General features: G+C 34.6%; 3 protein-coding genes across 4 annotated transcripts; 2 read left to right on the top strand and 1 right to left on the bottom strand.

The window, feature by feature from the left end:
* Positions 1 to 54,593: 54,593 nt before the first annotated feature.
* Positions 54,594 to 60,484, top strand: LOC123657772 (alpha-2-macroglobulin receptor-associated protein). Of its 2 annotated transcripts, none has more exons than XM_045593286.1 (7): positions 54,594 to 54,939; positions 55,404 to 55,613; positions 57,246 to 57,459; positions 58,153 to 58,317; positions 59,069 to 59,166; positions 59,613 to 59,672; positions 60,124 to 60,484. In XM_045593286.1, exons 1-7 carry the CDS (start codon positions 54,760 to 54,762, stop codon positions 60,253 to 60,255), a joined length of 1,059 nt encoding a protein of 352 aa, XP_045449242.1. In that variant the 5' UTR covers positions 54,594 to 54,759; the 3' UTR covers positions 60,256 to 60,484. The 2 variants fall into 2 exon arrangements, with proteins under 2 accessions (XP_045449242.1, XP_045449241.1); XM_045593285.1 differs by having other exon boundaries at positions 59,613 to 59,702.
* Positions 60,485 to 61,519: 1,035 nt separating this feature from the next.
* LOC123657636 (ankyrin repeat domain-containing protein 17) lies at positions 61,520 to 113,936 on the bottom strand. The gene is made up of 48 exons (XM_045593158.1): positions 113,748 to 113,936; positions 112,991 to 113,032; positions 112,257 to 112,380; positions 99,755 to 99,923; positions 97,918 to 98,182; positions 97,490 to 97,711; positions 96,630 to 96,887; positions 96,149 to 96,302; positions 95,695 to 95,905; positions 95,123 to 95,336; positions 94,343 to 94,568; positions 93,576 to 93,857; positions 92,958 to 93,121; positions 91,102 to 91,215; positions 90,707 to 90,791; positions 90,111 to 90,196; positions 89,730 to 89,774; positions 89,511 to 89,669; positions 89,013 to 89,132; positions 88,202 to 88,375; positions 87,500 to 87,651; positions 86,802 to 86,922; positions 86,255 to 86,470; positions 84,950 to 85,222; positions 84,502 to 84,670; positions 83,201 to 83,438; positions 82,702 to 82,834; positions 82,320 to 82,420; positions 81,444 to 81,660; positions 80,614 to 80,760; positions 80,286 to 80,408; positions 77,708 to 77,856; positions 76,083 to 76,235; positions 74,194 to 74,307; positions 73,194 to 73,343; positions 71,599 to 71,788; positions 70,274 to 70,370; positions 69,136 to 69,329; positions 68,558 to 68,710; positions 67,724 to 67,810; positions 67,317 to 67,445; positions 66,003 to 66,129; positions 65,161 to 65,249; positions 64,744 to 64,899; positions 64,178 to 64,285; positions 63,698 to 63,883; positions 62,914 to 63,099; positions 61,520 to 62,374 (listed from the first exon to the last, which is right to left on the bottom strand). The coding sequence occupies exons 1-48, from the start codon at positions 113,934 to 113,936 to the stop codon at positions 62,348 to 62,350; spliced, it is 7,488 nt and encodes a 2,495-aa protein (XP_045449114.1). The 3' UTR covers positions 61,520 to 62,347.
* A 1,009-nt stretch (positions 113,937 to 114,945) lies between these two features.
* LOC123657818 (putative thiamine transporter SLC35F3) lies at positions 114,946 to 127,244 on the top strand. The gene is made up of 9 exons (XM_045593326.1): positions 114,946 to 115,266; positions 115,410 to 115,574; positions 117,232 to 117,397; positions 117,797 to 117,975; positions 118,270 to 118,398; positions 122,602 to 122,791; positions 125,156 to 125,245; positions 125,321 to 125,450; positions 126,818 to 127,244. Exons 1-9 carry the CDS (start codon positions 114,946 to 114,948, stop codon positions 126,930 to 126,932), a joined length of 1,485 nt encoding a protein of 494 aa, XP_045449282.1. The 3' UTR covers positions 126,933 to 127,244.
* Positions 127,245 to 144,179: the final 16,935 nt, after the last annotated feature.

Genomic DNA, 144,179 nt, shown 5'->3' with positions numbered 1-144,179 from the left:
ACACTACATTTTGTTGTAACTTCGTAGAAACCTTTCTATTCCTGTCTAGAAACGATGATAAAAATTTCAAAAGGGATACTCAATCCCTTCTATTTTTTTTTTATTTTTTTTTCTCTAAGACAATGCCTATATACTACTTCTTCAAATGTCTATATCTCTGCTCGTGGACACTACATTTTGTTGTAACTTCGCAGAAACCTTTCTGTTACTGGCTAGAAACGATGATAAAAATTTCAAAAGGGATACTCAATCCCTTCTATTTTTTTTTTATTTTTTTTTTCTCTAAGACAATGCCTATATACTACTTCTTCAAATGTCTATATCTCTGCTCGTGGACACTACATTTTGTTGTAACTTCGCAGAAACCTTTCTGTTACTGGCTAGAAACGTTGATAAAATTTTTTAAAGGGATACTCAATCCCTTCTATTTTTTTTTATTTTTTTTTTCTCTAAGACAATGCCTATATAATACTTCTTCAAATGTCTATATCTCTGCTCGTGGACACTACATTTTGTTGTAACTTCGTAGAAACCTTTCTATTACTGTCTAAAAACGATGATAAAAATTTCAAAAGGGATACTCAATCCCTTCTATTTTTTTTTATTTTTTTTTCTCTAAGACAACGCCTATGTACCATTTCTTCAAATGTCTATATCTCTGCTCGTGGACACTACATTTTGTTGTAACTTCGCAGAAACCTTTCTGTTACTGTCTAGAAACGATGATAAAATTTTTAAAAGGGATACTCAATCCCTTCTATTTTTTTTATTTTTTTTTTCTCTAAGACAATGCCTATATACTACTTCTTCAAATGTCTATATCTCTCTGCTCGTGGACACTACGTTTTGTTGTAACCTCGTAGAAACCTTTATATTACTATCAAGAAACGATGATAAAAATTTCAAAAGGGATACTCAATCCCTTCTATTTTTTTTTTTTCTCTAAGACAATGCCTATATACTACTTCTTCAAATGTCTATATCTCTGCTCGTGGACACTACATTTTGTTGTAACTTCGTAGAAACCTTTCTATTCCTGTCTAGAAACGATGATAAAAATTTCAAAAGGGATACTCAATCCCTTCTATTTTTTTTTATTTTTTTTTTCTCTAAGACAATGCCTATATACTACTTTTTCAAATGTCTATATCTCTGCTCGTGAACACTACATTTTGTTGTAACTTCGTAGAAACCTTTCTATTACTGTCTAGAAACGATGATAAAAATTTCAAAAGGGATACTCAATCCCTTCTATTTTTTTTTATTTTTTTTTTTTCGCTAAGACAATGCCTATATACTACTTATTTAAATGTCTATATCTCTGCTCGTGGACACTACATTTTGTTGTAACTTCGTAGAAACCTTTCTATTCCTGTCTAGAAACGATGATAAAAATTTCAAAAGGGATACTCAATCCCTTCTATTTTTTTTTATTTTTTTTTTTTCTCTAAGACAATACCTATATACTACTTCTTCAAATGTCTATATCTCTGCTCGTGGACACTACATTTTGTTGTAACCTCGTAGAGTCCCTTTATATTACTATCAAGAAACGATGATAAAAATTTTAAAAGGGATACTCAATCCCTTCTATTTTTTTTTATTTTTTTTTTCTCTAAGACAATGCCTATATACTACTTCTTCAAATGTCTATATCTCTGCTCGTGGACACTACATTTTGTTGTAACTTCGTAGAAACCTTTCTATTACTGTCTAGAAACGATGATAAAAATTTCAAAAGGGATACTCAATCCCTTCTATTTCTTTTTATTTATTTTTTCTCTAAGACAATGCCTATATACTACTTCTTCAAATGTCTATATCTCTGCTCGTGGACACTACATTTTGTTGTTACTTCGTAGAAACCTTTATACTACTATCTAGAAACGATGATAAAAATTTCAAAAGGGATACTCAATCCCTTCTATTTTTTTTTATTTTTTTTTTCTCTAAGACAATGCCTATATACTACTTCTTCAAATGTCTATATCTCTGCTCGTGGACACTACATTTTGTTGTAACTTCGTAGAAACCTTTATATTACTATCTAGAAACGATGATAAAAATTTCAAAAGGGATACTCAACCCCTTATATTTTTTTTATTTTTTTTTTCTCTAAGACAACGCCTATGTACCATTTCTTCAAATGTCTATATCTCTGCTCGTGGACACTACATTTTGTTGTAACTTCGCAGAAACCTTTCTATTACTGTCTAAAAACGATGATAAAAATTTCAAAAGGGATACTCAATCCCTTCTATTTTTTTTTTTTTTCTCTAAGACAATGCCTATATACTACTTTTTCAAATGTCTATATCTCTGCTCGTGGACACTACATTTTGTTGTAACTTCGTAGAAACCTTTCTATTCCTGTCTAGAAACGATGATAAAAATTTCAAAAGGGATACTCAATCCCTTCTATTTTTTTTTATTTTTTTTTTTTTCTCTAAGACAATGCCTATATACTACTTTTTCAAATGTCTATATCTCTGCTCGTGGACACTACATTTTGTTGTAACTTCGTAGAAACCTTTCTATTACTGTCTAGAAACGATGATAAAAATTTCAAAAGGGATACTCAATCCCTTCTATTTTTTTTTATTTTTTTTTTTTCGCTAAGACAATGCCTATATACTACTTCTTTAAATGTCTATATCTCTGCTCGTGGACACTACATTTTGTTGTAACTTCGTAGAAACCTTTCTATTCCTGTCTAGAAACGATGATAAAAATTTCAAAAGGGATACTCAATCCCTTCTATTTTTTTTTTATTTTTTTTTCTCTAAGACAATGCCTATATACTACTTCTTCAAATGTCTATATCTCTGCTCGTGGACACTACATTTTGTTGTAACTTCGCAGAAACCTTTCTGTTACTGGCTAGAAACGATGATAAAAATTTCAAAAGGGATACTCAATCCCTTCTATTTTTTTTTTATTTTTTTTTTCTCTAAGACAATGCCTATATACTACTTCTTCAAATGTCTATATCTCTGCTCGTGGACACTACATTTTGTTGTAACTTCGCAGAAACCTTTCTGTTACTGGCTAGAAACGTTGATAAAATTTTTTAAAGGGATACTCAATCCCTTCTATTTTTTTTTATTTTTTTTTCTCTAAGACAATGCCTATATAATACTTCTTCAAATGTCTATATCTCTGCTCGTGGACACTACATTTTGTTGTAACTTCGTAGAAACCTTTCTATTACTGTCTAAAAACGATGATAAAAATTTCAAAAGGGATACTCAATCCCTTCTATTTTTTTTTATTTTTTTTTCTCTAAGACAACGCCTATGTACCATTTCTTCAAATGTCTATATCTCTGCTCGTGGACACTACATTTTGTTGTAACTTCGCAGAAACCTTTCTGTTACTGTCTAGAAACGATGATAAAATTTTTAAAAGGGATACTCAATCCCTTCTATTTTTTTTATTTTTTTTTTCTCTAAGACAATGCCTATATACTACTTCTTCAAATGTCTATATCTCTCTGCTCGTGGACACTACGTTTTGTTGTAACCTCGTAGAAACCTTTATATTACTATCAAGAAACGATGATAAAAATTTCAAAAGGGATACTCAATCCCTTCTATTTTTTTTTTTCTCTAAGACAATGCCTATATACTACTTCTTCAAATGTCTATATCTCTGCTCGTGGACACTACATTTTGTTGTAACTTCGTAGAAACCTTTCTATTCCTGTCTAGAAACGATGATAAAAATTTCAAAAGGGATACTCAATCCCTTCTATTTTTTTTTATTTTTTTTTTCTCTAAGACAATGCCTATATACTACTTTTTCAAATGTCTATATCTCTGCTCGTGAACACTACATTTTGTTGTAACTTCGTAGAAACCTTTCTATTACTGTCTAGAAACGATGATAAAAATTTCAAAAGGGATACTCAATCCCTTCTATTTTTTTTTATTTTTTTTTTTTCGCTAAGACAATGCCTATATACTACTTATTTAAATGTCTATATCTCTGCTCGTGGACACTACATTTTGTTGTAACTTCGTAGAAACCTTTCTATTCCTGTCTAGAAACGATGATAAGAATTTCAAAAGGGATACTCAATCCCTTCTATTTTTTTTTATTTTTTTTTTTTCTCTAAGACAATACCTATATACTACTTCTTCAAATGTCTATATCTCTGCTCGTGGACACTACATTTTGTTGTAACCTCGTAGAGTCCCTTTATATTACTATCAAGAAACGATGATAAAAATTTTAAAAGGGATACTCAATCCCTTCTATTTTTTTTTATTTTTTTTTTCTCTAAGACAATGCCTATATACTACTTCTTCAAATGTCTATATCTCTGCTCGTGGACACTACATTTTGTTGTAACTTCGTAGAAACCTTTCTATTACTGTCTAGAAACGATGATAAAAATTTCAAAAGGGATACTCAATCCCTTCTATTTCTTTTTATTTATTTTTTCTCTAAGACAATGCCTATATACTACTTCTTCAAATGTCTATATCTCTGCTCGTGGACACTACATTTTGTTGTTACTTCGTAGAAACCTTTATACTACTATCTAGAAACGATGATAAAAATTTCAAAAGGGATACTCAATCCCTTCTATTTTTTTTATTTTTTTTTTCTCTAAGACAATGCCTATATACTACTTCTTCAAATGTCTATATCTCTGCTCGTGGACACTACATTTTGTTGTAACTTCGTAGAAACCTTTATATTACTATCTAGAAACGATGATAAAAATTTCAAAAGGGATACTCAACCCCTTATATTTTTTTTATTTTTTTTTTTCTCTAAGACAACGCCTATGTACCATTTCTTCAAATGTCTATATCTCTGCTCGTGGACACTACATTTTGTTGTAACTTCGCAGAAACCTTTCTATTACTGTCTAAAAACGATGATAAAAATTTCAAAAGGGATACTCAATCCCTTCTATTTTTTTTTTTTTTCTCTAAGACAATGCCTATATACTACTTTTTCAAATGTCTATATCTCTGCTCGTGGACACTACATTTTGTTGTAACTTCGTAGAAACCTTTCTATTCCTGTCTAGAAACGATGATAAAAATTTCAAAAGGGATACTCAATCCCTTCTATTTTTTTTTATTTTTTTTTTTTTCTCTAAGACAATGCCTATATACTACTTTTTCAAATGTCTATATCTCTGCTCGTGGACACTACATTTTGTTGTAACTTCGTAGAAACCTTTCTATTACTGTCTAGAAACGATGATAAAAATTTCAAAAGGGATACTCAATCCCTTCTATTTTTTTTTATTTTTTTTTTTTTCGCTAAGACAATGCCTATATACTACTTCTTTAAATGTCTATATCTCTGCTCGTGGACACTACATTTTGTTGTAACTTCGTAGAAACCTTTCTATTACTGTCTAGAAACGATGATAAAAATTTCAAAAGGGATACTCAATCCCTTCTATTTCTTTTTATTTATTTTTTCTCTAAGACAATGCCTATATACTACTTCTTCAAATGTCTATATCTCTGCTCGTGGACACTACATTTTGTTGTTACTTCGTAGAAACCTTTATACTACTATCTAGAAACGATGATAAAAATTTCAAAAGGGATACTCAATCCCTTCTATTTTTTTTATTTTTTTTTTCTCTAAGACAATGCCTATATACTACTTCTTCAAATGTCTATATCTCTGCTCGTGGACACTACATTTTGTTGTAACTTCGTAGAAACCTTTATATTACTATCTAGAAACGATGATAAAAATTTCAAAAGGGATACTCAACCCCTTATATTTTTTTTATTTTTTTTTTTCTCTAAGACAACGCCTATGTACCATTTCTTCAAATGTCTATATCTCTGCTCGTGGACACTACATTTTGTTGTAACTTCGCAGAAACCTTTCTATTACTGTCTAAAAACGATGATAAAAATTTCAAAAGGGATACTCAATCCCTTCTATTTTTTTTTTTTTTCTCTAAGACAATGCCTATATACTACTTTTTCAAATGTCTATATCTCTGCTCGTGGACACTACATTTTGTTGTAACTTCGTAGAAACCTTTCTATTCCTGTCTAGAAACGATGATAAAAATTTCAAAAGGGATACTCAATCCCTTCTATTTTTTTTTATTTTTTTTTTTTTCTCTAAGACAATGCCTATATACTACTTTTTCAAATGTCTATATCTCTGCTCGTGGACACTACATTTTGTTGTAACTTCGTAGAAACCTTTCTATTACTGTCTAGAAACGATGATAAAAATTTCAAAAGGGATACTCAATCCCTTCTATTTTTTTTTATTTTTTTTTTTTTCGCTAAGACAATGCCTATATACTACTTCTTTAAATGTCTATATCTCTGCTCGTGGACACTACATTTTGTTGTAACTTCGTAGAAACCTTTCTATTCCTGTCTAGAAACGATGATAAAAATTTCAAAAGGGATACTCAATCCCTTCTATTTTTTTTTATTTTTTTTCTCTCTAAGACAATGCCTATATACTACTTTTTCAAATGTCTATATCTCTGCTCGTGGACACTACATTTTGTTGTAACTTCGTAGAAACCTTTCTATTACTGTCTAGAAACGATGATAAAAATTTCAAAAGGGATACTCAACCCCTTCTATTTTTTTTTTATTTTTTTTTTCTCTAAGACAATGCCTTTAAACTACTTCTTCAAATGTCTATATCTCTGCTCGTGGACACTACATTTTGTTGTAACTTCGCAGAAACCTTTCTGTTACTGGCTAGAAACGATGACAAAAATTTTAAGAGGGATACTCAATCCCTTCTAATTTTTTTTTTTTTCTCTAAGACAATGCCTATGCCGTCTTTCTAAGACGTAAAGACGTAAGCGTTGTAACTAGAGAAAAAAAATAAAATAAAAATAGAAGGGGTTGAGTATCCCTTTTTAAATTTTTATCATCGTTTCTAGACAGTAACAGAAAGGTTTCTGCGAAGTTACAACAAAATGTAGTGTCCACGAGCAGAGATATAGACATTTGAAGAAATGGTACATAGGCGTTGTCTTAGAGAAAAAAAAAATAAAAAAAAATAGAAGGGATTGAGTATCCCTTTTGAAATTTTTATCATCGTTTCTAGACAGTAACGGAAAGGTTTCTACGAAGTAACAACAAAATGTAGTGTCCACGAGCAGAGATATAGACATTTGAAGAAGTAGTATATAGGCATTGTCTTAGAGAAAAAAAATAAAAAAAAAATAGAAGGGATTGAGTATCCCTTTTGAAATTTTTATCATCGTTTCTAGACAGTAACGGAAAGGTTTCTGCGAAGTTACAACAAAATGTAGTGTCCACGAGCAGAGATATAGACATTTGAAGAAGTAGTATATAGGCATTGGAGAAAAAAAAATAAAAAAAAAATAGAAGGGATTGAGTATCCCTTTTGAAATTTTTATCATCGTTTCTAGACAGTAATAGAAAGGTTTCTACGAAGTTACAACAAAATGTAGTGTCCACGAGCAGAGATATAGACATTTGAAAAAGTAGTATATAGGCATTGTCTTAGAGAAAAAAAAAAAAAAAAAATAGAAGGGATTGAGTATCCCTTTTGAAATTTTTATCATCGTTTCTAGACAGGAATAGAAAGGTTTCTACGAAGTTACAACAAAATGTAGTGTCCACGAGCAGAGATATAGACATTTGAAGAAGTAGTATATAGGCATTGTCTTAGAGAAAAAAAAATAAAAAAAAAATAGAAGGGATTGAGTATCCCTTTTGAAATTTTTATCATCGTTTCTAGACAGGAATAGAAAGGTTTCTACGAAGTTACAACAAAATGTAGTGTCCACGAGCAGAGATATAGACATTTGAAGAAGTAGTATATAGGTATTGTCTTAGAGAAAAAAAAAATAAAAAAAAATAGAAGGGATTGAGTATCCCTTTTGAAATTCTTATCATCGTTTCTAGACAGGAATAGAAAGGTTTCTACGAAGTTACAACAAAATGTAGTGTCCACGAGCAGAGATATAGACATTTGAAGAAATGGTACATAGGCGTTGTCTTAGAGAAAAAAATAAAAAAAATAGAAGGGATTGAGTATCCCTTTTGAAATTTTTATCATCGTTTCTAGACAGTAACGGAAAGGTTTCTGCGAAGTTACAACAAAATGTAGTGTCCACGAGCAGAGATATAGACATTTGAAGAAATGGTACATAGGCGTTGTCTTAGAGAAAAAAAAAAAAAAAAAATAGAAGGGATTGAGTATCCCTTTTGAAATTTTTATCATCGTTTCTAGACAGTAACGGAAAGGTTTCTGCGAAGTTACAACAAAATGTAGTGTCCACGAGCAGAGATATAGACATTTGAAGAAGTAGTATATAGGCATTGGAGAAAAAAAAATAAAAAAAAAATAGAAGGGATTGAGTATCCCTTTTGAAATTTTTATCATCGTTTCTAGACAGTAATAGAAAGGTTTCTACGAAGTTACAACAAAATGTAGTGTCCACGAGCAGAGATATAGACATTTGAAAAAGTAGTATATAGGCATTGTCTTAGAGAAAAAAAAAAAAAAAAATAGAAGGGATTGAGTATCCCTTTTGAAATTTTTATCATCGTTTCTAGACAGGAATAGAAAGGTTTCTACGAAGTTACAACAAAATGTAGTGTCCACGAGCAGAGATATAGACATTTGAAGAAGTAGTATATAGGTATTGTCTTAGAGAAAAAAAAAATAAAAAAAAATAGAAGGGATTGAGTATCCCTTTTGAAATTCTTATCATCGTTTCTAGACAGGAATAGAAAGGTTTCTACGAAGTTACAACAAAATGTAGTGTCCACGAGCAGAGATATAGACATTTGAAGAAATGGTACATAGGCGTTGTCTTAGAGAAAAAAATAAAAAAAATAGAAGGGATTGAGTATCCCTTTTGAAATTTTTATCATCGTTTCTAGACAGTAACGGAAAGGTTTCTGCGAAGTTACAACAAAATGTAGTGTCCACGAGCAGAGATATAGACATTTGAAGAAGTAGTATATAGGCATTGGAGAAAAAAAAATAAAAAAAAAATAGAAGGGATTGAGTATCCCTTTTGAAATTTTTATCATCGTTTCTAGACAGTAATAGAAAGGTTTCTACGAAGTTACAACAAAATGTAGTGTCCACGAGCAGAGATATAGACATTTGAAAAAGTAGTATATAGGCATTGTCTTAGAGAAAAAAAAAAAAAAAATAGAAGGGATTGAGTATCCCTTTTGAAATTTTTATCATCGTTTCTAGACAGGAATAGAAAGGTTTCTACGAAGTTACAACAAAATGTAGTGTCCACGAGCAGAGATATAGACATTTGAAGAAGTAGTATATAGGTATTGTCTTAGAGAAAAAAAAAATAAAAAAAAATAGAAGGGATTGAGTATCCCTTTTGAAATTCTTATCATCGTTTCTAGACAGGAATAGAAAGGTTTCTACGAAGTTACAACAAAATGTAGTGTCCACGAGCAGAGATATAGACATTTAAATAAGTAGTATATAGGCATTGTCTTAGCGAAAAAAAAAAAAAAAAAAAAAAAAATAGAAGGGATTGAGTATCCCTTTTGAAATTTTTATCATCGTTTCTAGACAGGAATAGAAAGGTTTCTACGAAGTTACAACAAAATGTAGTGTCCACGAGCAGAGATATAGACATTTGAAAAAGTAGTATATAGACATTGTCTTAGAGAAAAAAAAAAAAAATAGAAGGGATTGAGTATCCCTTTTGAAATTTTTATCATCGTTTTTAGACAGTAATAGAAAGGTTTCTGCGAAGTTACAACAAAATGTAGTGTCCACGAGCAGAAATATAGACATTTGAAGAAATGGTACATAGGCGTTGTCTTAGAGGCCGGGGCCCGGAGGTTTCGTCCGGGCCTACCGCCGTGGCGAGGTGGCGAATGCTAGCGCGACCGCATCTCACCCCACCCAGGCGTATGTATGACTGCTCACAAGATGTGGTTTTTGGTTAGTAAAAGTCTGACATAACCTCTCTGGTGCCCTCGCGCTAGAGGGTTATTCGTGAGGATTTTCCCCACGTTAAGAAAAGGTTTAGACTTTAATAAAACGTAAAGTAACTATTGTAAATCAGTTTTGTTAATTTAAGAACTTTTTAAAATTCACGGTTTGTTTATAAACAGTAATCTGAACTTTAACAGGGAAACTAGTCAGTGTTTATGTAAACTGTTTTATACAAATATGTACAAATATTTACGCTTTGCTGTCTCGAACGCAACGATCGAACTCCTTCGTGTTCTTCACCCTAAAGAAATTCGCGAAATCTATTTGCTATTTTTGGACTACTGAAGACGACGAAACAAAACATTTATAAAATACTGATATAGGTAACACTAAAAAATATAATCTTTCGATAGAAACATAAAAGCAACTTTTCAATTTATCGTACACATCGAAATCAAATATACTTTATTGGTATTTGGTCAATGTCTTATTTGGCTTATAATAATTAATGTTACATTTTAAAAACTCCCAAGATCCTTATTCAAGTAAAAATATAACATTTGTACAAGGAAAGTCGTTTATCAGAATGAATACACGCGGGAATAGCCCTGAAGCAAGGTGCGGTTACTCTGCGTCGTTTGATACCGGTGATGTGACGTCTTCAAATTGAATGGAATTCCCTTATATAACAGTAAAAAACATACATCTGGGGCATTTTCATTCTAATTCTAATTATATACACATAAAAAACTAATATCGTCTAACGGTCTTACCCGCGTAACTTCCTATTACCTGGGAATTTCGCGATGAACATACATTTATATGTTATTTAGGATCCCCAAATGGAATATACTATGTTTGAATATGTCCACTCAACTATTCTGACGTAATTACGTATTTACCCAAACTTTTGTTTTTATTGTTATTTTTAACTTGAAAAACAGCTTTTTTTTTGTTTTTAAAATAATGGAATTATCCACTAAATGCACTAATACACTAAGTAATTCTTGTTATTAATGAGCTTTTAATTTATCATTCATCATTCGAAAATATACTTGTGCGACAATTTCAAAAGAATCTACAAAATTATTTTTTAACCTCTTAAACTTCCTCCTTTCCTTATTCGAAATGCTTAAAATAAAAAGCGATCACGAATTCGAGACGAACAAGTGTGTCGTGCACGGAGCCAATTTATCTGACAGATTAAAACATCCATATATAAATTGACAAAGGTGCACTGATCTACAATCGTAGTTTGGAAAAACCAATGACTAAATGAGGATGAATGCCGACAAAAATCTTTAACGGTGAGAAAAAAATTACCTTCTATTTTCCTGAATGATTTTAATGATTGAGAAATATCAAAATACCGCGAAAATTATGAGAAGGATATAAAAGCCTAAACTAAAGAAGAAAAAAAAAGAATACCGCACAGATAGCCGAAACGAATACTTATATCAAAAATATGCATATATAAAAATATTAAGTTAACTATATTACGTATCAAATAAATGAAAAAGTACAAAAATTTATATTAATTATAAAATAAACACCAACCTACATAAAATCAACGTATTGAAACAAAAAAACAAGCCGGATGTAAATTTTTGCCAATTATAGCAGAAAAACCAAAACTACCACCTCTGAAGTCAACGACATCTTGACTTATTGGACCAAAAAGACATTACTCTGAAGGTAAAGAACCTCGGTGAGTAAAGATATAGATTATATAGGCTAAGAAAATACGTCTCCTTCTATATTATATTTGAGAAACCAATCACACATTAAATTAATCAGTACTAAAAATCAGCATATGAACGATAAAACGAACAAAACTAAATTAAATGTACCTCCGATAGTTAATTAAATAAATTCCTAAATAAATAAAACTAAAGACCTTACAAAATTTTCCTCTCTTCTTTCGTCGTTTGTATAATCATTATTTTTTGAAGTTCAATTGTAAGGAAATGGAAAGACACCCAAGTAAAAAAATATTCTTATTGATTCATAAATGACAGAGTTCTGAGTCGGGCAAAACCTACATATGCTACAAATTACAATAGATACTAATCAATGTATATAAAACCACAACGTAATTCTATTGCCATCTTGTATTCAATACTTTTCCGCATTCGAAGTAAATTGTTATCGAATGATATCGGTATTAAATACACATGATAAGTATAAATAAGCCTTCGCAATTAGGCACTGTTAATCATCGGTGCGAAATTAAGATTTGAGATATAAAAACAAATAATAAAAACCATTTCATGATATAATTTGTATGCAAAACTTCAACATTTGTTGTTAATCATTTTGAAGAGGTTCGAAGGAGATTCATTTCTCATTAAAGATATACAGTACACTTACAAGAGAAATTAATGCAAAAATATAGGTAAATAAAAAAATGTTGAATGCCCGATATTTGAGCATTAGATACTCCATGGTTACGAATGTACTTAGTTCACAACATAGTAAATAGTACTTTTTACATATAAATCATGATGTAAGTTACAAAAAGAGGTTTATACTAATATAGAAAATAAATAGAATAAAATATACTTAATTGTTAATACGATCAAGGTTAAAAGGATTCGTAATCCTAGTTATAAAACAGACTCACGTAAACATTTAAATATAGAATAAAAATCATTCAACAATATAGAATCCAATAACGTTGAAGTAGATAATCCTTTCACGAGTACGTATCTAATGTCATAAATGTGTTACATCACTGCAGTCTGCACTTCAAGGAAGTCGGACGGCACGAACACTTGAATCGATATTACTGTTGCTATTGACATAACTTCGATTTTTATAAGGTATATAGGTATATAAGCCACTCGATAGTACACGTTGAATAAGAAGATACTACAGAAGTAAGATATTACAGGATAATAAATAAAATTGAGACGATTGAAAATTCAAGAAACATTCAAAATGACATGACCAATCACTTGATTAAACATGGCAATGAATAAATAAATATGGCAATAGTAAAAAATAAATCGAAATTCAAAATTATCCGAGTGGATCAGTGACATTCGAGGAAACTAGACTTCACTCAGTTCAATAACATACGTAGAACACGAAGGCACTACAAATATGAAGCAAAGCAATAGCAGAATAAACAAATGAAAATAGTCTTAAAAAGACGAGAGGAACAATCTGCGCGGGCGCAGGTTAACTGAATAGATCAGTGACACGGGTAACTAGTCGTCGCGTGCTCGCACCGCTCCCATTCCGCTTCGGATCCGGTATTCGATGCAAATTCACAGACGTTAAGCCTATTCTTAGACACTAGATAAAGGAGCCGTGTCGCCATTAGGACATATCCTTTCAACGGAATTTTGTATTGAATTCTATGAACGACGTGACGTTTAACTTGTTTTTTAAACACAAATCATACTTACTAAGTAATATATCTGTTAAAGAGTACAATACATACAATATATAGTGTAGCATAATATAATTTTAAAATCGTACTCACATAAGTCACTTTTAATCCTCACGAGTCCTATCAACCATTTAAGCTGATCGAAAAACAAATTATCGTTCATTTTCGATAATATTTTCACTTAGGTGTGTATTCACAAACTGTCACGTAAACAATAAACACATTAGTGATATCACGGTCCTTATATTATAGGGCAGTTGTATCGAACTTTGTCACTAGCTTATCGTACAATTAGTGAAATTTGTTTTGACTAAATTTAATCGTAACACCTTTGAAATTAAAACCTACCAACTGAAATTGATAACGATCATTTATTATTCCTTCCTCTACAAGGTTAAAAAAACAAGTCAAATAAGTACGTAAATAACAACAAACTGTGACTATATAACAACAATTGTTGTTTTAATATAAATATGACAATAACTATTATACAAATAAAGGATAAAAATAACGACCTACAGAAAGAACTTAAAAACACAATTATCTATCACCAAGTGCGAAAACTAGATCAAGATTAAGACAGAGAAACAAGTAAAGTCTGTTTCACTACTTGTTGATAAAGTTTATCCTGTACATAAGTTATGAGTAGACTTGAACAGCAGGAGCTAATATACGATGTAATTGTGTTCGCTCGCAAAGTAAAAAAAGCCGACTTTAATTACATCGACAAGTAATACAATGTAAGTAGCCAAAAAATAGACAAGTACCTCAATACACGTTAGCGAAAATTACTCAAAAAGTAGCTTAACAAAGTTTCAATTTGAATACAAGACAAGTATCAGCTTTCGAATAAAACAAGAATAGTTAAAATCGGTCCACCCAGTCAAAAGTTCCGAGGTAACATACATAAAAAAAAAATACAATCGAATTGAGAACCTCCTCCTTTTTTGGAAGTCGGTTAAAAATAAACCATAAGGGCCTGTTGAAGAAACGTTAAATTTTAGATTCACATTCAATTGCGAATCGAAACTACTATGAATATAATGGAAATCGATGGTAAAAAAAATGAGTTCATCTGTCAAAAAGCGTTAACGACATCCAGTGAAACAGGCCGTCAATCTATAATAATATAAATGGTAAGTAGTAGAATAGAGAAATTATCCCAAATAGTGGTAATATTACTTTATCATCTTATCGTATTAAATAAATTGTCAACTTGTTACATGAGTCATTAGTGTCAAAGACCTCGTGTACTCATTACAGACGTTGTCAACAGCAGTGCAATTGTTAATAAAGACAATGAAATTTATCTCAATACAGAAAAATATAGTCTCTGAGATATCTTAATAAGTACGACGTTGAAACAAGAAATACAGTTGACATGTAGCTAGAAAGGTCAACGTAATGACGATTGAGGTCATGTTTTATTAAGACTTAATTGCTTTAGTTAACAAGCTTTCAGAGCTATATAAAATAAATTTTGAATTTAATTCGCTGCCTAGACAAACTATATCTTATAACGATTGTGATTTTTCTTACTATTCTACAGTAGCATTGTCTTAATTTTATCTGATATAAAGAATAAAGAACATCTGAGAACTTATCAAGGTGCTAATTAAATGAAGCAGTTTTTTTTCATAATTACCTCACTAAATAAAAAGCTGAGTAACAACAGCCGTCATCCACCACAAAGTCATCGCTTCGTAGTTTTGTTTATGAGCATCTTATTACGCATCTGCTTACGCTTTCATTATATACGACACTTAATGATTTTTTTTAAACTCCCAATAAAAAATAAAAAATCACCATCATTCATGGGCGACGAAGAAATGTGAAGTTTTAAAATTACAATTACCGTATAAGTAAATGTATTAATAATAGTCTGTGGCAGTAAGAGCTTAAAAACATATATTATCTAAAATAAAACAACTGAATTATAAAAAATATTTTATTTTCATCGGGTCTATTATGGATGCATTAATTCTGTATGGTTCACGTCCTCATTATTCTGTTTTTTTTTTTGGTTACGAGTTGTTATTGAGTTACCGCCAACGCAACCGATGACATAACCTTTGACTGCCATTTAAAATGCGTGTTGTTTATTATTATCGATTGTAAATAATTATAAACGTTTTAACATATAATTTATTAAACATGAGATAGTGAGATTAAGATTTTTTATTTTATCACAATTTGTGAGCGCTTCAACTAATGGAAATAGATGATATCACCAGAATCCATTAAATTAATTCACATGACAAGTCACATGTTTAATCTAAACAGTTTTACTTGAATATTTTATTTTTATTTATTTATTTACTTACTAGGTGCGTCTCGCGGTTTTTCTCGCGTAATTTCAGATCTCGTGGGAATGTCGGGATAAAAAGTAGCCTATGTGTTATTCTGAACTTCCCGCTATCTACGTACTAAATTTCATTACGATCAATTCAGCAGTTTTTGCTTGAAAGTGCAACAAACATCGATCTATCGATCACCCATCCAAACAAACTTTTCGCAATTGAAATATTAGTATAATTTGTTTAAAAATTCAACAGTTTTTAAGCATTACACGCAAGAAGAGGTTTTTCAAATAGGTAGCAGCGTATAAAAACGTGGCCTCCGGTTCCGATTTTGCAATTTGTAGCCTCGTCGAAAAATTACTAAGCCATTTTAAATACTTACTTCTGAGCATAATTAATTTTAATATTAATTATCCTGTTTTGAAGTAAATGCAACACTTAAGGTCTCAATGGTCATTTCTTCTAATTAAATACTTTTTACAGAGACCTTGCTATTATTAATAACTGTTCTATATTATCTGGCGTCCAAAGGATAACAATAAAATTTCTGTGGTAGAAATTTATATGATATAGGTTAAGCCATTAGGCTCCAAGTTAAGCCAATAATAAGCACGATGAACAATCCAGAGGGACCAATAAAGAGCGAAAAAGACAAAGATCTCTCGTGTTTCTCTGTTTGACTCTAGCTTCTCTCAATTATCTAGTCTTTATCAATGATGTATAACGCTTTCAAATTTAATTTAGTTCCATTAGTTTTTTTTTAATAAATTTGATTGTGGTTTTACATTTCAATTCTACGTAATGTTAACTTTTTTTCTATAACGTTGTTTCAACTAAGAAGATCCAGCAAGACTCGGTTAAACAATTTCAATGAACGGAGAGCCGATTAACTGCGTTAAAACCACTTATAAATTAAATATTGTTCTGAAAAAATAGTCCCAACCCAGTCTCAGTATATGTGAGAAGACATTAATTAAACCCTAACGTAACGACTCTTCTACTTTATAAGATATACTTCTTATAATTGCTTTAAAAAAAACAGTTTGCTATATAAAAGCTTCTGGATCTGGAAAGTCGTAGAGCATTTGTGAGAATTTAAAGGCATTGTTTAAAAGATCAACTCAAAGATATTAAAGACAATGAATAATACAGGAACTAAAATCATCTAAAGATATTGCAGGGGAACAACGGTATTTATAAATGGTAGTATATACTGAAATAAACCTCACCCAAATTATATATTTACCACGTAATTTTGTTCTCATATGATTCGTGTATTGTTGTTGATGGTACCTGGTTCCCGAGGGAATTTAGCATCAAGGTTTTTCCTAACAATATCTTTGTAAGCACCGAAACTAAAGTTACAGTCACGCTGAGTTTAGTCGAAGGAGTATTTCAAGAATAATGTACTGGGTCATTCTTAATATTTCACGCTTTATGACTAGACAATTCATTACCATCAAATAACGTTTTCTTAGCTAAATATAATTAATCAATTAATCTTATATCATATATATTTGTAACAATAAAACATAATGGACAACTTAAACAAAGAAACTAGAATCATTTGTACTTGTTTATTACCTGACCTGTTTAAACAATGAAGAACATATGTAACGACTTCCTAGCAGCCATTTAGGTATAATACCAAATTTAATTGACCATGGTGAAAGATATGTATTCTAAACATGTTTAATACTAAAACAAATGCAAATGCATGTCTGGTTCGTTTCAAGGACAACTGAGTATTGATCGATAAGTATGTGGTAATAAATACACATTATCATTATGGACGAACTGTTTCCTTGAGACGAAAGAAATTTATCACAAACAAAGCTAAACTCGAGGAAGATGTAAATAAATGATTTCACTTCAATGAAGAAGTTGTTTGGATACAAAGTAAACACTTTCTGTTGTAATTTTTCCGTCGCTTGTCTGAGGAATTCGAATAATTACTCTCGATATTCTTTGAAACGATTGTATTCATGAATCTTGTGGAATCTTTTATAAATAAACCTTCTAATGTGAAATAAAGAAGGTAATATCCGATAACGATATGGATTAAACATTTTTTATTTAAGCAAATGTCGGATACTAGCCTATGCCAGTAAATATTATGGACAAAGTCTCAAACGACTTTGTCCATAATATTTACTGGCAATATTTTGTGTCCACGACACATGTAGACTTTAACACGACAGTTTATGAGTTCAAGGATACTCTATTATCAATTGTGGAATTTCCAAAAGCTTCTGATTAAAAAATTATCGCTTGCACGACGATGAAGGTAGGTAAATTTAAAATCAAATCAATCAAAATTTACTTAATCAAAGAACGATTTAAAATACTTTGAAATGTAGTTGTGCAATATATTATAGTTGGTGTAAATTCTCTACGAATTCAGAATTAAGTTTCTGTCAGAGAAGAACCGGCACGAAAGTGAAATATTTTGTTTTCATGAAGTATCTTTAAAGTTGGCATTACGAAATCCGAGCAGGGACAGCATGCTTTATATGATTTTGTTTCGAATAGTTTTTGAGTACATATTAGACTTTTTCATAAGCTTGCCAGCTGTGACATTTTTTGTAATACTTTATTCTATCGTGCATATTACCTTTACCATAAAGCTGAAACATTGTCTTCACGAAATGGTTAAGTTACAAGTTACAGATTAATTCATTATATAAATAAAAATACGTGCAAAGCTGGCGGATCGCTAGTCACTAATAAATAATTATGAAGAAACGAGAGTTCGCTATCGTTTGATAACCAAAGATACGATATATTTAAATCGTAGGAATTTTATCTTGTTCTTAAAAACAACGATAAATACAAACTTTATTATATTTTTCACGAGTCGTGTTGGCCTTCCATTCCCCGATAAATTCTCGCCTGACCTAGTCATTATTTTAATAATACACCGTGGAATGTTTATATGCAATGCATACCTATACAACGGAAAGTTATCAAAAGTTCCCTTTCAATATTAGTAGAGTGCTAGCGAATAGAGGTATGCATTTCGATTTGAAAAACATTTCATCAGTGCGGAATATCAGGTCTCCACAGCTCTGCAGATATTTCTATATACCTTTCTATTACAAATTATTATCTATATTTAGATCTTTATTTCAGTCTGCTAAACTACTTTCAAATGTCCTTTTTTAGTATCTGTCTACACGTACTAATATGGTCTCTCTGTTTGTCTGTTGCCTCTTATTGTTTCCTGCCTCGATAAGGGCAATAGGCGACATTACCGCCTTGGTCATCAAAATAATAATTTGAGTAAACAATAACACTACAAGCTTTTCTAAAACATTATAAGACTATAGCTTAACAGCTTTCAAGTTGTTTTTAAAAATCGTACAAATTATACATTAAAACGTAATGCTAATGTCACGTAAAAGAATAATATGTTATTATCATCACCATCAGAATCATCAATATCTGACAGATGTTTATATTTGCGAATCAAATTACGAGAAACGTGTAGTGGATAATTAAGTAATGTAACCTAGTAACAGTGTGTAGTGACGTAATATCTGACGATACATTTGTCCAGCTCTAAGCAGCAAGTTGCAGAAGTAGCTGTTATAAAAAGTTTTTACCAATTCTTCAGAATCCGTTGGTAGAATTACGTTTCATATATTACAATATTGTAAGATGATCATTAGAAAGGGCTCTTTTTTTAATAATTACTTAATATTTAGAAGTTAGTGGCCATCCATAAATTACGTCACACTTTGATGAAAAGTGTCTACCAACGTGTTTTCGGAAAACTACAACCTGGGGATCTTTAATTCACGAGTGAATAGGTTACTTCTAAGTAAGCGTGCTCCATCTTAGACCGCATTTTCACATATATCATCAGGTGAAATAGTGGTTGAACGCAAGCCTATCATTGTATAAAAAAATGTGATTAAAATTCCTAATTTCAAAGATTTCAATTCAAGATCAAGTTGAAAACGTTAATCTAAAAATGTGATTATTCACTTGTCCGCGGTTATTAAGTACCACTTTTGATCTATAAACTTGATAAACATTAGGTAGGTACTCTCATTCGCTTCACCCTGTAATATCCCACTGCTGAGCATAGGTTTCTTTCCTCATGTAGGAGAAGGATCAGAGCTTAATCCACCACGCTGCTCCAATGTTGGACCCATATTTCCTACTATGAGTAACTATCGCTATCAGGTGTACATAATAACAACCGAGACCGACGACGGCTTAACGTGCTCTCCGATTCACGGAGGGAAGACCCATCGTCTGTCTCAATTATATACCTACGTCCATCTATGTACCTACGTCCGTCTATATAATTATTTATGAATAATGATAATGATATCAATAAAAACAGTACAATCATAATTACTAATTGCGTGTAACGACAAAACAATGAGTAATGGCACGCGTTTAATCAATCAATTACATCTGTGTTTAATCTGCTTGATAATAATTATTATTTATTTAAAATTATAATTTTGGTACGCAAGCACTCAGACGTACGACTCTTTTCTAGCAATTCTCAAATTATTAAGTCATTGTCACGGTAAACAACACAAAGCGGCGTCAACAAAAACTGATTTATCTAGAGCGATATTGAAAAATATGTTTATATAAATGACCTTGAGTACTATAATAGCACCCACAGGTGAGGAATTATGAAAAGGGTCACATATAAGTGTCTAAAACTGTAGTTTTTTTCGTTTCACTAATTTTGTTTGATGGCTTTCAATACAAATAGAACAACAAATTTTGGCAATGTCACGTAGGAATGAAAAGCTAACAAAGGAGATAGATTGATGCGGTCGACATAATCAACCTTGATTACAATTTTAAAAAAAATCAAAGAAGTATTATTTTCAGAATTTTTATTTATTTTTGTGGTGAAGCAAGGAATTCTGATCAAGCAGTTGGCTAATCTTCATATAAAATGATGTTTTCTATTCGTCACGGTGAGCTGCAAGTGAGGCGCAACGCAAGGTGTTGCGTGCGAATGGATGATTTGAACTACCTATACGTTGTGTGCTGTGTGGCTACGGCACTAAAGAATTTAGCCACCCCCTCTCTTCCCGTGGGTGTCGTAAGAGGCGACTAAGGGATAACAAGGTTCCACAACCACCTTGGAACTTAAGAAGCCAACCGATGGCGGGATAACCATCCGAATGCTGGCTTTGAAATACACAGGCCGAAGACGGGCAGCAGCGTCGTCGGTGCGACAAAGCCAGTACTGCGGTCACCAACCCGCCTGCCCAGCGTGGTGACTATGGGCAAAACACATGAGTTCACGTTATTTTTGGCGTAAACTTGTGGAGGCCTATGTCCAGCAGTGGACTGTATAGGCTATAATGATGATACGTTCGAAATACATATGATACAAAGTGACTCAAATGTTCTTCTAATTTATAAATGACCATATATTGTAATACGTAGTGTCTTCAATGTACTAGTACTAATGTAATAGATCAGTGATCATTTACTGACATTGTAATAGATGTGCTATACCTACATGATGTCATTATGACGCTATATTAATTTTATAGATTTGGTAATCTACTAAATTTGTCATAACCGATCTTTATATCCGTGATCAACCAGTGATCGACTAGTGACAAAATTGCAACAATACTTGCACACGTTGTTGTTCCGCTCTTATCAGGCCGACTAGATTAGTGAAAAGTATATATTTACATTCGTCGACCAATTAAGTACTTATAATATCATATGTGTAGAAAATAATTGAATAGTCTCAAAAACTGGAAACTTTTTATCCAATTAGATAAATCCAAACTTTTAATAGGTATTTCCAGTTTAATAAGGTGAATAAGCTATTCTAAAAATAAACATTTATTAAGTTCTTTTATTAGGTCAGTTATGATTTATAAGATACTTAGACTTTCCAAAGTATATTTTCCGTTATTGGAATTTTATCCCTACAAATTTGGCTGGAATTATTTCGTCAATGCCATGTGGATTGGAGAAAATTTAGTGGAGAATGTGAAATACATAAAATTAAATTTCGAAGACGATAACTTTAATCAAAAATAACAACTTTGGCTAATTCTATTCTCACTCTTAGTTTCAGTTTAATATTTATATATGTAACATGTATTACATAGATATTTAAAAAAAAATATAGAGCCAGTTGCCTAAAACATAATCATGCGTCAAGTTCCCAACTTGAACGAAGTCAAAAAAGTATAAAAACAAAATAGTCACAGTCAACGTCACATTCATAATTACCATTCGTCACAACAAATATCCGCACGCGAGCAAACTCGTTCAAGATCAATGCAAACAGAGCGAGTTTAAACAATGACGCTCTACTCGTGTCAATAGAACAAACGCCTATCAGACGATTGTGCGAAATTTTAACACGGAACGACCTCCAAATATTGACCAAATTATCAATCGTTCAATTGTGCAGAAATGTCAAACTGTACAGAAATGTCACGAGCATTCAATATTCAATATCAAGTGATATTTTTCTTGCCATTTGTATACGTTTTGACTAATTATAGAGCTAATAATAAACTAATAATAGACTAATAATGGGCTATTAAATAAATAAATTGGTCTAAAATCATTTGTTTTTAAGGAAGTGTATTAAATAAAACTGCTTATTAATTATATTTTTTGACATTTTAGAGGTTTGAATATTTAAAAAAAATTTTTATATAATCGACAAATATCTTGGAAAAATAAGAGAAATGGTAATTTAAAAGATATTAAAAACAATTTTTATAAGTTTGCTCTTATTTTTTGTTTATTTTAATTAAGATTCTTTTAAAACTTATTAAAAAATTCAGAGCATATTTGTACGATTTATTTTGTCTTTCCCACACATTAGGAAATTCTAAACTTTTTTCAATATCATATCAAAAATTGGCTAGAGCACCGACACGGTCAGTCGGAGATGCAGGTTCGATTCCCGCTGGAACAGTCGATTTTTGATATGATATTATAAAATGTTTAGAATTTCCTAATGTGTGGGTAACACAAAAATAAAATCGTACAAATTAAAAATAGCATGGTGTCGTCTCCTGTCAAATATTTTCTTTGTAATATAAAACTTTGAATAGTTACGGGTTTCTGTAAATAATTCACTATAGACGGCGCCACGGTCGCTTAGACCGAATATAAAATCATCATATCAAAAATTTCGATCTGGCGGGTACATCGTTCCATAGCTTAATTGGCTAGAGCACCAACACGGTCAGTCGGAGATGCAGGTTCGATCCCCGCTGGAACGGTCAAGTTTTGATATGATATTAAAAAATGTCCAGAGCATATTTTACAACAGCACTGACATGGTCAATTCCCTCGACAACGCCTCTTATATATGTAAATATTATTCTTTGTTTACACTCCTTTACATTTATTTTTAACCGACTTCCAAAAAAGGAGGAGGTTCTCAATTCGACTGTATTTTTTTTTAATGTATGTTACATCAGAACTTTTGACCGGGTGGACCGATTTCGACAAATTTTGTTTTAATCGAAAGGTGGTGTGTGCCAATTGGTCCCATTTAAATTTATTTGAGATCTAACAACTACTTTTCGAGTTATATCTAATAATGCGTTTTTACTTGACGCTTTTTTCGTCGACCTACGTTGTATTATACCGCATAACTTTCTACTGGATGTACCGATTTTGGTAATTCTTTTTTTGTTGGAAAGAAGATATCCCTAGTTTGGTACCGTGATAAGAAAACCAGGATCTGATGCTGGGATCCCAGATAAATCGAGGGAAACTCTCGAAAATCCGCAATAACTGTTTACTGGGTGTACCGATTTGGATAATTTTTGATTTAATCGAAAACTGATGTTTATCATGTGTCACATATAAATTTTATCGAGATCTGATAAATACTTTTTGAGTAATCTTTGATAACGCGTAGTTACTTGACTATTTTTTCGTCGATCTACGTTGTATTACTCGTCGATGTAATTGAAGTCGGTTTTTTTTCGTTTGCGAGCAAACACAATTATTTATAAATATTTTTTTATATCTTTACACTAAAAAACAATATAGATTAGTTATCAGTAAAACAAACACAATTTTTAAAAGTAACAGTGATTAACCTGAAATTTTCTCAACGACGCGATTTCATATGAAATATATTAATTATCAAAAAACTCCAAAAAACAATTTAAATGTAAAATATAATTAATATCAACACATTACTTCCGTTGACTCGTCCGTTGACCCGTCACCATATAATAATCTATTTTTTCTACGAAAAACATTAAGCAGAAATTAAGAACTTGTATACATTTTTCCAACTATTATTTATTAATGCCGTTATTGTATTTTATCTTTATAGTAAAGAATATAGCCAACCACTCTCTCCCCGTGGGTGTCGTAAGAGACGACTAAGGGATAACACAATTCCACTACCACCTTGGAACTTATAAAGCCGACCGATGGTGGGATAACCATCCAACTGCTGGCTTTGAAATACACAGGCAGAAGACGGGCAGCAGCGTCATTGACAAGCCAGCCCTACGGTCACCAACCCGCCTGCTCAGCGTGGGGACTATGGGAATACACATGAACTTGCGAATGCCTATGTCCAGCAGTGGACTGCGATAGACTGAATTTGTGTATTTTTAACAGACTTCAAAAAAGGAGGTTACTCAATTCAACCGTGTGTTTCAATTCTTTTTTTGTTGGAAAGGAGATATCCCAATTGTGGAACCATCATAAGGAAACCAGGATCTGATGATGGAATCCCAGAGAAATCGAGGGAGACCCTCGTAAATCGTAGTGACGACTAGTGCGTTTGTTAATTTTTTTCGTCTGCTTACGTTGTAGTACTTGTCGATGTAATTTTAGTCGGTTTTTTTCGTTTACGAGCAAACACAATTATATCTGTTTGTATTGTTTCTAGATTAAGGGTTAACGATAAAATGTCTACAATTTGTGCGGTCTTCAAAATTCTATTGAGGCTGTACCTAATCTTGATCGCACCGATTAATCTCGTTCACGTTTTCTCCTATCTACGAGACTTTGACGAAATAATCTGTGCTATTCTGGTACAATGGAAGCCATTAGTTAAAAGGAATCAACTATAATTTAGTACGTATTTTAACTTCATTTGTACTTACGACATTAAAATATTAAAGTACTTATAATAATTTATTGTAAAATATATCGACGAATAACAATGAGTTTCAAAAAAATGTGAGTTTTTTATAGAGTAAAATCACTATATTTATTCGTCGAATAGAATAATGTAAGAATACTATATTGTTTTCTAATTTAGTGCACCTATTTCAATTCTCATAATGACGTTTCATAGCAGATGATATAACGATTTACTGTTGGAGTAATAAATTTTAAAAAATTTACAAAAACATATAAAGACACTGGTCTGCTATCGGCTGATGGACGTAAAATCATTCTTTTTTTATAATATTGACTTGACTTTACATTAGGCGAGAAGTAATGAAAGCATATTAAAATATGTACGTTACTTTAATACGCGTACGAATTTACGCGTCGAAAATTTCATTTAAAAACTTAATTACTTGATTTTAATTAATTTGTCAATAGTGCCACACGTTGACGACCGAGTGTGACGTGCATTTCGTAATTAACTTTAAAATATGACATATTTTAACTTTTCAAAAATATTCAGTTCATCGTATCCGCCGAATAAATGACAAATCAAAATCGTAAGGTAAAATATAGTTTGCGTAATTACATAACAAATAGACAGAGAATAGAGATAGAAAATATTGTACTATGTGTAACATTCTCAACTGTTCTGATGTACTTGAAGTTGCGGGTTCGATTTCCGCTTGGGTCAGATTTCGGTTGTTGTATAAATATTGGTTTTTAGTGGGTCTGGGTTTTTGTACATGTCTTTGTGGGTCTTCCAGTCACGCCAAGGCGAACATGTAAAGCTATATGTCCCGGTTGTTATCACAAACACCTTTATTACACACAAGTTTATTACTCATGGTAGGGAAAAATTATCAAATAGACCAGTTCACGCGCGTAGTAACGCTCCAAGCCTACAGGGGACTGTATGGAGAATAACTATTAGTAACAGCATTGGGACGTTTCAAGATTGATTTAAAACAATAGGTTACTAATTAATATGTGTGTATTACTGAGGTAGGGCACAGCAGGAATTTCCTGCTCAAAATATGGAGCAGCCCGACTGGGGTAGTACCTCGACCTTACAGAAGATCACAACAAAATAATACTGTTTTTAAGCAGTATTGTGTTCCTGTTGGTGAGTAAGGTGACCAGCCGGCCTAGCATGCATACAACGAGATATCTCTTGACGAGAGAGAGAGATAATGTCTACATCGAGTATTTTCTCGATTACCCTAACATGCGCACTACGAGAGACAAAATTCTCTTCCGAAGACTTCGCCTTGTCGAGTAGAGAAACATTATCAACCATAATCACAACTGAATATCATTCTTATTTCTTATGTCGTAAAGTTGAATTTACAAGGTTATTGACCAATCGTGCCAAACCGGGATGAGCCAACGTTTGTATAATTTCAAACGAGTGACACATGTTTTATTTAACAATGTTCTCGGCCTTTTGGCTAAGATAAAAAGTGTATATCTAATTTAAAAAATCTAATATGGAAAATAAAACGGCGTAAGTAAATGAATTTAATTATATATGTAAAACAACATGCTCGTGTTGTGCTTTATATCTTGTCGCACATTAGATAATTGTAATTCTATCACGCAATGTTTTTTTTTTTTTTTAATTTTTAAAATTTTTTGAATTTTTGAATTTTTTTTTTTTTTGATTATTGATTTTACTTTTATTCTATTTAATTTTATTTTTACTTATTGATTTTTTTAATATAATTTTGTTTTGTTTTTTATTCTGAATGTTGTCTTGTCTTGTTGTACTAACCCAATATGGACGTATACTTTGGTCTGAAATAAAGTATTATTTTTGTTATTATTTAGAATAAGAAGCAACAGGGCGCAAATACGTTTTTTGTGTCATTATATGGCACACTTCACTCGACTTTTCGCATTTCCCGCTCTTCGTATACCGAAATTATATAATTATAATAGGGAAACGCCATGGTATACAAAAAATAGGCACCCGGTTTTATTTATTTTTTATTTATCGTCTTTCTCGTCGATAATATTGAAAACGAGAAGTTTCTCTTCCTAAAACGACAAAATTCGACAAAATTACGATGTCATGTTAGCTTCCGTAGAGATAAATATCACAGATCACTAAAATTTAATGATTATCTCTTCTATTGACGTAACGAGAAGAGTGTCGCGTTCACGCATGTTAGAGCTCGTTCCCACTTGTCGGGTGTCGGATCCGTATATTAAACGGAAGTTCTAGTGGCAGAGCATTATATATGACGCTATTCACACTTATCGGAAACCGATTTTGTGTCGGCTCCGACAAGAAATGTCGGGTGTTTTGCCAGCCCTCTACGCCCGGAAAAAAATCGTGTCGGATCTCGCTCGCCTATGATTAAGAACGGCGCTGTTCACATTTGTCTGATGTCGGAGCCGATAACCCTCTCCCCGCTACCCCTCATTCCGTTCGTGCGTACGTCGTACCTGCGATCGCGCACACACACATCGCGGCGCGCAAGCAGAGTTGTTGTGTTTTTATTGTACGCACGTTTGGTGATTCGTAGTAATGGAAAGAAATATCAACCCCGAACAATTGATCACACTAGTTCAGGAAAGAGGTGTCCTTTGGGACAAAACTCTAAATGATTATAAAGATAAGCAACTGAAAATAGCTGCTTGGCGGGAAGTTTGCTGCCTACTCATACCTGATTTTGACAATTTGGACGAAAAAGAAAGACAATCATGTGGTAAGTGTTTGAAGTTATTTATTTAATAATATACGTAAAATTCAAAACATAAATATTAACCATGCGCTTCTGGTTGCCAAGGCACCGAGCCTATTGTTGAAACGAAGTAGTTTGCAAATTCAGACCGTATATCATTTGCAATAGGACCACCACGTGGATTACAGTTTTGCAGTTGTACTTGTTCTTGCATCGGATTTTCTGCCGCATAATGAATATCTTCAAAGTTCAGACCGTCCTTTTCTCTTACAAAATTGTGTAATACTGTACACACTTTTACAATTTCGATAGCCGTGTCTGGGTGGACATCCAGTGGCCGATGAAATATTCTCCATTTATTGGCTAAAATACCGAATGCGCATTCAACGTACCTTCTTGCCCGACTTAAACGATAGTTAAATATTTTTTTCATGTGGTCTAAATGAGTGCCTCCAAAAGGTCTTAACAAATTTGTTGACAGAGGGAAAGCCTCATCGCCCACGAGAACATAAGGCATATCATTTTGAAGTGTTGCATGTAGAGGCCATGGTTTTGGTATATTTAAACTACCATCATTCAGTTTCTTCCATATAGTTGACTCCTTGAATATTGAAGAATCGCATTCTTTTCCATACGAGCCAACACTCATAAAAATAAAACGATATTCTGAATCAACAACGGCTAGTAAAACAAATGAAAAATAATCTTTGTAATTAAAATACATCGAGCCAGTATTGTTTGGTTTCACCACTCTAATGTGCTTACCATCAACTGCTCCAAGACAGTGCGGAAAGTTGGCTTTCATATCAAAACTTTTTGCAATTTCCAACCATTTACTCTCATTATCAGGAATTTTCATGAACTCGTCTCTTAATACATCCCAGATAGTGGAACTAATTTCTTTGCAGATTTTACTAATAGTTGACACACCAACTCTGTAACTATAGTGCAATTCTTTGAAGGAACAACCCGATGCGCAATATCTGTAAAATAATTAAGTAGGTAAAATAATTAACATTTCTATATGTACCTATTGTAATTGCAGGTAAATTAGTATCTACAAAGTGGTCGAATCTACGAGATGCCTGGATGCGAGCAAATAAAAATGACGTCAAAAAATCCGGAGCAGGGGCTAAGTTTTCAAAGCCATATATATATAAAGAACAGATGAGTTTTCTGCAAAAAGTGGCTGAGCCTAATCGAACTCATGATTCTGTCAAGAAGCGTCCAACAGATACATGTCCCGAGGCATCAGCGGCCAATACAACAGATATAAATTCAGAGCTGCTATTACCAAGCACTTCCAAAAAGCCCAAAACCCTCGATGACAAAATAAGCCAGTTTTTAGATAGCAGGCTACAGTCAGACAGAAGTAACGAACATCCAATGCTCTCTTTTTTCAAAGGTGTTCTACCGAGCGTTACGTCTTTTGACGATAGTGAAACTTTAGAGTTTCAATCAGGCGTGCTGTCACTGATTCAAAATATTAAAAAGCAGCGTGAAAGTCGTTTATACTCATCAAACTATGGTTGGCATTCACAGTCAAGAGATCACGTGCAACAATCTGTATATTCGTCACAAAACCAGAATGTGCACCCACCATTAAACCAGAATAATATCTTCCCTTCAAGTGGATATGGATATTCGACACGCCAACTCGTTGAACCAGCATCACCTACTTTGTCACTACATTCAAGTAATACTCAAGATTCGGACTTAGATTTTAGTAATATTTAACTCCACTAATTTGTTTTCGTAATTAAAAAAAATTAAAGTTATTTCTTTCAATAAATATATGTGAACTAAAAGTGACTGTTTTATCTCTTCCTTTATACAAATTAATATGTATAATTATATTACCTTAAAAATATCGCCAACCTTTCTTCAGTACAAATGCAGTCTCTAAATCTCGTATTTTGGTAGTTTATGCTCACTGATATTTGAGCCAATAGATGGTTGAATGTAGTTATCGACATTCTAAAATAATTGAAAAACTTAATTTCGTCACTCCTCAATTCTGTTATTAAATTCTGAAATGTTCCCAAACTAAATCTTTCTCTCAGGATTGGGTGCACCCAATATTTTCTTTCCTTGGCTGTCTTTCTTCGTTTTCTTCTCAAATAATAATACATCACAACAAGAGCTTCGTCGACGTCCATCGTGCACGCCTCGCGTAGAGTGCTTAAAATTGGCACTAGCTTCGACCGTGGCCGACAACCGATTATTAATCGTGTGTGTGAACAAAGGCGCCGACATCCGATTAAGGGGAGCTGTTTCAGGTATTCCTGCAAAACACGTTTCTAGTTATTCATTTTTGAAATAGTAAACAGTGAAATTGTAATCTAATAAATTTAATTAATATTGTTTAGGGTATACTTTAGGGATTATATCCGATGAAAACATGATTTGATAAATTTGGCTCGATAGAATAAATTCACAAAGTTACCTCTTTTCGGGTCATATTATGTTCTATTTTCGGTTTTATTTTTAAAATAACTGATTAAATATTATGAGTTACTTACCTAAATAAAGGTCATATATAACTGGAGGGTTTACACCCGATGTTTTTTTTTTAAATAAATTTAATAATTTTTTATCGATTTTTCAAGTGATTTTCGATCCGCGCGAGGCGCTCGCATTGTCCAGCGGGACGTTACCGAGATAGGACGTGTGACGATTTTTTGCGCGCGAGTCCCTTCTGTTGCGTAAAGCATATTTTCATATTATAATAATTTTGATTAATAGAACTAATAATAATAGCGAATAAAATACGGTAAGTTTTATTTCTCGTATTTTTAATATTAGTGCGGATTCAATATCCGTACCTACTGACCACAGTCTAACTTTATCAGTAGGTTCAAAAAGAAGAATAATAAATATATTATATGGAACTATTCACTTATTATAGTACGGACGCGGAGTACGAAGAATTTCGCACACCGACTCCCCGATATTTTGTCTTTGTCGCTCGCATATAAACATATTTAATAATATATTCAATTTTAAAAATAATAAATTCAATTTTCTGTTCAGGATCAATGCAATTGTGTCCAACGTAGCTTCAAAAACACGAATTTTGGTCGAAAATGTGAACACAAATAAGGTAGAGTGCTTCAACAGCGTAATAGCAAAATTTACTGGAGGCAAAAGAATAAATTTTGCTTTAAAAGGTGGCTACCAAGGAAGGTGTGCAGCCGCCGTTGTTTCGTTTAACACGAAAGCTGCAGTATCAACAATTCAAACTGTTAACTTACTTAAAAGGTAACACTTCTGGAGGTAAAGCAAAAGAAATTGAAGAACGACGTGCAAAAAAAACGAAAATTAAATATGGAAAACCCAGTAAAGAAACAAAGAGTGCTAAAAGACTTAAACAATGGGCAAAACGACTATGGTTCAACCTGTTCAGCACCTGATATGTCGCCAAAAGAATACGAAACAGCAAAGAAAGAATTTCTAAAAAATTTAGAAACTGTTACATCTGACAGACACAAGGTAGAAAGATCTACGATACTGCAGAGAGACAGCGGCGAGTGGCTTGAAATCAGAAAAAGCCTAGTAACTGCTTCAAACTTAGGCCTTATATGCAAAAGAAAAGTAACCTCAAGTACAGCTCCTCTCGTAAAAAACTTACTTAACAGAAAAAATTTGTCCCATGTCACGACTGTTGCACACGGAGTCGTGCATGAGCAACAAGCTTTGCAGCAATTACAACAGCAGGAAGGTGTTATCATTGCACCCTGTGGTTTATTTATTGACAAAGATTACCCTTTTATAGGGGCAACGCCTGACGGCTTAATTGGACATGATACTATTGTCGAAGTCAAGTGTCCAATTGCAGCATATAAAAAAGGACTTTCTACTGCAGTAAAAGAAAACAAGATACGAATTTTAAAGTATAATAAAAATACTAAAACAACCACAATTAATAAAAAAATTAACTGGTATCGCCAAATACAAGGTCAGTTGCACGTATCAGAACGACAAAAGTGTCTTTTGGCCATATGGGCAGGCGAGAATGAAAAAATATACACACAATTGATAGAAAAGGATGATGTATTTTGGAACACTAATATGAAACCTAAATTATTAACATTTTATATAAATTGCTTGCTGCCTGAAATAATAGACAGTAGAAATGCAAGGAGTATGCCCATTAGAGACATATCAAGTCAAAAGGAATATGAAAAGCTTGCCATAGATCCCCCTAATCCTAGCTCTGATAACCCTGATGATTCAATGCCGGCACAAAGCACACGCTAATTAAAATTTAATGAGTTTTAAAATAATTTTGATACTAGTTTAAACTAAGCAACGCTACATGTCAAACCTTACACTCGTACACAGCTAAAAATGAATAATCTAAATTATATTTTTAACCGACTTCCAAAAAAGGAAGAGGTTCTCAATTCGACTGCAATGTATGTGACTTCAGAACTTTTGACTGGGTGGACCGATCGAAAGGTGGTGTATGTCATTTGGTCCCATTTAAATTTATTTGAGATCTAACAACTACTTTTCGAGTTATATCTAATAATGCGTTTTTACTTGACGCTTTTTTCGTCGACCTACGTTGTATTATACTGCATAACTTTTTACTGCTACCCTAGTTTGATACCATGATAAGAAAACCAGGATCTGATGATGAGATCCTAGAGAAATCAAAGGAAACTCTCGAAAATCCGCATAACTTTTTATTGGGTATACCGCTTTTGATAATTTTTAATTTAATCGAAAGCTGATGTTTATCATGTGGTCACATGTAAATTTTATTGAGATCTGATAACTACTTTTTGAGTAATCTTTGATAACGCGTAGATACTTGACTATTTTTTCGTCGATCTACATTTTATTACTTGTCGATGTAATTGAAGTCGGTTTTTTTCGTTTGCGAGCAAATACAATTATTTTTTATTTTAAGTAAATACAATTACAAAATTCAAAAGTCAGTCTGTCTGTTATATTTTTACGCCTATGCCGATGAAGTAATTTTAAAATTCATCAACATCGGAGAACTAATTTAATTACAGACTATTTTATTGAGATGATACATAATAATATTTTAAATTTTGTAATGTAATTTGTTTCATTTGATACCCTTTATTCTATTTATGTCAAACAGTCTTTAAAATAAATAACCCTAAAATCCTTTACTTTCATTTATTTACGAAACTAGATATTATTTATTACTACTATAAAAAATGATCATAATAAATGCCTTTCTATTTTAAAGCCAAATAAAATTATCCTACTGCTTAATTCTGCACTGTGTCACTGACGGCGGGGTCACGTTTGCAATGCGAGTTCACTGCCGCAGTGTCCGCGCGAAGTATTATCACGCGCGGCCGGCTCAGCGCTAAATGCCTACTTTTGCAGGAATACCTAGCCTTAATATACGGATCCGATAGCCGACAGGTGGGAACGAGCTCTTAGCTACTGTAGACATAGAGAGATAATACGAGAAAAGGGGTAGACAAAATTTTGTCGTGGCGCGCATGCTAGGCCTGCAGAGCTCCTGGGGGGATTGGGGATTGGGTCGGCAACGCGCTTGCGATGCTTTTGGTGTTGCAGGTGTCTATAAGCTACGGTAATCGCCTACAATCAGGTGAGCCGTACGCTTGTTTGCCGACCTAGTGACATAAAAAAAAAAATGTATATATCATCATTATCATCATTTCAGCCTATCACAGTCCACTTCTGGACATAGGCCTGCACAAGTTCACACCAAAAATGGCGTGAGCTCATGTGTTTTGCCCATAGTTACCACGCTGGGCAGACGGGTTGGTGACCGCGGGGCTGGCTTTGTCGAACCAAAGACGCTGCTGCTCGTCTTCGGCCTGTGTACTTCAAAGCCAGCAGTTAGATGGTTATCCCGCCATCGGTCGACTTTTTAAGTTCCAAGGTAGTAGTGGAACTTTGTTATCCCTTAGTCGCCTCTTACGACACCCACGGGAAGAGAGGGGGTTGCTATATTCTTTACTACCGTAGCCACACAGCGAATATAGTTATATATATAACATATATAACACTAGCATTAATTTGCTTACTGTAGAAACAGACGACCTTTTGTTTATGTTATAAGATATTTATTTATTTATTTACTGTATCGGATGACAAAGGATATATATTAACAGGAGCAAACGGTACAGCAGAAACCGTGTAATCCATGTGGGATCTCACGAGCGGAAAGCTTGTATAAAATACAATTCAAGGCGAACAATAAATAAAAAAGCGATTCTCAACGTTCGGCCATTGATTGTGAATCAACAAAAAACCGAACGAGTTTTTATAGCCTACATAATTGTGTTGGCATTTTCGAAATTATTAAAATATGCATTTATTTATGTTGTTAACATTTAAAACGTAAATAATTCTTGATGTAAAATTTACACAATTTTAGAAACATATTTTTATATTTTTAGACATTTTATTTTTTTAAATGTGTCAGGTACGAGGTCATGCACATAAACTAAGAAATTACACTGAACAATCTTATTTTTTATATCTTTTATTCCCCACAAATATTGAATACCCACATCATAAACTTTATTATTAATAGCCGTGTTGCATTATTACTGCTCCTTTCCTCACTATGTTCTTACTATTCTTTAATAAACAGACCATATTATGTGTAAAGAATTTTCGCATCGATCTTCCGATTCTAATGGACTTTGAAATAGATAAACGACTCAATTAAATTTATTAATATATTACTGTATATATTATTAATAATTTAATAACTTAATATTAGTATAAATCTATGTCTTCCATTCGTCGAGGCAAAAATACTACTTTTATTGTTTTATATGTATTTGAAAAGATTTCAACGGAACATTTTTGCTAATCCTACCCGAGATATGTACCTACTGCATACATCTTGCACTTTGTAACAATCTAACAATAGCTATTCAGCATCGGTTTCGAGATGACCCACTTTTCCATTTCTTAGTTTAAAATTTTATTTTTCTTTAGTTACCTAAGATTATACCTATTTCTTATCAAAGCTGAATCAAATGAAGTAGTGGCATAGAATAATAAGAATACACTTAAGTAAATCCCCCGATCCCGTTTTGTTTGCATGTTATCGTGTACACCTGATAGCCATCGTTACTCATAGTAGGGATATATCTGCCAACCCGCATTGGAGCAGCGTGGTGGATTAAGCTCTGATCCTTCTCCTACATGGGGAAAGAGGCCTATGCCTAGTAGTGGGATATTACAAGCTGAAGCGAAGCAAACTTAAGTAAATACAGCTTTTATACATTTGATATAATAAATAAACCCATATAATATCCAATTTAAAAAAATGCAACGTACCCCAACGGAATATAGAAAAAAAAATGAGGAGTGAATCATGGGACCTGCTTCTTTATTGAGGCTGGTTAAAAAATTTCTGAAAATATCCTCAAAGTTCAAACGACTTGGGGACTGCGGTACTGTATTATAGGTACTGTATTGGACAATACTTCTTTATAGGAGAAAGAAGAAGAATCATCTCTTATTATCTTCTGCTAAACCAGTTTATCAGTAACCATACATATACGCATATCATACTTTCTTGCACAAAACACTTAAAGATTAGTGATCATAGCCATATATAAATACACGGAGTTACAGAACCCCAAATGCGTTCCTAGATTATATGGGATTAAGGGTAGGAGTGTGCTACGAATTACGAAAAGAAATATGTTGGCTTGCTGTTCTTTCGCTTACCGTACTAAACGCAGCTATTACTATATATGCACCTACTTTACGCTGACATTTTGACATTGGTGTACTTCTAGTATCTACAAGTACAGGTTTACACAATCACTTTTACCGTAAATGGAATTATCAAAGCATGTGTATATTTTTAATAATTAATACATTTATATACGAGTAAATTAAGTACGTATCTACTATATCGCCTACACGGTTACTTAAAGTTTTTTTTTTATATCAGTCGTATTAAAGCTACTTTGTGTTATTGACCCTAATCGCGGGAAGTCTGAAGATTAACTTTTACCGCAACAGTGAAATCGATTACAATTAGCGGATTACATAAATAATCTTGCTGGGACAACTTTACGAGTCTATTTCTTAAAGAATGTTATATATTATTATGATATTATTATTTAGGAGTTGGCGTTTGGCGAGGTTACAATAAACGGAAGGAATATAATACTATGTTTTTTTTTATGTATGAATGTAGGTGAACAGAATGTTTTTTTAACTGGTCAATACAAGTTTTATAGTGTAATTCTCTACGATAAACAGGGTCGACAAATGCGAACAGAGAAAAGGGAAAAATGAGATATAACAGATACCCTCAAGACTGTGTCTTAGATTGCTTCATCCTTTCGACCGGTAATCACATTAAAGCATAAATTCGTTCAGTTAAAAAAGGATTATTAAAAAAATTGTTGTCAAACCAAATCTTCACACTTCATCATTACCATCCAACAAGATACAGCAAATATGTACCCATACTTCTACATATTAAAGCCATCATCATAATTTTCATTGAAATAAGATTGACCGTGACGTAACTAATCTACAGACAGTTTGTGTACAGTTTTCACACATACCACATCAATTTTGTCTATAAATTAAGCATTTTAGGCACGCACACGTAAACAATCTAATATTTACACGTTATCCTTTTAAATGTTATTTGGTAGGATCTTCCTTAAAAATTAATAAGTCTACGCTTCTTTGACCGTTGTGCCAACACGGCGTCAACGTAAACGTCTAGCAAACATTAATTGATGGCAATGAAATGTTTTTATTATTTATTTATTTATTTATTAACAAAACATAGTTACTACAGAAGGCCGCTGACGTTTATTTTTATCGGTATTTTTAACGCAAAACACGTTTTACTTAAACGTATGTAAATTGCTGTGTGTTTTGTATAAAAATATCCTGAATGAAAATTGTTTTATTTCATTATTTATTTACTTTACATACAATTTCGTCTACTTAATAATCTCCGAAAATGCAAAATGTGGGAATCATTTTTAATATACATTTTATTACCTATTTCATATATGTCTTGCTTATAATAATAATTTATTACTAGAACTTATTGACGTTTTCTTAATATTTAACCGACCTTGAAAAATCAGGAGGTTTATTTTTATTTTTATGTATGTTACGTTAGAACTTTTGACTGGGTCGACCGATTCCGATGAATTTTGTTTTGATGCGTGTCATTTGGTCCCATTTAAATTTAATTGAGATCTGACAAGTACTTTTAGAGTTATATCTAATAATGCGTATTTGTTTGACAATTTTTTTGTCGACCTACGTTGTATTAAACCGCATAACTTTTCACTGGGTTTATCGATTTTGATGATTTTTATTTTAATTGATCTGATAACTACTTTTTGAGCAATCTTTGATAACGCGTATTTACTTGACAATTTTTTTGTCTATTACTTACGTTGTATTACTTGTCAATATAATTGAAGTCGGTTTTTTTTGTTTGCGAGCAAACAATTTTTTTTTTTGTTATGTATTTTCGGGGATAACTTCGTCGTTTATGAACCGATTTTGATAATTCTTTTTTTTGGAAAGGAGTCAATGGAATTAAAGTGGTTTTTTTTTGTTTGTGAGCAAACACAATCATTTCTATAAAATTCTGCGAAATTCTAAACATTTTTTGAATATCATATCAAAATGCGAAATAACAGACATAGCAGCTCTCTGGCTCAGTAGTTTGATTCAATACGTTTTTTATTGTCTAATCAGATTTTTCGTTTACAATAAAAGAAGTAACTGTTAAACTCCTCCGCATATTATTAGACTGTTGAAAATATTTAACGTGAAACTTGTTGTAATCCTCTGATTATAAATGCCAAATGTTTTATCCGCTTAACAAATATTTTTCCAATAGATAATTATTAATAGAGAACCAGATATATCGATATTTCTGATAGCATTGAAACGTTTGATGTGTAATCACAGAACAAAAGTTATACACTTTACACATAATACTGCTTTCATTCATTTAGAAATAATATCGTATCATTGTACACTTAAGTGGGGTACTTTCACACATTTGTCTTCATTGTCGTTCTTTGCAAATTTCATATGCTAACCGCAAGCTTAACTCAAAATTTTACAATGAGTATAAGCAAATTTAAATTATTAATTCAATTATTTAAAAATAAGTTGTAGGTACAAAGCAAAAAAATGTATGCGAGTATGAAAATGTTTAACGCGTTTTCACGCGGTTCACAAAACTCACAGTTTAGACAATTCATACAAAAATATGCATAAGTACGAACTCGTATTGAATTAAAAAATTAAATAGAAAGGTGTAAATTATAAACATGGTATAACGTATATAGATACTATAAATAGTTACAGTGTTATTTTCAATCGTGACTGTAGTAACCGACTTATACACCTACATTACCAAAACTTAATCGCAGAATTATAGCAATTTAAACTGCACCGACTGGAACCAGATACCAAGCGGAAGTCCAATGATGGATCGTTACAAACAATAAAAGATAAAACAGCGAACAAGAACAGGGACAAATCTATAAATACTTACTCAAGAAGTTCCTATTGTCTCGTGCGATTATTTTGCATAAGACACGGCGCTTCCTCATTCTCTAGCGACCTCAAAAGGTAAATACGTATTCATTTCCTTTTAAAAATAACACTCATTACGTTTTTATTGTTTATAAAACAGTTCTAGACTCGTGCAAATTAAAAAAATACATTTCGTTCTCAGCTTTGAATAAAACTGCCGCATTGCTATATTTAAATTTTTAAAAGACCCCTTATTAAAAAGGCAGCGTTTAAATTCGAGCCTTTTGCGGCGGAGAAAAATGAGGGCTGGCTATTAAACTTCGAACAAAACGTGAAAACAACAATAGAGTTCGTTATTTTTTAAATAGTTATTAAGGCAACCCAGTTAAGATGAACGAAATGACGGCACACGTTACTTTCACCGGCGACGAAATCATGTGTTCTTGCACGTGCGAAACTCGAATGTTACATTACATATTTTAATATAAAAAATTCTGGACTATCACGTTTTTAGGCACGTATCGAAGATAATTTTGCTAGAATTCGCGTAGGATATTAGCATTTTATGACACAACGGATCTAAACAAGTCGAGACAGGTCTAACTAGATATAAAAAAAGCAGACTCACATGCATACATTTTAAAAATATAACAGCTTTTTTGCATAATATAAAGTTATAAACGATTGCTAAGATATGTCAAAAGTAGATAGCTACCTTTATTATTGCAGAGACGTGCCTGTTGTCAGAGAATTGAATTGTGATTTTAACATTTTATTTCAACACTATAAATTCTCGAGTTGTTGGTATGGTACTAAGTAAATTCTAAAAGCGCTTTATGCTGTATGGTAAAACATCGTCCGTTGTACGATCACTCTCTATCAATTCTGGTACACGATTTGACGAGACTTGCTAATAGCACACTTGACAACAATACTAATAGAATTCTAGGCTGAAGCATTCGAATTTTTTTTATTATAGTTTATGATTTTGTCTTGATTTCTTTGCAATTTTCTAAATATGTATATTAACAAGAGTCTTGTACATTTTTCATTCTAAAATAAGTTTCGGAGTTCAATAATGATTCGTTAGTTAAGTTCTTCATTAACTATCAAATACCGAGGTCATGTATTAGCTTGTATCCTTTTATCAGTACAATCATTACAGCCTATACAGTCCACTGCTGGACATAGGCCTCCACAAGTTTACGCCAAAAATAACGTGAACTCATGTGTTTTACCCATAGTCACCACGCTGGGCAGGCGTGTTGGTGACCGCGGGGCTGGCTTTGTCGAACCAAAGACGCTGCTGCTCGTCTTCGGCCTGTGTACTTCAAAGCCAGCAGTTAGATGGTTATCCCGCCATCGGTCGACTTTTTAAGTTCCAAGGTAGTAGTGGAACTTTGTTATCCCTTAGTCGCCTCTTACGACACCCACGGGAAGAGAGGGGGTGGCTAAATTCTTTAGTGCCGTAACCACACAGCACAGTACAATGTCCTACTTTATTCTAACTAAACATATACCATTATAATATCTGTGAAACTAATTCATTTTATTGTGAAAGTAGTTTTTACGTTATGTTTTCAGGGCATTACCGTGGAACTAATTTTAATGTAGAACTAGTTAGCCTAAGAATAAAAAACGAGGGCAACTTTATAATAAAATTAAAAATAAAAATTAAAACGTAGATGCGCATAGAGTAGTATAGGAAAAACTCAAAATTAAAGAAGTTTACTTTTAAAACAACTTCACGTTCTCACACCATATAGTTTTTAGTACCTTTAACACTTTGATACTTTATTCTCTAAAAAGTAATAAAGAGGCGTCGTTTTAACTACTCTAAAATAAACATCGTTTAACGATGTGATTTTTTTTATAACTTGATTTATTAAATAATTTTAACTACCACTTAAATTATATTAACTTTTTTACAAAGACGAGAAAAGCTAGGAGCAGGAGTTGCTGAAGTGCATACGACAGCTATCGAGATCCGCATACAAAACAGGATATTAAGTTTTCACTATAGCGACAAGTCACTCGTCTGACGTAATTCGCAACCACGAGGCATAAGGTGCTTTCCCTATTTGTTACTATATATTTAAAGACATTAGAAACACAATGACTCACGCGCACTTAAAAAAATAAAAGTGTTTTCATGTCATAACACTGATAACATATCTAAAATATATGTGCAATTTCATTCGTGTGTACTCGTCTCGCTTGAGGTTTTTTACTGTCACACTAACAGAAGAATTACTTTTCTACTGACCCGTAATTTTAGATCAGTGGTATGTATACCTACAAGATATTGTGTTTCCTCGCAAACGAAAAAAACCGACTTCAATTGCATCGACAATACAATATTAGTAGACGAAAAAATAGTCTAATAAATATATATATATATTCTTTATTGCACTAAGTAAATTTTACAATAGTCATAATAATAAAGGAAGTTGGCAAGGGCGAACTTATCTCTAAAAGAGATCTCTTCCAGTATACGCGTTATCAAAGATTATTTAAAAAAGTAAGCATCAGATTTTAATCAAATTTAACTGGGATTACAAGACAAGTATCAGCTTTCGATTAAAACAAGAATCATCCAAATCGTATAACCAGTGAAAAGTTATGCGATATAATACAAAGTGGGTCGACGAAAAAATCGAAAAGACTCGAAAAATACTTGTTAATTATTTAAATGGGACCACATGACATGCACAACCTTTCGATTAAAAAAAAAATCATCGAAGTCGGTCCACCCAGTCAAAAGTTCTATTCTAACATAGATTTAAAAAAATACAAGCGAATTGAGAACCTCCTCTTTTTTTGAGCTTCGGTTAAAAAGGAGAACCCTGACATTGTTATGTCGACTTTTTTTACCAATAAAAGAATACAATACAAATTACTCGTATACTTAGTAAATATGGAATAAAAACAAAATTATGTACAAAGGTGCTCTTATCGCTTAAAGAGCGGTCTTTAACCTTTATTAGTAGGTACTTAGTGCGAAATCTATTAATTAGTAACATGATCAATATATAAATAACGACTTCAATACAAGTTATACGCAAGGAAAATTTCTTAGAACAGAGATATGACTTTAGTAAATTTTATTAAAGCAGAATCAATGTAAATTAAAATTAAATTAGAGTTATATACTACTTTAACAAAATATTATTTATTAAATAAAAATTAAATAAAAAAATATATAAACATATTTATTTTTGTACTTTAAAGTGACGATTCATTCAGTCATAAAAGTTGTTTATGATGCACATAAAATATACATTAGCGTAATAATTTCAAATTGTAACAGTTAGGTGTGAGATTCTTTCCGAGTCCAGCAGAATCTACAATCTTTGTGTCAATCCGTGCAAAATAGTAGTAGTAAAATATTTTTGATAACATTAATTCAAAAATGCTTTTAAAGCCAACTTAAATAAATTAAAATTGTGATTTTTAATTCCATCATTTCTCTTTTAAATTAAAACAACGTCTTTACTGAGACAACGTAATTTTAAAATAAAAAGTGAAAACTCATAAGATTCATTAGTATTCGTCGCTCGATCTAACTTAAAACACGCTAACAAGACTGGTAAAGTTAGGTAACTGAATGTTATACAATAACTATCATAATTTATATTTAAAACTTAGACAGGAATGAAATTTATGATGTTATTAGAATTATGTTTAACATACACGGTCATCGTTTTTAGTTTGTTTCTAAACTAGGAAACTTGATACTTATACGACTAGGTGTTAGCTAACATCCGACATATACTTAAACATATTTATAATTTTTATTTAATGTATATATATATATATATATACATATATGTGTGTGTAATTATGTACATACATTAAATAAAAATTATATTTATAATTATAATTATATATATATATATATTAAACGCCCACAATATCGAAGTAACAAGGTCGAGAATAGAACCAGCAACTTTAACCTTTTAGAAAAGTCTGTTTGTACAGATACTTATCACAAAACGTACAATCTTATTATTTTATCACAATGTATAATGAAACTTAGCATAACCAAAGTTTTTATACTAGAATTTTGAAATTGTATGTAGTTAAAAACGTACGGGTATTGATAACATTACTAAGAACACAAATATATGCAATCCGATCAGTGCTATAGTCAATGTTTTCAAAAATACTGAGGCAATATCGAAACTAAATTAAACATACTTTAAACCGAATATATTTTACCTATATCTATTTTTTACTTATTTCTCAGATACTTCTCGATTACTAGTTATAAAAATCTACACAATCTATACATATTATAAAGTGTTGTTTGTCTTTTTGTTTGAACGCGTAAATCTCTTGACCTACTCGTTTCTTTGTTTTTTAATAAAAGGTATAAAATAAGAAATCCTTCTTATGAAATGTTAGAGTCTTAGAATGTTGATATAGGTAAAATATAGAACCAAGCCAAGACGTGTAATCAGTGCGAAATGGTTGCTGATTAATCCGCATGGATTAAAAGAAAAAATTAAACAAAAAATTAGATTTACCTACAATTATTTAAAAAAAAGTAAGAATTGTAACACTGTGCTTTTTAGTTTGTTAACTTTTTATCCAAGTATAAATTCGGTACTCTTTGAATGAATATAAAAAGTCTAGTCTGACCTAGGTACTTAATTTTATACTTATAAATAGAAAATTGTATTTAATTTGGAAAATTTAGTTTCTACATATAAGGTAATAAAAATGGTTCTTTAGATAATGTTGACGTTTACGTGACACAATATTTTTTTTCAAACGTATAAACATCACAATTTTTACATTAAAAACATATATACATATTGTTTATGTCAATCTATATATAAAACTTAATTATTTAAAAATAAATTCCATAAGCAAGTGGCAGTGTGCTGGTCCCCTGTGTCGCAGGGCCGATGTCCATTGGAGCAGACGACGACGGACGCAGTGTGGGACGTCCTCCGGTCAAGCCGACATGAGCGACGATCTACCTAAGATTGTCGGTGTAGGCTGGATGAGGATTGCGGTAAACCGGGACGCCAGGCGCGAACCTGGGGAGGCCTATTTCCAGAAGTGGACTGCAATAGGCTCAACTGACTGACTGAACTTGGACATGCAGGCCATAAATTGATAACAACGTTAAGTACTAATATCATTCTTTTTTTTTTTTTAATTTACTACTAATACTTTGTACAAGTTGTTTGGAATAAAATATTTAGAATATTACGCAGAATTAAGAAACATTTTTCACAAAACAGGACTCATATTCTTAATATAAATATAATATTACAATACTCAAGACAATAATAGCAAAAATATATACGCGGATAGTAATAAAAAAACGCGGTCAAGAATATATCCCCATTTACATACATATTATGTTTCTGTTGTATCAAAAAGGGTTTGTAAAGGTCTAAAAGACATCCTTTTTATAGCGGTTTTGTTTCACGTAACAATGCGGTTTCTGTTAGTAATAAATATACAAAGGCAAACAAACACACAAAAACATAAATAGAGCGTGTATCAAATATGTCATAATAATAACATAATTTTTCTTGCTTTTCCTAAACAAAGGAATATCCGTATAACTAATTACAGCTACGTTGAAAACAAACTACCAGTTTATCTCTGATTTGCTTACAAACGGTGCAGTTCAGATGCAACTTGTATGACATAAATAACATCCAAAATAGCATGTTGCTCGCGACCTCGTTTGCATTAAAAAAATCATATAATGTTACGTTATGTTTCAAAACGAATAAATTTTCCTCGTTTTTTCCACATTATTGGCTTCTTTTTATACAATTAGGTCGGCAAACAAGCGTACGGCCCACCTGATGGTAAGCGATCACCGTAGCCTATAAACGCCTGCAACACCAAAAGCATCGCAAGCACGTTGCCGACCCTACCCTCAATCCCCCCAGGAGCTCTGATAACCTTAGTTACCACAGGAACACAACACTGGTTGAAAGCAATATTATTTAGCTACGATCTTCTGTAAGGTCGAGGTATTTCCGTAGTTCTCAGATTTTGAGCAGAATATGTCCCTGACTCCTCCTATTCCTCTAGTATAGTCCTAGTTAATATGCTCCGATCCTATTGAGAGTACGATAATGTTAAAAAGCCTGGCCTTCTTCGACAAAAGGAGTTATCTAACACTGATCTGGAGTCGCGCGCAATCGTAAGCGACATCACAGACAGATAATTATATTATTGAGACCGGTCGTAAGATAATGACAACGGAATGACCTGACTTACTTTCCACCGAGCGTAAATCCGAGATTGAGAACGGTAAAAAATATGAGCGAATACTTCGCAACTTTTTACAAATATTACTAGGTTCTAATTCTTAGTAAACGTAGATATCCGTTATTTTTTTATATATAGATATCGTAATGTTGGCCATATACCACTCGATAACAATAGGTTTGAAGCCTGTTTCACCGATTGCGGATAATGTTTATCCTGCACATAAATTATGAATAGACTTAGCAGGAAGTGGAATAGGAAATTAAAACCTGTTATACGCTTTAATTAAGAAACTACAGGTTTTAGATTCATAATTGTGAATATATATATGATATAAATATAGCGGAATTCGATGGTGAAAAAGAATAATACGTCATAAACTTTTATCCGTTGGATACCATCATCTGTCAGATAGCGTTAACGACAACTGGTGAAACAGGCCATTAAAAGAGTAATCCTAACTGGCAACACATAGTTTGCACGATTTTTAGTTTTTCTTTTCCATTGTGTTTGTTTATCTAAAAAAAAATAGTTTTTTAATGTTTTCAATAAAAACTTGGAAACATGTAAGTCATTTATGAATGATTTTCGTTACATAAAAATATTTATACAATACCGTCTTTATAAAAATATTTATATCTTCCTTGTGGTGTCTTTATTTCAAATTAATATCAACTAATTTTCTTTTACACAGTTTTAATACGTCCGATAAAGTATTAAATAAATAAAATACCTTTAATTAATTTGTTGATACAGGTACTTAGTTTAATATAATCATAGCTTGTATCTTAAATACATTAGAAAGTTGAAACTCGGGATCTTTTTTGATTACCAAATCAGCATTTAGTTACCACACAACGACTGTCATCTGATCTCCGTAACCTCTTACGGGCGACCCAAAAACAGAATATTAGAATAATATTTCTTTCATGCGTTAGATAACAGTTTCTTTAATAATCAGAATGTGAAATTTTAATTTGACGTCTGCTCATAACGGTACGTACTTTTTTGGTTAGATAATTTTTTTTCTTCATAAATAATGCTAACGCTTTACACTCAACGGCCTCAAGCAAAATATAAAGTCAAAAATATTATCGTAGGTTCAAAAGTGTGCGAAGTGGATTTAATCATAAACATCTATTTTACACAAAGTAGTTTGTGTAAGTAAACACTCTTAAAACTATCTTTGTGTGCCAAATTAAATTCATGACTGCTACGAAAAAAAAAAAAGTGAATAATCACTGCCTTAGAATATCCCATTAAAGTCCAAGCTCCAGGGATTCCCCACTTAAAAAAAGTCTTCATGGTAACACACATTAACTCTTAGTAAGTCATTTATAAGCATTTTTTAATCTGACTGCGACATACTTATGAAACAAATAATAAAGGTATACAAAGAGAAATAAAATGCTTTTGAACAATAGGTACTTTACTTTACTGACCTAATAAGATATGAAATTCATTTATAAATAAATACATGCTGAGAGATTTTGTACACATGTATGTATTATGAACTCAAGGACGAGTTGAGTAGACAATCAAATATTTGTATACTTATTCGAAAGAACAATCGCAAAAATTAAATATGACAGCGATAATAATAAAGTGCTAATTATAATTATGTTTCATTCCTATACGTTTCAGATGATACGTACTTTTCCGTCTCGGGTCCTAAATTCAAAAAGCAGTTTTCACAATTCGTTCAACTTCGAAAATGTCATCATCAGAACTTCGGGCTTTAAATGAACAAACTTTAACAAAAACGCTTATACAATATACACAAATTAAAATATAACATTTAGAATAAGTGTTACAAAAGATTAAAATAAGTATTAACGTACAAAAAATGTAATTAACGAATTTGTAATAAATTTTATAAAATATACACATCCTGTACACTGAATAGTCCCCAAGAGAAAAATAATACAGTTACATTTTCTCAGAAATATTGACACACATATTATTGTTACTCATGGAAGTCCATTCAATGATTTACAACTTCACAACATGAGTAATAATATCTTGAAAGTATTACTCTGTTAATTTATATTTACAAAATATAATAATTGATGTTTTGTAAGAACATATTCATGCACATATTTTATCCTCGTAAAAATTGTCAAATAAATAACGCGAAATTTGTTCATTCGATACGATTCTCGACGACACATGAATGTAAAGCCTTGTACTCAATAGGGTGGAAAATATTAAAACGAGATTTCGACGCCGCGTCGCTTAATCTACCGTTACTTACGAAAAGTTACATTACCTGCTTAAAATTGCAGGCCTCTGGGTTTGTTACGTCATGAAAACATCATTGTGGGTGTGTTTATTATTTAAATAAAAACAAATATACAACTATAAAAAAAATTATAAAGATTAACTTTAATTATTCTTTGACGGTTCGCAGGAAAGTGGACATAAGGTTTCCTGCGAACCGTCAAAGAATACTTATAACAAATGGACACAACGATAAATAATAAACTTTTATCTTTAGACAGGCTTTAATCTTTAAGCAGGACAATGATACATCTTTTGTACAAATTCGTCTGTCTAAAGATCCATTGTTTTTAAAACTAACTACCTATTTCATTAGAAACCGCTTTTTTGATGAAACCTTAAAAATATTGTAATTTATTTAATTAAAACGCGGATAAAGACGCGCTGCGAATTTAGTACATATAAAAAAAAGTAAGAATCAACTTAGAACATAAAACCATAAGAGGAAATGTTTACTTAAAAAAAGCTAATCTATATGTTGTCTCTATTATATGTATGTTGAATGATTTAGGGCGAAGTCAAACTTATGAGCCTAAAAATAAGAAATAACGATGCCACTTTATTCAAAGCGTCGGATATTACCTAATCCTAGTCTGATTCTTAAGGGCAATAGAGTCTTTTATAAGTTTTCAAAAAGTCTAGATTTTTTTTAAAAGGCTTAAAAGAATTTATACTTTGCTAAACAGATTTTGTTTTGAATTATTTTATTTATTTATTACTTCTTGCATAAATATAATCAAACATTTTTACGTAGTAAAAAAAATATATATATATATATATATATATATAAATATATATATATATATATATATATATATATATATATATATATATATATATACATATATATATATATATATTAGTTTCAATGATGGTTTCTAACATATTAACGTTTATATGATAAAAGTACTACTCGCTCACCACTATGAAACCCTAAAACTCGCTTATAATCGAGCTTGCTAGCTTGTTTCCACATTCTAGCCCTACTTATCACACGTCCATCGTTGTCGGTTGAACAACTGCCTAATTATAGTGTAACATTACAAAACAAACATTTTAATCAACGATTGTAGACAATTGACGTGCCCCACGGTTTTATTTTAGTCTAGTCTATGCATATGTTTATAATTCCCACGACTGTATCTATTTTATTATTTTTGGTTTTTAGTACATTTATCTTAAACATTGCAATGTATGTTTAACATAAAACCGTTTAACTTAAAAAGTTTTTTTACCTATTTTTATTTTCTAGTTTTTAGTTTTTATTTCGCATTCTGTTTAATTCATTTAGTGCTTCATTATTGCAAGGCCCATCTTAAATATTGAGGTTGTATAGTGCACTGTATTCTTCTTGTCAAGCCCTTTTATTTGATACCCATATTGGTGGGATTGATAAAAAATTGTTATCAGACATTTGGTAGCGGCGGCCAGCTTAGATTTCAATTTTGCATAGTAAATTGTATTCTACTTGTTAAGACCTTTCATTTGATACCCATGTTGATGGGATTGATAAAACCTAAGTTATCCGCCATTTTGTAGAGGCCGCCATCTTGGATTTTAATTTTATATAGTACATTGATTATACTGGTTGAGCACTTTCATTTGATACCCATATTGATGGGATCGATAAAACCTACGTTATCCGCCATTTTGTAGCGGCCGCCATCTTGTATTTCAATTTTTTATAGTATATTGTATTCTGCTTGTTGAGCCCTTTCATTTGATACCCATATTGATGGGACTGATAAAACCTACGTTATCCGCCATTTTGTAGCGGCGGCCATCTTGAATTTATAATGATAATGAATAAACATAATTGTATTGTCACCAAAATCCAAAGTGTATACAAAATTTCAGATTAATCGGTTGACAGGAAGAGGGTGAAATTTGAATTACTAAATTTGACCCAAGAATAAATAATAAAAAAAAATAAAACAAGCGGGGTGAGCTAAATAAAACCGTTTAAAAAAAAGGATTAATCTTGTGTAAGAAGCTTGTATTTAAAGCATGTCATTTCTAAACATTATTTAACTCACGATGTTCACGGCATGAAAATTCGAACTACGTACCTAATATAACATAATTTATAATCAATTCGATTAAAATTACTATAAATATTAATGTAATTATGCTTATGTATTTGCAAGAAAGGACGCAGTTATTATTATGTATACTTCCCTTTATGCAAAAATATCCGGCTGACTAAGTTTTTACGTGTTTCAACCTTGAATCTAAAAAAGTTTTCTTTATCGTTAAGTTTTCTATCACAAAATTTAATTAATATTTAAAGAAAACAGTGCCATCTTGAATTATACTGTAGTATAAGTAGGTAATATTATACTCAAGTTTTTCAAAAAATTAACGAGTAATAAAAAAATATTTTTGCACATTCAAAACAACTATAAAAAGGGATTTTCGTTATTAATACAACAAACATATTCAATAACCATTTTAATTATATAACTTACCGAATGAAACAAAATTAAGTTGAAATTACTTTATTTTAATATAAAAAAATTATACCATCTTTTACTCAATTGCAAAATGAAGATTTTTCTTTAGACTTAAATACTAATTGTTACTTACTTTTCGATTCTCAACCTTATTCATTTTCAATAAAGACTATTTAAAGACATCAATGAGTTTTGATAGTATCATTTAACCTTTGTTATTTAACAGTTGGTTTCGAGGTCTGTTAACACATAATAAATTTTAGTAAACCAGCTTATATAAGTGCATATTGCGATCCCTTATACATTATATAGGAACTGAGCATTGACTGTTAGAAATTAAAATTAAATTAAATTTAAATTTTTAATTTTGTAACAGTTAAAAAAAGCATATAAAATATTATACATTTGCAATTTAGTAATTAAGATTAAGGATTTAGAGTTAAAAACTATTATGCAATATTTTTTAAAACAAAAATTGAAGTTCCATTTGCAATTTAATAATTAATTTTTAAAGTTTGTAACCGTAACAGTCTGATAAAAAAATTTACCCATTAACATAAGATCAACCATACAATATTCATAAATAATAAATGTATTTAATGAAAACAAAGAGAATAAGAATTAAATATTAATTAATGATGTGTGTGGGAAAGCATCATTAACACACAATGACTAATAAATAAAATTAATAGATGTAAAATAATGGAACAAAAACTGTTCACAATAATTGTCACTTAAAGTTTTAATATCATTAAACAAAAAAACTAAAATTTAGTTATACCTTATATCAGTTTCATACCAAAAAGTAATTATTATCCTTTTTCACAAAAATTAATTAAATTTTGTGTTCATTTTAATTCTGATTTCTTAATTAAAATTTTCCATAAATTTTTATTCTAGATAAGCTCTATAATGCAAAGACTACTAAAGTCACTAATGGACTAATAATAAGTTATAAATGCTAATAAATAAATCAATTTAGTATAAGCTTGTTATTATCAATATTATCAATATTTTCCACTGATAAACATAATTATGACTGTATTTTAATTATTGCTAAAAACAGATTATACTTATTTACACTGGAATTATATTGCCTACTTTAGAAACAAACGACCATGTGTAAATGTTAAGGATATTTATTTATGAATTATTTCAAAATCTGTCAGGAAATTTATCATCATATATAGAACTAGTTGTTATGACAACTTGACCAATACATCACAAATTATGTACAACCTTTTTCTTTGTTATGTCTAACAAACACCTTGAGAAAAATATTTTTAAATTATTAATTATTTAAGTAGCTTCCTCAACCTTGTTCGTCTTATTAAGAAATGAAATATCAAGTTAATTACTTTCAAATGACCTTTAAATATTTGGGTTAAAGTATTGAGTAATAGGTCATCCTTTGACAAATTAAATATGAAAGATATAGAGAACATTAACATTTACTTTTTTTTACTTGAAGCACACTCTACTTAAGTAAATTATAATATTTTTTAAGTATTCATATACTTACAAAAATATATTCATTGTAGATAATAACAAAATTGCAACAGAGTAATTCTAAGATATTTTCGATTTCAATAATGTAATGTAAATTTTTATTAATCTATTTTTGTTTGTATAAGTAGACTTATAGTAAAATATTAAAGTGAAATACTATAATTTGTAAACTTAGCTCTGTCTTATTGTTTATTCCATTTTCTTGTAATAAGAAATGATTATCTAAAACTATTTATATTAAAAAATGATCCAAAACTAGGATGTTTACAAGCACAGTGGAATATATTTAGCCCGCAACGCTTCAGCCTAAAATATCCCATTGCTGGGCATAAGCCTCTTTTCCCATGTAGGAAAAGGATCAGAGCTTAATCCACCACGCTGGTCTAATGTATATTGGCGGATATATTAGCCCAATCATTATTAATATCAAATAACTTTAAAATCATAGGATAATTACAAAAACAGTCTTGATTTAGTAACATAAACAATCTTAATATTTAATTACCATTAAAGTAAAATAAAGTCAAATTGAATAACAATTGAACTTCCCCGTTAATAGCATGTATGAAACTAATTGCTTATAAAGAAATAATTTCTCATTATTGTTTTCTAAGGAACAATGACTGATTTTTACTATGTGACAATGAATAAAAGAAACCTCATATTTAATGAAAGGCATCTCATTGTTTTAGAATATTTATACATTTATACAATAAAAATATATATATATATTAAAGTGGAACAAAAAAGTTTACAATTAAGAACGAGAACTAGTTTAAGATGTACACAAAAAGTTAAATTATTTTGCTTTATTATAACTTTAAAAATAATTACTTACAAAGTTTTAAAATAGTTATGAGTTATTATTGCTACTTTTTAAAGTTTTAATAAAAACATATATGGTTTTTTTTTTTTTCATTTATGATGTTAAAGAAGAAAGTATGATGTTTTAGATATATTCACTAATAGTAGCCATACTTATAACAGACAGATTATTACAAATAAAATAAAAGCCATAAACTACATCGGTTCCTACATGAAAAAATATCACTAAATATACAAGCATGGATACACAAGTAAGAATTAATTTACTCTAATATGTATTTGTAATCATTATAATATAATAACATAGTTATATACATAATGGGTAGACCAATAAAGACTTCAAGCTTATAAAATTAAATATAAAAAAAAGTTAATTGCAACTCACGTTCACAGGTAATTTTAAGGCCTAATGTTATGTAATGTATGTATTATTATGTGGCCTAATAACTAGAATTATACTATCTAGGCGTCATGTTAATGTTTATTCTGAATTTTTATGTAGTATAGAGAATATATAAATGTAACAGTATGTAACAATATTTGGCACATGAAAGTCCGTTGATATTGTTAGATACATAGGTCAGTTCCATTCTATATTTAGAATAATTATTGCAGGGCTCACTGATTACAATGTCAGCCTTATTATGTGTGTTGTAGAGGTCATTATTAACTATAGCTCAACCAAGCAATGGCAATGACCTATTTGATTGGAGACCTCATATTGTTTCAATGTCTTCCAATTGATTGTGATCATAAAAATTTAACAAAAGTAAATTTTGTTTTGCTCTTTTTTTCTTTTAGTCTTGTTACAAAACAGTCATAGTTGCGAATCATACTCAAGTTCTAGTCCAAACAAAGTATAAAATTGTTTAAATATTGACTGTTTCCATATTTATGGTATATTAGCCTAAAAATAATAATATCAGAGTTCTGTTTTCATGTATGTATGTTTCACAAGTATACAAACCACATTGCAAAACAAAGTAAAGCAAGTAAGTTTCTAAGCATGATGCATCAATGGGTATTCAAGGAAAGACTGCTTTCTTATTGTTTATTTGACATACCTGAATGGGCCAGCCTCCTTCCAACTAAAGGGCTGTCTAAAAGCAATCGCCGTAGGGACCAGCGGCCGAGGACCCCACCGCCCCAGCCGCAGCCACCGCGCCTCATCCCTTCGCGTTCCACCATCACAACACTCTAGACATAACACTGCACGAATATCCTTAAACCGATCTTCACACGCCTGACGTCAATTACAAACTAAAGTTATATATCATAAGAAATAAATAGTAGACCTCTTTACACAACCGAGTGTTGAGTAACAGTTTACAGTTCACTCGCAGCGCATCGAGAGAAAGTTCCGGTGATTGGACGTATCGTGCACGTCCACGATTTAAGATGTAGTTTTAGACAGGAAGATTGCAGACTCCCATTACAAAATATAGCGTATTTATTTCGTCGTAACAAAGAAATGGCTTCAAGTATTTTAAATGAGAAAAAGAATAAAATAAGGAATAAAGTCATGAAAATATAAGGTATATTAGTATAAAAAAGATAAAATACTACAATCAAAACTTCAAAAGAACAGTCCGACTACCAACGATCACCACTTGTAGGTAGCAAGCAGGTATCGTCGCTCCTACGTACTTTCGCACCTATACGGCTATACGGCTGTACCACAGTACCACTACAAAAATCTACTTTTTCGTTCAAATGTCATCTAGAACACTTGAAGTTCACTCTGAACTTGTTCGGATACTGTGTACTGCACAATATACTAATATTATAAAACTATTAAAATTAAAAATTAAGGCTGTTTTCCGATGTGCACTACAACCAGTTTACAATTTACAGTGTGACTGTGACGTCAATTTAGTATACTGTAAAGGCGTTCTGTGTAGTCAGTTATACTAGTTACTATTTAAAACGGAACACAATCTGTATACTGTAAGCCACATTTTTTAACGCAGCATTCAAATTTCAAATGAGTGTATTAAACATTTTAATAGTTCATTAAAGAAACTGTTGTTGGAATACTATCAAATATAAAATATTTTAATTAATAGTAATTGTAAATTTAATTTATAATATAATAATCATTATTATATTAATTTATAATATAATAAAATAAGTAGTTTTTCATTAAAAAGAATATTGTTCATTGCTCAACTTATATTAACTTTGTGTACAACTTACAGGATGGATTAGGAGGATCCGTACAGGGAATGTAGGGTAAAATTTAGGAATTTTTTAAAATTAATATATACAATGGCTAATTTCCGTGTTTTTTTTGCACGATCAAAAATCTTCTGCGTAACTTTCGTACTGCGACAGTATTACAGTCCATAACGGAACGATTTTTTCTACAGTGATAGCACATTGGATTAATATCTCTTTACATAAAATACCACTAATATTGAAAATTGTTTTATATATCCAACAAACGACTGCCCAGATATTGCCTGGAAATTGACAAATATGATTCATGGTAGACAGAAGAAAATAGTAGATACTTGGTATACCAAGTTTTATGTATAATCATTTGACTTTATCGGTTTTTATTCACTGTAAGTCGATTTCCATAAATAGTCCAAATGAATTTTCACTCAAACAAATAAGTTGTGATTTGAGTTGCTGGACTAGAATGGCCTAAAATACTAGTACAAACGATCATTTTAGCACAGGACTCTGCAGTGTCACTTGGAATACCTGAATTATCTGAAATCCGTAATAAAACAGTTTTTAAAACTTTGACCTAACACCAGACATACCAAGATCATTTGGTTTTCTCTTCATAGACATGCTAGCCACTGGATCACATCTAGCATCTGTCGCTTATGTCTTGGCCATGTGTGTACAACTGTTCACCTGGCTAAAACCAGAGTTCGTGATCAATCATTGTTTGAATGTCGTCTTGGCAAAGGGACAGTTTGCCACATCTTCTTTTCCTATCCCAAATTCCTCCATTCTATATATGACATCCTCCCCTGTGATATTCCCTGTCCTATAAATGGTCAATGTTTGTTATTGTTGGTATTTAGTACTTACTGCATATTTTTGTGAAAATATTTTGAAATCAATAAAATTAAGTTGTAAATAAATGATATGTCGGCACTAGTGTAATTAGTTTGTAATAGTTGAGTTAATAGCTGTTGTTTTAGTTTAACATTAAATGTTTGTGTATGTGTTATTTTAGGTTTAGGTATAAGTGTAAGACTATGTGTAACAATTGTATAAGCTTCTTGGTAACAATGAAAGTCAAATTTCGTGTTTTCAAAATTAAATTGAGGATGTTATCTCAACCGCACCGATCAATATCCTTCGTGCATTCTCCACCCTACGTGACATTAGCGGAATCAAGTAATCAATCAAAGTAATCAATTGGCAATTGATTGGCAATCAACATCTTTATTGTTTCTTGTATGTCGTATGACCATTTAATTATATGAGTTTACCTTAACAAAGAAGAAGATTTTCTTGAAACTTTAAATTTATACGTAAACATGAAACAACACGCGTGTATAAGTTTTGTGATACTTACATTACTTTTTACTTGTGCATTGAGTGAAAATAAATACAGTCGTTCGGCTAATGAAAAAAATACAAGTGGTGTTAATTTTAGAACATTGGAAAAACCATTTCGAATGAATAAATTGAATTTAGTTTGGATAAAAGCTCAACAGGTAATATTTATGTATAGTTATTTATTTACCGGTAAGATAATTGTCAAAGAAAATGACACGCATCTTTTATTCATCTATAAATGTGTATTTATATTAAAATTATATGTGTCTCTTTTAGTTTTTGTAAATATCTCTGATATCTCTAAATGAGAGGTATTTAGAAAAAATAAAGGGAGCATATAAGAAAATTAAAGGGGGGAGAAAAGTGCAATAGAAGTCAAAACAGTTAGGTATTTTTAGGTTTATTTGTTTGTATGTATGTACATATACTCTCGTGTTACAGAATTGCAGCTTATAATCGGATATTATCCTTAAAATCTAATTTAAATTATAGTATAGGTTTTATCTTTATATACAATTTCTATTTCAATTTCTAAGAATACATAATTGAAATTAAAAACTAGTTATTTGTAAAGATAAGATTTGTTTTTTTATATTATATATTATGTGTTTACATATTGCAGCGTTTGACAGAACCTAAACTGAAATCGTTATACAGTGATTTGTCAATTCAAGACAAAGAAGAGATTACTTTAAAAAGAGTAAGAGGAGAAGGAGGAGATAAAGATGGTTTGAAAGAAGCAGAGCTGCGTCGTAAGTTGGCTGCTATAATGGATAATTATGGTCTCCGAGAACATTTTGAAGATGTATCCAAACGGCAAAAAGAAAATCCTGTAAGTTATATTAATAATACATAATTATAATGATTATTTAACTTGTAAAATAACGCTTCAGCCTCTAATATCCCACTACTGGGCATAGGCCTCTTTCCCCATGTAGGAGAAGGATCAGAGCTTAATCCACCACGCTACTCCAATGCGGGTTGGCAGATATATTCCCTACTATGAGTAACGAACGCTATCAGGTACCTTGTAAAATAGTTGAAATAATTTATTTTCATTCTTTATTGATTATGTTATCAATATTTTTTCTATTGATAGGGGTTGACTGTAAGAGATCACTTTTAGTGATAAGACCACCTTTGCACTTTTTTAAGGTAGATTATTATTATTTTCTTTAATGTTATTCTATTGTGCAAAAAAGCATTAAATAAATAAATAAATAAGTTAATATTATAAACGTGTTAACCATTGAAGTTTAGTGTTGATGAAAGTTGACCTTAAATTATATATATATATATATATATATATATATATATATATATATATATATATATATATATATATATATATATTATAAAATTATCTGCGAGTCTAGGGTAATGCAATTGGACATCAATAAGCTTTCTTCTTTGAATGTTTTCCTTGTCTTTTTGTCATGGTACATTAAGCTCCGACCCTTCTCATACATGGAGAAAGAGGCCAGCGGTAGGATGTCACAGGCTTAATCTATTAAAAAAATTAATGTTTGATGTCAATACAGCAATTTTAACTACAACAGTCTCATTCAGTTTTTTTTTTTTATTACCGTATATATAGCAGTAAAAGCTATAAGATTATTTATAATCAAATATATCTTTGCTTGGAGGAATTTGAATTACTTGAACGTAAATAAATAAAATATTTGAATTCATTAATAGATACACCTATCTAAAACTGTTTTAAGATTGCTTCTAAAATAATTGTTATAAAATATGGTATTATATTTTATGAGATATCAAATTTATAAAAGTACTTAATTATGATTAATGCAACAGATGAACTTTGTAATGACTCCAGTGTCATTGACATCTGTTTATTTGAGATGATAACATCTTAAAAAAGTCTTACTTAAATTAAGTTACATTATAACTCGTCTACCATTATTGAATATTTTATAAAAAGAAAATAGCGTTTTTTGAATTTCTTGCACATTTCTTTTAATCAATACCTCTAAATTCTATACAACTTTTTTTTATTTTAATTTTATATTATTGCATTATTTTTATTACAATTAATAAGTTACATTTCCTAGGTATATATTACTGTAATATTAAAATTATATTATTTGTTTGACCATATATAAGCCCATTATACTATCAATCTAAACCTATCTTAAGTTTTTTAATAATGTATTTGTAGTGTACTAAAGTATAAATAAAAAATTAAGTATATAATAAAATTATAAAATCAATGGGAGTGATTTAAACTTTCTACTGACTCTAAATGTCTGGCTGAATACATTTACCATTGGCTGAAAAGTGAACTCATTACCACTGCTTCAATTGTTACTTATAATTTGTTTTTGTTTTATAAACACCAGAAGCAGCTAACTTTATAATTAATGTTGAATGTTTATATATTTTTAAATTTGAATGTTTGCAGTTTTCTTTAAATGTCATTTTTTTTCATTATTTGTTATTCTAGTCGTACAATTCTGCAATGGATGGATACATAAATAAAAGTCTTTTTAAAGATAAGAAACTAAATATGCTATGGGCTAAAGCCGAGGCATCTGGGTTTACAAGTGAAGAGTTATCAGCATTAAGAGAAGAATTCATGCATCATCAGGAGAAAATAGACCAGTACCACGATTTACTAGTAAATATGGATACAGTTGATAAGTCAGACGTACATAAAAGTAAGTTGTAACAACACACATTAACATTTTTTTTTTAATTTTCTGTTATACGAACCTTGTTTGTAAAATAAAAACATATTTATTTAATTTGGTGCAGTCATTTGGAAGTTATGCGCGTACATGCATTTCGGCAATTCAGTTTTATATTGATATAGTTTATACCTATTCATGTATCTATGTTTGTGCTTTTGCACTCTACAATTTATTTACAGAGATAATATGTATTTCTGTTGCCAGTAGTTTTTTGCTTAAGCTAAACAGCAGTTAATTGTTATTACACTGTGCAATTGTTTGATTCATTGAACTAGCTGTTTTGGGTTCTGTCTTGAAACATTTTATTGGCCAATTAAATAATTTTATTGATATACTATCTGACCCCGCAAACTTTGTTTTGCCATATATTTTATTAAGTTTCTCAACCCCCCCCCCCCCCCTTATAACTTAGAGGAATGAACAATGTCCAACCCTCTTAACCCCCCCCCCCCTTATAACTTAAGGGTATGAAAAATAGATGTTGTTTGATTCCCAGACTTACCCAATATGCACACAAAATTTCATGAGAATCGGTCTAGCCATTTTGGAGGAGTTTAACTACAAACACCGCGACACGAGAATTTTATATATTAGAAGTACCTATTGCATCACTTAATATCATCGATTAAGGCATAAACACTCACAAAAATTTATTTGTAGATGCTCTTGATGATGAAGACATTGAGAAATTTAATGAAATCAATTATGAAAAGGACAATGGAGAAAATCTTAGCAAAGATTTTGTCGATAAAACTAATTTGGTCAGAGAAAAACACAGGAGTTTGAGAGATGGTTACGACAGGTTACAGAGGATTGCTGCTAGAGGTAATGAAATTTATTATTTTTTGGATATTGATATAATTTTAGGGGTTGGTGGTAGAAGGGTGAAAATTTAGGGTTATATGTATTTTTTAACACCAAATCACAAAAATAAAAACTTTATCTAAAAATTAAAAAAAAAAATAGGGGTGGACTACCCTTAACATTTAGGAGGATGAAAAATAGGTGTTGTTTGATTCTCAGACCTACCCAATATGCACACAAAATTTCATGAGAATCGGTCAAGCCGTTTCGGAGGAGTTTAACTACAAACACCGCGACACGAGATTTTTATATATTAGATTATTTAATAAAGTATATCAATATATTACTTGTTGAAGGTGAAAAAAATACGGGTTCATTCAGTTAATGCGGGATAGCGTGAGTAATAATGGTGATTTAATTTAGTATCAATTTAAAAGAAAGTAGTGATTCCATACCTTTGTTGGCCGTTTTTTTTTTTTTTTTTTTGTAATTAGGGTAATCTAAATAATTAATTAGAGTCAATTCGACTTATGTTTATCGTAGGGTAGCCTTACATACTCATTGATACATATCAGTTAATGTTACATATATTGTAGTAACTAAAATAATTATAATATGTATAATTATAGTGTACTAAGTAAATAAATAAATAAAAAGAAACAATATCTGGTAATTATTATTTACCTTTTTTTAGGCAAACCATATAATATATATATATATATATTACTTTATTTTTCACATAAGTAAAAATTCAATTTTTTATTTACTATAGGACCGACAAATAGAGAATTTATTGAGCCGAAAGTGCAAGGTCTATGGCGTGTAGCGGCAGCGGGTAATTTTACCGTCGAGGAACTTGCCTCGTTGAAGGTAAATTATTTACAAATGCTTATAATATCAATGGGCATTTATTTAATTTTTTTATATTTTTTATAATAGCCTATAGACACCTGCGATATCAGAAGCATCGCACCACAGGAACACAACAGTACTTGAGAGCAGTATAATTTAGCTGTGATCTTCTGTAAGGTCGAGCCCCAGTCGGGCTGCCATTTGTTAGAGACAATCTTGTAATCTACTACAAATTTAACCGAATATTGTATTGAAAACGCGTTGGCGCGAGCCACAGTGTTGCACTAGCGGTCGAGGATTTGATACCCGCTTATTATTTATTATTAACATTTGTGTAGGCCAAATAATGTTTGCCGTGGTCTCGGCTTATGTGCTGTTTCCAGCCCCGCGACACAGGAGTACAATCTTCTGGGGGTCGTTGAATGTGAGACATTTATAACTAAATATTTTTCATTTTTACGCAGGTTGAATTGCAGCATTACGAAGCTCGTCTGCTAAAACTGCGCACTTTACACGCTGATCAAGTAAGCAACTATGAAAAACATCGTAGTAAGGTTGTTTATTTATTTTATTTTGTTATTTTATAAGATAATCCATAATATTTTATGCTTATGACTGCTAATCCTTTTTTAAGATAGAAAATTACTATATTTTTTGCTTTTACTCTTAAATTTTCTTTTATTTAAAAATTAACTGTGCTTGTTTCCTTAACTATAATAGTTATAAGTAATGTCTACGAATAGGATTTTGGTTATGATATCCCAATTTTTTGCCCATTTATCTGCAATTAGAGGACTATAACTTGACTTGTACGTGCATTAAGTGGTTTTTGAAGAGATTTCCAGTACTAGCATTCTTCTGTCTCCAGTTTTTTGTGATTTAACTTTGTTTCACTTACTTTTGATTGATAATTTTGTCGAGAAAACTTGTTAAGATTAATTTTTGGATATATATAAAATAACGTTTTTATCGCAGATTGCAGCCGCCGGTGACAAAATGGACCACTTCGCTGACCAGCAACAGATGATAAAGAAACATACTCGCAAAGTTGAAAAGATGCACGCAGACCTCGAGAGTAGGATCATGGCTCGCCACACTGAGCTATAATGCTGTAAACCCTATCTGTATATTTTTTATGTAAAAAGATACGTTTTGAATAGACTTCAGAAATGTAAAAATTATTCTTGTTAGGTGAATCTGAGATTTTTATAGCAATGTATTTAAAATATTAATAGGTTATTTTTACAATATTGTTTTATTATTCTATCGATTCCACAATAGAATTAAGAATCTCTTGTGATTATTGTTATATTTTTAATAAATCTTTTCATTTCTATTGCATTATTTCATTTCATTACAGCCTATACAGTCCACTGCTGGACATAGGCCTCCACAAGTTTACGCCAAAAATAACGTGAACTCATGTGTTTTGCCCATAGTCACCACGCTGGGCAGGCGAGTTGGTGACTGCAGGGCTGGCTTTGTCTCATCGAAGACGCTGCTGCCCGTCTTCGGCCTTTGTATCTCAAAATTCTTTCATTTAATTGCAATTAACTACAACAATAAATTCTTGATTATCGTCACAGTGATTTACTAAGTTCCATAGAGTAGTGTAGTAAAAAATGTCTTTTTTTTTTATCGTGAACTAACGATTGTGCTATAGTTTATTAACACGTTGAACGCCATGGGGGACACCAATTGGGCCTCACTTATTTAATTTATGGAGCCAGTTTAAAAGTCCTTATTAACAAATATTTTATGACAAGTTTTATTGCATTACCCATACCCATTCTTAAAGATGTTACTTATTTTTCCTTGCACTATATGACATATTTCTCTGTCTGGCTCGCGTTCATGTGGTGTCCCCCGCGGCACCAACGAAAACATTGTGTATCGACTTACATGGTGTCCCCAATGGCCCAAATAGAAAAACTAAAAAATCAAGCCGGCGTTTAACCTGTTATCTAGTCAACTAAAACTATTTATTTTTTACTTGCAACATACAGAGGCTATTTTATACAGTTAGTAGTAAATGAATTTTCTAAATCAGTTCAGTAATTCGAGACAATAACACCTACAAATAAATTAACATTTACATCTTTACAATAGTACACAAAAAGTTATTCGTTAGTAATACAAAAGTTTTTCATATTATTTTAGCTGGCTTTTTTAGATGGATAGGGATATAAGTTAAAAAAGAGTTATGGTATTAGCTTTAAATGTATCTTTGATTTTTGTAAATATCAAAGCCTTCTAAAAAGCTCGACTTGTTGTTAAGGTACAGTATATTTTATCAAAATACGTGTTTCTTGTTTTGGGAACATAGACAGTGATAAGTCAGTGTTAGGACCTATTCAAGAACACACTCATAATGTTTTAATAACGGTTTATTTGCCTAGAACTTACCGCTTATCTTGCTTTAATCATATTCGAGACATAGTAAGTTCTCGGTAATAATTTACTTATAATATAATACAAATTACCCAAATAAACCTAATAAAAAAAGAATCATTGAAAAAACAGGTGGTATTATTAAAAACACCAGTGGTTACAGTGCATCAATATATGATATTTAATTTTCATGTACAAGCAAATTTATTATTACACGTTAATAATCCGTCACGGTTTGCGAGCGTACCATTTAACGAAACGAATATCGTATGCCATAATATAGTGTAAAATATTGGAGGCGCAACAGAGGCTCAGTCTACAAAAACATTAATATGGATCTAACATGACCCAATCACGCGAATCTCTAATATCTCGAAAACGCACAAGGTTCATTTTATTAAATACATTAGTTCGAGATGGCAATCTAAGCACACGCTGTTGGTCTTCCAAGATATTGGCGCAGACGTGTGATCAGTAGACTCGTGTCAATATTGACGTTTCCGCACACGGCCGGTGCCTCCGTACACGTAGCGGAATTACATTCCAAGCGGCCTACAGCGCTCTACTGCCGGCGGCGAGCAACAAATAAAACTACATCCGGCTCCCTCACGTGTCTCATCATGTATCGTTTAATGCTCACTTCAGTCGATCGTACAGTATAAGTTCTCTTCTCGATAGGACATTTTCTCTATTATGTATATAGATAATCTGTATAATATAATTCTTTCTCACTAATATCTACACCGTTTCCAAGGGTTACAATTATATATAATCCTCGTGGGATAGGTCCGCAGGCGGCTCTGGCACTCTAGTGGCTCCACTTGCTCCAGGCCTGCTGTGGAAACGAATTATATATTAACATCTGGCTGCTATTTAATATGAGTTCGATTTGTGTAGAGAAGCACTGCACTATCAATTGAGTCAAGATTACAAAAATATGATTTTATAGTAGTGTGGATCCAAACATTTACTTCTATCTAGCACTATTACAATACTCATACTAATGTAATTTTACTATATGAATACGGCATGTTTGAAAAAATCATTTGGACACAAATAGAGAACATATGTATGATGTAAATCATTATCTTATACATTACCATAATTATAAAACTATATTCTAATTCATTATTGCAATATTAACGTAATTATTTATTCTAAACAAAACTGCGCATTTCTGTCTTACTCCCAAAATCAGCGGTGTAAAAGAGATTTTCTTTACACCCACAAACAAACAAAACAAACCACATGCTCACTCAAGACACTACTACTATGTGTAGACTTCAGATAATACACACATAATATATCAATCATCCCATCAGGACCAACTTACGCAGTAATAATGTACAGACAGGTGTAGCTGCGTGTAGTTACCTGTTTGTCGTTGGCGTTGTGCTGCGGCTGGTCCCAGTGGTGGTGGTCGGGCGGCAGGTACTGCAGCGGCAGCGTGTGGATCATGGACAGCGCGGCTGCCGTGGCTCCTCCGGCGGTGCCGTACGCCTCGCCCACGCCCACGCCCACTCCCACTCCTACTCCCACGCCTCCCATGTTCATGTTTTGCTGAGGGGTTTGATTTTATTTATTAGTTTACATGTTTCGAAAGGTATGTTTAATATATAATATTTGTATGTTAGGTTTTTTTGGTAAAAACTAGATAATATGTATAGTCTCCATTATATTATTAGAGTCGTCGGCAACGTGAAGGGTCTGTTAGGCTGCCTCAAGGAGCTAGGCTGGCACGAATAGTGCCCCCAGCCAATCACGCAAAATAGGCGCACCATGACGTCGAGTTGCGGAAAAAAGCCCGTGAATAACAACAACAACAACATAGTCTCCATTAATATTGAATCTTGATAACTGTCACATTATTTTTTGATTGACATTGATATTATATTCTTTTCTAAGAGTCATAACAGGTCTTTTTAAACTAATATCTATGTTATTAAAAAAAAATTGACTTTATAACATAACACAAATTAATAAAATCGAGTTAATTATTTGATTCATAATCGCACACTTAAAACTACCAGAAGTAGCGACGCGATTTTTGCTCAATTCTTTACCGCTTATGATAACATACAATTACAACTGAACGGTTTACGATAAATAAATTACAAGTCACAAGACAAGAGCGTTGAACAGTAACTGTTTTGCGTACCTGATATCTGTCGTGGTCGGTGCGGTGCAGGTGGTGCGCGGCGTGCCAGTCGTCGGGCGCGGTGAGCTTCCAGGCGCGCTCGGTGCCGATGGGCCGCGGCTTGCGCTCCTCCTCCTCGCCCCACGCGCCTCCGCCCACGCCCACACCCACGCCCGCGCCCACGCCCACGCCGCGGTCGATTAGAGACTGCGCACGAACGACTTATTTTATATAATTACCTAACTAGAAATTTATACTTCTAGTATAAAGGATTATATAATAGGATAAGGAACCATGACTTCTATGGGTTAACTGGAAGATCTCTTTCAGAGATAAGCTCGCTCTTGCCAACTTTTTTTTGTGATCGATAACTGTAAATATGTTTTAAGTGCTGAAGAATACAATTAAAAAGTTGTAGATAAATTACCCTACAGTCAGGTATAAGTGTACGTCTATAGCAGAAGGCTCTAAAGTTTGAACACAATTAGGCGGGGGTCGGACCTGGTAGGGGTGGTGCGCGTGCGGAGCGTGCGACATCTTGGGCGCGCTCTGCGGGTACATGGCCAGCATGGAGCTCAGGTTGCCGCCGCTGCCGCCGGGGAACAGCTGCTGCTCGACAACATTACACACATTGAACTCTTCCAAGAGGAACAAAACTTATTATTATATTGACGTAATAAGGTATTGGATTAAAAATTACTTCAAGAAACAAAAGTAATAAAATAAGATTTAAGAATGATTGGCGTTCAATCTTTCCAGTACTATCATATTATTATTATCTAAATATCCTCCGAGGCTTCTCCCGCCTAGGGAAGAACCTCTATCTTACAGATGATCACAGCTAAATAATATTGATTTAAAGTAGTGTTGAGTTCCTGTGGTGGGTAAGATGTCCTGGATGGAGGATTTGGGTAGGGTCGGCAACGCGGTTTAGATGCTCCCTGTTTTGCAAGCGTCTAAAAGCTACGATAATCGCTTACTATCAGACGAGCTGTATGCTTTGTCGACCTAGTTGTATAGAAAAACCAATATAGCTATGCATATAGTGCAGTGGTCTGTATCTGTACCTGCGCGGCGTGCTTGTGTTGCTGTTGCTGCAGCAGCGGGTGCCGCTGCGCGAAGTCGGGCGCGCGCGGGTTGAGCCGCGACACGCTCTCCACGCCCACGTAGCCCATGCCCAGCGACACGCCCGACACGCCCGACACGCCACTCGACATGCCAACCTTACACGCGACAATAATTATTACTACACGTACAATTTATTTTTAATAATTCTATCACATAATATAAATTGAATCTATTTTTTTATTTGCAAATACTTGACCAAATGAATGAAAAGTATTGCATTGATTTTAATAAGTATAATTTTTTGCATTGTTCAAATTTAATACACTTTTCAAATTGCAATATAGCAAATAAATAAACGAAGCATATCTCGACATACTTAAAATGTGACACAAATATAAAATTTATGGGTGACTTACCATCATGTTGTGTCCATTGCGGGGATTCTCTTGATAAATAGGTCCATTCCTGCTCAAGCCACTCATATCCATTGCATTCACGGTATTACCTGAAAATGATTATTATATACACAATTTATATTTCACTTTAGTTGCGGACATATTGTGTCGCGGAAGTCATAGCTCGCGTGACGTGTTCGTATAAACTTACTTAACGCGAGCATTTTTTAAAATAATTTATACTTGATTGACATACATGCTCCAAACACGTCGCAACATACATATCGCACTACATACATGTTGCACTATTGATGTACACGTAATTATGCACTTAGTGATTAAGGGGCTACACTACCTCAGCTCGAATTCAGATTTCACCGGTACTAAATACACATGAGAATTGCGAGCGCTTGGTTGTTTATCGCGCGAATTATATGTATTTTCTCCCCACAAACATTATCAATAGTTATTTTTAAAAAAACGCAACATATAAAATGTTCTTCATACTAATTTCAATTACCATGCTTGATCTCAAGTCCATAACTTCTATATTTACTGAGATATTAAGGTTTTAATACAAAAATAGAGGTAACTTTGCGATTTTTCTGTATCGAGAAAATTTTATGGAATCGTGTTTTCGAAACATACGAAAGATAGTTTATGTCCTGAACTTCATTCTACATAAATTTGAAACTTAAATATTCAGTAGTTTGGACGATATGGACATCCTACCTAGTGGAAAATAAGTAATTTGAGGTAGCATACACTCATAACAGGGGTTTCTACGTGACATTAGCATCGTGTGCACTATTTTGACGGTGCTGGAAGCCGTGACGTGAACGAATCCAAAGGCGGCCACTCACCGATGGGCAGCGGGTGGTGGTAGGGCGGCGGCGGCGGCGGCGGCGGCGTGGAGCCGTGCGACGACGTGCGCGAGCACGGCGAGCAGCCGCCCCCGCCGCGGTAGCCCGGGGCCTTGCTGGCGTCCACCTGCGGCCGCGGACTGACTCTCAATATCTTAACATTTTATATTGCAATCCAATGTCGATTTAAAATTTAGATGGTCTGTAGTTTTTTGACTGATTAGAATTTAATCTTCGACTCTGACGTCATCAAAAACTGTTCGACAACTTTCTAATCGACCAGAAAACGTGAAAAATATTTAGGTTTACTAATAGACAATTATTTAACTTTTAAATATCAAGTAGACTACATAAATAAAAAGCTTTCTTCTTTAATTGGGTCACTTATAAATATTTCAAAATGTATATCCGAGAAAATAAAATATAACATTTACAATTCTTTGAGAAATCGCATTTATTGTATTTAATAGAAATATGGGGTAACACTGGCAAAACAAAACTACAAGAACCTTAAAGATAACAAAATAAAATAATTAAAATACTTTTTCGATATCCACCTTTACACCAACAACTACACTTTATAAAGAAACAGATATTATGAAGCTACAACAACTATACGTGTATAATTCTTGTATTATTGTAAAAAAGCTTATTAATAAATCCATGCATTCTAATTTGATATTTATAAAACAAACAAAAAAAAAATATTATTTTACAAAATACCATCCTATATAAAAAAAAAATGTAAACTCAGTTCATGTATTTAAGTCTCAACTATCAAAATATATTTTAGAGAATACCCACTTCTATGGTGATTAAAATATATAAAACGACTTAATTATACTCTATTCCGTCAACTAAGTACCTACTTGTAGCGACATCCCTCCCTCCCTCGCTACATACTTATAAGACGAATATTTTGTATCATTACATTTATTATGTTGTTCTCATGTAAGTGAATTTTTCTTTTAGAGAATAAAATTCTTTAAACCTAAAAAAAAATGGGTCGGCAAATAAGTATATGGGTCACCCGATGTTAAGCGGTTACCGTAGCCTATAGACGCTTGCAACACCGAAAGCATTACATGCGCGTTGCCGACCCTAACCCTAAAACACCTAGGAGCTCTGGTCGCCTTACTCGCCACAGGAACACAACACTGTTTGAATGTAATATTATTTAGGTGTGATCTTCTGTAATATCGAGGCACTTCTGCAGTTCACTGCTCCAGATTCTGAGGAGATATTCCCCGCTGTGGCCTGTATACCCTCTGCTGCAAGCTCGACGAAGTATCTGTGTTTAGGCCAGCTCCGTACCTGCGGCGGCGGCGGGTCGACGCCGTGGTCCGCGGCGCCCCACACGGCGGCCGCGCCGCCCGCGGGCTCCTTGAACAACGAGTACTCCTGCGCGCCGCCGCTGCCCGCGCACGACACGCTCGCTGCCGGCTGCAAGCACACGGTCAGTGGCCACTGTACTAACTGTATGTTAAACTTAATTGACGTACAAATATAATGGACCAATTCGAAAACTGCGACTGAACCTGTACAATTATTAAAACTCTCTTTGTATAAGGCAGGGAAGGAAAATATCGTGTGGACATTTAAGATGCCACGAAAGAAATTCTAAAACATCAGTATAGCTCGTAATGAAATAACTTTGACTCTCATCGATAAAAGTGAAGGGTTTTCCACAGGTTTGAAAAATTTATAGGTTATATTTGTACCTGCGGTGTAGTATTGATGTGAAGAGCTGAGGAGGAATTCACTGGGATGTCTTCATTACTCCACGTACTTGAATTGTCAGGGCTCAGCTAAAAATAAGATTTAAGATTTTAAGTGTAATGAATTAACTGTCAAAAATCATTTCAAACAAATTATCTCATTGTAACAGAAGATAAATTTAGTCACTTTAATAAATTATTACATATCAATATGAGTAACTTGATAAGGTCTTGATTTTTAGCACGGACATCAAAAAAGTACATTTGAAACCGATTGATGTCGATGTATACACTAAATATTATTCAGAAAGTATTTAGAATTTAGTTAACATAAAATCAGATGGAAAACATCAATTTAGCTACAACAATATCTATGTTTAATTGAATAGCTAAGTCCACATATCTGTCACTATCTTTATTTATACTTTACTAGCTGACCCGGCGAACTTCGTGTCGCCTAACACAAACTTTATTGTATGGTATTAAAGTTCAAATTGACTTTTAAGTATTATCACAAATCTTTTGTATGGGAGTATAGAAAAGTGTTGTTTTTAGACTTTTTCAGGAAATTTAAAATTTTTTTTTTTTATAATTTTTCTCTCCGTAAGAACCATCCTCGTACTTCAAGGAATATTTTAAAAAAAGAATTAGCGAAATCGGTCCAACCGTTCTCGAGTTTTGCGCTTAGCAACACATTCAGCGACTCATTTTTATATTATAGATTATACAACTCAACTACAAGATCTAGTACAATGGGCGCAATGAACCCAAAGCATAAATATAGCTCGATAAAAGAGCAGTGAAAGATAAATGAATAGATTTCAACATAGAGCGCACCTGCAACGCGTCCGCGTGCAGCCTGAGGCGCGGCTCGTCGTCGAGCTTGGCGGGCGGCGACTCGCGGGCCTTCAGCGGGGACGCGCTCGCCGCGCCCGCCGGGCTGCCCGCCACCTGGACGAGGAGCGAGCTCAGTTGGTGGCTAACTGATAGCTACGTTTATATCAACATGTATGCTGTTAGTGATGCTTAAATTGTGAGTTTAACGATGAGCTAGTAAATTAACATCATTTTTGACTAACCTAAAAATTAGTTAAACATTATAAAATATAATATAACCGATTATAAATTATGTGTATGTACACATATGTGTATGTGTAGCATACATCATCTAGTACTTCATAAAGGACAGCCGATTTTTTAATTGACTTCAGTAAAGGAGGGAAGTTCTCAATTCCAGTGTATTTTAATTTTTTACAGTCTTACCTTATCTTTCCTTTTTTCTTCTCCTGATATTCATTTAGTCATTAATAATGCAATATTTAATACCCTACACGTATATATATATATATTTTCTTGATAGCTAACGAAAATGTAATACTACAGTTAAAGTAATCACATTATTGTAAGTGGGGAGGACTCACCTGTGGCACAGGTCTAGGCTTGGTGTCGATGGGTGGTGTGGCAGTAACCTTAGCAGCGAAGGTGTGGCTCCTAGCGCCTACGATGGCTCCGGTGTACGACAGCGTGCCGGCCTTCACTGTGCTGGTGCTCACTGTGCTGGTAGCGGTACTGGGGGCACTCGACACGCGCTTCTCGGGTAGAGTTATCGCTGTAAATAGTATTGTATAGTTGTACTTATAAGACTAAGAGAAATTATTATTCCTCTATAAGCTATGTGGTTAAAGCAGTAAATAATATAGTCACCCCCTCTCTTCCCGTGGATGTCGTAAAAGGCAACCAAGGGATAACACAGTTCCACGTTGCCACCTTGGAACTTAAAAAGCCAACCGATGGCAGTATAAACATCTAACTGCTGGCTTTGAAATAGACAGGCCGAAAGCGGGCAGCAGCGTCTTCGGTGCGACAAAGTCAGCCCTATGGTCACCGACCTGCCTGCCCAGCGTGGTGACTAAGGCCAAACACATGAGTTCACGCTAATTTTGTCGCGAACTTGTAGAGGTCTATGTGCAGCAGTGGACTACGGTGGGCTGAAGTGATGATGATGATGATTATTCCTAAACGTTAAAAAGCTGAATCTGGCCATACACAAATGTTCTTATAATAAAGGAGCTATTTTTAAAAAAAAAAAATTACAGTACTTTATTTTTATACTGTCATTCTAGATGCAAATAGTTGTAGTAACGTAAATCAAAACATATTTTGCGTACACGAGAGGAACAGGAGTACTAAAACACATTAAATCCCATCCGCATTGTATGATACGAAGGGTGATAGGTACTTAAGGGTTTTAAAATGAGGCAGGGCACAGCAGGAAATTTTCTGCTCAAAATATGGAGCAGCCCGACTGGGGTAGTACTTTTACCTTACAGACGGTCACAGCTAAATAACGCTGTTTTGAAGCAGTGTTGTGTTCCTGTCGGTGAGGACGGTGACCAGAGCTCCTGGGGGGAATAGGGTCGGCGGCACGTCGGCGATGCTTCTGGTGCTGCAGACGTGTATAAGCGGCGGTGATCGCTTACCATCAGGCGAGCCGTACCGCCCGTGTGAGCCTGTCAGGCGAGCAAGTTAGGTAGAAAACGACAAGGTACGTACGCGCGGCGTGCAGGCGCGGCGCGGGCGGGCGCGGCTTGGCGGCGCGGCCGGGCGGCGTGGCGCGGCTGGCGGCGGGCGCGCTGGCGGCCGCGCCGGCCTGCGGGCGGGGCGGCGTGCTTATTAATAATCTTTATTTCGGGACTAGCCCATATAGTGTTAGTAACAATGATGCTTATAGTCTAATGTTAGTACAATTAGATTTAAATAATTAAATAATTACATTTTAATAAATTTTGAATTAACAATAACTATAATAATATTTCTTAATAATAACAACAATTTTAAAACAACTAAAATGTGCATTCCTTTTTTTAAATATTATATTAATGAGAATTATAATTTAATTTTTAATTTATTTACCATTTCATTATCATATGTAATAATACGCCTAAACGTAATAAGCTTATGTGCTTTACTACAGTCTAAAAGGCCTCCTACACGGTCGGGATCGACCGCCGACCGTCGTGTCCTCGGTCGGGTTGATATCGACACCAACAATTTATACTACGCCAACTCGAATTTTCGATAAGTTGGTTTTCTTAATGCAACTTGTATAAATGTTTTTTTTTTTTTTGTAATAATAAAAATTGTGAAATTGCAATGAATAAATTAACTATTAAAGATACCAAATTCCAAATAAGCTTCTTAATTAATATAAAAGGTATCACATTTTTCTCTTTTATAAGAATCTATTGTAAAGTTCACTTTTATGAGTTAGCTTAGTATAAATTGCTGGTGTCGATATAAAAATGGACAGTCTGGAAAACGGTTGACCCGACCAATATTTATTTGACGTCGACGGCCTCGATTGGTGATTTGCCATGTCTTTGGGACATTGGATCCGATTTATACAAAGAAAAGAACCAAACAAAATTCACTTCACTTTAGCATAAAAAAGTTATTGCCAAACCCACCTTATGTTGCTTTAAAAGGCAAGGAGCCATCGCTTCAAATACTAGACAAGAACTGACAAGTTGTGTCAACCACCGGCCGTGTAGAATGAATACATAATTGTTTGACCCGAACAAGAACACGATTTTTAGTTCTTTCTAATCGACTTGAGAATGATTATTTACAGAAAATGGTAAGTATACAAGAGAATTAATAACAGTTTAATATTAATCGAAACAACAAATTCAATGATAACCGACTTTTACGTCCATATAATGGTTTTTAAACATTCTAAAGATAGTATGCTATATAAAGTTACTTAGCCCTAACTTATTACTCTGACTTACGCCTAAACGTAATACAATCTTCATCTTATTATGTAAATGTATTGTCAGATTTCCACACAATAAACTGCATTTATGTAGCATATATACCTTAGCCGCTGGCTGCTTGTGAGTGGCGGGCTTCGTCGGGTGCGCGTGCGCGTGCGTGTGCGCATGCGCGGGCGCGGGAGGCGCGGCCGGCAGCTTGGCGCGCGGCAACAGCTGCGCGATGTCCGCTTCCGGGTCTCGTATCATAGCCGCGATCAGCTGCGCAGCTTGCTTCGTCGCCTCGGACGACCCTCTGTTGGTATTATTTATAGTATGATTTATATGAATTTAATCTGCATTAAAAAAAAAAAAAAAAAAAAAAAACGATAGCAAGAATAGGAAAGGCATACTATACCAAAGGTATACTATACGAAAGACCTTACTGTGTAGGTATACGGTTAAATCGTTTATAAATACCTGTACAAAGCATAACGGGACTCCCTGATAATATATAAGCAACAAAGTCGACGACGAACGAACGAAACAACTTAGTTGACTTCGATTACATCGACAAGTAATACGTAAGTATACGAAAAAATAATCAAGTACATAAGAATTACTAGAGATAACTCAAAAAGTACTAGTCAAATCTCGTTAAAAAAGTTATCAAAAATCAGTAAACCAAGTAAAAAGAACACAAAAAATAAAGTAACAAAAGAACCATCTCTTTTATCTAATCTATCTATCTAATACTATTAAACGAGCAATTCTTGTATATATAGAATCTGAATGTCGGAAACGGCTCCAATGATTTTCATGAAATTTAGTATGCAGGGGATATCGGGGGCGATAAAGCGATATAGCTAGGATTCATTTTTAGAAAATGTCGTTTTATCCCTGTTTTTAGGCAATAAAAAAATGGCTACAATATCGTTAGAATGCGAAGGTAAATTTCGCAACTGTCAATATAATTGTCGTATCGCTTCAGCCTGTAATATCCTAGGGCATAGGCCTCCTTCCCCATGTAGGAGAAGGATCAGAGCTTAATCCACCACGCTGCTCCAATGCGGGTTGGCGGATATATTCCCTGATAACGATCGCTATTAGGTGTACATGATAACAACCGGGACCGACGGCTTAACGTGCTCACCGAGGCATGGTGGGGAGACTCACAAGAACTGCACAAACACCCAGACCACGGCAATCACCTGTATAGCCAATACAAATGTTTGTCATATGCGGGGATCGAACCCGCAACCGCCAGCGCATCAGGTACAATCCATGGCTGTAACCGTTGCGCCAACGCGGCGTCTTGTTATATCGTATAGTTGTCGTGGCTCAGGTGGAAAATCGGCCGGTCGGGTTCGACCGAGAAGACCACGGTTTAAATCCCATGTCTCCAAAGATCGATTATTTTTTCCTTTTTTTTTTCTAATTGCACTCATGATTTTTTATTTAAACAAACAGTTCATATTTTTTATTTTTATGTCGGTAAAATCGAAAAATATTATTCATATTTTATCAATATGTAATTCGAATTTAAATATGATTAAAAAAAAAACTCGATTTACTAAAAATACCGAGCACACCTGAATTTATAAATATATATAATATTAAAATTGCTAAAATTTTATAAATCTCAACTTTGAGCTTGTTACATTATTAATAAGCAAGCTAAACTATTGAAAATCTAGAGAAGTAAGAGCGATGGTACTCACTTGATGGTGATGATGCGCTCGCCCTGGCCCTTGACTTGCTTGTCGACCTCGATGTGCGCGCCTGTGGCCGATCGGATGGCGTTGATGTTGGAACCCGCGCGACCGATCACGCGAGATATGGCGTGCGCCGCTACCGACACTTTCTTACATCTGAATAAGATGAAGGTAACGTTTACATTCATTGTGCACAGTGTGTTGTTTGTATGGCATCAACAATATTTGTGGTGCATTTAATATCTGTAATTTAAGTGACAATGACACAGCAGTCGTTTGAGGGACACGAGTTCTTCATTATATTGAATAAATTAATTAATTAATCGAATTTAAGAAAAAACTTTCAAAAAAACAACTATAAAAACATATTTAAAAAATTCTTTTTAGACCAACATATAGAGAAAGATTGACATGGCCGCATTTATTATTTTTATTATGATTATTATTATTCTTTAACCACTTAATGTTAATTTTTTTTTTCATTCGAATTATATTCACATGTATAATCTATTATTTGTACAGCTTTATATTATACTAGCTGACCTGGCGAACTTTGTACCGCCTTCTTTATTTTTTTCTTAAATATAATAATTAATATATCAAAATAAAATATAGCCTATCTTTCAAGTTGGATCGAACTGCACATGGTGTGCGAATTTTATTATAATCGGTTAAGTGGTTTAGGAGTCCATTGAGGACAAACATTGTGACACGAGATTTATATATATTAAGATTTTTATGTTAGTATATAATATCGTATGAACTTTAGTATTATTACTTTAGAAACACAGTGCACTGTTAAACTATTCATTGTTTTTGCTGCACTGTTTATCACATAAACTGTATTTTTTTTTCTGTAAATAAATAAAATAAAATAAATAAATATAAACGAAATAGCATCAAAAACTTAGTTCAAACATGAGCTCGATTAACAAAAAAATAAAATTTAAAGTATGGGACAGCAAGAAAACGAGCCACCCAAGGCAGTAGAAGCAGCCGCACTCACCCCGGCTCGAGCGTGGACAGCGCCTGCACGCTGGACTTGCGCACGACCTCCTTCCAGCCGTCCTCGCGCCGCACGCCGCTGCCCTTCGGAGACGTGCTCTTGTCGCCCTCCCACCTGCGAACACCGTTCTTTAGTTAAGCACTACTACATTAGCGGTCGACCACAGTTCGTTGTAATTCCCCCATCGCATCGATGTGGCTACAACGAAACTTTAGGCAAGTTTTAGTACATTAAATGATGGTTGAAATGAAACGAATATGAGCTACACAACTAAATCATCTTATTGCATACTGGAATTAGTTAGATTAGAATTAGATTTTAATCTCACTAATAAATTTATAGCGATGTAGAAACGAATGATTCAAAGTATCTATGTCATGTTTTAATGTTATGTGTAGTTTGTGTCTGTTTGTTTATTTTTTGGATGCTAATATTTTTTTTAGAATAAAATGCGACAAAATATTACCCCTTAATGTTGTCTTGTGTGTAATCTATGTTTTTCTTCTTTTTTTTTTCTTTTAAATTTAATACAAAAGAGAGAACATGCAAGTGTAAGTAATTAAAAATTGAACAAAACATGCTGCATCAAACAAATGTTAGTCAAATGTGAGCTCAACATCATTTAAAAGGCGTAATATGTTTCACTCTTCAGTTTCTTTGCAAATGAACTTCATAAGTATACTAATATTATAAAGAGGAAAGATTTGATTGTTTGTTTATTTGCATTGAATAGGTTCTGATACTACTGAACCGATTCGAAAAATTCTTTCACTGTTGGGAAGCTACACTATACACGGGTGACATGCGCTATATTACATTTTCAAAAAAATTAGAGAAAAACGTTTTGAAATTTTTGTTAAATATCCGTGCGAAGCCGGGGCGGGATGCTAGTAAGTTATATAGATAATATTGATATTTTATTTTTGAAGCAACTTAGAAAAATGAAAATTATTGTTATTCTTTTTCACTTTAAAACAAAAAATGTAGCCATAATTTTTATGTGAAATTAGGCATATGACTAAATGTTTTTATGGGCTACAATGATAAATATCGAATTTCACTTCTAGGAAAACTTATGGGCTTTTTAAATACAGTCGACTCTCGTTAATTCAAACCTGCGATATTTCGAACCTCTCTATAGTTCAAAGTCACCATGAGTTCCATACATAATCTCTTTATATTTCGAACTCAATCTATACATTTTTATACACTTGGTATTTCGAACAAAAAAAACATTGCCACGTAACAAAACGACGCGTTAATTCAAACTCATCGGCGTCAAACACTCGACAATCCAAAGTTGCAGGGAGAAAGAAACAGAAAGCTAAGTACATTTCGAGACAAAAAAAAAAGTAAAACTTGTGCATACATGTATCATCGTACACGAGTTTTTGTTTTTATTATGATTAGTTTGACACACACTTCCGCACACATGTTTAGTTTAGTTATGTTTCAGTTACTGTTACTCTTTCGTTGTATACAGATTAAAAGTTTGAGTCCTAAAAAGTATAAATGCTTGAAGATTGCTGAAAAGAAGAAGTAAATCGAAAAAGTAGAGGGAGGTGAGAAGCAAGGTGAATTCTGTCATTGTTAAAGAAAAGCAGTTAGGTATCTAATAAATTTGTATGTAATAATTGATCAACACTTAATAATTCGAAGTTTTATTTATTTTCTCTCAAAAATTTCGAACCATTTGATATTTCGAACACTCGATAATTCGTAATATTTTTCGAGTCCCCCGAGTTTCGAATTAACGAGAGTCGACTGTATATCTCCTGTATCCTACGAATGAGTAATAACTTATTTCAATCATAAACAATCATAAAGATCCTCGATACATCCCTAGTTCTACGTATAAGAGTCGGTAAAGGATAAATGAGCAAACTTACTGATGGCTAGCGTGTATCTTTTTATTTTTGTCAGTAGCGTCATCGTCTTTGTCCACATTGTGCCTACTGGACTCAAACACTTGACTCTTACGAGAACTATTCCCGTATTTAGCATTCTGTACTGTGATACTCTTTGTATCCTCCTCTGGTTTTCTGCAACAATGTTTTAGTATACTTTAGCCTCCCAATACAATGATAATGATTATGAAATATAAGTATAACACAAATATTATACAAGTTATGCTAAGCTACAACACACGGCGAGGAGTTTATATAAAATCATGCACACAAACTATGTGAAACAAACTTGAGAATGTCTCTTATACACTTTTGACGTGACAACGTCTTATAAATTGGTTTGCCGGGTGACACTTCAAGAAACTGCGTTACGCTCCGCTCACGTTATGCGCTCACAATGAGAGCGAGTGAGAGGCACGCGTCGTCGTTAGCCCGCCTAAGAGCGAGAGAGACAGACATAAAAAGTGAATGAAATTCAGTGCGAGATTCTTTGTATAAATTAATGTTTTAAATATAATTCTTTGTATAAATAAATGTTTTAAATTGTTACTATTATTTCATCCGTCTTCCTACTATACGAATGAATATTCACATTAAAATTATTTTACCACTCAAAGTCGTTGTCACGTAAAACTTTCGCCCGTATACCGACTTTACAGGCAACCAATTTTTTTTTAACTATGTTATATATGTATGTCAATATGTTATACATTTTAGTGCAACACTAACACCGACGATAGCAAACAGGTTACGAAACATCTTATTCAGAACATTGTTTATTAAAAAACTTTTTCTCAACACTTTATTTCACATAATATGTAAGAGAAATATATTAATAAAGTCAAATATACACCAATCACATTTTATATTTGGACAATAGAATCAACTAAAGTAATTATTATCTATTTATTGTACATCTCTTATTTTTAAACCATGTTCAATTCGCATACACACATGACTATATCCCGATTCCCATATAAAAAACGATTCATATTGCTCATGAATATAATGAGTAAAACCAAATTATCTCTTGAAATAAACCGATTGACGTCAAATAGAGTAAATTTTATTACATCATGCAATTTTGTATTTTATTTGTACACAAAGAACACATACATATAAACTACATTTGGAATTTAACAAATTAAAAAACAAGGAAACGTTCTGTGAATGTAGGGTTTAATAGTGTTAATACCACTTATCCAGTCCCTCACATAAAACCAACTAGTAAAGCGGTAGTGATGACCGCTCTGATGTAATGTTGCGTTTGCCGTGTCGGAGGCGCCTAAAGAACGACGATCGCGGATTCGATTTTCGCTCGGAGAGGATATTTGTTTCTACAAATATTTATATCCGGTTTGATTGTTAGTCCTTGTGAGTCTCCCCACCGTGCCTTAGAGAGCACGTTAAGCTGTTGGTCCCAGTAGTTATCATGTACAACCTCATAACGATCGTTACGCATAGTAGAGAATATATCCGCCGAGTATGGAGCAGCGTGGTGGATTAAGCTCGGACCCTTCTCCTACGTGGGGAAAGAGGGCTATGCCCAGGCTGCAGCACAAGGAGCAAGTAAGGCCCTCCCCCTCCCCCGGAGGCGCGGCACTCACTTGTCCCTCTTGTCGCGGCGCTCGGGCGCGGCGGGCTTGGCGGGCGTGGCGGGCGGCGAGCTCGGCGCCACGTTCTCCTTCTCCTGCTTCTTGTCAGGTTTGCTGGGCGTCGTCTCTTTCTCGGGTTTCGTTTCTATTTTAGGTTTTACCTGGAACATTTTATATCGTTATTATTATTTGTTTAATGCCTTACGCAAATGTGGTCCTTATCACTTAATAGCGATCTCTTGCAGACAACTATCAATTGTTCTATATAGAAGTAGTTTCTTGTTAAATAATAATTTGTCGCTTATTTTTTATGGTACTTATTTTAAATATTATATAAAACGATAGATAAAAGGGTGAGACGTTAAATTTGAAAGATACGAGTATATACTAAATACATATTGAGTCTTAACGTAAATAATTGTGTTTGCTCGCAAACGAAAAAAAAAACCGACTTCAATTACATCGAAGAGTAATACAACGTAGATCGACGAAAAAATAGTAATACTTTGTTCGTATTCCATATAACACGACATTATAAAATTGTAGAATTATATAATGTTCTACTGTTATTTCTAACATTTTGTTAGCGATTGTAGGCAGAAATTTCATAAAAGGCCCGTCGTCGATTCGCGCGAAGCGCTGACATCGCTTATTACGGCGGGTTTTTTAGTTGAAGCGGATTTATATTGAATTACGGTTTATGTCTTTTTTATTAAAAATATGTAATGTTCATGTTTTCACATAGCTCCGATGCACGACTGGAGTTTACCCCTTCAGATCAACTGTCTAAATAGGCACAAAAAGGCTTACTAGTCTAAGAAATATATTATTACTATATCAAATTGTAAATAAATGAATGCAATAACGCCATCTATCGGAACCTAATTGCGTTATTAGAAAACGTCTGAACGCCATCTCTAACAAGGTCATTCGTTCAGTAGATTTTACTGTTCAATTTTTTCATTCCGGGGCCTTAAATGAAAATCGATTCTTAAGGAGAAAACTCCAAAAACAGTCAAGTAAATACGCCATATCAGATATAGCTCAAAAAGTTCGAGTCAAATCTCAATTATATTTAAATGGGACCACATGACAAGCACCACCTATCGATTAAAAAAAGAATCATCGATATCGGTCCACCCAGTAAAATAGTAATGAGGTTAATATAACGTTGGTCGACGTAAAATAGCCAAGTAAATACCCAGTATTAGCGATAACTCAAAAATTAAAAGCTCAAATATATTTATAACAAATAAACTGCTACTCTCTACTCTAGTGGAATATTGTAATTTGATCGATAGTGAACGAAGTAATTTCATTACATTTTGATAGATGGCGTTGTGGCAAAGTATTGAACATGACCACAGTCGTCTTAACATCGTCATGTAAATACGTGTCATCAAAGATTACTCAAAAGTTGCTCATTATATCTCAATCATATTTAAAACGGACGACATGACAAGTATTAGCTTTTGATTTATACAAAAAAGATCAAAATCAGTGCACCCAGTAAAAAGATATAAGTGATATAACGTATAATACAACGTAGGGTGACGAAAAAACCGTCAAGTAAATACGCAATATTAGATATAACTCACAAATTACGAATCAAATCTCAATTAAATTTGAATGGGACCACGTGACGAATAGTAGCTTTTAATTTATATAAGAAACGTCAAAATCGGTGCACCCAGTAAAAAGTTATGAGGTATAATACAACGTAAGGTGACGAAAATAATGTCAAGTAAATACGCGTTATCAAAGATTAATCAAAAAGTAGTTATCAGATCTCGATAAAATTTATATGTGACCACATGATAAACATCAGCTTTCGATTAAAGTAAAAATTATCAAAATCGATACACCCAGTAAAAAGTTATTGCGGATTTTCAAGAGTTTCTCTCGATTTCTCTATTATCCCATCATCAGATCCTGGTTTCCTTATCATGGTACCAAACTAGGGATATCCCCTTTCCAACAAAAAAAGAATTATCAAAATCGGTACACCCAGTAGAAAGTTATGTGGTATAATACAACGTAGGTCGACGAAAAAAGCGTCAAGTAAAAACGCATTATTAGATATAATTCGAAAAGTAGTTGTTAGATCTCAAATAAATTTAAATGGGACCAATCGGCACACACCACCTTTCGATTAAAACAAAATTTGTCGAAATCGGTCTACCTGGTCAAAAGTTCTGATGTAACATACATAAAAAAAAAAAAAAAAAAAAAAAAAAAAAATACAGTCGAATTGAGAACCTCCTCCTTTTTTGGAAGTCGGTTAAAAATAAAAAAACAACCGTAAGTTACACCGAGCTTTGGCGAGCTTGGCACACTGGCGAGTAATGTAACCATGCAATGGTAATGGCATGTAATGTGATTTTATTTTATTGTGTTAAATCTCATCCTAAGCGAAATTTGTATTTCTTATGAGAATAAATATTTTTATACCTTAAAGCTATACCATTTTTAAACTATATACGAAATCTCCTACAAGGGGAAAGAGCCTTATGCCCAGCAGTGGGATATTAAACCCTGAAGCGTAGCCCGTGAACGTAATTGTATAGAACTTAAGTATTAAGAGCAGTACTTTGTCGGGCTGCTTCTTGGGCGGGGGCTGCGGCGCGGCGGGCGCCTTGTCGTCTTTTTTCTTCTTCTTGCACTTGGCACTAGGCGCTGGAGGAGCCTTCACGTCCGACGACGAACACGAGCCCTGAGGGACATACATAGTTCATATTTACTGCTTATTGCACTTAAAAACATACTTAGTTTTCGATCACATAAAATAAGGTGGCACGGGCGAACTTATTTCTAAACGAGATCTCTTCCAGTCAACCCACGATGGTGAGTAACGATGTTACCGAGAGGCAAAATAGTGCAAAAGAGAATAGCAACAAAAAATTCACAAGTGAGGGTACCTGCGAGTTGGCATCGATACCGGAGTCACCTTCCTCTCGCGCGGCGGGCTCGTCGTCTCCCTCGCCGCCTTCCGAACACTCGCCTAGCGCTTTCTCGCAATACAGAGAGTTTTTTTCGTTTTCTGCTTGGAGTTTACGCCTCTCCTCCTATTTATTGTAAAAAAAAAAAAAAAAAAATTATAGTTCTGATAGGAAGATTTTTCCTATTCTTTATGTACGACTTGTTTTAATTAAGGCTCAATTCTGCGTGAATTTTAATGTCAAGTTAAAATGACCGTACGAGGCATATTCTTCAAAATCATGGACGTCGAGAAGACCATCTTAGTTCGAAATAAAATGTACGAGTTACAGCTTATTTCAATTATAGTTAGACTTTCTAAAATGTAACGAAAACGCGTGAGTCGCTAAATCGATCTCGACTCGTATTCGTACTGTAACCGGCACGGATATTGATCGCTGACCGTCGAATTTAACAATTTATAGATACAGTAATACCCCGACTTACGCTACCTCGACTTACGCGAATTCGGAGTAACGCGATTTAATTTTCTCGTCTATTCGTTTTTTATTTGACTCCCCCCACCCGCATTATTATTCGTTCAGTTTACAACAGGCACAGACGTGTAGTGCGGAATCGGCGCGTAGGTACATAAGTTACGATTTTGTGTTTTTTTTGTGCGTTGTGCGACGACCTGAGATATTTACTAAGTCCGGGCGGGGTATTACTGTAAATGTATTGAATGAGTTCTAAATGCTTTCACATTAGATTTATTTGAACGTTTTCACAGAAGCCAGTACAGCACCGCAGTAAGAGTCGCGGCAGCAGTCACCTTCTTCTCCAGCTTCTTCTTCTTCTTGCGCTCGCGGCGGCGCGCGGCGGCCAGGCGGCGCGACTCCTCGCGGCAGCGCTCGGCGTCCAGCTCCTCCAGCAGGATGGTCGCGTTCTGGTTGGCGCGCGCCGCCTGCGTCTCCTTGGCGGCGCGGATCACGCGCACGCACTCCTGGCACTTCTCCAGCAGCTCCTTGTCCGAGATCGTGCAGATGTACCTGCGGCACCGCACCGTTTATACTCTTTATTGGACACTGAAACTTTTACCGAGGTATAGCAGGAAATATCGTGCACAAATCTGGAGCAGCCCGATTGGGATAGTACTACTTACAGGTAGGTCACAGCTTAATAATACTACCTTCAAGCAGTGTTATATTCCTGTGGTGAGTAAGGGGACAAAAGCTCCTGGGAGGGATTAGGGGTAGATTCGGCAAGGCACTTGCAATGCTTGTGGTGTTACAGACGTCTATAAGCTACAGTGAACCATACGCTTATTTGCCGATCATTTTATTTAAAAAAAGAAACTGAAAAGGATTTACATATCAACAAAAACAGAAGCATGGTCTTATCGCTAAAACATGATCACTTCCAAGCAAAATCAAAATTATAATATTAAATTATCATCTATTACTGTTTATGTTCATTTTTCAAGTAAATCCTGTATTGAATTTGATTTCGTCTAACATAAAAAATTTATACAAATTTCAACCATACAATTTAAAAAAATTCTTATACATCTATCCAATGTCCAACTAGAAATTATATAAAATCTGATAAAACTCAGTCCTACGGCAGACCTATAAAATATCTACTCAAAAATTAAACTAACTAACGTTACAAATATTCTAAATCAAATTTAACGAAAAGAAGTACAAACCTAGTCATTTCTTGGTCAGAGGGAAACTGTGTTACGACACCGACCATCCATTTTACTACTTTTGTATGGCCCTTGCGGAAAGCAGCCATTAGGCAAGATACCTGTAAAAAGTATAAAATTGTTCATGTAAAAAATAATGATTGATGTGATAGCTTTAGATTATTCATTTTCTTTTCTAAAAACCGCTTTGGTGTAGTGGTGCATATGCTGTGTAAACACTGGTGGTTTGCAGGTTAGATTCCCACTCGGGACAGATATTTGTATTCATACAAATACTAGTTTCCGGTTTGGATGTCTGGTCTGATAAAGGCCCCAGCAGTAAAATATTAAAGACCTAATAAATCAATTAATGTCGAAAATTATAAGAAATAAGGTAGATCACCTTTCTATTGTCCTGTGAGTCGATATCCGCTCCAGCAGCGTAGAGCATTTCAACGACAGTGAGGTGTCCGCCATTTGCCGCTAGCCATAGAGGAGAGTTTCCTTTTTTATTCTTTACTTCTACCGCCGCTCGCCTGGTAAGTTTGATCATTAGTAAGAATGAACTATAAATATTCATGATTTATTTTTAACTACATTTTACTAAAAACTTAGCTGTATTTTTCTGAGAATTTCTGCCACAATAATTTTCAGTCACCTTAAGTATAAACCCATAAGTTAAAGAATTTGTGTATTTGCATGCTCTACTCTCTGGGTTAATAAGTTTTGGAAGACATAAAATATTATTCAATGCATCTGAGAGAGACAGAGAGAAAGAGAGAGAGAGAGAGATAGAGGGAGAGAGAGATAGAGGGAGAGAGATAGAGAGAGAGAGATAAAGCGGGAGAGGGAGGGAGACAGAAAGAAAGAAATAGAGAGAGAGAGCGCGAGCGAGACGGTACCTCTGCAGCAGCAGCTCGACGAACTTGGTGTGGCCCTTGTCGGCGGCGATGGTGAGCGCGGTGTCGCGGGACGAGGGCACGGGCGGCGCGTTGACGTCGGCGCCCTTGTCCAGCAGCACGCGGCCCACCTCCACGTAGCCGCCGCTCGCCGCCTCCATGAGCGGCGTCAGGCCAGTCTTAGCGCGGTGCTCGACGTTCGCTTTGCGGTCGAGCAGCAGGCTCACCACCTCGTGTCGTCCTGTACCAAACCCTCGTTTAGTGACTACTTCACTCATACAGCCTTACACTCGACGTTAGACCGCTATCATAAAGCAAAAGTGTAATTTAGTCAATTATCGATTTTCATTTCAAAACAAACTTCTGAATCACTACATAGTATAAAACAAAGTCGCTTTCTCTGTCCCTGCTCATGTATGTACGCTTAAATCTTTAAAACTACGCAACGGATTTTGATGCGGTTCTTTTTAATAGATAGATTGATTCAAGAGGAAAGTTTATATGTATAATAACATCCATTAAATAGTAGAGAAATACTGTTATTTTTGAGTTTTCTAATGTTATGTCGCAAATAATAATTATTTTTTTTCGCTTAAATTGCAAACGCAGGCTGAACCCTACGAGATTTATCAAAATAATGTACTAAGTATTGTACACATTGAAAAGGTCTACAGAAAACTCCGCGATGGTATATACCTATCTCTTATGGATATCCCACAATAACATTTTTTTGTCATTTACTTTTTACGACAAATAATGGCTAATTTTCGAAGCGATTTTAACCAATACAGTATTAATCCTTATCCAATTAAATACCTTAAATATATTTTTTATTTAATATAGATCTATATGGCCCTTTACAGCATATGATTTAAATGAATATTTTCGAAGATATTAGATTTAAAAATCGCGGTACGTAGGGTTTGCGGCGGTTCCGGCCGGCTTTTACTCTAAGTTAACGCGTGCGGGCCACGGGCAGTAATGAATAAATCAAAACTACTGGATCGATTTTAATCATTTTTTCAGTAAATGACATAGGCTATAATTATATTTTATACCCGTGCGAAGCCGGAGCGGGTCGCTAGTAACTTTATAAATTTTAAAGATGCATTTACGAATTAGTAATATTGCCAAGTAGCAGGGACAATTTTTTTAATTTGTTTGCTGAGAAAATGTATTGGTGTAAAATGTATTGGTTTTAATCAGTGTCAGTCCATATTTTTGACGACGAACAACTATTTTTCGTCATTTCATACCATTTAATGTGTCACACAGTTATTTTTAAAATTTAACATGTGTATTACCTTGAAAGCAAGCGAGCGTTAACGCAGTGTTACGATTGGTTTCGATCTGTGCGTTGATGTCCGAGCCGCAGTCCAGCAGTAGGCGTACGGCTGCCGTGTGCCCGTTCATAGCCGCTAACATCAACGGCGAGATGCCTAGTTTGGAACCGGTGCGCGAATTTATCTCCGCCTGGTGTTACAAATATGATTTATTTGAGATGTTTTAGAGTGGGAGAAGGTTATAAGGGTATTTACTTTTAGTGTAATATTCGGTATGTATAAAATTTTTATTTTTAAATCAAAGTCAAGTCCGTGATGGATTCGAATCAATTAAAACGTATAGGAAAAATGAAACTGTTTCACTTATTAAAAACTTACACAAAAAATGAATAAATAGGAATACAATGTTTGTAATGGCATTTCCCAATCGGTTATCTGTAAATACAGGGCGAGGCGCAGTCGAACAGACCTGGTGGTGCAGCAGCAAGCGGATGATGTTGACGTAGCCGCCGGACGCGGCGAGCGACAGCGGCGTGTAGTCGGACACGTTGCGGTGCTCCTTGTTGGCGCCGCGGCTGAGGATGAGCTCTACCACCTCGTAGCGGCCGCCACTGCAAGCCAGCGACAGCGGCGTATCTTTCGTACGCTCCGACTGCGCCTCAATGTCCGCGCCGTGGTTCAGCAGTATCTCCACGATCTTCTCGTGTCCGGCCGTTGCGGCCAGGATCAAAGGAGTGAAGCCCTGTTAATAATGCATAGCAAGTTCAAAACACAAGTTAAAGACATATTTATTGTAAAACGTTGTATTAGAACGTAGAGTAGGTTACAATTGCTATGATAAAAAAAATTGAACTACTTTTTTTAATTGTATAAATATTATAACAAGATCTGATGATGGACAAATTGAATAGGTGAACAATGAGCTTGTGTATCTGGGTTCAAAGTTTACAAGAGATGGAAAGTGCGAGAGTGATATTGAAAGAAGAGTGAATGCAGAAAACAGGGTGAATGGAGCTTTGCACTCCTTTATGAGCAGTCAGAAGGTGTCTAACAAGGCTCGTTTGGCTGTGCGTGAGTGAGTGTTGGTTCCGACACTCATGTATGGAAATGAAAGTTGGGTATGGCAGAAGAAACATGAAAGCAGAATAAATGCAGTTGAGATGAGAGCGTTAAGTATGATAGGAGTTAAACTGAGTGACAGGATAAGAAATAGTGAGATAAGGAAATGTTGTGGTCTGAAAGAAGATGTAATGACGAAAATTGAGAAAGGTATGCTCAGATGGTTTGGCCATGTCGAGAGAATGAGTGAAGAACGATTGACGAAAAAAGTGTATAAGGCGAGTGTGAATGAAAGGGTTGGAAGGGGTAGACCTAGGCGGACGTTCCGAGACCAAATTGGGGACATCTTGAGAAAAAGCCAGGTCAAGAGTACCCTAAACAGAAGAGCATGTATGAAGGGAATAATGAAAGTGGACGAAGCGAAACAAGTATGTAAAGATCGTAGCAAGTGAAAAAAAGTGGTCTCTACCTACCCCTACAGGAAAGAGGCGTGATTGATTGATATGTATGTAGTCTAAATTCAAGCTCAAACAACAACTGATGGACATTTTGCAGATAGTGTGTCAAGCGAGGTGACCAGAGCTCCTGAGGATGGGTGTAGAGTCGGCAACAAGCTTGCGATGCTTGTGACGTTACAGGCGTCCACTAGCGATGGTAATCGCTTAGCATCAGGTGAGCTGTACACTTGTTTACCGAAGTAGGCTTTGTGACGTACCTTCTTGTCGCGGTGCTCGATGTCGGCGCCGCGCGACAGCAGCAGCTCGACGAGGTCCTCGTGGCCGCCCGTGCAGGCCAGCGTGAGCGCCGTGTCGTGGTTGGAGTCGGTCTCGCCGTCCACGTCCATGGCGGAGTAGGCGGCGGGCGCGGGCTGCGGCGGGGCGGCGTGCGCCGCGTGCGTGCCGAACGCGTCCTCGCGCCCCATGAACCGACTCTGAGGGAGTCGCGTTACCGTTGTATTACGATACTACCACTACTAGTACTTCATTTCTTAACCATTTGGCTTTTAATGTTAAATGTATTCAAATTAAGCATATGGAGACTTTTTCTGTAAGTATTTTGATTAGGCTAGGGTAATTTTAAGCACATTTTATAAATAAATAAAAATCGGAACATCTAGTACTTTACAAGTTCTAGTTTGTAAGTATCTATGTGACCATGTGTGATGTGTTGGAGACCCATATAGATGCGTTTCTATTCAAGAAAAATTTTCAAACTGTAATAATGAAGCTAACAATATAGAAAACACATAGATTTTCGCGTACCTTTTTCTTGAGTGCAGCGTTGTTGGCGTGGTGGTGCTGGTCTCGCTTGGAGTGCGGCTGTGGCTGCGGCTGCGGCGCGCCCGGCCCCGCGCCTCCCGCCGCCGGGCCGAACGTTGACGATCTGCGTGACAAGGCGTACATTGAACTGACATATCCCCCTAATTCTATTCGTTAATGAATTTACTTACAATTTTAATTTATTTATTAATCTATTTTTAAAAATGGAGAAAGTTCTCAATTCGTTTATATTTTTTAAGTGTGTTAGTTACTTAATAACTTTTTACTCTTTTTTAATCGAAAGCTAGTGCTGGCGTAGCAATGTCACTTTAAATTTTAGAATGACTTTATAATAAACTAGCTGACCCGGCGAACTTCGTATCGCCTAACACAAACTTTATCGTATGGTATTAAAGTTCAAATTGACTTTTAAGTATTATCACAAATCTTTTGTATGGGAGTATAGAAAAGTGTTGTTTTTTAGACTTCTTCAGGAAATTTAATTTTTTTTTATAATTTTTCTCTCCGTAAGAACCATCCTCGTACTTTAAGGAATATTTTAAAAAAAGAATTAGCGAAATCGGTCCAACCGTTCTCGAGTTTTGCGCTTAGCAACACATTCAGCGACTCATTTTTATATTATAGATTGTTAATAGTCGGATAGCAGAGCCGAACGGACAGTAGTTCTTCATAGAGCCCACCTGTAGTCGTCGTAGGGCAGCGTGGGGGGAGGCAGCGCGAAGTGCGGCTGCGGGTCGAGCGGCGCGGGCGCGGGCGCGGGCGGCGCCGGCTCCGCCTCCTGCGCGCCGGACGGGGACGGCGGCCGCGCGCGGAACTGGCAGCCCGCGGCGCCCTGCGCGCGCCACGGAGGTAACAACATCAGGAACAGTTTCACAGGTTGACTCATTTAGTTTTTAGCATATTTCTAGAAAATTGTCACTTTCTTTCACACGAATGATAACACTTTTCAAACTGTAATACAGATTTTTATGTCTTATCCAAGTAATACAGAAGCCACAAAAAAACTGAAGGACAAAAGAGCTACGAAGAAAGAACAGTATTCATGTTATTTTACTACAAGAACAGCGTGGTGGAATAAGCTCTAATCTTTCTCCTACATGGGGAAAGAGGCTTATGTCCAGTATTGGGATAATTACAGGCTAAAGCGAGTCATTACACCTAGTAGCACGAAACATTAGTCAGTTTGGCCGAACATTTAGTTAAAAATATATGTTAAATTATTAAGAACTTTGTATCACTCAGTTTTCGCTCGCTCACGTATTGCGCTTCGAGAGTTTAAGGTTAAAATTGAAAAACCTAACAAAAGCAGGGCACCGTTAAATCAGGCTGGGCCCGCATTTACAAAGCCCAGCTGGCCGGCCCGACTTTGCCCGGCCACTCACCGGCAGCTCGTGGTCGCGCGGCCAGTCGGCCGCCAGCGCCTCCTCGGCGGCGGCCAGCAGGCGGCGCGCGCGCCGCTCCTCGCCCTCGTCGCACTCGGGCTCGTCCGCCTCGCCGTCATCCGCGTCTTCCGGGCACTTGCCGGACAGGATTTCGTGCGACTTCTGCTGCATCACCTGAGAGGCGGCACCGTCAAACGTTAAGCTTAACTGACTTCAGGAAAAGCAAGAGGTTCTGAATGTTACCAATTATTAGTCCTCATTTAATTGTGAAATTTGGAATCATTTTTTAATCAAAATAGACCATTTTTTTAACTCGTAATTCCTCATAACTATTTTACTGGATGTACTTTTGATAATTATTTTTTAGCCAACTCGTTGGCGCAGTTTGTAATGGCCCTGCTTTTTGCTCCAAGGGTTGCGGGTTCGATTCTCGCCCGAGTCCGGGTGTAATATTTGTATTTATATATGTAATATTTTATGTATAATTATCAAAAAAAAGAAGTATTTAGCTATATCAGCCGGCTGTTACCTATAACACAAGCATTAAGTTGCGTACCGTAGGAACAGACAACCGTGTTTGTATATGATATTTATTTGTTTATCCGAGAGTGAATGCTTGTGATGTGGTCCCATTTAAATTAGACCGAGATGCGATAAGTACTTAATGAGTTATCCCTAATAATGCTTTTATATTGCATTAAACATTGATGATGTTCTCATTGAATGACTTGTCGATGTAAACGAAAGCAAACGCAGTTGTATCAGAGACAGCAGACGCGTTCCGTACAACAACGTCACAGCAGCAGCGCACCTGCAGCACGAGCGAGCGCAACTCGTTGGGCGGCAGCGCCACCAGCGACGGCACCTCCCGCTGCAGGTAGGCCAGCACGGCGCCCAGCTCGCGCGCCTCCACCAGCCCGCCCTCCTCGCCCTGTACACCCTTATCGTGTCATATTTTGTAACTCTAAGTTAAATCTCGCAAACAGTATGATAGTATAATTAATATGTCATATGCCTTACTGTTTGTTTCTTGGTGGTGTGTCATATGTCAAAATATTAAGGAAATGTTCTGAATAAACACAACACCGTCGTGTAGCAAAAGTGCACTAAAATACAAGTCGGTGCCGCAGCACCTACTGCTGACAAATCTGTTTGATTTACCCAACAGCAATCTTGAATTAAGTAACATTTAACGAGTGGGTTTTACATTAAACATCTTGTGAATATAACAGAATGATTAACATTAAAATATATATAAATTCTACAACTTCAAAAAAAAAAAAAAACTCCACAGCATTTATGTAATTACCTGAGGTATGTATGCTTCGGGCCTCTGCTGCATATCCTGCACATATTGTTGTTGCTGATGTTGTTGCTGTTGATGTTGTTGCTGATGTAGTTGCTGCTGTTGTTGTTGCTGCTGTTGTTGTTGTTGCTGCTGTTGTTGTTGTTGTTGTTGTTGTTGCTGCTGCTGCTGGTGTTGTTGCAACTGTTGCTGTTGTTTCTTCTGCTGTAGCTGTTGATGAGCTGCGAGTTGCTGCCATTGCTGTTGCTGTAGTTCTTGAAACTGTTGCTGATGTTCAATTGTCATATTTAGTTTAACATTGACTAGACTAGTTTTTTACAACACTTTTTTAACTATTATTATAGTAAGCTAAATATAAATATTCAGTTTTGAAATTGAATGGATCATAATTTTTTAAGAAAATATTTTTCTACTGTACTTAAAAATTAAGTATAGCTAAGAGACTATTAGTAACATACACTAATATCAGATATCAAAATTAATATTAAAAATTATAAAATTTAAATTTTTTAGAAACAACACACGTTACGATTCATAGAATCATAAATCTGTGTTGATAACGCGCGGATGATATACGTATAAGGTAAGACGAGTTATTGTTACCTGGTCGATGTCGGCGGTGAGCTGTTGTGAGGGCAGCGGCGGTTGAGGCGGCGGGTAGGGTGGCGTGGCGGGCGCGGGGGACGCTCCTACACATCAAATTTGTTTATAGTTCATTCATTCAGATTAATGGCTTCCAACAGTGCCAAATTAGCACAGATGATTTCGCCTTTGTCACGTAGGATGGAGAAGAATTGTTTATAATTTGTACTGCTGCACAATGACGGGTCTATTTCGCTCCACGTATGTCAATGACCCTAAAGCATGGACTTAAGATATTTACTCGAATATTTTATTTTAGTCTTTTCAATTAGGGTTTCCAAGAAAGTAAATGCGATTTGACTATGATAGCTATATCGATATCTTTAAGACATTAAAAATCACAAAAAAATTTAAAAGAATGTCACATTGGACATTCAATTAGTAAAAATATTATTAAATTAATTAATTAAAATTTTATTTACATGAGACTAATTTTCAAAAAAGTACAGTGGAAAAAAAGGAACAGTGCGGTGGATTAAGCTCTAATTCTTCTTCTATTTAGAGAGAGAGATGTTATGTGGGCTAAATCATACATATATTCTTAAGAACAAACTTACCAGAGGCTTCAGCTAATTCAAGCATGTTCCTCTCTGCTTCTGGCAGTGATTCATTACGAGGTTGACCCGCTAGAACCTCGGGTCTCTGTAAAAATGACACAATGTTTAACTACAAATATCTCACCATATATGACATGGCTATTCTACACAAACATATAATACTTAAATAATTATTAACGACACCCATCGAAGCAAATGATGAACATAAAAAGGTTATGGAGTCATTTAGAACACACTAAAAGAACTATTGTCTCATGCTCTACTTCAATAATCTACAACGGAGCAATAAAAAAATAGGCACCATAGAGTACAGATATAAATCTGAGACTTTTTTTTTAAATAAAATAACGACACAACACTACTAAACATGGTATCTTAGAAATGTGTCCACTCACATAAGACTTTTTTTCAACTTTGTTTTTATTTTTAAATTTCTTGTTAACATCCTTCCATGTAAAGCCGGGCGGGAGGGATAGCTTATGCTCATGCACCACGCTGTTGTGGCACATCTACGCCGATGAGAGCAAGCACAAATGATAGTATTTTAAAATTAAGCCAATAAGAATAATGATAATTGATGGTCAACTTGTTTACAAAATAATATTTCTCCAATACTTGAAGTGACCTCATTGGACTTGAAATATAAGGCTTTCACATGGACGACATCGTTGATTTCATTATATCACAGCTAGTTATAATAGCTATATAGAAAAATTACCAACTGAATAATTACTTTTTAACCGACTTCCAAAAAAGGAGGAGGTTCTCAATTCGACTGTATTTTTTTTTTAATGTATGTTACATCAGAACTTTTGACTGGGTGGAGCGATTTCGACAAATTTTCTTTTAATCGAAAGGTGGTGTGTGCCAATTGGTCCCATTTAAATTTATTTGAGATCTAACAACTACTTTTCGAGCTATATCTAATAATGCGTTTTTACTTGACGCTTTTTTCGTCGACCTACGTTGTATTATACCGCATAACTTTCTACTGGATGTACCGATTTTGATATTTCTTTTTTTGTTGGAAAGGAGATATCCCTAGTTTGGTATCATGATAAGAAAACCAGGATCTGATGATGGGATCCCAGAGAAATTGATAGAAATTCTTGAAAATCCGCAATAACTTTTTACTGGGTGTACCGATTTTAATAATTTTTAATTTAATCGAAAGCTGATGTTTGTCATGTGGTCACATATAAATTTCATTGAGATCTGATAACTACTTTTTGAGTAATCTTTGATAACGCGCAGTTACTTGAGTATTTTTTCGTCGATCTACGTTGTATTACTCGTCGATGTAATTGAAGTCGTTTTTTTTTTCGTTTGCGAGCAAACACAATTATTTATGAATTATTTCTTTCAAAAAGAAATTTAGTACTCGAATTCGACTTAATGTTTCTAAAAGTATTTATTAGTTTTACAATTTGAACTTTTAAGTCTACTGTACTCATTTTTATTGAATATTATTTTAGACAGTATCACAATTTTATATCTAGCTGTGACTATTAAATAAATGAAAAATCTCTCAATAACAATTATTTGCTATAACGTTAAGGAAAAGTTGACCACCACCACACCTATCCATATGAGTGATAAAAGTTGATTGATTGTTATTGATTATAGTTACATTGGACTCTGTGTTGATAAGTGAATGACATCTGTCTACATAACTAAGGGAGGTTGCGGACACTCGACTACGTGATGCGTATGAAGAGTGAACCTCTAAGGCATGCGTGCGATTGTGCAGTGGTAATTAGACTAAGCAAGCAGTATGAATGATGGCCTATTAAAAAAAAATTGTAGTTTATAAACATTTCAATCTAGATGTAGGTATAATAATGTCGATATTAATCCCCCAATCACTGCAGCCTGTCGCTCAAAATGCCCTCTTCGCGAATATTTAATACAATTCATCCGCTTAAAGTAAATCTCTTGGATAAAATTTCTAGTCATTAGCCATACAAGCAACATTAATCTTGGAGTGAGACTATGTGTGCGAGAAATTGTAATTTATCTCAATCGCTGTCCAAAATAAATATTTTCATTTAATTTGAATTTTTGTAATTCTTGCTTTGTAAACAAGTACGATGCACGCGGCAACGCACTCCAATATGATCACGAGCCATGAGATGGGGTCACGTCGGCTCTGGGACTCAGTTTTAGGTTAGCTGGGCCAAGGTCCCATAGCAGTACACGCCAGTATGATCATGAGACGAGACGGTGTGAGACGTTGCAAGCGATCACTCACGTGGTCGTCGAGTATGTCCGGCGGCGGCGGCAGGTGGTGGTCGGAGTGCGGCGCGGCGGGGCGCTGCTTGCGGCCGCACTTGTGCTTGGGCGCGCCGCCCGCCGCTGCCGGGGCCGGCGCCGCGGGGTTCGCTGCCGGCGCGCCGCCGCCTTGCTTCTTCCGTCCTGCACGACCACAATGAGAATTTATTGAAAGTACAGCTAAAGTATCCGAAATATCGGGAGTTTCAAAGTAATAATAGCGGTAAGTCCCGTAGAATCAAGTGTTCATACTCCTTCGTCTTCTTTAAAGACTATGGCACCATCGGCTTTTCGCCGAAGATTTTGCCAATGACAAGTGCTGAAAGTGTATAAAGTCCAGAGACATGGTCCGTTTTGACAGTACAATAGTGGGTTAAGCCGCTTAAGCTGCGGTTGGTTGAAAATATTTGAAATGATTATTTATTTTTGGTAAATCATAATTTTCTATCACTGATTTTAATAAACTTAGCTAGGACAACACAAAAAGGAGTTGGCACTAAAGTGTTCATATCGACTGAAAGTTTAATAACTTAAAGTAATGCATTAATTGTCATCAATAATTTGAAATTTCAAAACTAAAAATAAAAATAAAACTTACCGTCCAAGTAAACTTTAGCGAAATTGGGGGAAATCTCCTGCTGCGGCGCCGCCTGCGGTTGCGGCTGGGACTGGGCGAGGGGCGGCTGCGCATGCGCGTGCACGTGCACGTGGGGGTGCGGCGCGTGCGCGTGCGGGTGTGCGTGCACGTGTGGGTGCGCGGCCGCGTGGGCGGGCAGCAGCGCGCGCTGGCTCGGGGCCCCGGGGGCGGGGGCGTGGCTCAGCCCGAGGGCGGCCGCTTGCGCCGAGCTGAGACCTCCGCTCTCCTCCGTGCCCGTGTTACCTGGTTGCGACGCCGCGTTTACTATTATAAAAGTTATATAATGTAAGTGCGTGTTATATCAAAATTATAAACGAAAAAAAAAAAAATTACAATGAATGTGATCGCTAAGTCAATATAGCTTATTATTTAGTGCAGGCTTATATGAATAATAAAGATGTGTGCGTTTAGTGACGCCATATTTTGTTTTAGATATTACTAATTTTATTATAAAGCACTTTTTTTAAAAGTAACTGTGTCTTTAAGATTCTTCTCTGCAGAATCTACATTCTAAATCAGTGGTAGCTTCACTTTTAATGATAGTTAAAATTTTACTTTGTACGATGACTATTTGAAGGTGCTTTTCAAGCCTATTTGAATAGAGTAATTTTTAATTTTATATATATTGTCAATATTTTCTTTCTTTCTTTGATATGTATTATTTCTGTTTTTGGTGTACAAAGTGTATTATTATTAATTTTGAATTTAATATAGTGGTCCATAGTCACCTCTAGGCAACATGACGGAGTGCGGGTAGTCAAGCAGCAGCTGCACGACGGCAGTGTGTCCTCCTTTCGCGGCCTCTATGAGCGTGCTCGAGTTGTCTTTGAGCTTGCGGAAGGGGTCTGCATCGCAGGCTAGGAGGAACTTGACTACGTCTGCGTGCCCGCCTGCACAGGCCAGCGACAGCGGAGTGTGGTCGCCCATAGCTGTCATGCGGTTCACATTGGCACCCTAGGTATGTCATAATAATTTTAATAAAAATACTCGTGTATATTCAGAAGCCCTTAAAAATCCACAAATCAATGTTATTAACATCATACGTGTTGGTAATAAAAACCGCAAAAAATCCAGCTGGTAAAAAATATGGTTCAAGATAATATAAGATGTAAATAAGATGTCTTGCTATTAACTAAAGTACAGTAACATTTTGATACTTCATTTGAAAGTCATACTAACCAAAATATGATTTTTTTTTCTCTATTTTGGCGCGAATTTGTGGAACTTGGAGAAGCCTATGTCTAGCAGTGGACTGCGATAAGCTGAACTGATTGATTTATAAATAAAATGTTATAAATTTTAGTTTGTAGCCGATTTCCAAAAAGAATAAGGTACTCAATATAACTATTTTTTGTGTGTTATAGCTTTTTACTGTGTACCGATTTTAACGACTCTTTTTTTATCGAAAGGTGGTGCTCGTCACGTGACGACATTTAAATTTAATCGAGAGCTGGAAGTAGTTGAGGTGTCTAATAACGCGTATAAAGTTGTCGATTCAAGCTGGGTACCTTGCCAACGAGGAACTGCACGGTGCAGAGGTGGCCGGCGCGGCACGCCTTCATGAGCGGCGTGCGGCCGCCCTCGCTCTCGTGCTCCAGCGCGGCGCCGGCGCGCAGCAGCACGTCGGCCACGTCCGTGTGCCCGTTCTCGCACGCGTACGTCAGCGCCGTGTCGCCCGTCTGCGTCTGCGCGTGCACGTCGGCGCCCGCCTGCAGCAGGTAGCTGTAACGACCGCCACGTTACCGCCCTGATCCTTCGTGCCACCGCTTTGGTGTAGTGGTGCGTGTAGACGCCTAAAACACCGGCGGGTTGCAGGTTCGATTCTCGCTCGGGATGGTTACTTGTATGTTCTTGTGGGTTTACCCATTGTGCCTCGTGGAGCATGTTAAGCTGTCGGTCTCGATTGTTGTCATAAAGTCAGATAACAATTGTTACTCATTGTAGGAAATATATCCTCCTACCGACAGTGAAGTCGCGTGGCAGATTAAGCTTCAATCTTTCTCCTACATGGAGAAAGCTTTAATTTTGAGAGTATCTTTGTATTGCGAATAAATTATCAAAGTTTATTCATATCACTTACCGAACAAGCTCGAGATGTCCTTCTTGCGACGCTTCCATAAGAGGCGTTGAAGCTCCGAGCTCCGCGTCTGCGCCGGCTTTGATTAGGAAATCTGCGACTTCCAGGAAACCTCCGCAGCAGGCGAGCGTAAGAGCAGTCTCTTGTGTTTCGTCTGTCTGCGCGTTGATGGACGCACCCTGACCTAGCAGGAGTGCTACCATTTCCTCGTGACCTTAAACAATTGATAAATTAATAATAAAACTGAATTAAATCAATAACATGTAATAAGCATACAGATAAATCTTTATCAAAATGCGTAATACAATATTTTTATAAATCATATAATTTAATTTTTTATTTTATTATTGAAAGAATAATTTCTAATGATACTGAAACTGGGACTTAAATAAATATAATACAAATGTTTCAAGACTTTTCGAGGCATTTAATTTGTAATGTCATTAAGTGCTCTTACCTTCCCTGGCAGCCTCCATGAGCGGCGTGTAGCCCTCATCGTTGACCTCCTCGATGTTGGCGCCGCGCTCAAGCAAGAGCATGGCCAGCTCGACGTGGCCCCCGCACGCCGCTAGCGTGAGTGGTGATTCGAAGCTGTCGGTTGGCATGTTCACCTGTACCACCAAATTTATTTACTATTAACTATGGATAGAATACAACTATTTTTTTTTCTCGCGACTTATGTAAACTACATAGGGCATATTATATTACATAATAACCATATTCTTTTTATTTACTACCAGATAATATCAAGTAATTTATATAATATATTGTTTTAGAATAAAATCGTGTTCAATTTAACTAAGATTAACTATCATGCAAAAATATTATAATTCCTTAAAACTTTTTTTTTAATATGAACTGAAATATCGATAGTAATCCAATCTAGAGATCGTTCAGTAAAAGTCACATAGGTCGGCGACTACTGCTCGCGTGCCCACCTGCGCGCCCGAGTCGAGCAAAAGGCGCGCCACCTCGACGTGGCCGTCCATGCTGGCCTCCATGAGCGCGGTGTGCATTTCGTCCGTCTTGTGCTCGCGATCGGCGCCCGCCGCCAACAGGAAGCGCACCATGTCGAGGTGGCCCTTGTAGCATGCCAGCGTCAGCGCAGACTCCTTGAACTCGTTCGAGTGCGTGTTTATACCCGCGCCGTGTTCGAGAAGAATCTTCGCGACGCCTACGTGCCCGGCGGACGCCGCCTGCGGACGAAGCGAACTTACATTAATATCAACTTCTTTTATGACATATAAATCTTAAATGAATAACGGTGAGAGTTAGATCTATACTAGTAAATATACTACAAAATGTGAAGATCTGTTTCTATGCATTTCATAACCACTGAAAGTTTTTCTTATAATTAGTACATAACTACATATACTTTTTTATATACCTACAATTAGGCCAACAGACAAGCATACGGCTCACTTGATGGTAAGCAATTACCGTTGCTTATAGACGCCTGCAAAACCAGAAGGATCGCAAGCGCATTGCCGACACTACTCCCAATCCCACCCCGGAACTCTGGCCACCTTGCACACAACAGGAACACAACACTGCTTGAAAGCAATATTATTTAGCTGTGATGTGTGTGATGATGTGAGAGTGTGAATGTAAGGTCGAGGTACTTCCCCGTCCCCGTCGGAATGCTTCAGATTTTGAGCAGGATGTATCCTGCTGTGCTTTACTTCAATAAACATGATTATGATATTTAGATTGGAAGTTACATTTCAAGTTCTAGTTTATAAGTACCAATGTACAACTATTGGATATCCATATTGATAAGTATTTAATCGAGTCGCACCTCCATGAGCGGCGTGTGGCCGTTCTCGTTGTGGTCCTCGACGTTGGCGCCGTTTTCGAGCAACGCGCGCACGCAGTCCTCGTGGCCGCCGGCGCAGGCGTACATGAGCGGTGTGTTGCCCGAGCCCGACACCGCGTTCACGTCCGCGCCGTGCGCGACCAGCAACCGAACTATGTCCACGTGGCCCGCGCTCGCCGCCTCCATCAGTGGCGTACAATCGCCCTGTAAACAAATTGTAATTAGAAAAGCTGCCTCATTTTACCTATTATACATTTTTTTAACCCCCAACGCAAAAGGTGAATGTTACAAGTTTGATGTCAATATCGATATCGACACAACAGTGCAGTAGAATATGTACAGGTTAATAGAAAAATACAAAACACGTTTTTTTTTTTTTTTTACCAAATAACTCTTCGTTTATTCCATACCTTAATGCCGCGGTCCTCGACGCTCGCGTGCATCGCTAGCAACACCTGCGCGAGCTCGTAGTAGCCAGCGGAGCAAGCGAGCGAAAGCAATGACTCGCCCTCCTCTGTCGTCTCGTGGACCGAGCGACCCTCCGTGAGCAGCTTGCGAACAGTGCCCACGTCGCCGTCGGAACACGCCTCCGCCAGCGACGGCGCCCCGTCCGCACCCACGGACGACGCTACGGTCGGGGTCGTACCCGTTGCGGTCGACCCGCATTGCGTGCTAGAATCAACAATACAATATTAACACTTGCAAAAATCTTACATTGCTACTACATATGAAAAGTTATATATCAGATAAGATCAAAGCTTCAAAAATCATAGTCAGCACCGTGCCTCGATCGAATCGATTCGAGAATCGTCGACTCGATCGTGATCGATCCGAGAGGCGACCGGCGCTTGTGACTCAATCTCGGATTGTCATCACTTTAACTTTCTAAATTAGAATACGAATACGGGAAGTTGAAATTTAGACGGTTACCATAATTTTATATCGGTATATTGCTATGGAGAAAATGTTCGAGATAATATTGTAAATAGAAGACTTCACTTTGTATTGCATAGACTTGTATATTTCAAGGTCAGAACTGACATTAACATGTGTATTTATTATCAGTACTCTTTCTGTCTTCAAATGGACTTTGGAATATTAAGATTTTTTTTTATTCCAAGTCTTTTATTTAATGTAATGTTTTTGTGTCCTAAACTCATGATAAAACCTATGGATATCCGCCAAAAGCTTAGGGTATTTTCTTTTAATTTTAGTTAGTAACTTCGAGGTTACATTTTACAATTGAGTCACAAAGCTATAAAAAAATTAACATAAATATCCTTAGCAGTGTCATTCCAAAAAAAAACACAGTGGAATGCGCTCGTACCTCCAATCTCGCTTGGACATATAATACAGTATAATGTACGTGAGTTCAAAATAACTAGACAACGCGTATAGTTGGAGTACTTAGCACGGCTTGTAAATACTACTGTCAATGTCAGTTAACGGTACATACTTTAACGTCAAATTATTCTAAGAATTAGTTGCCATAGTTTAGGTTCGTCTTTAAGGCTTGTAAAAGTCAGATGTGTTGCTCAGATTGATTCAAGATTAAAAGTACTACTTTCTACGTCAGTTAACAATATGTATTTACTCTTTTTAGAGAAATTATTCTAAATCAGTCATAAATTTAGACTCGTCTTTCCGGCTTATGGAAACCATATGTCAAGCAGATTGATATAAGTTTAAAAGTTCGTACTACAATTAACCGACTAAATTAATGTTAGTTAACGGCATATACTTTAAACTATTTGAAGAATCACTAATAGATTCAGGCTTATCTTCTGGTCTTGCAGAAATTAAATGCCTTAGGTGGTAACCAGACAAATTTGGGCCACAATAAGTACCACCCATCCATCAACGCGCAGTGGAGCAGTGTGGTAGATTGAGCCCCGATCCTACTTTAAATGGAGAAAGAGACATATGCCCAGCTCTAAGATGTTAAAAGGCTGAATCTGTAAGTAGTGCCAAGTAAAATGTTATATAAAATTTCTGAACTTTGTTATATGTTCTTTTTTAATATCGGAAACTATTTGTGGTTAAGTAATACTATTGTGTTATGTATTTCTGTATATTGATGTAATACCGGTTTGCTATAACAACTTTTAAACTTTCGCGTTTCATTATTATATTTTAATGTTCATACGGGGATTAACGCGAACACACGGGGTTCGCGTTAATCCCCGTATGAACATTAAAATATAGTAATACCGGTTGTTTCCAAAAAAAAGTAAAAAAAATGTCACTAACGGCTTGTCTTGGTGGTGGTGTCGGTGGTGCGCCGGTGGATGGTCGCTGCGCATGCGCGTGAGGGCGGCGGCCGCCTCGTCGAGCGCGCACGACACTGAGGACGTTAGCCGCCGGAGCACCTCCGGGTCCGCGAGGTGTTTACCTTCGCCCGACAGTTTGCTGATGCCTAATAAATTAAAAAATAAAATATTAGTGACTTTATTTTTTTATAACACTAGTGAGGGCCAACAAGATACCACCTGATGCTAAACGGTTAACCGTAGCCTATGGACTCCCTGAAATACCAGAAGCATCCCTATTCCCGTTTTCCCCAGGAACCTTCTGCTCGTTTCCTGCTGTGCACTTCGAGTTCAAGATAGAGCAGGAAGCATCCAAGACGCACCCTCATTATTCATCATTATTATAGTTACTACTTAGTATTCTATAAGTTCAGTTTAGGTAATATTAAAAACGATAACCTTTCATACGACATCCATTTTTAACAAATCATTTTCACTCCATTTTACCTACCCAAAATCATTACTTGAATTTAATAAAAGGTGATAAAAAAAAAAAAAAAAAAAAAAAAACTAAAATTCACTTGCGTGTACCATAAATAAAGCTTAAAGTATGTGAATTTGACTTTTAACGTACGATTGCCACGGTTATTATTCAAAAGAAATTAGCACTACGGCTGTTCGTCTGCAATCATATGTCTCAGCTTTGACTTAATTGCAAATGTCAATTGTAATGTGATATCGACATTTGGAAAAATATAAACCTATGTTTAAACCTGCAACGCTGTTACGACCTTCGAGCGGATTGAACGTGTTTGGTAGAGAATGGACTACACGATGAATCTTATACCCTTATAAATATAGTTTGAAATACGATAAAGTAGCTAGCTATATAAAGCTTCGTTTAAGACATTATTGTGTAATCTTATATAATTTATACTTTTATTAATAATTAAATGTTTGAATATCCTATATTCTATTGATTTCATTATTAATCTAGTTATTCTTGTAACTTTATTATACTACTAGAAGTGATAGAATTAAAATCTCACGTCAAGTGATATTCAGAGCTTAATGATGTCGACACTTAACATTCGCTAGTACCTACTACGTCAACAATTAATTGGGCTGTTGATTAACAGAATCACTTATGTATATACATACGTCAGTTTATTGTATGCATATACATACATACAATAAAAAAGCTTTTGCTTAGTTGGGATCTGTTTCACATATTGTTAATAGAGATTATACCTCAAATAACTTACTGAAATATTTTATCAGCAAAAAATAAAACGGCCCATTGTTCCTATTTCACTATCAGCTATAACTTCAACTTTTGTATACACAGGTGGCAAATAGAAACAACAAAACAATTGAAAATTTTAGTTAAAAAAAAAAAAAAAAAACAAAGTATGATCTATTGGATATCGTTATTTGGCAAATAGTTTTATTACTAACCGGTGAAACTGCCCCCAGGTTATTAATAGCGAATGCAATTTACAACATTAACGTCGTAAAAACACATTGATGAAGCGATCGATATTTTACTCACTGACAAGGATTATTATTTAATTTATAACTGGAAGTCGTATCAGACCACCTGTAGGTAAATTGGCATTGGAAAAGAACATAGGCGATTTCAATCGATGGACCCAAAGTAGTATACCCTTTGTAACATTAATATACGGGAGTACTATTCTGTTACTCAACAGTCGAACAATATTGATTTATGCTAATATTTCAATTTGTTTATTTGACTCTTTGGATACTAGCCATAAGAAAAAAGTTTTTTTTTTTAAATTATAGTATCTTACCAAAACATTTATTTGTAAACATCTTTGATAAACATTTGAGGATTTTAGAATCAGAAAAGTAACCATAAAGAAATAATCAACAACAGCAATGACTAGTATGGGAATTTTAAGGCAAATGAAACCGTATTACAGTCTAGTTTTAAAACTAAAAGCTGTAGTTATAGGAAATGTCCTTTAAACAATACGGATATACCAATCACTGTCAAATTTTATAAGGGAAAAATTTAAAAATTAATAAGACCTTAAGAGAGACCATGATCTTATTATTAAAAAAATTATAAATCTTTTTACGTCCAAATTCTTTGTGTATTACAAAACATAACTACAGTTACTATTACGCGCATAAAAATGTAGTAATCAATTGTGATGTTTATTTATTAATATTTTAATAATGAAATAAAAATAAATGGACATACTTAAGATAATTATGTTTGAATGTAAACGAAAAAAAAAAACCGACTTCAATTATATCGACAGGTAATACAACGTAGGTAGACGAAAAATTTGTCAAGTAGTATTATTATATGCGGATTAGTAGATAGTATTAGTAGTTATGCGGATTTTCGAGTTTTCGTGTCTAAAGAAAGTTTTACTGTTCGTTAGTTTAGTAATGTTTAGAATAAGGGCCTATCACACTTGACAGAATCTACTAGTGTTTGGTTCTAACCAGTCGAAAAATTTTACACAAGCAAGTGAACAATCAATAGGTTTAAGTAATAGTCATATATGTTTTTTCAAAAAAGCTGATAGTTTTCCTGGAATGGAAGGATCAGAGCTTAATCCACCATGCTCCAATGCGGGTTGGCAGATATATTCCCTACTGAGAAACGATCGCTATCAGGTGTACATGATAACAACCGGGACCGACGGCTTAACGTGCTCTCTGAGACACGCTGGGGAGACCCACAAGGACTGCACAAACACCCAGACCGCGGCAAACACCTGTATGACCAATACAAATGTTTGTCATATGCGGGGATCGAACCCGCAACCGCTAAGCGCAACAGGTACAATCCATGGCTGTAACCGTTGCGCCAACGCGGCGCCGTAGTTTTTACACATTCAAATTCTATTAATTATTATTACGCCATAAACAGAGAGAACTTAATTTTTTATATAGTTATGCTAGTGTCTGTTCTGTTCCTTTCACCTATGACCCAAAGAAAATCGAACTCTAACAACATTAATTCTCACTGATAGGAAAAATACATTATCTCGCACAATATATAATAATCCATTATCGTTAGTGAATGTAAATTCCATACATATCGACTTTTAATAACTTATATAGGTTATTCATCTATAATATAAAAATGAGTCGCTGAATGTGTTGCTAAGCGCAAAACTCGAGAACGGTTGGACCGATTTCGCTAATTCTTTTTTTAAAATATTCCTTGAAGTACGAGAATGGTTCTTACGGAGAGAAAAATTCTAAAAAAAAATTTTTTTTTAAATTATCTGAAAAAATCTAAAAACAACACTTTTCTATACTCCCATACAAAAGATTTGTGATAATACTTTAAAGTCACTAATAATCTTTACTAATAATTGATCCATTCGGCTTTTTTCGTGTTTATTCATCATATTATATTATTCATCTCAAATCTATAAAAATATACGATTTTAGTTTTAAATTTAATTTAATGTTCTCATATAAGTGAATATTTTATTCTTTTTGAGAATAAAGTTTCTTTAACCCCCAAATCTATAAAAAGAATGTTTTTCAAACACATAAAAATTGTTTTTTATAACAAAAAACATTAAAGCTAATTCAAGTTCAAAAACAATTTAGTAACAATAAAAGTACAAAACCCTTGAAAACAAGTTAATTATTTTATTAGTCATTTAAAATGTGCCCTAATCATTTCAGTTTTTTTTTTTTATTGCTTCGTCGTTATTTTATATTTATTAATTAGAAATTATTTATTAACAATTCTTTCTAGCAATAATTTTACTGGCATAAATAAATTACATAACACGGTTTTAATATATGTAATATATAATTTTATGAGGTCACAATAAAGAAGATTTCCCACTGTTACGACTGTAGAAGTGTATTTTTTTACTTCATAAACATTTCCGTTAGGGTTTATTTTTATCAAATATTAATTATCAGTAATAGTTATATCAGAGTTTTGATTTGTGGAAATATACTTGAATATACAATTATTAATTTAGATTATTATTTGTAACGACAATATGTAAACATACATCGAAAATAATGATTAAATAAAAGTAATATATAAAAAATGATGTTAACATTCAATATTCCCAAAGAACTACTATTTTATTAACTATCTGAGCTCGCGACTTCGTCCGCGTGGAATTAAAAAAAATATTGTTCAGTTCGCAGAGCTACAAAATTAATAAATTTCTAAAATGAAAGTAGCCTAAGTTACTTCTTATTACATCAGCTATCTGCCAGTGAATGTCCCGACAAAATCTATCCAGCCTTTTCTGAGATTAGCCGGGACAAACAGACAGACAGACAGAATTGAAAATAATTTTGTTAGCAGGCAAACGAAAAAAAACCGACTTCAATTATATCGATAAGTAATACAACGCATTATCAAAGATTACTCCAAAAGTCGTAATCAGATCTCGATGAAATTTAAATGTGACCACATGATATAACATTAACTTTCGATTGAATTACAAATCATTAAAATCGAGAGTTTCCCTCGATTTCTCTGGGATCCCATCATCAGATCCTGGTTTCCTTATCATGGTACCAAACTAGGGATATCTCCTTTCCAACAAAAAAAGAATTATCAAAATCGGTTCATAAACGACGGAGTTATCCGCAAACATACTTAAATATATATACATAATAGTATTAAGTAGTTTAAGTTAAAAATTAAATAATAATACTTTAAGCTAGATTAAATTATTAATTGCTTGATATCTAAGCGTCCTTCAAATATGTATTGATGATGAAAAAAAAAACGATTACGTTTTTTCATACAAAAAATAATTATAAGCATTTTTTTATGACAGTAAAAAATTTAATAATAAATGAAAATAAATTTCGGTTAATATTTTATACAATCATTGACATAAATACATATCTATGACGTTTGGATATACGTTGTCAAATTGTACATCTATATAAATAAATAAAATTGGAGTGTCTGTTTGTCATATTAAAATAACCGCTTTTACTAAATGCATATGGATGCATACACGGTACATATACCAAAATAACATTTTTTATAATTTTTGTCTGTCTGTCTGTTTGTTCCGGCTAATCTTTGAAACGGTTTGGCCAATTTTGACGGGACTTTCACTGGTTGATAGCTGATGTAATAAGGAGTAACTTAAGCTATTTTTATCTTAGAAATTTATTTATAACTCTGCGAACTGAAAAACTTTTTTGTTAAATTCCACGCGGACGAAGTCGCGGGCACAGCTAGTCAATAATATGTTTAGGTATACCATAAAGAATAACATTTTCTATTTTTTATTTTATTTCTTAAAGCCTGCTCCAAAGTATTATACAACTTAATTATATAAAATAAGACATGCGTGGACTACATGGACCTCTTGAGTGTAGATTAGCGATCGATTTCAGTTAATAGTTAGGCAAGCGTAGCGTTCGCAAGTGCATAAAAAGGTCAAGGCATGAAGTGCGCTATCATTGTTTAAACGATGACTTCAAATTACAACTTATCAAATATTTTCTTTACAATCATTACCCCATGTGCGTATTTATCGTAATTATTTATTTAAAAATATTTTTGAACTATAAATGTCAACTCTATGTACTTCTAATCTATCCCAGAGGAAACGATATTACAATTTTATTTTATCGTTACTTATTCGTAGTAACACTTTCTTAAATAGTAGAATTGAAAATAAACACCGTCAAGTAAAAAAAAAAAAAAAAAAAAAAATATATATATATATATATATGTAATACATACCAAGTTATAACATATTTATTTATTAAAATCGTATGTAAGTATAATTTCACACAAATCTTAAATATTCATGTTCCAATTGTGTCGCATTAAATAAAAATAACTTAACGTTAACAGACAATCGACTTTACGACGAAATAAATTAATCATTAGCGATCATAGCTATAAATCTTAATCCAATAACAATTTCTCTTCTATTGACATTGCATATTACTATTTGTATATAAAAAGTATTTTTATTCATTGCAAGAATTATCAATCTATGACGCGTCTCGTTACGTTTTTAGTGCATACGGGCGTATTGTACACGCACTCAATTCGTCATACTAGAATATGCTCAAATAATACGAGTGAGGTAAAAAAAAATCGCGTTGTTTACTCTAGAGACGCGTTGCGGCATCGAACATCTGGCTAGCGCGTTGAGGTCTAGCCGAACCTATGCATTCCACTTTTCATCAGTTCGTATAGAAAATAGCGGTCCAAATTACGAGAAACAACGTTTATAAATACTATCTGACCCCGCAAACGTTTAGCCATATATGTTATAAACCCCCTTATGACTTAGGGGTATGAAAAACAGATGTTGGCCAATTTTCCGATTTACCCGCTATGCACACAAAATTTCATAAAAATCGGTCCAGCCGTTTCGGAGGAGTATGATAACTAACATTGTGACACGAGAATTTTATATATAAGATAAAATTAATGACCGCCTGTTGCAACTAATGCAATTTTTTTAATTAATTAAACTTATGTTACTTTTGTGTTGGTGTGCAAAAAGTGTAAATAAGTAAAATAAAATAAATAAATGACAAATATATTTGAATATTCAAATTCCTATCCCAAACACAAGGCAAAGATGAACATATTTTGAAGAACTGTGTAGAATTAATTATGAATAAAATATGACAAATAAACTACTTTTTTCCAAACTTAATGGATGCTCCATAAAAATAATTCATCAAATAATTTATTTTTTAAATAAAAAATAACATTTTTCGCTACTTTTTTATTATTTCAATTCATATTTATACTCGCGGTATCGATTGTCTTCCACCGTCGGAAATATTTATTTTATTAGAGACTTATCTATTTTAAGAAATCAATTTTATGTTAAAGATCTACTACGTTGTTTTAACGATAATACTTGAAAAAAATAATAGCGATACTATTATTAGCACGACATACTAATTTATTATGATAATATCATTTCTTCTTTGTTTATTGCTGGTTCTATCTTGCAAACTGTCAAACGCGAGATGGGAAACTATTAACATTTTCGGGCATTTTTTTTACTACGCAAACGAAACGAACGATGTCTCAAATTCTTAAGTTATGGTGTTACCTAAAAGGAATGAGGGAGCAATTTTTATTTTTTTTAAATGTATGGATACGAGTATATGTCATACGCAATACATAATTTTGTTGTTTAGATTTCTGACCATATAGTAAATTTTTATTACATAATTATTTATCTTTTAACTTATACCAATATTTTGGCGTTTACAGTTCGCCCTCCACATTTCTACTGATATTTGATATCTATTTTTAAGAATTTTTTTACCCATCTTAAATAATTATCAGCTTACAATAAGACGCGACGTTTACCAACGTTATGACGAGCATGTCACATTCCTACCTAACAAGAATGTTGGACTTAAATGTTTTTTTATTTATTTAATAATACCTAGGTATACATTATAAGCTTTATATTACATTGGTAAAATAAATTTTCTGACTAGAGCTTATAGACATGTACCAAAGACATGTTACATTAATATTTCACAACATATTGTGATAGTATTAAAAGAAATATAAGATTTTTTAAATTTAGTATATGTTTAATATGGTAACTATTTACTATATATAAATTTCCTATATGAAATATTAATTTATCTATCGTATTTATTTAGCAGTAATATTTTGTACCAAATCATTATCATCTTTTAATAATCTTTTGTTTAACAACAACTAATACACCTACAAGAAGGTCACATACCTTAAGTTACTACATGTTCCTAAGTGATCATTTATAATAACTTATTGGTTAATAACACATACATCCTTGCTATGGTTTATGGTTTTGACTTCAGTTGGGAACCCTAACTTTTGCAAACTTGCTGGTGGGTCTCCAATTTCTTATTCTTATTTTACTAAGCGTTTACATAATGAAGATATCATCTATCTGTCATTACTGTACTTCGATTGATTACAAATCTAAACAACTTCAAAAATTATTTGTAACATGGGTTATATCATTGGATCGTTGGCACAGTTAAGAGATCCTGCTATCATTTCTGGCTTGCGGATTTGATTCACGCTTTCAGCTGGGTGTAATATTTATAACATAATTATGTATTACATAACTTTTTATTATAATTATATAGATGTGTATATCAGTCAGCTGTTACCTAAAACACAGGCATTAAGTTGCCTAGCTTAAGAACAGTCTAATAAATACTTTGGAACTCTATTCTTCTTTCTAAAAAAAACAAGCTCAATCTCTCTTGATTCAAAAAATATCTAAAGGTGCCTTTTTTTGTCACCAAATATGTCATAAATATCTTGAGCATCTCTGTACAATATATATGTAGTATATTTACTTTTTTACATTTATTATGTATCATATAACACATTAATTTCATGGAATTCCTTTAACTCATTGTATGCTTCCCGAGAGAGAAAAGGTAACGAAAAAGAAAGGGCATCTCTTTTAATACCTGTCCCAAAGGTTGTCTTTCTTTATAAGTGTCTACATTTGTTATGTTTGTTTATGATGTAAAATAAAGAGTATTAATAATATCAATTATTTTCACTCTTTGTAAATATAAATTAAATAAACTTTCAAGAAAAAAAAAAACACAGTGACATTGCATAATGTTAATGATTACATTGTAGACATTTGTGTTGATTTTAACGTAGGAAAACAATATTGTGAAAATATATGACATATTATGTCATAAATTAAAACATTTCTTAAGTTAGTTAGTGATTATGTTATACACAATTTTAATCAACATATGAACTTTGGTTGTATCAACTGAATGTCGCTAAATAAAATTGCATCTATATTCATAATGTGATCGACTTCAGTGGCTTATTTCAATGACTTTATTGAATTTGTACAATTGAATTAAAAAAAAAAATATACTGAACTTACAGAATCAAATCAAGAGGTGTGGAGTTCTGGTCAACACAAGTCAACTAAGTAAACAATGTTGATTAAGCATGGAATTTTGTTTCTATTTTCACATTGAGACATAAGTTAAAAAAAAGTTCTACTTATATAGTGACAATTTTTATATTTAATACATAAAAACAATAATAAATAAATAAATAAATATCTATAGCATACATACACAGTCGTCTATTCCTAAGCTAAGCAACTAAAAGCTTGTATTACAGGTAACAATCGGGTGACATAGTCACATTTTTTTTTTCGATTAACATAGAATGCTTACATTAATACATATATATCACGCCTAGACTAGAGGCGGGAATCGAACCCACAACCCCAGAGCAAAAAGCATGGTTATTGCAAACTGCGCCAACAGGCTAGTCGAAAAAAAATATGCTATATTATTAGTAACAGTTAAATAATAGTTAGTCTAACTTTTCTGGTTGTTTCAGTAAACAAAAAAATTTTTAGTAGGTAAATAGAAACTTAATGTGGTTGGGAACACGGACGGCAAAAGATCGCGCGGTTGTTCACCAACGAGATGGGCAGACCAGGTCAAAAACTCATCTGCCACTAAGTTTTTTATACGGTCGTAAGAGACGCCATGGTAAGAGACGCCATGGTGAGAGGCCGGTGGAGTCAGAGACCATGCAACCCTGATGCTGACCACGATCCTCAGACATGAGGGACCAACAAGAGAGAGAGAATCTTAATTCAAGTGACAGTGATACTTAATGTACAACACAATTACTCGAACCATACACTTCTACTCAAGTGGTAAGGACTAATTTATTTTATTATTAAGCTTGTTCGTTTTTTTTAGAATACTCTATATACATGCAATCTATTAAAAATTTAAATTGTTAGAATTTATGGGTTTTTAATTTTAGATATTTATAATGCTTATGTATATTATTCTTTTAATTTTATAAAAAAATCATCAAAAAAAAAACCATCAAAAGAGAATGATATCACAAATTTGACAAGAGAATGAATGACCTTTATAAAAAAGGAAATATTGTTAAAATTCACTAAACAGTTGAAGACTTATGGTAATTTGTAAGGAGTTTTTTTGCTATACACTTACCAAATTTCTTCAATAACACCTTTTTTTAACAAACTTTATAAACAAAGATAACATATATTTGTATGTTATATTTAATAGTAATTTAGAAAATAAAAAATACTTGAAACAGTAATCGATAATTTCAAACATTTAAATATATTTATGAATGTACAATAAAAAAAAACTTGAGAATTAATAAATGAAAACAAAAATTGAAAAGGATTTTTTTTACATTTTAGTCTTGCTTTTGTTTTTGAGTAATGAATATGAAGTTCTGAACAAAAAAAAAAGTGAAATGTGACTAAGCAAACCTAGAGTTTATTATTTATAATGGTACAACAGAATTCATTCTTACTTCATCATAAAACCACTCACCCATCTATTCTAAGTTATCTTGTATTGGACGCAAGCAAAACAGAATTATATCTGTAAATGGAATATGGGAACTGACTTTTCAAATTATATTATATTTAAGTTATTTATGCTGTAAACATATTTCATACAGTTATAATATCTATAATAATATTATAAAGAGGTAAAGTTTCTAAATTTGTTTGTATATATGGGTAATCTTCGCAAACACTAATCCGATCACGAAAATTCTTTCAGGAGTGACATAGGCTATATTTTATTGTGATTGACCAAAAAATTCAGTGAAAACTCTTATATATAAAATTCTCATGTCATAATGTTAGTTGCAATACTCCTCCGAAACAGCTGGACCGATTTTTATGAAATTTTGTGTGTATATTGGATAGGTCTGAGAATCAGCCAACACCTATTTTTTATACAGCTAAGTTATAAGGGGGGGAATAAAATATATATAGCGTTGGAGAACTTCTGGACTGGAAAGGATTCGGCATCAATATCAATGGCGAGTACCTTACCCACCTCCGTTTTGCCGATGATGTAGTCTTTATGGCTGAGACCTTAGAAGACCTGAACACAATGCTCGAGCATCTCAACAGTGTTTCCCAAAGAGTGGGTCTCAAACTGGACATGGACAAGACGAAAATTATGTCGAATGTCCATGTCGCACCCGCTCCAGTTCGCATTGGGAACACTGTTCTCGAAGTTGTTGACCATTACATATACCTAGGACAGTCAATTCAGTTAGGTAAGTCCAACTTCGAGAACGAGATCTCTCGCCGAATCCAACTCGGATGGGCAGCGTTTGGAAAACTACGGAAAATGTTTGCGTCCAATGTCCCGCAGTGTCTGAAGACGAAAGTCTTCAACCAGTGTGTGTTGCGAGTGATGACATATGGATCCGAAACGTGGTCGCTAAATTGGGCTCATAAGAAGTCGCTCAGCGGGAGATGGAGAGGGTAATGCTCAGTATTTCCCTGCGTGATAGAGTAAGAAATGAGGAGATCCGTAGGAAAACCAGGGTAATCGACATTTCTTGAAGGGTCGCACAGCTGAATGGCAATGGGCAGGGCACATAGCTCGGAAGGACCGATGGCCGATGGGGCGGAAGGGTTCTTGAGTGGTGACCACGCACCGGGCGAAGCAGCGTTGGCAGACCCCCTAAGAGGTGGACTGACGATCTGGTCAGGGTCACGGGAAGCCGCTGGATGCGTGCTGTGCAGGACTGATCGTCGTGGAAAGCATTAGGGGAGGCTTCATCATCATCATCATCTCAGCAATGGGCGTCCATGAGCTGATATGATGATGACAACATATATTGCATAACAACGTTTGAGGGGTCAGCTAGTGTATAATAAAAAGGTTATAATTATTACATATAATATTATGATATACTTTAATATATGGTTGTATACGTATATGATACTGTAATGTTCGTTAATTACTCATTCATAATTCTAGGTATTGCAAATTTTTAAAACACAAATCTGTAAACATATTGCTACGCTATCATGTTGGATTTTCATTTTGTAGTATATTATTGTTAAGAAATGCTGAGTTTGTTTGTTTTTTAAAGGTCAAATAGATAAATAATCAACTTATTATAAAAAAAATTCTCAATTCCTTGATTTAAGATAGTGTTAGATAGAGTTTTAATTTGTACTTATAAAATTTTTATAGTGGCTTTTAAAACAGTACTAGACATTTACAGATTAGATATATGCTATTGTTATTGTTTTTTATATACAAAAATTATTTTTATGGTGCCTTTACAACATAATGCACAGATTTCATTTTTTGAAAATGCCTATACATTTACATTATTATAATCCTTTTAATCATCTAAGTGAATGTATATGATATTGTATTTATTTTTGCGGTTTAAGTTATCAAAAGTAATCTATCTACAAAATATTTCGTTTTGTAAATGTTTAAATTTGAAAAACATGATTCCTTATAAGAATTGGATATTATAAGAATAATTATTATATTTATTTGACTAAATAAAGTGATGAAAGAGGTATCTCAAAGGTCACTGTATTCTATATAGTAAAGTTATGACATGTTGACATATTTTTGTAATATCAGATTACTTCCATATGTTTACCTTCTTATCAGGTATGATAGTAGTTTTTAACTTTAGCAAAACTCACCAGCTACTTCAAGAAGGGTTTCTAGACGCGCCTGCATCTCGGGGTCAACGGGCCGATCGGGGTCATCATGAGACAATAGGAACTTCGATGACTCTGTACCACCTCCTTCTTCTTCCATCTCCGCCTGGAGGACCATAGCATTGCATATGTTTTACTTAAAATAATTTAATAGATATTCATAGATATCACAATATTTACAAATTGTTGTTAGTGAGCAGCTAATACTTACATTTATTGAATAGCAATGAACAGGTTACAATATATAAAAAAAAAAAACTACTCTCACAAAATAAACTCACGTGCTTAATTAGTTATTAATATTATCAACAAACATGAACTATGCAAATGTTTCCTCTGTACTGGTTTCTGGTGACTAATATTCTTTGTGTGGTGTATTTAGAAATATTTATTGTTATTCATTTCGATTATAGGTTAGTCCTATTTTTGTCTCTGAAGTTGAACTTTTATCATTAGCTGACATTGTTTAGTAGACATAAAATAAGTAAGAACACCAAAGGCAACACAAGCACTACAAAATACACAGAAATCAACACATCACATGTAAGTTGTTAGAATCACAAGGACCATTCAATATTAAAGACAAAACATTGTGAAATTGGATATTGTCCATTGCACACACATTATGCTGGTTAAAGTTTAGAATCACTCAAACTGCAACAGCTATTGGTGTTGTCCAAGCTTTCTTTCTGCACCCCATGTGGTCTTCCACTTACCAACAGGTCTGGCCTGCTAAGGCACAAACAAGCCAGCAAGATCTATAACACCAATGAGAAAAGTGTAAGATATACCGCGAATGTGGTGCTTGCGGACGAGCTTACAGCTAAATGCTAATGTAAATGGTCCTTGTAATTCACCAGTAACCAACATTTTTGCGCGAATTATATCGGCCACAGTGAAACAGTCGTGTACGCGTGATGACACTAAACACAACATGGTTTACAATTTTTACAACTATTTCATACAAAAATTATATAATTCACTCGATTATATTGAAATAACGTCACAAAAACAATATTCAGCACTTCGCATTGACTATTATGCATGTGATTTCGGAAACATGGCCACCGTAGATCGAGCCTTATCCAAAACACAAATAGACAATGCAAACTATCTTACGGCGATTTTGTCCGTATAGTAGAACTACAAAGAATCAATTGAATATCGTCTAGGAGCGTCTGGCATAAATAATTTCATGCATTACTCAGTAGGACGTATGTACCTATGACTTTCTGACGTTTTACGGAATATTTGGCAAGCAACTTGTACCGTAACGAGAACATAAATTTTTTTTCTTTGTAACGCGGTTCGCACGTTTACAGACGAATACAATTAATGGAAATTTTATTTTGTTACAAAAAGAAATTAAATGGTCAGTCATGTACAAGATGTCCCTTGCAGCATTTAGCGGTACAGATAATCACAATTCCTTACTACTGCCACCGCCTCTGTCGAAAACAAAACACGTTTTACCTCAGACACAGAGTCATCCTCGCTTTCCGAAGAGTCTGTCATGTATTTGGCAGGTGCTCCTGAATACGTTTCGGTTTCAGATTTGGCCGGACTCGAAGCCGAACTCTGAGGAGTGGACGATTTTACCACATCAAGTTGCACATTCACCTTATCGATATTTCGGTTTTCAGACTGTCCGACATTCTGCATTTTTATCCTAATCCAATATAACTTAATTAGTCTTTTATTATAAACACTTGTTCTACCAAATTAACACGTTCTTATATTAGCAAACAAATTTATTTCGTCATTTAGCCAGGCTGATACCCGCCATGTCTACTACTATGGCGAAGTTCCCGGATGCTTCAAGTAGGCTAACCAATTATCTCCCTCTGGCGATACAATTCCGAACTTTTTTGTGCTGCCATCTGCATTAAGGAATGTAGTATGCTGCATATAGAATATAAATTCCTTTTATTTTGACTTGGAATCCTATAACTTACTCATCGTTATTTATTAAAAAATATATTAAATTGAAAATAATATGAAAATGTAGGGAAAACATTTTAAATTTATAATAGTTAATAATCAAAACATTCTAAATTTTAAAAAACTAAAATTATCTTTGTTGTCTATTAAAAATAAAAAGTATTATTGAGAACAATAATTTAAAACACAAAATGATCCTTTAGTAATTATTATTTCTTCATCAATATTTTAAATAGGCTATGATAATTTACGACTCGTAAATCTTATATTTTTAAAGATTGCCTGTTGTAAGAAATGTCGGAGTGTTAGACTTAAAGACATTACTCAAAAGTCAAAATTTCATGATTATTCAATCATAGTCTCTATCGTGATTTAAATACAATCTTAAATGGTGTATTAGAAACTGATTTTATATAACTTTATGCTTCTAGCTCCCGTGATCGAGTAAAAAGATATGAATAGGTGGGGAAAAGTGGAAAATGGTCGGAAAATATTTGTATTTAAGAGACCGAGTTGATAAGCGACGTCTTTTTCTTGTAATAATATTGTCATGCAATGTGTTAATGAATATTTATTTTATATAAGTACGAAATGTGGACCAGACATAGGAATGGTCAAATTTATACGCATCGAAATGGTTACGCTGTAAATTGAATTTAGTGAATCCACGTACTGTTGGAGTAAAAAACCATATTTTCAAAAATGTTTACATAGTCGGGTGTTAAGAAATATGGCTAGGGATGGGGACGTGCCTACTATTTTTAACCCGAAGAGAGTACGCACGCCTTCAGTTATAATAACCAGCGAAGAGGTAGCGGAAAGTGTGCAAAGTGGTGATGGTGAGCGAGAACGTCCAAACGGTCCCCCGACGCCTCTTAGTCCACGAGCGCCACTTACTCCCCAGACTTCTGTATCTTCTGCTCCGCCTCTGACAACACAGCCTTCTCTACAGCAGACCTACAGTGAGTCCGCGGGCAGCAGTCAAGATGAAGAGCGACAATTACGTGATAAAAAATGCCCGCGCTCATGCTGCTCAAAAGTGGCGAAAAAGGTTCGTAGCATTTTAATATATAAGTAAATATAATTTTAAAATAATTATATTAAAATTTTATAATCTTTATACTATAAGTAATAAGTGCATTAGTAAGGTATCTCCAGTATTTCTTACACCTTTTAATTATGTGTTATTTACAGATATACTATGGGCTTTGTGTTACAACTACTGTAGTTGCATCTTGGGTAACTGTGACACATTGTATAAAATATATGTACCTTCAGAAATACCCACACACTGATAGCTCATTGAGCAGCACTGAGTCTCCTATCAATAATAATTATACTTCCAGAATTCGCACACATGTGAGTAGATACTTTTATTTGTATTATGTAATAAACACAAGATATTCCATGTGGTTTGAACGATAATATATTTGTGTTCGTTTTGCTTTTTCTGATCGTCATACTATGATTTTTCATAGCATATCACTTTCTATGATATACTGAGTTTTTAAGCTTAAAATTTTATTTTAATCGGTCTAATAGGTTTTGAGAGTAAGGAAAACAAACAAATAAACTCTTTTGCATTATAATATTAGTTGTTTGTTATTTTTGCTACTGAAATATAGGAAACATAATATCAAAAATATATTAGTAAAAAAATATGAGTTAAATGTATTTTTCATACAAAATGACCTAAATGGTGTCTATGTTTTATTTTCATGGGGTTAGAAAGAGCTGTGTGGAGCCTTGAAGCTATGCTATAATGTATTTTTGTCTTGTACTAGCGACCCACCCTGTCTTTGCATAGTTTGCAAAACTGATACTAAATACATCTACAACAAAAGATATGTTAGAAACCTCTTAAATTATCAGTGTTTCTCTACAATATTATGCATGTATTATATATATAAGCCTTCCTCTTGGATCACTCTATCTATTAAAAAAACCTGCATCAAAATCCATTACGTAGTTTTAAAAATCTAAGTATACATAGGGACAAACAGACTGGAAGCGACTTTGTTTTATACTATGTGGTGATATACTATAAAATTTAAAGAAACATACATACCAGATACCAACACAAAGTGTATAACCCCATAAACCTACTTTGCGTGTAATAGTGTCCTGACATGTGATGTTGTTTTGTATTTTTTAATCATAAAAATGTAGAAGCTTTTGAAAATGTGGTTTGATTAGTTAAATTTGATTTTTAATACAAACATTATGGTAATCAAGTTAAAATATATTTATGGGTGTTCTTTTTATTTAAGTTTCTGATTATTAGTTGTTAAGTTCTGCTAATATGTTTCTCCTTGCATGAGTTTTAATCTTTATTTAGGGAAAAATAGAAAAATTAAACAATATAAAATATAAAAATTTAAATGAGATTTTTTATTATTGAGTTTAAATAAAATTTGATACTACATATTTCAAAATATTATAATATATAAACAATATTCTATATATATATATATATATATATATATATATATATATATATACACTGACTGTTGAAAAATCATTAAAAAGGAAGGATTCCCTCTCCTTCATAGATACTTAAATAATTTTTTTGGCTGTAAAACAGTAACAGTTTTACGTTTAACGGTTTTCTGTGTACTGTGCACTTATAGTCGGCAATGATATCATTGCTAGGCAAATACTACGTTTTTTTCATGTTTACTAAGTAAAGGTTTCTGTAAGCAGGTACCTACTCACGTAAAAAATTAACTGATCGGACTCCCACAGGAGTTTGATATCGCCACTGCAATGTTTAAGGACATGCCACTGCAAGTTAAGCACTAGCCCTGAAACAAACAGACTACGAATCTTTAGTAATTAGTTTTCTATTGGATAAAAAATAAAAACTATTTGTTGTTATTGTTCTATGTCCAAGTTTCGGACGTTATTGTTGTCTAGAGGGTGAAGTTTTGATCAGTAAAAGTTATAGTTAAAATGTAAATAACTTAAAAGTACCATTTTCTATATTTTTTATTGAAACAATAATATTTTCTTTCAGCATAATTACAATGCACCATTCTTCACCGCATGGTTCTGTACAAATTGGCTAATATTCTTTTACCCCCTATACCTCATCTTCATGCTCATACGCAATAAGTGCAAATCAGCAAATGCTATATTTGGTGATGCTTTCACAGACTTCAAGGATAAAGGATTCACATTTGGTGAGGACAATTATTACTCTTTTCTTTTTCCAACACTAACAAAATAACACTGCTTTGGGCCGTCCATAAAATACGTTACGAGGTTTTACCGCTTTGGACTTTAACCCTTTCACGTTGAGTCACATTTTCAGTGACCCCCTAACAAATATTACGTCACAAAGCTAGGCTCATTTGCAATAAAAGTGTTTGTGACTAAAAATATAAAAATTAATTATTTGACTTCTTTTATTCGTTAATATAGATGTTTTAAAATCTTCTCTTTTCCCATATTACATATACACCATATATATATACAGCATAGACCACCCTTCCAGACCTTCCCTTATTTTTGAACGTATTTCATGGACAACCCCTTATTATACGTGTTGTTTTACTAACAATTATTAATAATTTTATCAGCCCGCTTTCTAAGCCGGTGTGGTTTATTCTGCTTGCTATGGGTGGTGACCATCTATATGTACACCTATGCCTTGAAGATACTTCTCTCTACTGACGTCGTGGCGCTGTTCGCTACGAACGTGTCGTGCGTCTATTTGTTATCATGGGTCATTCTTCACGAGCAATTTGTTGGAGTTAGGGTAAGTGTATTTCTGGGACTTGTGTTGTTTTGATTTCACTTAGATAATTAAAGTAGTTCCAAGTCAAATTGAATATATCGAGAAAAAAAAAAGGTAAACTCTTTCTTTTTGTACTATATAATTTATACGTTGATTCTAGGACTTTAAAGGGATCAATAATAGTGCAAAGTCTTCTAAAATTTTTAAACTATTTTTATCATAAATAAGAATTTTTTTTTATTCTTCCGCAGTTAAATAAAAAGTCACGAGAGCTAATTAACTAATATATTTCTACAATCTTGGTGTTTGGTATAGATCGTAGCGGCGATCCTGTGCGACACGGGGATAGCATTACTGGCGTATATGGACGGCATCACTGGTAGCTCCACACTGGGTGGTGTCGTCTTGGCAGCTTGTGCCGCTGCCGGTTTCGCTATATTCAAGGTCAGCATCACTTAAAAACTTCTGCAATAATTTTTATGGGTTTTGTCCAAAATAAAAAGAAAATCTACAAAATAACTTTCTTTGGCACGTCCACAATAAGGAAACCTGCAAAATTGATTGGCAACATTGCGATCAAGATACTCTTATTGTCAATTTATATTCTTTTGAAAAACAAAAACTTTGTCGTTAAATAAAATGGTCTGCTTAACTGGATATTTTGATTTAGCTTTGACATTTTGTTACACGATCGCAATTTGATATTTTGTTCACACACACACTTCAGCCTATCGCAGTCCACTATTGGACATAGGCCTCCACAAGTTCGCGCCAAAAATGGCGCGAACTCATGTGTTTTGCCCATAGTCACCACGCCGGGCAGGCGGGTTGATGACCGCAGTGCTGGCTTTGTCGCACCGAAGTCGCTGCTGCCCGTCTTCGGGCTTTGTGTTTCAAAGCTAGGAGTTGGATAGCTATCCCGCCATCGGTCGGCTTTTTAAGTTCCAAGGTAGTAGTGGAACTGTGCTATACTGGTGGCGATATTCTTTATTGCCGTAACCACACAGCAGATTTTTTGTTACATTCTCTTAAAAAACTACCAACTCTAAGAAATTTGCTTACATGACTATATACAAGTAACTAAAAAATATGAAGTGAATAAGTTCTTGGAATAATATTTTGTGGTATTTTTTATTTTAATCAAGCGGCTTAAATATTGTTTGTAGTGGTTGTTAATTGTTTCGTAGAAAATTTTAGGTATATATATCTGTAGAAAGGTATTTAGTAGTAAAAGGTTTTCATATAATTGTTATTGCTTACGCGTTCGTAATTATAATCTTCGATTTAACTATTTGATTGCTTATAAAATGTAACCGTATTCAATAAATAAACTTTTTATTTTTCGGTTTTACCATCCAAGATCACTTTATTTAGATCACATATTTTTATTTGCAACTTGTAAATCCGATGTTACGGTTTTTAGTTTGGTGAAACAAGCCCTAAACCCATGTCTTACTTCCTGTGAAAACCTTTCAATAATTTATGTATGAGATAAGCTTTAGTTGAAACAGTTGAAACAAAACGTTGGAGGTAGGATCAACTTCTTGCAGTTTATTATAATAAACGCATACAAATTAAAAAAAGTTTTAGATAAGTAATTTATCCCACCTAGTCCTTATACTTTTATTTTTATAGTCGCCCAAAACTTTTTGTTTTTCTTTCAAAACTAAGTTTGTTTTCGTGGTTACTTAATTAGCTTCTTAGTAAATTTAAATCGATCCCATCTAGTATAAAAATTGTAAGCACGCAACACCCTTGCATGGGCATGTGCGTGACAAATATGCATTCAAGGACGGAGTTCTGTCTTAATATAAAAATTTAAAACTGTATAATTGATTGAGGTAATTGTGTATTACCTCAAATTTTTTTTTAAGTGTAGCTTTGATTCTACGGTTGTTTGCAGTCATTCGAGATGAGGGTAGATTTAAATTTTGTGTATTTTAACTTGCGGGTATTTGTAGAATTATTTGTGTTTTTTTAAATATATGTATAACTAAGTCGAAAAACAAGCGTAGCCTATAGACACCTGCAACACCAGAAGCATCGCAAGTAGTGATGGACATTGAAAAAATACATCGATGCTTTTTTCGATTTAATGCATCGGATAGTGGCATCGATGTTTTCCATACATCGACTGTTTTTCTATAAGTTAGATATTTATGTGGTTTAGATATAAAACAGACATAATTTAAAAAAATATTACGTATATTTTTTTTTAATAGATGTCTAAAAAAAACAACGAAATAGTGAGATCTTTAAATATCCCAATACTTCTTAGCAATACTTTGTAAAAAACAAAAGTTTGCCCAATCTTTTGCCCTTCAATCTATTTCTATTTCTTTGTTGAGTCATCACCTGCGCTGCTTGTGAAAACAGTCTTTCAGATGGGACCGATATGCCTACCATTGTTAGATATTTAAAGGCGATTTTATGTTAGATTGGAAACTGTATTTTGTAATCTTTCCAAATTTCTAGTGGATTATCGTTGAGTCTTCCACAGGAGTTGTCAGATAAATTGAATACCGTGTGACTGCTGAATGAATTTAAATAATAAAAGAGACAAAAATAGTTACCTATTAACCGTAGAGTTAATCCATCCATTAAAGAATAATTTTTGCAGGTTTGTTTGCCTCTCGATGCATCAAATAAAGCGTTGCCCCCATTGCCCCCCCCCCCCCCCCCGAATCTGGTCACCTTAACGTAACAAGAGGAACACAACACTGCTTGAAAGCAGTATTATTCAGCTGTGATCTTCTTGTAAAGTCGAAGTACGTAATTAGAAAAAAAAAACGGGGAAAGAAAATTGTTCGTTTTGATTTAATAATTGTTTTCAATACTTCCGCTTTTCGTCATTTCCCTTATGTTTTTAGATTCTTCAAAGGTATAATGCTTGAAATACTCTTAGTTTTTGTTTCTCTCTCGTTATAATTGGAAGATACAACAACAACCTTTCCTAGGTTTCTTTGTATGCGAATCCGATTTGGAATTAACCCATCATTATGTTAATTGTTTTTTTTGTTGTTATTATTACTTATTAATAAAGATTGGAACTATATTTTTCGTTATTCAGAAACAGAATTTATTATTCATTATTTAAATATTTTCTGATAACCTAATTTTCATTATAAATGAATATTTCCAGCTGATTTATTAAAACCCCTTTGAAATGCTTTTCTGGAAAATTGCACCTTAGTTAATTTGATTGTTATTCTTTGTGACCAAAAGCAAACTTTTGTGTGAAATAAAACACGAATCGTTTATAACCAGCCAATCGCGTGCTCTATTGTACTTTGTAGCGCGATTGAATCAAGCTTCATTATTAACATACGTTTATTGAATCCTGATAACACTGCAGAAACGAAATCGTTTCACGATTGCTTACCAAAAGTGACCAAAAAAATTACGGTAACGCCGAGACTAATAATGTAGTAAACATGATGTTTGATGTTTACTAACTTATTTGAAATCTGATTTTCAATTTTTGACAAACATACATATTTTCGTTAGTCTTTCGCTAATCTTAGTTGAAATCGTACGACCTTTGCCTCTACGTTCATAGGAAAGTTGCTAGGGTGACGGCCGCGACCATAGTAGGCTTACCTTAGGAAAAGAAGACCCGTGTGTACTCGTATGTGTAAAATATATTTATTTATCTTAATATATAAATTTCTAAAAAATATACACTACTTAGAAGACATAAAAAAGTACAACGACTGCTTTTAATTATAAGTGAGTACAGCGTGCATTGATGTTAACTACTAAACTATGTATGGTAAAGTGTGGGTATCGGATGCCGTCTTCGCTCGACTTGAAATTTTAATCGACGCGTTCTTTCGGCACAGTTCACAAACACTACATAATACCTATTTCATTAATTCGCGATAATCCATACTTAGGGAAATAATTAATTATTGCTTAATTGGCAAAGCGTTAGTCGAAGGTTGCATTTTTAAGTCTTGCCGTTTCGAAGTGTTTAAAATTTACGAATGTTGATAAAGAAGAGTATTTAAATGTTTACAATTTATGTTATTATTAATTGTTAAAAAGATTTACTACCTTATAAACTACCTTGTATTCTTTACCTTTGTACGTCAGTAATACATGGCTACTACGGCTGCAATGTAAATAATAGTCGACATGAAATTTTTTACCAAACGCAAGTCACTAGCATTTTCGTTCTTTGGTTATATTCAAGAGATGAGAGTATACATACTTTTTAAAGTAATTTCACTGCAATTTAGATTTTCTTTTTAACCGACTTCAAAAAAAGGGAGAAGGTTACTCAATTCGACCGCATATATATATGTATGTATGTATGTATGTTAAGGGATAACTTTGTCGTTTATGAACCGATTTTAATAATTCTTTTTTTGTTGGAAAGGAGGTATCCTAAGTGTGGTACCATGATAAGGAAACCAGGATCTGATGATCTCATCACAGAGAAATCGAGGGAGGATACAATTTTAGGAGTTATATTTGATAATGCGTATTTACTCGACTATTTTTTCGTCTACATACGTTGTATTATTTGTCGATGAAATTAAAGTCGTTTTTTTTCGTTTGCCAGCAAACACAATTATTGTTTCAAAAGACAAAGGCTATGTCATATTACGCATACCTAAATAAAATTACAAATTTGGCCGGTAGGTCCTCTTCCGCAAGGTGATGGGGGACGTAAGCACAGGTCAACGTGCTCTCTTCTTCTCGATCCTGGGTATAGTGAACGCCACTATACTGTGGCCTGTGTGCCTAGCTCTGTACCTCACGGGGTCGGAGCAGTTGCCAGCTCACCGTATGCCTTGGCTGCCTCTACTGCTGGCCAGCGGTGCGTTACTGGGTGAGTGCCGTTCTTATTTTAGTTTTTTTTTTTAGAACTAGGTTGGCAAACAAGTGTTCGGCCCACATGATATTAAGCGGTTACCGTAGCACATGTAACACCAGGATCATCGCAATCGCGTTGCCGACCCTACCTCCCAACCCTCCCCATGAGTTTTGGTCACCTTACTCACCACATGAACACAACACGATTTTGAGCAAGACATATCCTGCTGTGCCCTACTTCAATAATTATTAAATTTGTTCTAATTTTTCAGTCACATGTCTGTTTTTGCAATTTTGTAGCGATGGTAGATCACTGGTTCTGTGGTTCTAAAGCGAAGGAGTTATTCCAGTATGATATCAATATCGTATCTGTTTAACATAATAATGTCGTCCGTATGGTTAGATTATGGTTAATGTATGACGTCATTGGGACCGTTATTACGTATTCCTTGTAATGTTATGTAAATATTATGATGTTTTTGATTGATTTTTATTCTACAAATGTGAAAGTATATTACAGACTACGTATTTCGGTTCTGCCAAACTAATTGAACTTGAGAAAGTAGCCCAATATTTCTAATATGATTTTATAAATTAACTAGCTGACCCCGCAAACGTTTCTTTGCCATATATGTTATTAACCCGCTTAATCCCCCCCCCCCCCCTTATAACTAAGGGGTATGAAAAATAGCTGTTGGCCGATTCTCAGACCTACCCGATATGCCCACAAAATTTTCGGTCGAGCCGTTTCGGAGGAGTTCAATGTTTAACACCATGACACGAGAATTTTATATATAGGAAACATTTTACGAATATTAAAAAGAGCCTGAATTTATTTTATACATTTAAGAGAATGTCAAAGTTCTAGAGCATGCAAGATAAATGTGTTCATCTTTCGCTCTGAAAGCGAGAGACGTTGTCCAGCCCTCGGGAATGTAGGTCGAGATGTGCTAACCTAAACTAGCAAGGATAAAGTGAACTTTGTCAAATTAAAATTGTAACGTTATTTTATGATGAAAATTGGGTTTTAATTATCAAAAATATCATTTGGGTGTTATTATATTCATATAAATGATATCGAAATGAGCGTTTATTGACAGAATATTAAATTCATCCAGGACACATAAAAGGCGAACGCTATTATCAATACGGGTCATAAATAATGTTTATAAAAGTTCTAAACGAACCAATACGCATACGTGATAAATATTGTTGAAAATCTTTTTAAGCTTAATTCGCTTTGTTGCTGAACTGCAGGTAGACGAATAATTTTCTTCTCACAAACAAAAACCGTTTTTAGTTTTTAACCGACTTCAAAAAAAGGAGGAGGTTACTCAATTCGACCGTATATATATATATATATATATATATATATATATATTTTTTTTTTTTTTTGAATGTATGTTAGGGAATAACTCCGTCGTTTAAGAACCGATTTTGATAATTATTTTTTTGTTGGAAAGGAGATATCTCTAGTTTGGTACCATGATAAGGAAACCAGGATCTGATGATGGGATCCCAGAGAAATCGAGGAAAACTCTCGAAAATCCGCATAGCTTTTTACTGGGTCTACCGATTTTGATGATTTTTAATTTAATCGAAAGCCGATATTTGTCATGTGGTCACATTTAAATTTCATCGAGATCTGATTACAATTTTTAGAGTAATCTTTGATAATGTGTATTTACTTCATTATTTTTTCGTCTACCTACGTTGTGTTACTTGTCGATATAATTGAAGTCGGTTTTTCTTCGTTTGCCTGCAAACACAATTATTGTGGTAACATTTAGTCCCGAGTCCCGGCCAATATCCAACAATGACAACTTTATGTTCTCTACGAGGCATAATGTTTTAGAGCCTCACTAAACCAGAAAAGCAAAAATAATAATAGTAATAATAATACGCATATTCCTAGCGACAATCAAATCCTGTACCATAACAGTAATAGGACTTTCCCGCCACCAAACGAAAACGGTTGACATTAATCTTTTATGCGGTATAAATGAGTGGTCATTGTTTATCACCACGTTTAATCGTAACATGGCCATAGGGACCTATGAACTGAGTTGTTCGGACATGATTATATCGTTCTGTTTTATTGCTGACGTTTAAAAGTCAGTGCACGAATTATGAATAAATTATGTACAATATGAAAACAATAATTTAATGCTATATTATTGTCATTATTTCTACAAATTCGTGCATTGAAGTTCTTTATTGGTTCTTCTCAGCAGAATTTTCATATCGAATCCAACGGTAGTTACACATTAATTAATTAACGTAATACTTTATTGTAATATCGACTCAAAAGGACCAAAACCTTCATGAAACTCTTTTTTTTAATTTTGGTACTTCTTATGTATTAAAATTTTTGTTCCAGCATTTCATTTGGTGTTCCAGTTCGGTAACCTCATGACGTACAATATATTTGTATCTCTCGGTCTAATTACAGCCGTTCCTGTATCTGCCGGTAAGTAAATATTTGTGCATTGTTTAGTAATTGGTACATTTGTGAATGATATATTAAAATATATTTCTCATGTAGCTCTGGATGTGGTGCTGTATGGCGTCGAGTTCGAAGGTATGAAGCTGGCCGGTATCATACTAATAACCGTTGGGTTTTTCCTCGTGATGTTTCCGGACAACTGGCCTGATTACATTATGAGGCTTTTGAGGTGAGTGAACGCTCATTACATAGTTTTGCTATAGCATTTTTCTGTTTTGGGTATAAACACTGCTTTTAATTCGGACCTAGAATTCTCAAGCATTTAAATGTCAAAGTTGCTGTGTGGTTACGGCATTAAGAATATAGTCTCTTCCTGCGGGTGTCGTAAGAGGCGACTAAAGGATAACGCAGTTCTACTACCACCTGGGAACTTAAAAAGCCAACCGATGGCGAATAACCATCCAACTGCTGCCTTTGAAATACACAGGCCGAAGACAAAACCAACACCGCAGACCAACCTGCCTGCCCAGCGTGGTGACTATGGGCAAAGCACACGAGTTCACTCCATTATTGGCGCGAACTTGTGGAGGCCTATGTCCAGCAGTGGACTCCAATAGGCTGAAATTATGATGATGGCAAAGTTTACTATGTAAAGATCATGAATGTACCATCAATGAAATGTACATTTGTAAACCAATTCTTTTTCTTTTTACGCAACACTTATCTATCACGATCTTTATGCACTTGATACTATTCTTGAGGGACTTAATAAGTTAAATTGCGGTCCCATTAGGTGAATGGTACGACTGATTGTTTTCTGTATATTTTAAATAGAATTTTTATACACAGTACTCTACGCAGACTTATTGGCACTAATTTTATGCACGACAAGTGTAAACAATAAGGTTTGAGTTCGATTTCAAATGAAGAAAATTGATAATGACTACAAAGTACCTCAGTGGTGTTGTTAGTCAACAAACAATTATTTGTCTAATGAGCCCGCAGCCCTAAAGCACATCATCAACTTACAAACAGTTTTACTTTGTGTTGTCTCTGTTCACATTGACGCCGATAAGTACGTTGTAGTTGTTTTGTAGGAAAGTTGTTGGAGGAAGTTTTATTCAGAATTGTTCTAATTGAAAATTGATTTGTGTGCCTTCCTTAAAAACGGGGTTGAAGTAGAGTCTGTAGTAAATATATGTATAGTGTAGAAGTAGTGAGTATATGTAATGCGCTGGTGTAAGGGATCATACATTAATCACGTGAGGCTCGGAAGGGTATAAATTGATTCAAAACTAAAATTATGAATTGCCACAATGAGGGTAGCGATTTATTGAAAAGCACGTGTATTCATTTGTCATTGAACGCGCGATTTTTAAAATACACAAACAAACAACGAAAAAACACTATGCATGGTCCGTCTGGACATTTCTATCACGATGCTTAATTTTCCAAAATTTAATCAGACTACACCTTTTAAAAATTTTAGTTTAGTTGGGTTCTTTAAAAGTTACAATAAAAAAATCGTCACGTGATTAATGGACGACACCCCAGGCGGGCGATGAGGCGCGGTACTGTAGCGCGGCGCGCCCGCAGATGGAGCCGGCGGCAGCGCGGCGCGGACGGCGCGGGCCGCAGCCGCGACGCCGTGGACTACCGCACCGGCTACATCCGCTCGCACCTGCGCTCGCCCTCCGGCCGCGTCAGGTGACCGCCTCGCCCCCGGACCACGCACTAAATCCGGCGGCACCCTCGGCATAGCGGGCGTCTCCACGTTCAATCCGCCTTCGTCTGACGACCGCCCGCGGGTACTGTGAGCGCTCTACTACCCCGGCGGTGAGAGGGAAGAATGGTGACCGCCTCGCCCCCGGACCACGCACTAAACCCGGCGGCGCCCTCGGCACAGCGGGCGTCTCGACGGTCGATTCGCCTTCGTCCGACGACCGCCACCGGGTACTGTGAGCGCTCTACTACCCCGGCGGTGAGAGGGAAGAATGGTGACCGCCTCGCCCACAGAGCACGCACTAAACCCGGCGGCACCCTCAGCATAGCGGGCGTCTCCACGTTCAATCCGCCTTCGTCTGACGACCGCCCGCGGGTACTGTGAGCGCTCTACTACCCCGGCGGTGAGAGGGAAGAATGGTGACCCCTCGCCCCCGGACCACGCACTAAACCCGGCGGCGCCCTCGGCACAGCGGGCGTCTCGACGGTCGATCCGCCTTCGTCCGACGAACGCCCGCGGGCACTGAGCGCTCTACTACCCCCGGCGGTGAGAGGGAAGAATGGTGACCGCCTCGCCCACAGAGCACGCACTAAACCCGGCGGCACCCTCAGCATAGCGGGCGTCTCCACGTTCAATCCGCCTTCGTCTGACGACCGCCCGCGGGTACTGTGAGCGCTCTACTACCCCGGCGGTGAGAGGGAAGAATGGTGACCCCTCGCCCCCGGACCACGCACTAAACCCGGCGGCGCCCTCGGCACAGCGGGCGTCTCGACGGTCGATCCGCCTTCGTCCGACGAACGCCCGCGGGCACTGAGCGCTCTACTACCCCCGGCGGTGAGTGGGAAGAATGGTGTCCGCCTCGTCCCGGCCCCAAGACCCCCGTACCCGATGCCTGAACCGTCTTCGGAACGAGTCTCGTCGCTTGATTTGGACATCAGTCTCTATCTCGGATCGCATAGGAAGATAAATAAGGTAGGTACGAGTGCCACCCTCTAATTCGGATAGTATTGCAGACATTTTGAAGATTCGGTAGATTTGGGCGCTAGTAGGTTGTTTTATTTATGGAATATCTTTGTAAAATGTAATGGAAGCTCAATGTTTGAACCGCAAGACAAAATTTGAACTCCATCATCAATAGCAATTTAATTAATCGTTTTTTTTAAAAGACTTAACAGATATATAGTTTTATTGTCAGACTTAAAATATTATTATTTCAAATCTCTAATGCTGGAATGGATTGCTTAACCGTATTTTATAATTTAATTAATTAACAAGCAATCGTCCAAGAACATGCGACGATCAGACCTTCTTTATTTTGTAAAACTTGACCCACCCAGTTTCATAGAAAAAAAAAAAAAAAAATACGGAAACACTTGTAGAGTACAAGCTCGTGACGATCAATATTCGATATTTTGTAAAAACTGAAATTTTCACTGTCTTTGTCTCTAATAAGGTTAAATCGATCCCTGAATCCTGAGAATATATATCCTGTAGCAGATTTACGTGTATCAACATCACTTGCAAATTCTGAATCTGAGTATCCAACAAGATCATCACTTCTCCATATTTTATACACAAACTTTTACTATTTATTAAATACCTAATTATTCGTTTAACAGTGTTTACATGTTGTGAACTTGGATTATTAACATCTCTGCTTAATACATTGACAGAAAATGAAATATCTAGCCTTGACACTAAACTCAGAAATAGTAAACAGCCTATAGCCTCTATAAGGAAAATTAACAACATTTTCATCATATTTTTTTGTAATAATCATCTGCTAGAGTGGATTTGCTTGACTCATACAAAACTTCTCAATAATCTGATTTATATAATTTTTTTGATGAATGTATATACTGTTACTAGCTGTGCCCGCGGCTTCGCCCGCGTTGAAATCAGTGTTTCACAAAGTTTTACCAGCAAACTTCTAGTGAAACTTTTAGCGGACGTCTACTTACTATAATCTACCTACCTACCAAATTTCATCTTTGTCCATCCTGGTAGGATTAAAAACCACTGGATGGTCCCAGCGATTTTTGAGTTCTCGTGATGAATGAGTTAGTGACCTTTCTCTTTTATATATATATAGATTACGATACATTATTTGGACACCTCCTCACCATCTATAGAGCATACATTTTAAATTTCAAGTCTCTTACTCAAAAACGTAGGACTTTCATATAAACTTCCAACCCCCATTTTATCCCCTTAAGGGTCAAGTTTCGTAAAAGCTGGTCTTAACAGATGTTTACACCCTATAAGGAACCTACCTGCCAAACTTCAAGTTTGTGGCTATTATAGTTTCGGAGATTTCGTGATGAGTGAGTTAACCTACCATCCCCCGTTTTAACCCCAAAGGGGAGTTGATTTCTAAAGATACATTATTTGGACACCTTCTCACCATCTATAGAGCATACATTTTAAATTTCAAGTCTCTTATTTCAAAAACATAACACTTTCACACAAACTTCCAACTCCCGTTTAACCCCTTTAGAGGTCGAGTTTCATAAAATCCCTTCTTAATAAATGTCGACACTTTATAAGGAACCTACCTGCCAAATTTCAAGTTTGTAGCTATTATAGTTTCGGAGATTTTGTGATGAGTGAGTCAACCTACCATACCCCGTTTTAACCCCAAAAGGGAGTTGATTTCTAAAGATACGTTATTTGAGCACCTCTTCACTATCTTTAGAGCACACATTTTAAATTTCAAGTCTCTGACTTCAAAAACATAGGACTTTCATATAAACTTCCAACCCCCGTTTTACCCCTTTAGGGGTCGATTTCCGTAAAGTCCGTTCTTAACGGATGTTTACGTCTTATAAGGAGCCTACCTACCAAAATCAAAGTTTGTAGCTGTTATAGTTTCAGAGATTTCGTGATGAGGGGGTCAACCTACCATCCCCCGCTTTAACCCCAAAAAGGAGTTGATTTCTAAAGATACATTATTTGGACACCTTCGAACCATAGAACTTTCATACAAACTTCTAATTCCCGTTTAACCCCCTTAGTGGTCGAGTTTCATAAAATCCCTTCTTAATAAATGTCGACACTTTATAAGGAACCTACCTGCCAAATTTCAAGTTTGTAGCTGTTATAGTTTCGGATATTTCGTGATGAGTGTGTCAACCTACCATACCCCGTTTTAACCCCAAAAGGGAGTTGATTTCTAAAGATACGTTATTTGAACACCTCCTCACTATCTTTAGAGCACACATTTTAAATTTCAAGTCTCTGAATTCAAAAACATAGGACTTTCATACAAACTTCCAACCCCCGTTTTATCCCCTTAGGGGTCGAATTTCGTAAAATCCGTTCTTAGCAGGTGTCTACGCCATATAAGGAACCTACCTGCCAAATTTTAAGTTTCTAGGTGTTATAGTTTCGGAGATTTTGTGATGAGTGGGTCACAACCTACCATCCCCTGTTTTAACCCCAAAAGGGAGTTAATTTCTAAAGATACATTATTCGAACACCTTCTCATCATCTATAGAGCATACATTTTAAATTTCAAGTCTCTTACTTCAAAAACATAGGACTTTCATACAAACTTGCAACCCCCGTTTTACCCCCTTGGGGGTCGAGTTTCGTAAAATCCGTTCTTAGCGGATGTCTACGTCATATAAGGAGCTTACCTGCCAAATTTCAAGTTTGTAGGTGTTATAGTTTCGGAGGTTTCGTGATGAGTGAGTGACCTTTCGCTTTTATATATATTATAGATTATAGATTTATACGCTCTATTTGCTACAATATATTTAAATCTAATTCTTTTATTTTAACAACTTGTTTTTGAAATATTCAATTAAGTTTTTTTATTTGAGGATATTATAAGAGCATCATCTACATAAATTATTAAGAATAATCCCCTCAAAGAATCCTATGTAAATACGATTATCCACTTGAAATTGAACAAAACCATATTTGATTAAATACTCTGAATATTTTATTCCAGCATCTAGAAGCTTGTTTTAAACTATACAGTGATTTATTTAATTTTAATACAAAATCATCTCTAATTGAAAAACCATCAGGTATGTCTATAAAATGTCCTCTTTGAGATACCCATACATAGGCAGTCTTTACATCAAACTGTTGTATTTCTAAATTATACTTTGCAGCAATAGAAAGTAAAATTCTCATAGAGTCATAACGAGTTGTTCAGCAATAATTATTTGTGTAATATTTTTCCTTGTGCTTGGGACATGATGTTCATCAAAAATTACATTTCTTGATATGTTTATTTTCTTTGTATTTATATCATACATTCTGTAGTTAATGTTGTCATAACCAACAAGTATCATTTTATTACTTTTCCTCTCCAATTTTGTTCTTAATTGATCTGGAACGTGAACATAACTAATACTACCAAAAACCTTTATATGATCTAATTGGGGTTTGATCCCGTTTTACAATTCAAAAGCTGTTGTATTAGGAGTTTGGGTGGATGAAGTTCTATTTAATATATAAACTGCACAGTTCACAGCTTCTGCCCATAACTCCAATGGGACATCTCGTGCATACAGCACTGAACGGGCACTCTCCACTATGGTACGATTTTCTCTTTCTACACGAACATTTTGCTCTGGCGTATATGGTGCAGTTAATTCATGAACTATCCCCTCTCTCTCCAAATATTCTTTGAACACTTTATTCACATACTCTTTACCATTGTCAGTATGTACTACTTTGACATTATGCATGAATTTATTTTTAATTATTGCATTCTACTTTTTAAAGACTTCAAAAACATCACTTTTGTGTTTAATAAAATATACATGCCTGTAACTTGTTGCAGCATCTTTAAACAGTAAAAATTATCTCATATTTTGAACTGATGGGACCTTCATAGGTACATACATACATCAGTATATACCAAGTAACCAAAATTTCTCTGTCCATTGTCAATCACTTTCAGTCCTTCAAAAATACTATTTTAACTCATGTTTTTAATTAATGTCTCCTAATCTTTCATGGCATATTTTAATATTATTTTGTTTACTTTGGACCAAGTTATATGTATCTGGAACCACCTTTGTTTATGTTTAACTCATATAAATTATTTTCACTCATCCCCACTCTATTACCTTTATAAATCAGGGCATTAGTCCTTCTTTACAATAGAATAGAATTTCCGTATGATCACTCCTTCTGAGATAAATTCCTTTTCAAATTTGGAACATATAACACATCATTTAGTTCACTGGTCTCCCAGTGTCCATTGACATATCTTTTGATTAACACTTTTCCTATGCCAGATACTTCCACACATTGTTTCTTTCCCAGTGTTAATGACTTGTGGTTACATTCAAAAGTTCTTGAAAGAAATCCTTTCTAAGTGTCATGTGCCGAGGCACCACTATCCAGAATCCAACTATCTCCTACAGCATTATATGTATATTTTCCACATAAAATGCTAACATATCTGCACCTTCTTTTAGAGTTTTTCTGGTCTTGTTATTTCTTAGAGCACGACATTCTCTAGAAAAGTGATCTCTCTTGCCACAATTATAACATTCAAAGCTAGGATTATTTGGTTTATTATTTGTGCTGCTACCACTCGCTACTTGTTCATTATGTTTTGACCTTGTTTTCAATCCCCTTTTTGCCACAAGGAGAGCTGTCTCCTGTTCCTCCTGACCCGTTAGGCTCGCCTCTTCATCCAATAAAGGGGCAGTTAAATTAACAATGGTTTGTTGTTTCGGATCTAGTGACACCCAGACTTGTCGCAGTGATCTAGATGTGAGAGAGATCTTAGATGGTAATGTTCCTAATATTTTTGTTATGATTGCCATATAACTGATAGGTTCACCGCTTTCTTTCAGTTGTTTAGCTAAGGTTTTCACTTTTGAGATATGTTGAGCTACACTGTCACCTGGCGCCATTTAATATTGATAAAATTTTTCGTGTATTAACATTTTACAAAGTTCACTTTTTTGTTCGTAAATTGATTCTAGTTTTGACATAATTTCAACAGCAGTTTCGCAATTTTCTATTAACGTAATTTGTTTGAAGTCCATGGAAGAAGTTATGATAAACATCGCCATGCCATCATTTTTCAACCATTCCACACTATTTTCTTCCGGTTTTGGTATTATAATATCAATTCTCTTAGCTTTCAAAGCGCATTTTATCTAAAATTTCCATTGACGGAAATTATTTCCATCAAATTTTTCTAAATTCATCTCCTTTTTTAGGTTTTTGGAGCCGGTCATCGCTACCTTCGCTTAGTTTACTACCTCGTCCGCAATCCCTATTCTACTGCTTCTAATGGTCCCTGTTAATTGGTGGGACAAATAGTGAGGACCGCAGAGTACGGCCTCCGGTCTTGTCCTTACCCGTGTTGGGAGTGGGCCCTTTGACGGGGTTCGTCCGCACCGAAAGCTTCGACTCTGCTCCATCCGTCGACTTCCTTGTTACCTTCGGGGGCTGGACCGAACACCCCTTGTTTTTGGGAGGGGGGGGGGGATCGAAAACCAAACATCTCGGAGGCGCGTCAGAGTTATTAAAAAGACATAATGTAAAATTAATGTAATATTCCTGTCCTTCGCTTTCCGGACTTTTTCTATTTTCACCTATCCCACTTTTACGTCTACAGTATTCTTTATATCATATTTAGGGCATCATCTCCTGTCTCTTTGTTGTCTTTTAATGAGACGATCATGGAGTGCAGGGAAGCGGGCCTAGCAGCAGCTACGCTGGCGTAGTTCCTCTGGTGTGCTTCGACAGAGTCGCTGCACTTCTTCAACTGCTCCTGGAGAGCTTGCATCTTTTCATTTTTCTCCAGCAGAAGCCGAGAATGCTCCTCGAGTTTCTAGCTCAGACTGGAATCCGGGGTCACCGTGACTGTGGAGTCCCCGTCCGCCTTCCGAGCCCCTTGACCTCCAATGCAACCTACGCTTCTCCCACCAGGTCTTTGAACCTGTCTAGGCTGAACTCAATGGTGTCTCTGAGTTCGGTCTTTAAATTTCTAAACGAGGCTGCCTTGTACACGACGCCTACATGACAGAGGAGAGGCGGAAGAACAGAACGGCACTCGACGACCACGTTTAGAAACAGAGGCTCCTGTAAGTGGTCGTCTTAGGCGAGTAAGCCCGTTTTACCCTTCTCCCCTTTGGATTTTTTGCTCTTTGTGATCAAGATTTTTATTTTGTGTTGTGTATGGTTTGTAGATGTGTATGGGGCGCCCTGCGCCTTGTTGGATGCCACCTCAAACTTCTCCAAATTAGTACTCGTAGTTTCTTTACTAACAGGAGTTTCGGAAGGGTTTCCTAGAGGTTGGGTAAGATGGTAGAAATAAACAAACCTTCATGACTGTTTTTGTGCTTCTTCTAACTTCAAAAGCGTTTTTGGTGTTCCACACCATGAGGAAATACAGTAACTTAGCATCGACTCAACAAGTGCAAGATAAACGGATTTAGTTATCTTCTTTTTAGTTACCTAACGTAAGCTTTAAAATAATATTTAATTTAATTTTAAGAAATTAATAAAATAAAATTAAAATAAAGTTTAATTGTATTTGTCCTTTCGATATTAGAATACAAACAGCTGAGTTTAATATGATCGGTACTGTCGATTTTGATCGGTTATGTAATGTTTTTGGTTACTCAAAGAAAAGTCATGTATTTGGTCTGTCACATTAAGATTCAGTGTATTTTCATTTAATCATTTTATGAAAGTATAAAAAATTTGTTGTGATTATTCTTATCCTGTTCGGTCTTCATTAACGAAAGTTCTAGCATGCAAATACAGTATATATACAGATATGTAATATCAGAAGCACTTACACTATAGCTTTCAATCCCGCATTGGTTCATCTCATTTGCAGAGTTAAACATTTTTAATCCCAAAGGGATCTCAAAATTTTAATTTTAAAATTTTTATTTCGCGATTCGGTCAGCGCTTTATTAAAAAATTTAACATTCTTTTTTTTCTAACGTTTATATGAAATGCAATATATACTGATGATATAGTTGCCTCCAACTGGTGTTGCAACGTAAGTTCGGGATCAGATTTCGAAACCTCTTTATTTTCATTTGTTACTTACTTTTTCTTCATCATTGCTCTTGGACGAATTTAAACGATTAAACTTCATTCTCATTAAAGTTGTACCCATCTTTAGTTATTTTTGATCTGTCTCCGTCATTATTGGTTCCAGCCTCGAAATTATCAAGTTGTTGTTGAAAAGACTAATGTTTTTATAAAGTACCTTAAAGAACATAATTTGCAAGTTGTAAACATAAAAAAAAAAAAAAAAAAAAACGAAAAAAGGTATGAATGTTTCTTTTCTCGCCAGCAAATCCGCAAGATCTCGCACCCATAATCGCACACTCCGCGGGACTGTAATAGTCGCATGATCTCGATATACAGAGGCCTCGGCTTTCCGAGATCCGCCCATTCTAATAATATCATAAAGGAAAAATCGAAAATTTAATTTATATTTCTCATATTTATTGAAAAAACTTTCTACTCTTGATTACGTGAGACTATGTTTTTGTGTGATAACAATCTTCAGGCGACTGTACTGTATAAAAATTTATATAAACTGAGTGGTAACTCTTTTCCATTATTATTAGACATAATAATAAGAAAAAGACAACATAGATCAAAACATATTATGTTAGCTTAGGACGTTTAATATCAAGTGTACAGTACAGACGAATTATTAAATATAAATAGACACTAGAATAAAAATCTCACTTAACCACAGGGGAAATAACGGGGGTATATTATTTATATCAGACTTCCATAGCCTTCTATAACATGCATTTTTATTAGATCTTAAAAACATATGGAAAATACATTTAAATACATAAACCTAAAAAAAAAAAGTGAATTCATAGTAATATAAAGAAATAAATAAAAATAAACTAGTATTGGCTACTAATTGCAGATCTATTGCTTTAGTTACATTTAGATTCCAAATCGGTGGTAGCTTCACTTTTACAAAAATAATTTGTTTTTAAAGTTTTAATTTGTAAAATGACGATTCGAAAGTGCACTTGGAGCCTATTTGAATAAAGCTATTTTTGATTTGATTTGATTTAACCATATGCAAAAGGTCCTCGCGACTGCGTACTGCACCGCAGGTCTGCTCTCACGCTACTTAATAAAATTATTTCCTTTTGTGCACCAGCAGTACTCTTATTATTTTCTTTTTACTAAAATCGTGCTGTACGAAATAGCATTTTTCCTGCGTCAGTCGTTCATTATAATTACATTGCACGGCGTTTCTGCTACCTCGAGGTCGGTACTACTGATCTTTCTTCTTATTTTTGCTGCTTTTATAATTTTATCTCGCTTATTTTGGTGTAGTACACATATGACAACAGGCCTTTTTGTTGTTTTCAGCAAACATCGCAAATTTTAAGCCTACCTACCTGCTCTACCCTTTCTGTACCCTACTCTAGCAATCCAGTCATGGTCTATATCACGATCGTTAAGAACCACGTCCAATCAAGGAAGTTAGAAGAAGTCATAAGTTTTGAGTTTACGTTTTCAGACACTCCCAAACAATTCAAATTTGTTGCCGAGGTGCAGTTGAGATTAAGATCTTTTAGTTGATTCGGACACCTTACCTTCACGTAATCTAACCTCGCCGTCTCGGGATTCGAAATGTTTAATCCGACCGATAGCAACTATAAACGCTCTTAGTTTTTCAAGTCTTATCTTGTAGATACTTAGTGTCGCCGTGGCAACCTCAGGTTTTTTTTTTTTTTTTTTTTTTATTAGTTATGTGATATATCCACAGGCTTATTATGCCCGTGCTTTTGTTATTCCATATATTGTTATTATTATTTTTTTTTTTTAACATGCATCGGTACTTCACCGCAACTTAGAATCTAGAAGCCTTAATAACTAGTCTTAAAATTTCAAATTTCTAAAAGTCAACGCGAGTCCACTGACCAAGACTATTCTACATATTTCTTATTTTATATTCTTATATACTAATTATTTTTATTATATTTACACTTATTTGCTAACTACAATATATGTACACTTATTTTCTAACTACAATATATGTACACTTATTTGCTACTTACAATGTACACTTAACCTATGTTATTGTTAGTAGTTAGGTACTTTTTTTTTTGTGGTTAGGAATCGTTTTGTCCATTTAAATTTAATTTTTTTTTTTTTTAATTTTTATTAATATATTATATGACTAAATCCTATCTTATTTGGTAAATATACTATAAAGCCTTATCATTACAATTACATTATCCTATTCCTATACTATTACATTCAATTTTTTTATTTATATTACTTACTTTACACTTTTATCTACGCATAATTTATACTTACAATACAATAATACAATAATGTCTTCACACCTCTACATTTTTCAACATTTTGAGCACATTCTCAATGACGGCAGCATCTCTATGGTGAATGGCCATCTTGAGACTATGCTCAAGGATTTTCTTGTCCGTCATCTCCGCTGCCCTCGCCACAAAGCGACCAATTGCGTCGTCACGGTCGTCGGTGTAATAGACACAGGTGTTGGTGTGTCTAGTCACCGCGACTACAGCGTGCGAAACGCTGTTGTGGATCTTGAGCCTCCGTGTATTTGTCTGGAGGACGATGACGTCCTCATAGGTCTGGCCCTGCGCCTCATGAATGGTTAAGACGCGCGATCCCTCACCGGACCCGTATCCCTGGTCAGTCAGCAATCTCTTCTCCTCTTGCGTAAATACCAGGTACAGGGTTCGGTCCCTTCCTACAGGAATGCGCGCGCCTGTGAGACTCTCCACTCGCAAAGGTCGGATCTTTGTGCTTGAGCTGTACACGGACTTGTAAACCTCACTGATGGCAAAGGCGACATCTTTGGGGTTACGATGCGTGCACGACAACTCGCACGAAATAGTCGTTATAAGGGTTGGTCTACAATACCGCATTTCGAACAGGTTATCCCTGTCGATGTACGGCAGTTGGTTTATGTCTCCGATGAGGACTACCTTCTCAGCTCCCGATAGTCGGGCGGCCATTACTATGGCTCCGAAATGGTTCATGAGGGCTTCGTCCACCGTTAGGCGGTTGATTTTTAAACCCTCACGGAAGCCATTTACCAGAACGGAGGCCATAGTACGTACCCTTTGCTTGACCTTGTTGCCATAGCGGTGCACCAGTTTTTCTTTTAGATCTTTAGCCGCCTCGACTGTGGTCGTAATCACGACTTCCGTGTCCCCATCGAAGTCCCTGACTATTCGGGTTGTCTTGCCGCATCCTGGTACCCCGTTTATCCACTCCAGTGATGGTAGTTCCCAGGTCACGTACGGTAAGCCGGCTTCGGCCCGGTCGCCCGTGATGGTTTTTGCCATCCGTAGCATCCGGTCGCCCAGCATTACTTTCGTGCATCTCGCCACTACCACCACCGGGTCCCCTTCGGGTGTTTCAAAGGTTTGTGACTCCTCGTCATTACCCTCAGACTCGACCGCGCTCACGAAGCCTGCTGTGATGTTATATGCGGCCATATACCTACCCGACATCTTGCCCTTGAGTATTTGTCGGGTATCACTGTTGTATATGGCTGCTTCGGCTTCTTCGAGTTCCACCTCCAGTAATCTTTGGTGATCGTACTGGTAGGCCTGCATGATCTTTTTGCAGGTGGCCAAGCTTACCTCGCGGTTTGCCTTAATAATGGCCAGGAACTCGATTAGGGCGTTTTCCGCGTGTTGAAGCGGTGTGGACGCCGGTCGAAGTCTCGGTGGTGATACTTGTCCCATATCGGCCCTAGTTCGAGCGGCCGGTGACGCCGCTGGTTGCCTCGGACTATTGTCTTTGGTGAACCTGCTCAGCGCCTCCGATAGTCGCTCTCCCTGTCCAGCCTTTTTGGGAGAGGGGTGATGGGGAAGCTTACTTTGCTTCGGGGAGATGGTTGCCTGGATAAATGTCGCCAATGACATCGAGCTCGGCTTAGATTTGGGTGCGGCCGTTGCCCTACGTTGTTCTACCTTCTGGGCCTCGACCTTTAGTTGTAGGCGCTCCGAGTCGCTCGGTGCGGCTTCCCCGAGAGCCGGCGATGCAGAGGGTGAAGGTGATTTTGATTTTGGTCTTAAGTAACCAAGGTCCTCCCCCCTGTCTTCGTAGACAATGACCTCACTGTTCTTGGAGGCCATTAGGCAACCGTACCTATCTGATACGTCGCCTCTATCATAGCCGACTCTCATCGAATCAACACTGATTCTTCCGGGGATTCCCCCGGGGATCTCGCTCATCCGCTGTAGCCACAAGCTGGACTGCGCGAAGGCGGACGTCTCTCCCCATTCGAAGAGTGCGATCTCTTTGTTTTTTAACCGCAACAAACGATAGGTCGAGTCGCCCTCCTGCTCTTGCGCTAGCGCTGTGATTTTTGTGCGCCTTATGCTTGTCTTTTGAGTGCTACCGTTTATCAATAAGGCGAGTCCCGGTGAAATCGCCAGCCGATTGAGTTCTTCGGAGCGACAGAAGCTTATCCCCATCCTCTCCACTTCGCTGTCCATGAATAGAGCCACGCATCTGGTCCTAATACCAACTTCTCCACTTCCATTCACTTCACTGGGCGAGGATTGTGTCATCCTGCTCTGAGTCGGCTGCGGAGGTGCGTTTTGGTTGGCTCTATTCCTGAACAGGTCCTGGAGTGAGGAAGACATGGTCCTAGTTATTTGGCCCAGAAGGGTGCGGCCAGGAGACATCCGCGGAGCTGTTGTGTTATTTCGCTGAGCGGCTTGTTGGACACGGTTTTGCTCTATTTGTGCTTGTGTGTAGTGTATCTGAGTGTGTGTTGTATGAACGACGGTGTTGGCACTCTGCGCAGGTGTTAAAGCCGGTGATGGAGAAAGCGTGCTGTTCCTCTTTGCGGCTGTATTGACGGCCTTTCTCGCGAATGTGAGGAAGGACGTTCTGCTGGCCTCGCTCTCCAGGATGGTATGGAGTGATGGCTGGTCCAGTTTAATCTGGAGTTTGAGTTCCAGATCCAGCCTTTCCTTACTGAACCTCGGGCAATTCAGTATAATATGCAGAACTGTCTCCTCACAATTCGGGTCGCAGATACACGAGGGACTGTCAGTGAGGTGGAATCTGTGAAGATACGCCGCAAATCCTCCGTGGCCGGTCAGAATTTGCGTGTCGACAGATGTTGGTGCCGATTTCCTTACCAGTCTGTAAGCGGTCTTTACATCCGGTAGGAATATTTTCGTGACCGAGCCAGTCTTCGAAGAATTGTATCTATCCTGCCAGACCCTGACAGTCGCTTCCCGGATCTGCCTTCTGACATACGAGATTGGTACTCTGTCGTAGTCAGGTGCCGTATTTTTTGTTAAAGCCGCCCTTTTGGCCAGCTCGTCCGCTCTCTCATTGCCCGGTGTTCCAACATGGGCCCTCAACCAAAAGAACCGCACTGTCTTATTTTCCTCCCGGAGCTGTCTGATTCGACTCTTCATTTCCACGGCCAGAGGGTGAGTCACTGAGGGGCTCCTCAGCAGATCCAAAGATGACCTCGAGTCGCTCAAGATGTTGATGGAGCGTGACTTTGAGGTTTTTGCTATTTCCGCTGCTCTGAAGAGTGCGTACATCTCGGATTGAAAGACAGTGTTGTGCGGCTCTAACCGGAAAGTGGAGTATCTTACTTCCCTGTCTTGGTCCCAACATGTGAGGGCGGCTCCAACTCCTCAGCAACCTCAGGTTTTGTTTTTAGCCAGAGCTAGAGACGAGGTGTAAGAGCTAACGAAACTGAGTGATAACTGAGAAATCGATAGTTCCTCTTGTAACATATATAAAATTGAGCATATATATCTTCGTATAAGATATAACAATAATTCCTTATAGTTTGCCGCGGGGCGCCTGCCAGGAGGTGCCAGGGGAACCAAACTAAGTGTCTGACAATGGACGACTATTTTCTCATAGCATTTCAAATAAAGTATGTACAAACTGAGCTTTATACTTTAACGAAGTGTAGGTGCAATTTTATCTATCTTTGTTACCTAATATCTTCTGAATCCACCGTGATCCAAACTTCAAATTGGGGGATCGTTTTAACCCGTATTAGGGACATACACACAGTGACGTAGCGAGCTTAACTCGCGTACAATACCTTTTTAGCACCCTCGCCCCTCATTCGAAAACCATATAATATGTCCAGCAATTTTTTGTTTTGCACTTAGCGCCCCTTTGTGAGTAGCGCCCGGGAAATGATGCCCCCCCTTGCCCCCCCACTATCGCTACGCTACTGCATACAAAGTGAAACTTTCAGGTTTTACAAAACATCGAAGGTGTTTTTTTACTTGCTCAAGAAGATTTCACTAATAATTTGCCTTTTTGTTTTTAAATAATTCATTCATCAGGCTACATTGCAGTTTTGAAAATTTTAGACAGTTACTCACCTCTATAACTAGTTTCTTACTAGAGTGAGGCTTAAGCTTAGAATCGTTGTACCTAACACTGTGTACAAGTATGTATGTATACATATTATAATGAAAAATGGTTCAACTATTCTTAGATTGTGATAATTTGTCTTAAAATATTAGAATCGCCGAAAAATTAATATCTATAATAATTGGCGGTTAAAAGTGTCGATAATATTATTAGACTTTTCTGTTTTTTTGCTATTAAAATAATTGAATGATTTTATTATTAAAAACAACGTGGTTTTGGCATTCCAATGAAAGAAGGATGATGAGCTCAAAAATGTGAATAAGTCTGATATGATTGGGTTTGTTAAAGATTGTTAATATTTGTAAAACTTCATTAACGACACATCTTTCGATTTACATACAAATTTTCAGTTGTGTCAAAAATAAAAATCTGAAGACGGTTAATCCTTTTGAAGCACATTTATGTTAAATTTCCAAGAGCGTTAAAAATTTACTTATTTCAGTCATGCTTAAGAAAAGAGAAAAATAAAATTAGTTGGTGAAAGTTGGAAAAATAAAAAAACGTATAAGTTTGTTTTTAACGCTGTTGTAATTCTACTTATTTAATTCTAATATAAGAATATTTTATTTAAGTGTATGTCACATATAAAAATACCATAGCTATTTAATTAAAGAATTAAAATGTCATAAATGCAAATCGGAAGAAAATTTTCTAAGCAAGTCTATGTATTTCAAATAGATGAAAAAAAAAATTAACAAAGATTAGGTAGTGATAAATATTTTTATAGATGCAACCACACGCACCTATGATGGCAATACAGTAATATTAGCGAACGTAAAAACGTTAAAAATTGTATAAAATTTTAAAAATTAGTTACAGCATACTTTTACTATGTGGCATTGAAGATCGAGGATAACCCACCTACACAGTACATGAATACCGAAAAATTTTATTAAATTTTTCTTGTAAATAATTTAAAATACTTTTCGTCAGAAAAGTTGTTTTCTTTTGCCATTCTTAGACTGATTACAATCAATCTCCTTCTGTCAAAATTTTTACACATAACTTTCTTTTAATAATGACGATTTATGTATTTATTTTCTTGTGATTTAATTTATTTAATGATTATATTTATTAAGTAGTATGTATGTAACATACTTTTATTTGTTATTTTGTATTATAAGTCAGTAAACTCTATGGTATAACCTTCACTCCTTACCTTATCTCAAAATTGATTTAAATTGAAGAATGTGATTCAAAAATAATTTTATTATTTAAAAAAATAATGATTAGAAATTTCGGATGAAAAGCACAATAATGAGTGGTAGTAATAAAGAGATGGTTTTCATAAATGTGACAACATTGGAAGGGCTTTTAATAACAAAATTTGTTCATTTATTATATAATTAAAGACTTTAAAACCCACTCGAATATTTTTAATTGAAACTGAGTTCGAAAATTAGACATAGTAGAGATTTTAAAGTTTGTTAGTCAATTTAGAAGATCTAAATATATATAACATAAATCTATGATGTCCTGATACATAATAAAAATATGTAAACTTATCATCTCTTCAGATTCAAGTATATATTACAAAAATGTTTTCCATATGTACCTACTATTTATAAAATACCTAAATTGATGTTGTGATACCCAGTAGCTAGAGTAGGATTGAAGTAAAAAGTATAGTTTTTTTTAATATTCATACTTTCAAAGTTTTAACGGTAGCTTTTCATTATATATTATATTGTATACATATTCGTGTAATCAAATACATTAATAATTTATAATACGCCAGGGTATATTACACAATTTTAAATATTATATGTTGTTCTGCTATGATTATAAGTTACTTTGACAGCAGAGAGCAGTGTGTACATAGGGCGAAATAATAGACTATATGAGATAACGTATGGACATAGACCGTATGTTTAACGTAAATAGGAGGGGGGGGGGGGCAAACTGACGCTATGTTGCTTACGTAGCTTGTTGACAGTTTGCATGGAAATATTTTACATATAATATGTATTTACAAAGTTATATTGTTGTGATGTGGAAATGTACCTTGTCTAATTGAATAATGTCAAGTAACTTATAAAAATAGTGTTATTGAATATTTTTTTGTTAATATTGTATCTATTTATTTTTAATTATTTATTTTTAATTAACCGCCCCAATGAAGTGATATTAATAATTTAATATTATTATTAGTGATATTTACTAGTGACACTTTATGATATAAATAATATATTGATCTCACGTTAAGCGAAAATGCAAAGCCAAAGATTAAAAACATTTCACTTTGACGGATTTTTAATGATTTTACAATCTCGTTATTGTTTATGGTCAATTACTTTGTATTTGATATTAATAAAATTACACAATTTTATAAACTATTTTTCACAGGGGCTATCGATTACTTGTTAAAAATATGTTGTTAAGCCGTAATAGCAAAAAACACATCAACGTGAGTTGACCATATACAATACATAATGTAATAGTTCTACGCACATATCACCAGACTCAAAAAATATGGAATGAATTGATTGTTATGGATTGTTTAGAAAATACAGACATATGGTGTAATTGTGAATATACAGACATAATTATGGTGTAATTGTGACTAGTTCTCGCGGTAGGAATATTGGAAGTAATATGCTTGATTAGTCTCTTGGGCTATAAAACGTTTGCTCGTTGCTTTTGCGCTATTAACAAAAACTTGTAATATTAGCGTTAACGAAAATATTTCAAAACTGTTAAAACTTTTCTAAGAAAATTATGTTTAATATTTGGATTTGACATCTATACAATAAAATCGTTATTTTATTTAAAAAAAAATCCAAACCAAAGGTTTTTTTTTAAATTGTAATTGGTGCTAGGTTT

This window comes from Melitaea cinxia, chromosome 11 (genome assembly GCF_905220565.1).
Source record: "Melitaea cinxia chromosome 11, ilMelCinx1.1, whole genome shotgun sequence".
Classification (NCBI taxonomy): domain Eukaryota; kingdom Metazoa; phylum Arthropoda; class Insecta; order Lepidoptera; family Nymphalidae; genus Melitaea; species Melitaea cinxia.
The sequence above is the reverse complement of the archived record's forward strand: the minus strand, read 5'-3'. Positions and strand labels throughout refer to the sequence as shown.

What these genes read in the sequence shown, in the direction of transcription:
- LOC123657772 (XM_045593285.1), top strand. Translation starts at nt 54,760, where the DNA reads ATGAAACAACACGCGTGTATAAGTTTTGTGATACTTACATTACTTTTT. An exon ending in ACAGAGGATTGCTGCTAGAG is followed by an intron (nt 58,318 to 59,068) that starts GTAATGAAATTT and finishes TATTTACTATAG; the next exon opens with GACCGACAAATAGAGAATTT. An exon ending in AGGAACTTGCCTCGTTGAAG is followed by an intron (nt 59,167 to 59,612) that starts GTAAATTATTTA and finishes ATTTTTACGCAG; the next exon opens with GTTGAATTGCAGCATTACGA.
- LOC123657636 (XM_045593158.1), bottom strand. Translation starts at nt 113,936, where the DNA reads ATGCAGAATGTCGGACAGTCTGAAAACCGAAATATCGATAAGGTGAAT. An exon ending in CGCTAAAGTTTACTTGGACG is followed by an intron (nt 93,122 to 93,575) that starts GTAAGTTTTATT and finishes GTGGTCGTGCAG; the next exon opens with GACGGAAGAAGCAAGGCGGC. An exon ending in TGAATTAGCTGAAGCCTCTG is followed by an intron (nt 90,197 to 90,706) that starts GTAAGTTTGTTC and finishes TTTGATGTGTAG; the next exon opens with GAGCGTCCCCCGCGCCCGCC.
- LOC123657818 (XM_045593326.1), top strand. Translation starts at nt 114,946, where the DNA reads ATGGCTAGGGATGGGGACGTGCCTACTATTTTTAACCCGAAGAGAGTA. An exon ending in CTTCCAGAATTCGCACACAT is followed by an intron (nt 115,575 to 117,231) that starts GTGAGTAGATAC and finishes ATTTTCTTTCAG; the next exon opens with CATAATTACAATGCACCATT. An exon ending in GGATAAAGGATTCACATTTG is followed by an intron (nt 117,398 to 117,796) that starts GTGAGGACAATT and finishes TAATTTTATCAG; the next exon opens with CCCGCTTTCTAAGCCGGTGT.